The sequence below is a fragment of the Indicator indicator genome, chromosome 8 (genome assembly GCF_027791375.1).
Source record: "Indicator indicator isolate 239-I01 chromosome 8, UM_Iind_1.1, whole genome shotgun sequence".
Classification (NCBI taxonomy): Eukaryota; Metazoa; Chordata; class Aves; order Piciformes; family Indicatoridae; genus Indicator; species Indicator indicator.
The window spans coordinates 13964430-14102109 of NC_072017.1; the positions used below are offsets into that span (position 1 = coordinate 13964430).

Below are 137680 nucleotides of genomic sequence, written 5' to 3' on the forward strand. Positions count from 1 at the left end.
GTAAGCAGTGTATAATGTAACAGTTTTGGCAGATGGGAAGCTGAAATCCTCTTTGGGAAAGTTAATCTATTAAATAGAATGTGGTAGTTGAACAATAACTCCCCAGAAACCCTACCACAATTCACACAGGAAAAGTTTAGTTATAGTTTAAACCCAAATGAGAGTTTTTGATTGGTTAGGCAAACTTAACATCCATTTGGTTTAACTGAGAGTAACACATTTTGTTCTACTTTTTCTAACAGAGTAGAAACATTTCAGCAAAATTGTGATTTAAACATTACAGGGGAAAAAAAAAAAGCCATTTTGTAGAGCTTTCCCAACTTTCTCTAAATCAAGCAAAAGTGTATGTAATTTAGATGAGGTTCAGTACAAATGAGAAAATGACTGATAACATAGGATTTTCTTCATTTGTCATGTTTTGGGGTTTTGGGTTGGTTTGTTTTCCTTTTTTACCTCCTGTTTCTTTAGTACAGCTTAATGGACTTTCCTGGATTTTCATTTCATCTGCATGTACAACACCAATATTTACCCTGGTTTTCTCTTTCATGCAGCACTCTGTGTTTCTCTCTCACATTGTCCTCATGCTTTTTCCTTATCTCTCCCTAAACCTCCCTGTGATCTCTACTCACTCTCCCTCGTTTCTAGACATTTTTTCTCTGCATTAATCTTTCTCTTTTCTCTTTATCAAATTCATCAAAATCACAATCTCAGGTGCTTTTCTGAAGTTGTTTTAAACTACAGTTCCTGTCTGCCATTAAATTCTCGTTCTGTCCCTCAGAGTCACATTAGAAAGCAGGTCTTTCAGATTACTTTCCTCTTCACTCAGCAGAGCTATGATTTTATTTTTCTAGATCAAGACTACAGTAGGGTTTTTTCCTGTTATTTTTTTCCAGTTTGAACTCTACCCCTAGGAGGGAGAATAAAATAGTAAATTTTGCCCCTTGGTGGGCATTCCTCTCTAAATGAGGAAGGTTATTTCTGTTCTTGATGGTGTTTAGACATTAACAAAGAGAGTTTGCTTTGCAAATATTTGTCAATAGTTTAGTTAAATAGTAAAAAAAAATAAATGGTTTGATTGCAAATCCAAAATTCCTTATCCTGTAGTGTTTCAAGTGGTTTACGTCATACATAAAAGGGGATTTCAGGTTATAGAGTAAGATATTTAAAAGAAGGGGTTTGGGAATGAACATGTATATATACTAGAAGAACAATTACAAAAATTATTCCTATTAAAAAGTATATGTAACAGCTAGAAAATAAAAGTTACAAGTTACCTTATTAATACTTTAAAATATATTAAAGCTAGCTGAAAGAATATACACATTAAACTTGAGACAGTACAAAGCTTATTTTTCCCCAGAGAAAAACAAATCATGGCCAGAGTACAAAAGCTGAGATAATTAGAGATCTGTTTCTTCTCTACCTCCCAAGGTAAGGCTTAATCCTACAGTAATCTCTTTATTGAGAGCCAAATGTTAGTCAAGGAGCCTGCTGCACAGATTTGGAACTATATTTTCATTATCTAGGAAGGAACTAGCCTATAAATTTATAGTCTGCATTGTTTTAAAGAAGTACATTTATTATTTTTTATTTTATCCTGCACTGTAATGCATTGCCATGGCTCTGTGATACATATTCTAGCTTATAATACGATGTGGAGCAAGACTTCTCATTCATGATCAGTAAACTTCCAGAATCCTTCTGCCTTTAGCACAGAAAAGGGGTTTGTGTTGGGCATACAATGAATGGCACACTCTGTGAATGTGCATAAACCGATTATCACAGAATAGGTTTGCCTCTGGGCATTTCAGTGTCATGTTGCCTCACGGTCAAGTGTGCTTTAAGGATAAATGCACAAGGAATTTGGGGTTCTTTGAATGGGGTAGATGTTAAGCAAATTACCCTTCTGTCTTTTTTATTTCTAAACTGTGGTTTATAACCTCATTGTAAACTAGTTGCCTGTTTCAATTCTCAGGTTAGATGGGAAAGAGAGAAGTAGCAAAGAGAGAAAAATACCTGCTGAGATGATTTTATTTTTTTTAAAAGGCCTAAGTGTTAGATGCATAAATGGATTTGAGTGGTATTTATGTATGTGAGGTTAAACTTTACACTTTGCTGCAATTTTACATTGAAGGGACTGTAATCCACACATGCTTGCTTCTCTGATGATGAGGTTCCCACATAGCACATGTCATGTGCAGGGGTGTCTCAAACGGTGCTACTGGAGAGCTCTGGGCCTCTCTCATCCACTGAAGCTCACAGATGAGATATCTCCTTCATATATGGAAATTAACCCAGCTGTCATTCTGGACTTAATGAGCACAGGCTCTGTGCAACACAAAGCTAACTCAGGAACAGGTGGTGGGGCTTTTTAGGAGGGAAACTATGGAGAAAGGGACACTCTACAGGCCTGGCAGAACAGCTATAATACTTCATAAAACATCCTGTAGGTGCATGATTCATACTGAATGGTGTAAACTGAATACCAGTCCAGAAAGAAAAGTGGTTTGTCTAAAGATGAGTGTCTTTGAAAGGGATGAGTGTTTGGTGGGTTGGGTATCCAGGTGATCCTAACTAGCCTGTTCCTACACTGTCCTGAAGGGTCAGGTAGAGAAAAGGTAGAGAAATTGTTTTGCTCGTGGTGGATTGACGTGCTGTGAATATTTTTTGTTTGTGTTTAAAATGAAGTTGAGATAGAAAAGTTTTATTTATTATCTTAAGCTAGTAAAAAGGCAAGAGTGCCCTATATCCTTGTGTTGTTTATCCAAGGGTTTAATGATTAGACCATTCATGCAGACAGTAGGTACACAAAGTCCATTTCATTCACTGCTTGCAGGATCAAAAGGCAATGCCCTAATTGCCAGACTATGAAGTGTTCTAATATTCTGCTTACTGAATTCCATTTAGTGATCAGGAAGAGTGAATGTGTCACTTGCTGGTGAGGGCATTCCCAAAGAAAAGGGAAGGTGAGAGGGGTTCTGGTTCTCAAGAATAGTTAGTATAGGATAGTTGCCAAAAGAGGGACTTAAATGCGTGGGTTGTGGGGAAGGGAAGTGGTTTTGTTTGTAAAAAGAGCTAGTTTGATAACACAGCAGCTTGTATAAGAACATTACTCATTCACCAAAAACATCTTCAGTGTAAACAGCATTCCTAGTCAAAAGTGAGCACACGTATAAGAGTACCCCAGTGACTGAAATATAAGGGTCAGAGGTCAAAAATCAGTTTGAATAGAATCTCTTTGATCTCATCTGAACAAACAAAGCTGCTTACTCTTCTGGAGTGAGCAGGTCTATCTCATCTTATTCCTGTAGGGTTTTAAAGCATGTGGGTCCATCTCAAAGGTAAAAAAAAAAAAATTTGAAAACTGCTGCAAATTATTGTTATGGCAAAACCCAATTTGCTTCTTGTCTTGTTCTGAGTAAAAAGTCACCCAAAAGTTTCTGAATGTCTTTTGTGCACAAGAGGAGTTGAAGTCTGTTCTCGTCGTTTTGGGAATGAGAAGTTGTAGAACTGACCCAGTGTTGAGGTGTAACCCAGGATTAATAGGAAGGAGGCTTGATAGAGTACCCAATTAAGCCCTCAGCTGTGCTTGGGGGTGTGAGGAACCTGTGGCTATAACAGAGGGGAGGTGGGCAGGAAAGACTTACAAGAGGAGAAGAGCTTGCTGTGGTCATAGTGCTTGGTTACAGGAAGACAAAAAAGTCCATGTGAACTGAGAACAGAAACAGGGAGCTGGAGGATCCCAGGTAAAAGCAGAAATTTATGCTCATGGTCTGTGCTTTGAGTGAGGAAAGGCTGGGATTAAATGGGAGCTCTGCAGAGAGCTGTGCCATGAGAGGGGCACACCTGCTTGTTCTGCAGTGGTTAGCAAGGGATGCAAGGGCTGAGAAGGTTATGCTCTGTGAAGTGCCACAGCAAGGCTTTGCTGTGTGGGGTTTCTTTGTTTGTTTGGGATTTTTTGTTTGTTTTTGTGGTTCTTGAACTTAAATCCTGACTGTGGCTTCGGTTTGCGCAGTCTAGCAGGACTTGTATGTGTGGAAAGTTGTTGTTTGCGTATAGAGATTTGATCAAACAAAGGGAAGTATTTTCTTGAGGAGAGGTTGGTACCTCTGATGATTTTACCCATAAATTAAACTTTTCTCTCCCACAAAAAAGATGTAGCCAGGTCTATGCACAGTACAGCAGGGCAGTGGGTGCTATACAGCTTCAGTATTCATTGTGTCTGACAGTTCTTTTTCCAGTCATTGCCTGGCATTCATAAACAATGTCGTGTCTAATGCCTTGATGTGAATGTCTGGCAGCACCCAGGTGTGTGGAATATTTGCTTAGGGATTTCTTTCTAATGCCTGAGATGGAGGCTTTTAAAATTTTGCTTTGTAGAGAAGGCACAGACAGTGGCATAACTGATCAGCTGGTCATTGCCACTGGGAGGTTTTGGCTGTAGAGCTTGTTTGTTCCATAGGCCTGCCTGAACCTGAAATTTAGAACTTAAAAGGGCTCATGGTATATCCCCTTATATATACTCTCAGTCAGTGCAAGCAAGAAAGCTTTATTAATTTATTTTTTCATAATTCTAGTTAGCTTCAACCTTCAAGAAGAGACAAATGATGCAAGGTTTTTTCTCTTAAGGTAACTACTTGGATCTATAATGGCATTGTGTGAAAGTCTATGGGTTACATCAGGCCTTTTTGTAACCACAGAATTCACTGCTGGAGACTTGGAGCATATCTTGCTTCATACTGGTGTGGTGTAAGAGCTGAATTTTGTCTCAAAACTCTTGTACAAGACAGGTCTAAATTGAGGAAATCTTGATGGCATTTTGAACTTGAATATTATGTGGTGGAGCTTTACTATATTGTTCTGTTTCTATTTATAAGTTATTTTGCTTTAAGGGGAAAAAGTTAATTGATTTAGAGAACAAATTGTGTCTTTTGCAAAACCAAAATGGTCTCCCTTGTATATATGACACTTTTTTTCTCAGTCTCACCATATGAAAGTTATCATCTGCTTTCCCCCTGCTAACTTATGAAAAGTTTTCCCTCTTTCTTCACCTTCAATGCTTTTAAGTGGCATTTATTAAAAATTGTGTTTGGTTTCTATCACAAAACAAAGAAACTGTGCAATTTCTCTTCTAACCATTCAGAGCTTTCATCTTCTACTGTGGCAGTATATAGTACTAAAATGGTTAGCTTCTGCTAATTGGCAAAACTGAGGTATTCTAATAAGAAATCCTACTAAAAATGGTTCATTACTCCTATTGCTGCTAAGCATTAACTTTCAATTTAAATTACATGCTGGAAACAATTGTATTAGAAGCATTTCTATGATTAAGAAGTTATTTAAAAAGTCACTAAAATCCTCCTTATGCATACTTATCTTATACTTTGTGCGTCTTAAGGCTCTAAATGGCACTGGAAATATCTCACAATTCATCTCTCCATAATTCCTACTGGTATACTGAAAGGCAGTATTAGGAAGATCATTAAGAGCATAGTCTCCTTATGTTCCCATAAGCTTTCCCCTGATTTGCATTTAGCTGTCTAAACTACAGCAAAGCTAATGTTTACAGCAACTTAATATATTACAAACAGAAATGTGAAACACACTTATTCCTCCTGATTATCAATACTGCTGTCTGGGCACAGACATATTTTTACAAGATTAATTTGCTTGCTAAGTGTGTACTAATGACAAGCGCACCTTGAATTTTGCTGGACACCTTCAAAGTCATAAGAGCCTTAGCACAGAGCAGTGAGGCCCCTCTGTGTTTCCAAACAACCCTGTGGAGTGGCGTTGGGAGCAACAGCAAGAAGGCTTTGCTGTGTATTAGCATAATAAATGGACTGTAGAGCAACCGTTTTGGCTGAGCCCTTTGTGTATGCACAGCTCCATTTTGGGAGGCATGCATGTTCTATTGATCTAGCAGTGGCTCATAAGGTTACAACCCATGCATGGTCAAGGAGCTGTTTGTGTTTGCCAGAGCAATTGAATTAGGTTTTCTGCGTGTTCAGGCATGCGCTGCTGTGTTGGGTGATCGAAAACTGGAAGCACAGATTTGGATGAAGTTGCAGGACTCTGTAATCTGGCGCTCCAGGCATGAATCTACTCTGCCTATGCTAACAGGGTGCTGCTTTTATATGCTGGTAGGGAAGGGGACAATTCTATAATCTTTCCAGATGTGGTGAAATCTTTCGTTGGAATGGAACACATTTGCATTTATTTGCTACAGCCTGAAGAAATGAGGTAGCTTCCCTCAAATGGAGAGGTAGTAAATTTCATCAATGCAACTGATTTCTCACTGCCAGCAGCCTTTTGTGCCTTACAGATCTGTTTTTACCAAGACCATTTCTAATGTTCCAAAATTGGAAGTGGTTTTAAACAACTGTTTGTTTAAAAACTGTCAGAGACCTGAGGAGAATTAATGTTTTCTTTAACGAGCTTCAGGCTGCCCATCTGATCATGGCCTGTGCTCCTGGTGAGAATGGGGACCAACTTAAGAACAGAAAAGTAAGCTGAGGCAAATGTTGTTCTGTGGCACAGCATCTATTTTATCGAGCATTGTCTGGAGCCTCAGTGAACTTTTGCAACGGTATTAAATGTGGCTTTTTCATCAGGCCTGCAGGGAAACTATTAGGGAAGGTTTTCATCTTTTCTTCTTTTTTTTTTTTTTTTTTTTTTTTTGACTGAGAGTCCTTCAGGACCAGGCACTAACATTTTGTATGCTGTCATAGCATGTCTCGCAGCACTGCTCCTTTTGTGCCTAGGATCACTGAGTAGTCCTATAATGAAAGGAAAAACAAATGGTGAATGACTCTCAATTGCTTCTTGCCTGTGCTAACTGCTCTAAGGTATTTGTTTAATTGAAAGCTTTTAGCATAAATAGCTATGCATAAGAAACCAACTGAAGTTTTGAGAAGCCTACCTAAAATTTCAATTTGCTTCCTCAACAGCTGAAAGAATGAAATAAACAGAATAGTCTGACAGGAACCGTATGCCCTTTCTCAGAGCAGCAACAATCAGCTCGTAGTGCATTATTGCACTGGTGTTAAAATGTTCTAACCTGTGTAATAAGGACGTTTAGCAGTTAGGCTTTCAGACACTGAGGAACTCAAGCTGCATTTAACTGGAAACTTGATCTTTGAAAACACTGTCAGCTCAGGTCATAACATAAGTTGTAACATTAGAGAGGTAACTATAGTGTTAATCGATAGTCTGTTGTAACTTTCTCTGAGGTATGTAACCAAGTGGATTGATTTATGAATGCATATAAACTGTCTGGAAATAACTCCTAAATGTTTCTTATTTAAATGGAGAGGAATCTTACTTGTGGGGAAACTGTCTGGAGCAGTTCTTCATCACTTTACTGCTATTTGATCATGGCTCTGCAGAAATATACTTACATTTTGCTTGTTTAAAAATTGTATTGTTATTAAAGGATATTAGTACACATAGCAAGAAAAAAAAAAAAAACAAATCCAACCAAAACCCAACACACTATGTATATGAATAACTTATGATTTCTTTAAAATAAAAGGCAAGTCAGAGCTGGTACCTAAATACAACAGCAGCATAAGCATATAGCCCCTATTCTCCAGATTAAATAATCTTTAAAATGCTGCCAGCAGCCTTTGCAACACACATCTTTGTGGTGTTGAGCTGATAACGTAATTCTGATGACTGTTAGATCTGACTTTTAAAAGTTATTTAAACCGGGAGTATAGCAAGTTCTAATTTCTATTGCTGTATATGTGAGCCCATGCCTCAGGTTGAAGACTTGTTATACAATCTGGTAAATTTTACATTTGAATACTTGTAGGAATGAAGTTCTGCTGCAACCTTCCAAAACTGAGAAAGAGAAATAGAATATAGGCTTAAGGGGAGATGGTTTAGTTCTGCTTCACTTGCATTTAGCTCTTCAGGCTTCTGTTTCACATTTCTTCTGGCTTTGCAGTTATGCTTGACATCATAGTGTAAGGAAGGTTTATATAATTCTCAGAGCTTGTTCCTAAGTAACCATCTGGAGATGTGGATTTCTTGTAATTGATTTCCCCTCCCTGGCCAATCCTGTTAGGATAATAATATGAAGGTAGTTATTCTTTACTTGAAAGTATATCAACCTAGTGGCATTTGCCTTCAGATTAGGAATATAAAGCAGCAGAAGACTGATTAAAGCAAGATCTTGTTTCCTTGCAGATGTTGTCACCATCATGTCCTGGTAAGTTCTGGATTGTCTTGATACTGACCATGGGTGCCTCAGTGGTAATTAGGTCAGGAAGAAAGGTGGCTAGTATTTTAATCAATACCTACAGAGGAGGTTCTGGGACAAATGATGTATTCTGAAGGAGCAATGAGGATTATTTGGAGTAGAATAGGTATTAGCAAGGTGAGAAGATGATACAAGAATGTCAAGAGGTAGAAATATTACTTCCTGGGAAGGAAGGAAGCGCAAAGTGCTTAGCCTACTATAGCTAGTTATAATGTTCCTGCTATAATAATAGATCCTGAATTCAAGATTAAAAAAAAAAATTGTTTTTCTGCCCAGATGTCTTGTTTAGAGAGAGGTGATAGATGACAGGGTTACAGCTGAAATGGATTAAAGGTGTCATTCAGTTCAGAATTGCTAATTTTGACATGTTGGGTCCTTTCTAACCTGGCATTCTATGATTCTGTGAAATTAAAATAAAAGTAGCTAGTGCAATTTAAAAAAACTATTTGAATTCAAAGATTTGGGATAGGCTGCCCTGACTGTGATTATAGGGTTTGAGATTTATAGCTCATTTGTTATTTACTCTCTAGGATGCTAATGGGATTCCAGAGCTATGTATTATTGGAATTTATGAGCAAATGGCAATGTAGCAACATGCTGAGTTGTTGGAAATTTCCATATTTGCTATGTTTTGATGGAAGACTCTGTGGAAATGTATTTCCTAATTTGGTTTGGCTTCCTTACTGCTGGCAGGTTCCTTGTGAGTTTATGTAAAATAATTTCGTAGTTCCCACTAGAAAATGTGGAATGGCAAGATGTGTGGGAATGTAAGAAATTAGTATTTTTTCATCTTCTGTGTGTGAGACTAGATGTAGGCAGATTGAAGGGGAATCAGGGTGTCCATAAAAGTGTGTCCACTAGAAATTCAATCCTGCTGTGCCAAATCCTAGGATCATAGGATGCAAGGGGTTGGAAGGGACCTTTGAAGATCAAGTACAACCCCCTGCCGGAGCAGGACCATAAAATCTAACACAGGTCACGCAGGAACACATCCAGATGGGTCTTGAAAGTCTCCAGGGAAGGAGACTCCACAACCTCTCTGGGCAGCCTGTTCCAGTTCTTCTTGACCCTGAAGCGCACTAAGGCAATGTATCTTTCCATCAAGTTAAAGTAAAACCTCTTTTTGGGATGATTCCTGTTGAATCCTGTTTCTGGGATTTGTGTGTGCGACAGAGTTTTGATTAATTAATAAACATTGCTGTATCTAACTGATCTTATGGTACTTGTCCAGGGGTGAGAGGGAAGATATAAGCAAGAAAACATACATGGTTTACTTTTCCTTTTTATGTTTGCCTCACTCGGAATCCTGAAAAAAATCTGGTGTCAGTAGGTGATCACAAAGTTGCACCCTTGCATGTCTGTTAGTGAAAACATTGGAGCTGCTGGGTAATTTTCATCTATTCATTCTGACAAGATGAGGGAGTTACAGCAGGGTCACTGTTTAGATCCAAGACTGGGGTTTATAACCCAGGTTACTTAATTTGGTAGGGTTAAATCGTGAATTATATGCTTCCTAAATTACAGATACTTGTTATCCTTGTGTTGCTATGTCTTTTATTCATTACTGGATTGTACTTATGGTATGTTCTTACTCTTTCCTGTTTTATAATGGATCTCTTTACTGAATTATTGAGCAAAACTTTTAAATAAAACATCAAAGAATTCTCTTCTGCTATCAATTCTCCTGAAGTCATAAGATGTATCAACCCTTAGGACCACTTTCTTCTTCAGAATACTGACACTGCTGAACTTACTCCTAAATGTGCTGTGCACGAAAATGTTCATTCAATAAAGCCTTTTTTCTTTTGAAAGTGAAATTATTTGCCTTATAAATAGGCAAAATCAGGTTGCTTCTTGTACAAATATCTTACATAGTATCCGTTTTGATCTTTCTGTCCATCTTAGATGTGGAGTGTTTTGTTTTGGTGGGAATGTTTTAGTTGTTTGTTTGTTTTTTTTTTTTCTGCTCTGAGTCCCATTTAATAGTTGAATTTTTTAAAAAGTACTTATAGAAAATGTAGATAACTTGCTTCTTAAAAGTAAGTCAGTTGTCAGAGCGGAGAAGAAGACCAGAGCCTGACTTCCAGCTCTTGGTTATCTTCCTTGTTCTGCATTTTATACACAGCTTTGATTGGGCTAGGGAGCCACTGGATACAGACTGTTATGAAACTGGATTGTAATTATTTGTGAGCAATCCCTAGCTCAGGTCTTCTCATTGCCACTCATGTAAGGTCTACTTGTTAATGCCTTTGGGGGATTTGTCTGCTTATTTCAATGCATTAAAACTGACTTTATGATTTTGGTTACTGATGTAGAATAATTTTATGCTACCTTTGAGATTCTTGTCACTTCCATAGAGCCAGTACGTTTGTGGGTTTTTTTCTTGGTTTTTTTTTTTTTTTTTTTTCCTGGAGGGGATTACTGTTTAGTTTGCACATAATGAAACAAAGAGAAGGTATAAAGCATTGTTCAGTTATTCCAGAACCTCAATAAATAGTTTCTAGTACAAGCATTATGCTTGAGGGATAAATGGGATGAGGCTACTGGGAACAGCATTCAGTTTCTGGAAGTAAAGCATAAGCTTTGACTCACAGAAATTGAAATTTGGAACAGCCTGGCATCTCTCTCTTTCTTTTTTTTTTTTTTTTTTTGATAGGCACATGCACATCACATTCCTTTCGATATTGAAATATTTAAATTCTGTGGAGACTATTAAATTTATATTTCTGTCATCTGACTATTTTCCTGAAGGCTAGAATAGGCTTGATAGGATATCTGAACTAGAAAAGCCTTATGTCTTGTTGCCTAATATATTTCACTTCCTCAAAAGGGAATAAGCTGTACAACCAGAAAATCTTATTGAGGTGCTGATTTTAAAAGAAGAGGGGAAGGGACTGACCTTCAGCAGAAGTTAACACTGTTTCACTGGCAAGAATTTTCTGTAGACTTAGCCTGAAATGAGAAGGGGTTTTGTACCTGAACATGATTTCAGTAATCACTTGGACAAAAAATTGAAAGAGCAGTGTAGGTCTGTTGAATACAAAGATACCATCTCTAACTTGGGAAGCCCCTGACCTGCATTTAGGTGAAAGCTGGAGGAGATGTTGATGAAATAGTACTGCCTGTTTGCCTTGTTCTTCTCTTCTCATAAGCCACTGAGTGCTACTGCTTAAAAAAAAAGGAAAAAAGGGGAGAACAACAACATAGCTTAGGAAAATATGTTCTGTATTCCAGGGTTTCATTAGATAAGGTTGCTTAGGAATGCTGTATTTGTTCTGTCAGCAGAGACATTTAAAGAGAAGCTAAGTAAATGTCTATTGGTCTCTAGCTTTGCTTTGTGTCTTGCAAGAAAAAGATGGACAAATATGACTTCTAGTGCATCTTTCAATTTATGTGGAAACCGCACATAATTCTGTTTCACCTTTGTGGAGAAATTCCCCACATGGAAATTATTTCTGCACGCTGCTGTCAGTGATGTTCCTGTGGGTTGTAGTTCGTGTAACCAGACATGCAGGTTAGACAGCGAAGTTCACTTACACTCTGTAGTGTCCTTTTTTTCCCCTTTACAACAATAGCAGCAAATTCTGTGATTGTTGTCCTGCAGAGAAGTGATAATTAGGTCAGGAGAAAGCATGACAATGTGATGTAGCATAAAGGGTTTTCAAATGAATACAGATGCATTACTTCAAACCTATACTTTGTGGAAATCATCATGTAGTTGGTGCCAGGAGCACTTGCCTAATCTCATGCCATCTGTGCATCTGGCAGGATATTACAGGAAACTCATTTGTACTTCCATTTGGGAGTGTATCCTTCAAACAAAAACACGACCACAAAAAAACCCCAAAAAAGTCTGAAACAAACCCACCCATTTTTAGATCATATTTCGTAATGGAAGATACTATACTTCAAGCAGGTTAATATTGAGAGCATTCATTATTTTCCTTTTTATTTCTTGGGCTACAGTTCTTGTTTTCCCAAAACTGCCAAAGAAACAGTGCTGTTTGCGATATTTCCAACTTTAGGCAAGTTTTTGTTTGTTTCATCCTGAAGTATATGTCATAGCTATGTTTCTATTCACCAGTCATGATGGTACTGGGGTGAAAGAAGAGAGGTTTTATTTTCCCACATTAGTTCTCTTATGGAATGACAGTGTGCATGCTGTATTGAACTCTGACAGCTGGAAGGTAGGGTCATCACAAGAGAGGTCACCACTCTGTCATCTCTTCAGAGATAATTGTATATATAATAAGCTAGGATCTCTTAGAGTGGACAAGACCTCTGCATAAGGATAATAAACCAATATTAAAGTTTTGAGAGAGTGAATTAGGAAGAATAGTGAACATCAGAGAAGTAGGGACTGGTAGATAGAATGATCTAGCAGTGCATTTATAATTACAGGGGATAAAATGATGCAAGGCAGAATTAAACTGTGGTATGTATTGTTGTAAGGTGCTTTGTATGCATCAAGTATGTGCTTTAGGGACAAATGCACAGGGGAGGGATCCATCAAAGGTTACTAAACATGATGATGTGAAGTTCAGGCTCAGAGATCTTTACACTGCAGGATGAAGACAGTATCAATCTGTCCTTATGGTGTATTCTTTTCCTGCTAAATAAATAATTTTGACATTGCCTGGCCTGGCACTGCCATTCTTGCAATAGTGAATGTCGCTTTACAAATGTACACCAGGCTCAGCAACATGTATGTCTGCATTGTGTTTATGCATTCCTTTAACTCATGCAGTTGCTGCCTTTAGTCTATGTGGGATTTTGTACAAAATAACAACATAAAGGCTTGAGTATGCTGCAGAACAGTCACTTTCCCAGAATCACTTGCTGAGTACTATGTTAAAGAAAAAGTATACTCTTGTGAATGACCAAAGAATTCAAAGCAGATGTCTGCTCGAGTGAACACAGGTTATCTCTGTATTGGGAAATAACAATTGTAATCATCTTCAAAATTGTTTCTTGCAGTTAGAACCTAAGCCTGTTCACTGTCTTTCATTTACAATAAAGCATTCTCGAAGTGTTCGAATCCAGTGTTTGAAGGCAGGGAGGTAGCCTTCGTCTCTATGCAAGTGTATTTAGAAACTGTGTGATACTTTGCATATTGGAAAAGTACTACGTATCTTCTGCAGTCATCATCTATTAGTTAAAAATAACTAGCACATACCTATTGCAGAGACATGGCATTGGAAGCCTTTAGCATGATGCTCTCTGTCTGGGTTGATACTGAACACGGGCAAGTGTTCTCTCGATCTACTGATTTCAGAATTAATCAGAACTCCTGCAGTCTCACTTGTCTCAGCTATAGCACATTTAGCAGTGCACCATGCATTACATGTGTTCGTAAATTCTATGCATCATCCTTTTCACTTCTGCAGGCAGTGTTTGATATCTGAGGATGCTGCTGGGTGGTCACAATCGATGGGAGAGCCAAGGGAAAGTGAAAGGAGGAAACTGCTGTTCCTTCTTCCCTCCCTGCACCCATCCCTTTCTCATGAGCAGCTATCTCTGCCTCACTCCCTCTCCCTTGGAGTCTGGATAGATAGAGCCTTTTTAGGCTTTTTGATGTAAAGTGGTGAAGGTGAAATGGAGTAGAGAGAAGGAATGGGCATGAATATAATGGAGGACAGCAGTAAAAGGTGTGTGTTAAGTTTTAACATGATATTTTAGTGGTCTAATTTGTTGATGATAGGGTGTCATGAACTCTTTCAGCTATAAAGTCACTTGTATTTCAGTTGTGAGGGGATATTTAAACCTAGGTTAAATCCTAGGAAAGAAGGAAAGCTTCCTGTCCTCCCCTTCCTCCTCTCCCTCCCCCTCCCCCCCCTTGGTTATTGTGGTGGTGTTTGGTTTGGTATGGGGGTTGTTTTCTGGTTGTTAGCCAAAAAGATCTGCAACACTAGACAGAAGAGTTACCTTTTATTTCTGCATTTCATAGCTCAAATATTTTCAGCTTCTTTTTTCCCTTCCTGCAAAACTCAATTATGGCAGATGAACAAAACACCACAGGTGCCCCACACTTCCTTCAGAAATCCTAATGGCTCATTTCACATTCTGGTTAGGTTGATGCTAAAAGGTATGTACAGTCTTCTAATTTATGGTTAACAAGTCCATATTGTTTTTGTAATCCCTATTGTCATGCAGTAACAATTCCCCACGTAGGATCAACTGGGTACTGCAAATAATTTCTCCTAAGTTTACTGACAATAAGAAATATATCTTCAGGAATGAGAGAAAACTTATTACAGTAATTGTTTGCAGGTGTTAAATGAAGAACATTATAGAAATATATATGTGTAACACTCTGTTAAACCAGAGTCTCATAATAAGGGATAGCTAATGATAAAGAAGTCTACACATTTCACAGCTCAGAATTAATTTCTTAGACTTCCATCGTTCAAGGAAATCACATTCCAATCACTGCTCAAGTGACATGAGTTTTCATACTTACAGTAATCTCCTGTATTGACAGTACATCAAAAATAGTTCCCTGAATAATAAAGCTAATTTTTTATCCAGTCAACCCTCACTTTGAAGTCTGGATTGGGATGGTGATGGAATAGGTTTTGCATAGGTTGAGGTACTGAGCCTTAAAGCATTCTTTATTCTTCCAGTATGATGGTGAATCTACCCTCTCTCCAATATTTTGAATAAGTCCCTAATGAAGAAATAGGCAGTTTTGCCTTGCAATACTTAACTCTTTCAGTTCCTTTCCTTTCTAGATCTTGTCCAGCTGCCATTAATCCTACAAGACATTGCAAGCTTTTGACTGCTCCTACAGAAGTGAAATTGTTAGCAAGCTCTTTTACCCACAGAAGTACCTTTTCTTTTGCATACATAATAGTCTCTTGTTATAGTTGCTTAATGAATTACATCCAGTAAACACTGGACAGGGGAAGGTTTGCAGGGTTGGGCAGTCCTGGCAATACTGAAAAGCTGAGAATGCTCATTTGAGGAGGGGAATCCTGTTCACAGGGCCAGTGACGGCTGTGCCTTTTCCTGCATGAGAAGTTTATGAAGCCCATTCCTGCCTCTTCTAAAGGTGTTGTAGTGGCATCACCTTCTACTTCTGTCTTCACCCCAGCTTTACCTTACTCTGCATGTCAGCCCCTGAGCACTGGTGGCTGCTCCGCTGGGGTGGCTGCGCTGCTGGGTGTGTTCTCTGTCTGCATCAGGGAGGGTGGATTGGAAGAGGCCATACAGCCCTTGTGATGATTTGCTTTGTTTTTATTGGACTGTCCCCTTCTGCTGTAACTTCTCCACAAAATATTCAGTTTTTGGAACCTTTGCTATAGCAGCACCCTAGCATTCACTGAGAGGCATTATCTTTGGATACAACTTAGAAACAAAGAATGTAGCTCAGAAATCTTACCTCTAAATATTGAGTTAGATGTTTTATGAAAATGCAATGACGCCGTGAGCTACCTGTATGTCTGTCTTTAAAAGTTACTCTCCTTTGCCCTTACAAAATCGAAATTGTCGTCTTCCTCACCAGCATACCCCTCTCCATACTGCTTTTCTTCCCTGCTTTCATAGTTGCCTGTAAGTGTCCATAACTAAGAGTTGCTGCTGTGGATTGCAGTGGAGTTCAGGCAGGTGTCTAACAGCCAGTACCATTCATATGCTGGAGTATTTGTACATGTTGTGTCAGTTTGCTTCACTGGACTTCTCACATGAGCACTACCTCTGTCCTTCCAGCTCTGTATGAGGCTGCATCTAACTTGATACTGTAACTTCAGTTACAGGAAATCAAACAGAAGAGAACCATAACTTTAGTAACAAATAACATTCAGATCAGTCTACTTCATTAACAGGCCAGAATGTGTCTGCTATCACTTTGTTGAAAAGTTTGACTCCCACAGTGTTTGGGGCCACGGAGATAATTCTTCAGGGAAAAAGTCAGTCTCTCTTAACTGGGATGCTCTTTGAATCATGCAGAAACTTTAGAATCTACCAATACAATTTTTTTTTTTTTTTTTGGTCAAAATTCACTTAAATGCATCCTAAAGTAAGTCAATGTGGGGATAGCAGCATGAGCTGTGTCCTTTGCTTGGTGTTTCTGTTGGCTTCACTGAAGGGCATACTGTGTATATATAAAGCCAAAAGATGCTCCAGCATCACAAAAGAAATGGGTTCATAGTTGGGTAAGAAAATGTGAACTCCCACAACTTCTAGTTCAAGCAATAAGGTGGGAGGCAAAAGGATGCCAATCTGAATGAACTAACTCACTTGTTAGAAGATGCTGAAGACACTGCTTTGCCAGCTTTTGACAGCAGCTGTGTTTTACTGGCTGTAAGATTCAGTTATAGAAAATCTATGTGTCAGCTATTTATTTCCATCTTTTGCATATGTATCAATAAGATGGGAATCTAAAGATAAGAGAAACCTGTGAAAGACTCATGAAAATACAAGGTATTTAAATGAGCAATGAAAAACATTTAGGGAGCTCTGTGACTATCTTCAGATTGACAAAAATTATGGTAGTATCTGGGGAACATCACTGGAGACAATTGTACCTCACAGATGAGTGTGGGTTTGGACTGCTGGAGGAGAACAGACAAGTCCACAACATGAACATACTTAGGCCTTATGAAGGAACTGGAACCATAGGAAAGAGTCAGTCTCTTACAATACACAGACTGCTTTTGTGGGATTAAATTGCCTGATCAGTTTCCAAAGTGCTGCACCTGATACTTCTTTCTGCTTATGGTGAACATAAAGCATTTGGATAGTGGTGTGGGCTGCAGAGCTATGGAAAGACAATTCCCTAATACTCTTTGCAGGGGGTGAAGCATTAGTATGTCTGTCTCTGGTTGTGGAGGTTCCCAGAAGAGTTAGTGTTGTGCTAAAGCTTCTGAAGAAAGTATGCATTACCTGCAATAAGATTCAGAATCCTTCTGTTCTGCCTAAAATGGTTTTATGGAGAGTAACAATTTTAATGCACTTGCCTGCACAAGTGATATGCATGCTGATCACTCCCATTCTGCTTTAGTAAAAATCAGTTTGTAAAACCATTCCTGGAGTTAGTTTGAATGAATGATGTGATCTCCAGTGCTTTAAACAGTATTACTGGAACTGTAGGAACCTGATTGTGCACTATATTCTTCTGGGGCATTGTCTGTAACGAGAGTTTTGAAAGCTCAGTGTCTCTTAGAACTGGCTGCTGTTCAGGTCAAACGTCAGCAACCTGTGTGCCTAAGCAAGCGGAAGGAGAAGGGGCAGAGCAGTCCTGGGGCAGAGCAGTCCTAGGGCAGCTCATGTGCTGGCCTCATGGCACTGGCTGGGGAAGTCCCCAGCATGCAGGTTCCCTGCCCCACTGGCTTGAGAGGTAGCAGATATCTTCACTTAAACCCCTTGAGACAATCTGTTCTCTTGGGCTGTACAGATGTTGGTAGATGTTGTCATTGTGATATAACAGTGCACCATGGGTTTATGTTTCAAATTGCTCTGAGCAGTGAGGCAGAAACTGATGGGAGGCCAGTTCTAGCCCTTAGGCTTTGCAGTAACTCTGACATGTTGCCTTCTGTGTAGGCACAAGTCTACCACAATAAAATTATTCTGGGAATAATACATTTTTAGATGTGAAGGAAAGGAAGAAACAACAATGGGGACTGGAGAAGAACAAGGGAGACAGTCCTAAGAAAGTTACTCACCAAAGAATTTACATGGTTCAGCTGGAAGATTTTTTTTTTTTTTTTTGGGTTTGTTCGAGTTGCAGATATTACTGATGCAATGGTCTGAATGCTTCTGATTGCCACAGTGTGCCAGTCCTTAAATTTTAGCAAACATTAACAAAAGAATGAACTTCACATGCATGATCTTGTGCTAGCTCACTGTATTGACTGTTGTAATCAGGAACAGATAAGAAAATGCTAAACAGTCTCAGAGAAGTGCAACAGGATTCCAATAGTAGTCTGGCAGTAATCATGATTTTAAAGTCAAATAAGCATGTAGTCCCTGAATGACACTACTTAAGTGTAGTTTATCTGAGAAGTTATTCAGATGGCATGATGGAGTTTCTCACTGAATGTTGTGATTGTTTCCAGAACGAGCAGTCTTGCTCTGAGCACAGAAAGGGAAGAGAAACGACACTGTCAAATCTGAAAATACAATCTGGCGTTTGAATGAATGCAGGGTTGGTCTTTTTTGCTTCTTCTTTTCTCTAGTGGGTGGCCAAAGTTAGAGCCTTGCTTGTACCAATTTATTCCAAATCTTGTCAGTAATATCCTTGGTGATTCCTGTTCTTGAGCATAGTAGTTTTTTTTTAACTAGGTGTAAGCCATTTGACTGGGTTGGTACACAAGCAGAAAGGAAATAGATCATCTCTCCTTGTGCTGGCTCTTCACAGATTATGGCAGGAAAACACAAGGGCTATAAACTAAGACTCAATGCAGAAATGAGAAAGAGGAGATCTTTTCACAGTAAAATTTAATGATACTCTTCAGTATTTTGGAAAAGTTCAAAAGCGATTATTATGTTTTTCCATCACATGATAACCCTTCGGAATTTCTGAGAATTGAAAGATGAGATGAAAATATGATCACATCTAGGGCATGAATTCAAGATGGACTGCAAAGCACCTCTGGGTTGTGTGTGCTTGCATGTGTTTGCAATGCTTAGCTCCCTCCTTTACAGGCTGTGCTCCTATACCTGTGGAGTGGTAGAGCAGGAAAATGTTCTCCTTGCTGATGCTGTAGACAAGCACAAGCGCAGCTAACGTGAGAGCAGGAAAAAAAAGCAGGGTTTCCTAATGGGGTCATGGAGTAATGGTATCTTGCTTTGATCAAAACAGTACCAGGCATTCCTGGCCCTGGGAGCACTGAGTGCCAGATGTTGTTAGACACTAAGTGTATACACTGTGTGCCATCTGGGACATGGGATCTAGGAAAGGGGACACTCAGAGCTGGTGTAAGCTGCTACCAGGGTGTTGCCGAGGTCCTGGGGCAGGTAAAGTTTATGCTGTCTGATGATCTGCCTGGGTTCATTATGGTGGAAGGATGTCTAGAATTTCATTTTCTATGGTACTTTCACCATAGCCGTCTCCTTTTCCCCTTAAAAGTCAGTCAAAACAAAGCCCATTTTAAAGGAAATGAATGTAGAAAATGTAAACCATAAGGATCTTTTACAAAGCATCTTTTACAGTGCTAGGGACATAAAACAGGGCAGTGGAAGATAAGCCATTATGTATGTTGAAGAAGTCTAAGAATAAAGATTATAGGCAAACAGTCTACCTTTCTTTACAAGGCCTTGATTTACATCCCTGAAATCTCAAATTTAGCTATTACAATGAAGTCCTGTTGCACACAGAGCTGACTTTTTATCACCACTTAAAATCTAATTAATCCGTATTGAAGCACAAAGATTTCTGTTGTGTTTTAGGGTGAGGGGTCATAGAGCCCTCTTTGTTCATCCTCAGGCTTGTAATCATCAGGCATTGGGATATAATTTTACCAAGCAAATTGGAAGGTAACAGATCAAATCCTTATCGGAAAGCCTAACTCATGGTTTAGTGAAGTCCTTCGTCCTTTATATGAAACTCTATATTTGTGAAGAACAAAAAAGTGTTTCAGAGCCAACAAAGGGTTAACAGAAAGGGCTTATATTTGGGGCAGCAGAGAACTAAAATCATCATAGCTTCCACCATCACTCAAGGCAGCAGTTGTTGCAGAACTGCTGGGGAGACCTTCCTCCTTGAGCTTTTGGGACTCTGCTCTTATAATGGCCTTGGTCTATCGGCCAATGATGCAGTTAAGCGGCATGCTCTTCTCTCTCGTGGGATGGATCCTGTCCTGTCTCACCACTTATTTACCCCAGTGGAAAAATCTTAACTTGGAACTGAATGAACTGGAGATCTGGACCATGGGACTCTGGCAAGCTTGTGTTGTCCAGGAAGAAGGGGGAATACAGTGCAAGGACTTTGATTCTTTCCTAGCTTTGCCGCCAGAGCTCAGGATTTCTAGGATTTTGATGCTTTTTTCCAATGGATTGGGGCTTTTGGGCCTCTTGCTCTCAGGATTTGGGTTGGACTGTTTGAAAATTGGTGAAAGACAACAGGAACAAAAGAGAAGGCTGTTGCTGTTTGGAGGAATGCTTTTCTGGATATCGGGGATTACAGTTATTGTCCCAGTTTCTTGGGTTGCCCATTCCACAGTCCAGGAATTTTGGGATGAAAACATACCAGATATTGTTCCCAGGTGGGATTTTGGGGAAGCATTATTTGTTGGCTGGCTTGCTGGATTTTGCCTTATAGTAGGAGGATCCTTGCTTAGCTGCACAAGCTGCTCAACTGAAATCCATCCATCTTCCATCCGCTATGCAGCAACAGAACAGCAAGATCAGTGTCAACACTTAGAAACTGAAACTAGGCCTTAAAATGGAGAGTTTTAAGCAGGACATAAAGACTGCCCTATCTTTCCCAAACCCTTGAGCAAGCCAGAAGCTTGTTCCGGCATCAGTTCAAAGGACTCTTTGTTACCTAGCTGATTTCCTAAACTTATGTCTGTTTTCTCCATAACTGGCAGTGGAGGAGGGTAGTGTTTTCTCACCTGCAGAACTGTTTCGAAACTTTGTTTCACAGCAGAACACTGAAGTTTTCATAGCATGGAAAGGGTGCTTTTGCTTTCTCAAGGGCACTGTACAATCCCGCAAATGAGTGCACATGTTCCCTTACAGCTTGGCTTTTAACCAAAATATGCTTCCTTTTCATACACAACCAATTCAATCAGCCTCAAAGCTTGACTCCCGGTTGCAATTCTCCACTTGCCTAATGCAGCGACATACGAACTTGAACTGTCACATCCTAAACAGTCTGAACACAGGGATTGCATCAAATTGTTTTTCCATGTACTTGGAAATTCTTGTGCTAGGAAAAATGCAGGTTTCTGAAATTCTAGCAAGCTTTGCATGTCTTTTTGTGGAAGGGTGTTACGGTGTGGGTGCTTCATACTGAGTAACTAGAGGTGTCCCAGCACATGAAGCTGCCCAAACCAGTTATTCTAACCCTTTCTGGCACCTGCATACCGTATGAACCAAAAATAGGCTGAGAAATGCTGCTTTAAAAAAATACTTGCACTATTTTCTCGTAATGCAGGTATTGAGGAATCATGCATTCTAGCCAAGGCTCCTTAAATGCTGTTCACACTACTAGCAACATGTTGACCCTGTAACCTTTGACTTTAAACAGAGGATATTTAATTGGCCACAAAGCAGGCAGCTTCATGTCCTGTATGTGGAAGTGTATCGATGTTGTACTAAAATTTAGTTCAACAAGAAAACTTAGCAGACCAGTTCTAATGCTTTGACAGATTGAAGGAAAGCAAAACACAGGCTTTTCTTTAAAAACAAACAAAAAACCCCCTCCAGAATCACCACAAAATTTAAGGAAAGGTGAGCCCAACTGAGGCCACACCCTTGAGCTACTGGTTTACTCATTACTGGTTTCCACATGTGGAACCAGGCAACAGAAAGCAGGAGGGGAGGAGTATATCATGCTTCATAAAGTGTTGTTTTATGTTCTGTATGACAAAGAATGATGAGAACAGTGGCTGTGAAGGTGAGCAGTTTAGAGCTTCTGTGACTGCTAAATATGAAGCTGGTCCACAGACACAAGCTACAGTTATCTGGATTGCTGTTGTCTGTACTAGGATGGATTTTAACTGGTACCTGTAACTATTTACCAGACTGGAAAAATTTCAACTTAGATTTAAATGTACTGGAGCTTTGGACCATGGGACTCTGGCAGACCTGTATAGTCCAAGATGTAGGAGGAACACAGTGTAAAGACTTCGATTCTTTCCTAGCTTTGCCTCTAGAATTCAGGATTTCCAGGATTCTAGTATCTACATCAAATGGATTGGGACTTCTGAGCCTTGTCATCTCTAGTCTTGGTTTGGACTGCTTAAAGATGGAGCATATAGGGCACAAGCTAAAGAAACAGTTGTTACTACTTGGAGGAATACTCCTGTGGATGGCTGGAATTCTGGCCTTAGTCCCTGTTTCTTGGGTTACCCATACTATAATCCAGGAATTTTGGGATGAAGACGTGCCAGAGATTGTGCCCAGATGGGAAATGGGAGATGCACTGTTCAGTGGTTGGTTTGGTGGATTTTTTATAATTCTAGGGGCATCTCTTCTCCTCTCCACAATCTGCTTATCAGCTGACCACCACTTACCAGAGCTGTATGCAATGGCAGATGTGCAAGACACCCATGGACATCTGGACACTGGAAATGGAAGACTTTAAAAGGGGAGAGACCAGGTTTTCAGATTTCTTAATCCTGCATTACAGTAAGAAAGGTCTGCTGAACAGACAGGTTACTGTTTACAAGATGGGGGGAAGAGGTTGTTTCTCACGAAGTAGTTTCTTTAATCACTACTTACCTTCAATTTTAATTGCATTAATTGATAAACTATGGAAGATCTAACTCACCACTGTATTTCTCCAAACTCTGATCGATTGCAGATTTTTTTGGGTAGTTTTGTATGTTTGGTTTGTTTTGTTTTTTTTTTTTTTTTTAGAATAAGCAAGTATAACATGGTTATTCTCTAGGCAAGCATGGAGACTTGACCATATTTTAAATGGGCTGCTTTACACAACATCTTTTTTAACAAAAACATTAGTTTAAGTCCTGAAATAGTATGTAGAGCTAGTTCAACATGCATACAAAACCCCAATGCAGTACGACCTAGAATGATGCTCCCTGGACCTGTATAATTTGCAGTAAACTACATGTTCTCAGACAATGTCATGTAACACAGGATGCAGTTTTTACTTGAAGTTAGTTTTATACGTTTAAGTATAAAGAATCAATTTCTATATAACATCCTAAGACTTGTCAGTGATTGACTGGAACTTCTTAGCAATTGCAATGATTTTACATTGACATCTGTTTCTGCAAAGAGCATATAAAGACACAGAACAGCAATAAAAGAATTAAATAAAACACTGGTCTAGGAAAGAGCTTTGTTAAAAAAAAAATATGTATTTTCCAATCACTGAAACACATGGAAAGTGCAGAGAGAAGTTAATCTATTTGACATACTTGCATACTCTTACAGACAAAATTAGAACAGAAACACATTCAGAATATAACCTGATTAAATATTTAGTTCAGTCCTGAGCATTTGATATTTAATACAGTATAAACATAGCAATAGTTTAAAAAAAAAAAAAGTCTTAAAATTATTTGATTTGTGTTCTATTACAATTTGTGCTAAACTTTGCTCATTTGGCTAAATCTTGTTCTAGCAGTAATATTTAGATTTTGTTATATGCAACTGCAGTGACATTGGTACCTGGAAACAGAACTAAGAATAGTCATTAGCCCCTGCTGTGAAGAGTAAATTCCACTTCAGGAGTAGTATTTGTAGTTCTAAACTGATGGGGTGGTATTTGTATTTTAGCTTATTTTATTGAGTGTTTCAAGTGTGAATAATGTGAGTTAATTAAAAAAAAAAAAGGAACAACAACCCCAAAACTCCAAACCCAGGATTGCTAAAAGCTGCCTGTAACTATGTTCAACTTTACTAATTTGGAAAAGAAGGAGAATGAGAATGTTCAAGTCTCTCATTTTAAAACGAGTTTTGCAAACTGAAGTCAGCAATCCTTCAATTTTTACCTCACCTCCTTACTTACAAATCAAAATATGGTACTTCTTTAAAAAACAAAACAAAACAAAACAAACCATTCAACATGTGAGGAGAAACAGCTAATCTGGGAAGAATTGAGACTGCTCTACATATTTTTTCACAATAGCATCCTTAATGTCAAATATTTTTATGGCCAGAACTGAACTATATCAAACAAAACATAAATAAGACTGCAAATAAATAAAAGAAAAAAAATCATAAAGTACACTTCTATATCATTCTACAAACAACTTATAAAACCAAATTGAGAAGTTGAAACTGTCAACCTTCATTTCACCTCTACATTAAATAATTCCATATTTGTTTTTTTTTAATTGACCTTTCACACAGTAGTGTTATCTCAAACCCAAGAAACAAACAAGTGGGGCATTCATAGAGGATGTTCAATCAGTCATCTCGCCCAAACCACTATGTCTGGCTATACACTTAAGTGAAGGGATATATTTGTGCACAAGAAAACCCTTGGGTGTTACACAGGCCTCTTGTCACAGAATTGTCACTTTGAATTTAAGACAGCTGCTACCATAGTGTGGTTGTATTTGCTTCCATTTCCTCACCAAGTGATTATAGCCCTTTTGACAGATGAAGTCCGTGCTTATGTGCCCTGTTGCTTGGGTGAGAAAACTTTAGCCAGTGAATTAAATACATCTGAGTGCAACATATTAAGTAGAAAATGACAGAATTCTGTTTTCTGCAGTGTCTACCTCCTTAGAGAGTACTCAGAGAAGGTAAGACTCCACTGCTTTGCCCAGACAGGGCTACTTAAACATCTACATCTAACGTTCTGGACTTGTAACAGAATGTAGCAGGCTGCTTCATCTAAGGCAAATTTGAAATGTGCCATTCACATCTGTTTATTAAACAGATATGCACCCGCATATTATTGTGCACCTGCAATGGCATGCAGGGTATTGTAAAAAATGTTAGATATTGTACCAAAATACGTGGAGGCTTCAAAGAGCTTCAGGAGCCTTTCTTTCTCAGAAAGTGTTTACCTTACAAGCAAGATTTCTGATTTTTCAGTATCTGTGAGTTTTTTCTCCTGGTATGAAATGTTTTAATGAAACACCTTTATATTTGTAAACCCAATAAACACTTTTACCTGTTCCTAGTTGGCAATATGACAGCCTCTAGGACAAAAGATTAACAAAGAGAAACTTCCATTTTTAAGCATACAGTGGATATAACTATGCCAATTTCAATGTTGGTATTACGAATTTGATTCTGCTTCTAGTTCAGAAAGCAGCTGCCCCTTTTGGTAGTCTCATACAAGGTTTTTAGGGTTACTTGTCTGCCTTACCTTTCTCACTCTCCTGCAGATGCAAGAAACCTTTTAGTGCAGATTAAAGTACTGTACATTCACAAAACTAAACTGAACTCTGGCTCTTCCTACAAAGAATTAACAACTTTGTTTTCAGAAACAAAATCCCATTATTGGTGATGAATCTAAGTAGCAGCTGTTGTGAGGCAGCTTTGATGTTTTGGAAAGGAGCTTACACTTGTGGTTAACTTTTAAACTCTAAAAGTCACACTCTAGTACAAAAATATTGCATGGCAAAACAGCCATCTTCACAGTCTGCTCACATGAAAACAGTGAAAAGAAACAATCTTCTGTTGAACATAATATTTCTCAACACAGTGCAGTTCAACAGGATACATGCTTAGTACTGCCTTTGTTCCTTTGTTCCATCTTTACAAAATAAAAACACAAGCAATACATACAAACTGTACAAAATCAGCATACCAAAATTAAGCTACTTTGGTTTTCTGGTTCGGGGTGGGGGGGTTGCCATTTTTTAAGTATATAACAATCCAGTTTGCTGTATTTTACAAATAAACACATCAATAGTGAATGTAAAATAGAAGATCTTTAAAAGCAGGTTATTGGAACTAGAAAGTTCATCTGAAAAGAGATGGACAAGTGGAAACACTGCAGTGAAAATGCACAATTATACATCATCAGCTGGAAGGGCTGGTATACTGATCTTTGCTCTTGTGAAGTATGCTATCTTCTCCCTGAAATAAGAAAGCAAGTTATTATTTTACGATTTATGTCATGACTCCAACGTCATCTGCTGTAGAGTTGCTAATATTACAGCACAGTTCTTTAAAATTATAGGTATGAAAAAACAGGCAGTGATGAAAATACACAGGGAATTTATTTAGAGCAAATGGGGCATTTGGACATAATTCCCTCCTTAGGCAGATTTATGCAACAAACCAGTTTCAATTTTGAAAGAAATAACTAAATATAACAATAACATAAATGTAAAATAATATATATTGTGTAATTATATATACAATCATTTAATATCTGTATATCATATACGTATGTAATATAAAATATAATCTAAAAATCACTATTTTGTCAATAACTGCAATGACAAGACTGAAATACTGATCTAGTCACTTAATTTTCTGTGATGGTATTTCGGGGGGGGGTGGGGGGTGTGTGAACAAAAAGGCAAAGCAAAACATTTTAGCCTGACTTGAGAAAAGTGGGGAAGGAGGGGGAGTTGTACCTGGGCAAGACTCAGAGAAGCAGAGTTGTCAACCCACTCTCTAGTTGCCTCCCCTGTGCTTTTACCATTTCTGTCTTCTATGAACTGAGAGATTACCGAAGCGTAACAATTTCACACAAGCTTGTCTGCCAGCGGTGTGGAAAGCAGGTGAGAAGTATTGGGGGCCTAAAACCTACAGCTCAGAGGAGTCATTCTTCTCAAGAGCTTCGAAAATGCCTGAGGCTACAGCAATGTAACAAGTACGGCTGCAATTTAGCCCTAGGATGCAACTGTTTGTCCAATAGACTAAACCTTGTTTTCCACCAGCAAAGCTTGGGTTCCCACCAAAACCAGTATTTCAGAGAAAAATGAGCTCTGGAAAATCAGCTATGTGAATTGGATTCCTTGGCTAGTAGCGTGGTGATTAGAAGATGGTGAAGAGATCTAGTTCTATGATACACTTCTTGCAGGGGAATCATGTCTTGAGTGCCACTACATGTTCCTGTGAATTTGGGCAGCAGTCTGTTTGTGCTGACTGTCAAATGACCAGCACCAGCCCTCGCTCAAGACTTGTACAGAAAGTGAAAACTCTTTGAAGATGCCCTGAAGTTCATAAAGAAGATAAAGAGCTCATCTATAGTGGCTTCTTCTGAGAGACCCCTTTTTTTTGCCTTGCTTTGATCCTGTATCACTTAGTTGTGGTTTGCAGGCCCCTATTAGCCTATTGTTTTCTTAAACAGCTCATATAAGAGTGGTTTAAAAAAGAGGGGAAAAAAAAACCTCACACTTAACAGCTGACTTAGATTTTCTATGCAGGAATCCAGAAATCAAACTTTAAAAATGGGTGTTAGTGACAAATCAGATTCAGTTAGCCTGCAGTACTGTTTCTGTATGGAAGAGTAACCATCATTATTTTTCAACTGACAGTTTTATTTTTCTCTAGAAGTGCAGCCTTTAGCTGCAACCTCCCACTTACTGCCCAGCCTTTTAGGAATTTAGACCTGTCAGAATTAAGGTTTGTGATAGGAAGTGTTCATTCTACCTTATGCTATGCAAGAACAGTTGATTAATTACTTCATGTAATCGGTGCTGTTCCTGCAACCAAAAGGAAGAGGAAAACAAAAAGGAGGAGGGATTCAAGGTCTTTCTTGCACAGTAAGCCTTAAGGAAGGCACAAACAGTGGTTAATCAGCTTCCTGACAGGTGTGTACTGTTTCACCTCTCCTTGAGTGGCCACCTGCTTCAAGGCAACTGCCACCATCAGAAAAGATCCCATTACTTAAAGCCCACTGTCCATCTACTGTGGGCAAGGGGAGCCATTGCAATGGTCACACATCAAGCTTCAGCAGATGCCACACAGGAGTCTGAAAACTTTTCACCCTGCTTGCTCCCCACCACAGCTCAGCTGACATACTGCCCCTTCTGCCACATGAGCAAGTTACCTAGGCCCAGTTCTCTGAAGCCTTTTTGGAGCTCCCTCAGAAAATCGTTTCTTGCAATTCAAAGGCATGTGGCTTTTCAACTAATATTACAGGGCATGCCAGATTATATTTAGAAATAAATTCATCTTCCTTCACTACCCTATAAAGAGCATGAAAAGCAGAACAGGCCATACCTGAATGACTGCACCTGCAGTGGCACTTTCTGGCTCTGCTCCCGTAACCGGCACACATCCTTAGAAGCTTTCCTCATCAGCTTCTCGGCACTCAAACCTTGTTTCTGTTCTTCTTTTGACAGTTCAGCCTGTAAAAAGGGAAAATTACTGCACTGTTCTAATAACGAACAATGGCTCCTTTCAAAGAAATGACAAATTCCCTGTCTCAAGCAAAACACTTGGCAGTGCTAGGTTTATGGTTAGACTCAATGATCTTGAAGGTCATTTCCAACTTAAATGATTTTATGAAAATCTCTGTACAGGGGAGTCAGCAGGACTAAAGACTGACACCACAAGCCTAACCCATGGGTATGAAACTGGATAACAAGTGTTTTTCCTTAAAAAAGAAAAAAAAAAAAAAAGGCAAATTCCATGCTGCCACAGGTGGCTACTAGGTGTTAGAAATTTTCATGAGGTGTTTCTTAGGGCTATTAGTTAGACAACACCTAAATTTGCACAAAAAGTGTTATCTGTCCAAATATCCTTTTAAAACTTAGAGTCAATGATTCTCTTCTCATGGAAAATGCTTTGATTTCCTAATTTAAAGCTCTCAAGCAAGCTGGCTACATTTACTTTAAAATGACAAAGGCATGCTTTAACTCATGACAACACCTGTTTTGCAAGTGAGACTCATCTCTTTTATTTGCGTTGTAGAGGTGTAAAAGCCAAGGCAAGTGAACAGAACACCAGTGGTAAGAAGAGATCAGGGACCTTTCTTGATGTGACCCAGCAGTGAGTTACAGTCTTCTGTACCTCAGTATTGCCAGCTCTATCACATGTCCAAAAGTTATGTTATGTTTTTCAAAGAACTTTATCAAAGGTTTTTGAATGTCCAATAATGTGAAGAGCAGCTCTTTTTAGGTGGGCAGTCACCAGGATTTCTCAGACAAATGGCCACTGATCCTAGGAATCCCATAACTCATGCATTATCACTTCCATCATGCGTGCATGGCACAGGCAATGCTACCTTGTTTGTGTACTCAACTTCACTTCTAGACTGCAAGGACTACCAGACAAATATTGTGACGGTACTTTGAATTTTGCCAAGCTATCAAAATCCAATAGAAGCAGTATATGTTCTTACAATTTCTGAAAATTCTTAAGAGCATTATTTTTGATGCTTAGTTTTAGTCACTCAGACTGGAAAATGCTGCTCTATTACCTCAGGTTAAAACTCAAACCCAAGCCAGAAGCAGCAATCTTCAAAGTTGGCTTTTAACTTAGGAGTTCACATCTCCAGTTCTGACTTCAACCCAGTAGACTCCCCAGCAACAAAACCAACTAATTCAGAACCAGTTTACCCCACACATACTATCAGTTTCATGCTGATATTTATAGAAATACTTAGGGAAATCTGTTCACAGCAGGATAGCAGTACTGCTGCTCCAGTGAAACGTGCTCCAGAGATTTGAAGACATTAAAGACCACCACCCTTTCAAAAAGTCACTGAAAATCCATTCGGTTTGTACTGCTGTTCACTTCTTCAGTCCCCAGCCCCCAAAATAGCTATGATTTTAAAATGAAACTAACATATAAATATTGTTTTCCTTATTAGTTAGTGAACACAAATTTGCTGGCTACAACCGGTAGTGTCTTACTTAATTTTACATATGTCACTGGCCATATGTTCTATCAGCTCTCCTAATTAACATCTATCATCACGGCACCAAACAAAACTAGAAAATTTTGAAATATTTTCTCTTTTCCTTAACTATCCCATAGCATAGATGGCCTCTTTGTTTTTGTACTCTCTACTAACATGCACTCTTTTTTCATTCCTTTAACTGCGTTAGATTTTCAGGATGCACTGATGCATGTAAGAAAGGCTATATATGACTAGATTTTTGTTTACATTATGTTGTTGACTGATTTACAAAGATATCGAATCCTCCCTCCTCTGTCAAATACAAAGAAGCCCACAAACACATTGGCTGTGCATTCAGTGAGTGCCAAAAATCTGACACTTATTGGCCAAAAATAAGTGCCAGATAGGAATTCTCTGTATTTGTGCTTAACTTCAGCAGAAACACTATCAAAATTAAAGCGGAAACACTACTTCCTGTCGTGTTCTTCAGTGGTTTTTGTATAGAAGAAAGAAGGTGAATCTAAAGAAAAAGATCTTTTTACTGTGCTGAACACCAGAATCCTGCAATGAGGACATCGTTGTGGTACTGATGACATAATTACAGATTATGTCTACATGGAAGATGTACTGAAGAGAAATAAAGACCTTCACAGATGTAAAGACAACTTTACAGGCATCTTTTTTTGTACATACACAAAGAGGAAGCGCTTCAGAGGACACTGTCTGAAAATGTTCTTGCATGAGGATTTAGACTCCAACTTTGAAATACTGCTCCATTTCTCACAAAAATGCAAGCTAAAGAGAAAATGCTTCTGGTGCACAGAATACCTGCCGTTTTCTGATCTGCAGGTATTAGTGGGCTTTAGGTACTTGCTGTACTTAGGAAGGTGTGGTAGGAAGGGAAAGCACACAGTCTGTGTGTTTGGCTTCAAGCAGAGTAACTGTGTGCTAGCAAGCAGCCACTGATTTTCCACATCTCCCACATCTGCAGTTTCATTTTTCACTTGAGACACTCTCAATTTCTCTGGCACTTCCAGCTGCTGCATTAGTTTGTGCCATTATAATGCCTGCAGGATCCAAAAAATAATCTATGACAATGTTCTCTAGGCTGCTGTGTTTTGCTAACCCAAGAGGAAACACTGACAGCAAAGTACAGCATTCTCTGGGTGGTTTTGCACCACAGGGGAAGGCTGCAATGATTTTAAAGATATAAATATTTCTAGACACTTTGTAACCACTCTTCAAAGAGGTGGGGTGTCTGTGATCCTTGTTCCACCTTTTAGCTTGGAAAGAAGGGCTTAAATGCTGTGCTGCAGCCTGCATACATTTTAGGGAGGTATGTCATTGCCCTTATCTCTCGTGGCAGTGCGTGTTATGGTGTTGATCACCAACATCAGAGATACAAAATGTGACAAACCTATCTGCTGCCTTGAAAGAACAGGTTGAAATAAGAAAGCACTAATCCAAAGGATTTAGAATATTAAATGTTGCAGAGGCACACTCTATGATAGTGGCAACAGCTTAAAAGTGGGAGTAGCTTTAAATTAAATACTTAAAAACTACAATTTCTACTCTGTAACCAGCATTAGATAAAAACTATGACCTTCTAAGTAAATTTAGTGTCTTTTATATAAACTATTGTTTTTATGGATTAAAGCTTAGATCACATTCATGCAATGAGCTCAGATTGTGTCATGTTTAAACATCATGCCATCTTAGCCCATTTTGCCCATTTTTTTTCCCAGAGCATTTGTCACTAGTGGAGTTTAGGCTGAGCATTGTTTTATAGCCATCTGAGAACTCCACTGGGTACAGTCAGCAGCAGGTGCCAAACAAAGAGGCAGGAAGACAGAACAGAAAATAATATAGAGCTGGAAGAACATACTGTGAAAAGGTCTTGTTTCCTAAGCTATCAGACAGTCAAAGACTTCTTGAAGAAGCTGATATTATTATGGTTGATGAACTCATGGGTTTTTCTTCCATGAATTTACCAAACTGCTTTTTGAAACTATGCAGACTTGCAGCAGTCTTTGTTGTGTGCAAGGCATTTTTACAGTTTCTAAATGGTGTGCTGTTTGCTTGCATTTAACCTCCACCTCTTCAAATCCCTGCTTCCCCTATAATAAAAAACAATGATTAATGGCTGTCCTCTAACCTTACTCATGGTAAAACAACTTCAGTTGTAGCGACTTATGCCTCCTACCATGGAAGCTGTTTCCTCCTCTGACCATCACTCTCGACCCTTGTAATTTTATTAATCACTTTGAGAAGAGGAACCAGAACTAAACAACGTTCAAGTTACTGGCATAAGATGCAATAATAATCATAAAACAATGATTTGTTTTGTTCCAACTTTGACAGCTGCTGGTCACTGTTTGTTTGTTTTTGTTCTTTTTTTCTTTCTTATATCTAGAGCATCTCATTCCTAACACCTAATTCACAGCTCAGCTTTTTATATGTAAATATATAGAGGGAAGGGATGAGCCTAATAAAGCTATTTGCTGACATTTAGCTTTTAAAAATCCACAAACACAGATGGGAAGGGCTCCAGAGGGCATCTACTCCAACATCCTGCTCACAGGTGACGAAGCTGAAGCTGGGTACTCAGGGTCTTATCCAATTATGGTCCAAATATGCCTACGTGTGGAGGCAGGGCTTGTTTTTTTTCTTTTTCTTTGCCTGTTTTTCTTTTCCCCTAGTAACCTCTCTAGGCCCCTATTCCAGTCTCTGTCACCCCCAAAATTAAATTGAAAAAAACCGTAACAAACAAAAACCCCACCAAACCACAAAAAAAAAAAACTCCCCCCCAATCTCCCGAAACACAACGAAACCCCCCAACAATCAAATTTTTAATGTATTTTGTGGCAATTTTCCACGTTCAAATTTGTCACTGTTGCTTCTCACTCATTCTATCCTGTTCCTTGTCTTTTATGCATGAGTAAATGGCATCCCATTACCTTTTGTAGTTGTTTTAGAGACCATCACATGGAGGACAGAATTAGGCTTTCCTTTGCCATAATTAGAATAATTATGTCCTGCATGAGGAAATAAGGCACAGCTGAAGTACTGTCTTTCCCACATGCCCCTGCCACTGTAAGCAATGGTCACTGCCTCTCTTGACCTGTCACAGACATCTTTAGGCTACCAGTTCTGTGCGAACCGCCAATCACCTGATGCTGAGGCACAAGAAGCATCTGGGTATCTGGGCTGGAATGTGAGAATTTTAAATTAGCTTTCAAGTAAATGCTGTTTTCCTATGCCAACCACAACTATTACTCCATATAAGAGAGTTTCTACTCTGAATTACTAGACTGTTTAGAGGGCACTAGAAACGTATTACCTCACATTCTAGGTTTATATGCTGTAGTACTGACTAATAAATAAATATTGCATCCACTATGTTATTCAGAGCTGTAACTAGCCAAATGTGAGCTTCTGGAGAAGTCTTTACCACACCAGAAAATACATAGAAAAGGCATGAGTGTATCTGCTCACACAACATCTGTATGCTGCTCGTACCTGTTTTTCAGCTTGTTTCAGGAGTTTCTGGAATCGTTCATCCTCCAGCACACACAGGGGAAGGTCTGTCTCTCCTCTGCCTTTCATTTCCTCAAGCTTTTGTTTAAGGTCCCGCAAGGCCTGAATCTCATCGTTCAGGCGATTCTGTCTCGTGCGTGATGCCTGGAGGTCCAGCTCCAAGTCAAGGGAAGTGCGTATGGGGCACTCTTGCATAGCTCTTCGCGTGATTGGCTGGCAAACAGGCTGAATCATTGGGGAGGCAGAACAATAAAATTAATATCCAGATAGGCTAGTGTAGGGTTTGATATCCTACAGTCATAAAAGCTCAAATATATGTTTGGCTGTTTTGGGTTTTTTTTTTTTTGATGTTGTTGTTTTTGGCTTTTTTTTTTTTAAGCACAAAGCTGCTATAATGAGATCCAAGCTCAAAAAAATAATCTATTCTGGATTTTTTTCAGCTACTAGCTAAAAATAAATGTAAAAGCTTATCCAGCCAGCAGTACAATTATATATTTACAGGTTAAAACTGAAAATCCAACCCCATTCTAATCCCCTGGATAAACACAACCCAGACTTCCCCATAGATTTCAACTATATTAATTTTTATAAGCATTTGTTTTTTCAAGGTCTAAGCAAACATATAATGTTATAAACTCCATAAACATTCATTTCTTTAGCATATTTCACATTATTTGCTGTCCTTCCTTTCATAGTGACTTTATACATGAGGAAGGGGGGCAAGAGAAGCCATTCCCAAATATTCAGCAGTACTTCTTTCTCATGCCAAAAGTAATCCTGGTACCTGGTAAGAAACCTTCTGTAGAAATGTTTTACTAGTTATAACCAAGATTAAATCTAACTCTGTCAACTCATGTAAGAGTGAACTCCATGCAAGAGAAACACAACCTTACTCTCTTGTCAAGACACTCCTGGAGAAGAATAATCTCCTTTGAAAGGCCATGTGAATCCTTGAAATTTACACCCAATTTTGCTCATGATATGTGTCACTGCTGTTGACTTTTACACAGCATAAGCTGCCTTGGGTCACTCTGTAATATCTGGGTTCTTTAAGCCAGATCCCTCTGACAGTAACAAGATCAAATGTAACAGTAAATGCCAGGATGTCTTGCTGCTGGCTTCAGCCACAACTAAAACAATGTAAGATTTGGTGGGCAGTGTGGGGGGAAGGAAGATGTAAGTCTGAGACCAGTGTTGAGACTCCAGCCTACAGGACTACATGTGGTACTTTCACTGCTTTTGCTGAAACCCTGACATAAAGCATATTGATTATAAAGTTGTCTGCTCTTCCTTCTCTCCCCAAGCTCTGTTTCACCCATGCCCAGGTCACACAGCACATACCCGCTTCACTCTGAGGCTCCGCCGCTCTGTGGCGTTTCTCACAAAGAGAGACTTCTTGGCTAGTGTGGAGCTGTCGCTGTCACTTCGATTCAGCTGTCAAAATGTACATACCAGACATAAAGCACCTTCTCACAGAAATGCACCTCTATTGTCATCACCAGTCAGGAAACCTCAGTGCTGAGAAACACATAGGTCATACTTCATACAAAGTAAGATTTTTTTTTTTTCAGCTAGAAGCAGGCTTTACTCTAAAATCCTATTCCTAAATCAAGACAGCCATTGATCTTACTGAATGAAGAGTAAGTACATGCTTTAGGAATGCAAGGAAGGTAGTGATGGTTATTAAGTACTGCTGGATCACTGGCTGGATAGATTTCATTTACCTGGGGCAGGCTTTTAACAAATTTACTACAGAGAGGTTAATCACTGTGGACATATACCTGTCCAACAAGCATTATTTTTGTGGTGTTATTTGTACAGGTGTGCCTACAGCTTCCTTCAAGACCAGTTTCTGCTTCTCAGAAACATGCACCACAGCTTGACAGTAGTTGCTGCTTAATTATAGCACTAGTTGCACACAGACCAGTGCAGACTGATTGTTAGATGCATCAGCATGCATGGGGGTAACCTTCAGAGAAAAGAGAAGCACCTGTCAGCAGGATATTTATTTCACCTCTTCAGAAAGGACAGACAAAAAGAATCACTCTGCTAACATTTCAATAACCAGAGCCTTTAGCGTGCTTTACACAGTTGGGGGTGAGAAATACAGCCTCTTGCAATATGAATACACCTCTCAAGATGCTAATCTGTCTTCATCACGGAGTCACTACTAGGAGCTAACCCCTGGATACACGCAGGTAGCTATCATCACTGATGTTTTTTAAGCACTTTTTAAGTGAACTTTTCAAAGCATCCCTTAGGCCTCAGAAAAAAAAAAAATATATGTTTGCTGTAACATCATATGAAGCAGGTGCTTCCTTAAAGCTAGGCCATCTCCTGTAAAAAGAGAGCAGCTGGCATTTAGCCGGAGTATATCCAACACGCGTGTTCTCCTAGAACAGCACTACATAGCAGGCAAGGCTGGGTGACTGGGTCTGGTGAGACCTGCATCATTCATCCTTCTCCATGGACTTGGATGTAGCTACAGGGCACACTCTTGAGCTCCACCTGCAAGTATTTCTAAAACTGCGAAAGATTCAGCTGTGTAAACATGTTGTTTTCCCAGGGTACTTTGAATCCAGACACAATGACAAAGATAGTGATTTACACAAGATGTGTTTATGGCTTCTGGTAGCAGGGACATAGCAATGTGCAAAGCTACAAAAGCCCAATGCTTTTCCAGGTGCAACAAATTCAGGAGTTTATACTAAATAATCCATCAGAGCAACTAGTGCTATTTCCATTGCACTTCCCTCCACAGAGAGCAAGTTAAGACTATGTTTTTTGCCAATACAACTAGTTTCAAGAGTATGGGAATTAAGGTGAAGGCTAGGTTCTGAACCAGAGTTAATAATTTATCTGAATTATGTAGAGGTTGTTACAAAAGTCACCGTCCTGGGAGGTGCTAAAAAAAAAACCAAACATGCGCACACGGCACTTCAGGATGTGGTTTAACGGCCATGATGGTTTTAGGCTGATGGTTAGAGTTGATGAACTTAGAGGTCTTTTCCAACCAGAATAATTCTGATTCTGTGATTCTGCAGACTGTAGGGAATAGATATTTAAATACATAGATACTAACTATAGATACAGATAGAGGAAGTGTAGGCTCTGCCTCTTGCAGGGGAAACTGGCACATGACTCACTGTCATTAATGCATCATTCCCAAGAAGTTAAGTGACTCTTTAGTTACTAGCTCTTCATTCCAAGTGTTTTTCCTCTCACCCTGCAGATGTATTGGTTCCGCTCGCCCGGGGAGAAGGTTTGTGAGCGCACTATCATGCTGTTCCTGACAAAGGGACACTGTCTTGAGCTCCAGCTGGCTCTGTCCTTGGGTCGGACTGTTGTGTTCTCATTAAGTGACTCCTCGGTGTTAGTCTCTTTATCAACCTATAAAAAGAAAATTAGTTTATAAGAACTACTATATCCAGACACATGCCACTGCCTAGCTTTTGTGCCTTTGCATTTTACAAATGTTGTTGTTACCTTGCAGTGGATGTGAAGACCAGCAGCAAAAAGCATATTGCACACACTCCAAACTCCTAAAATCCTCATGTGTCGAGAGTCTTTTGAAGGTACTCTCTGCATGCAGTAAAACCAAAGCTTTTGCAGAAAGGCCTTTGCTGCAGACGGTCTGATTCAACCACAGTACAAGAAGTCTTTTGCCTGGCTATTTGCAGATGTTATCCTTGTGATTATTGTTGCACATTTATATTTATTGTGTTCTTCATCTGTACAACAGCAAGGTTCTGCTACGCTAGAAATGAGGCCGGTAAACACCAGAAGGGGCAGCTGGAGAAGCTACATTGCCCAGGTTCTTCCAGCCATGTTGTTGTATGTCCTCCAAGCCAGCTGCAAGGCTGCTTTATGGCAATCTGCAGAGCTGTCCCAGCTGTGTGAAGCCAGGGAAAAGATGCTGCTAGCTGCTGTCCCTCTGGAGCAGCCTGCTGCCTACTACAGTTGTCCCACAGGTACCACGGGGAGCCTCAGGTGCTAACACCCACATTGGTGGCACTGCCTGTGCTAACTTACATGCAGCAATCATCTTGAGATCCGAGCTAGGACAAGCACTGCAGCAGCAAGCACATCTGATGTTACTGATGTGCCCTGGGGCATTTCCATCAGCTTGGGTAATTTAATGAGGTTCATAGTTTTCAGTATGCTGGTGATAAATACAATGACCTAAACAGCAAAACTGCAACTCTGAGAGGATCTGGCACACAAAGATTTATATTCTGCCTGGCTTTACAATCAGGTCGGATGTGTCTTCACTCACTGTCCAGGTCCATCCAGCCTAAGCTTAACAAAACACTTGTGTTAGTGCCTAACCTTCAGGTGTTGTCCTTGATGTCTTCCCTTGCCAAGGAGGAATTACAGCTTTGATCTATATTTACTTGCTACCCAGCAGACTGCCAGTCCTATTATATCATGGCCTTAGCACATTTGGCATCTTGCCACATTAATTGGAAGTTAATTACAGTTTGCAGCAAGTCCACTGAGGTGCTGAATTTTGTATCATCACAAACTTGAAGGAACGAGATGTCATTCTTTGCCTCTTTACCTCTGCTGTTCCACAGAACTTGTGGGTTTACCTCATGCACCAGCATTTTGATTAAGATGCAGAAAGATGTTCTTAAAAATTTATTTCTAGAGTATGTAGATAAATTCACTAAAAATTTACTAGAAGTTCTTTCAGAAAGGTGGAATGTAATTTAAAGCAAGCAGTCAAGAACATGGAATTAGAATTTATTATGTGCAGTGCACAGGCAGTTCAATAGGACATCATTTGTACACATTTTGGAATTTTCTGCTCATTTATGTCTCCTCCTCCTCTCTGCTAAGCCAGGTTTTGTGTTTCATACCCTAAAATAAATAGGAAAGAAATGAAGAAATAAAGAATTCCCTACACTGGTTTAAAGGTCTTGACCCCTGTTCTGTCTTTTCCCCTGTTTATCAGATAAATCAGAAAAAAAAAGGAAGCAATGAAACAGATGTGCAGAAACGTTTTAAATGTGCACAAGCTGAAGCCACTGAACTGCACTTGTGTCCTGAATATTCTCCCTACTAAAAAAAAAAGTCAAGATACACGTTTTTAGTTAATGTCTTAGATTCCTAAGTTCTGTCAAGCATGTCTGTTAAATGTCTTCATAGCTCAGGAGTGCCCACATCGATTTCATTGAAAGTGCATATTGACAAGTGCTACAGCAAAGGCCACATCAGACTATAAATGCTCAGATGCAGCAGGGTTCCCCATTAACTGCTCAGATATAGATCTTCAGACACAGTAAGGCACTGTGGGAATGTGTACTTGAAGATACTCACCAGTGTTAGCATTACAGCAGCTGGATGGCTGTCATGGGCCTCATCACTGTTCTCCCTGTCCTTGTCTTCATTTGTTTCTGGTGCATCAATGAGTAACCCCATGTCGTCAGTACAGCTGCCTTCTACTGCCAGCTTAATGCCATCTTCTTCTTCATCCACAATGTCATCAGTGGCTTCTGCGAGCATTTCTAACCTGTATGAACGGAAGCAGCCCAGGCTTACTCTCAAACTGAGAAAGTCCACCAGCAAAGGATACCAGAAGACCTAGGCCTTCACCCATACATAATATACACATTTGCCTGACAGGGAAAACAGGAGCACCACCATTAAGTCCACATGAAGGCACATGTCATTAGATGCTCCAGTAAAACCCAGCAAGCTCTGCTACAGTTGACCTTCCAAGATCATCATGGCCACACTGCACTACATTCAATAGCTGTATGCTGACAGCATTTATGACTTTGGCTGCAATAAATTCATTAAACAAATGAGCAAGTCTCCCCCTCTCCTATAACAAAGCATGTATTTATTTCTACAGTGCAGCTCAAAAAGCTACACAGGAACAGAACTCAACACAGCAATGTAGCAAAAAATCCATTCCTTGGGAAAGCTCACAACTTCTTCAAAACCAAGACCATTAATGGAAGCACAGATACAGACTTTGGCAGAAAACAACTCTCTTAAAATCCTGTTAGGTGCTTATTATGGTTAACATGACTAATATTTGCTATGAGACATTCTAGTACACCTCCAGTGCTTTAGACTTCCTCTTAAGTGGTTTCACAGTAAGATGTACATGGAAGGGAATGGAAGAACACCAGCAGTAGGAGTTAATAGAGCAGCCAAGACACCATAAACCCTTAAACCTACAAAGAAGATGAATGAATTGACCATGTAAGGACAAGACTTTACCCCATTTCCAGTGGTGGTATCACAGTATATCAGAGGTTGAAAGGGACCTCAAGAGATCATCAGGTCCAACGCCCTGCCAGAGCACGATCACTTTGGGTAGTCCACACAGGAATGCATCCAGGTGGGTTTAGAAAGTCTCCAGAGAAGGAGACTCCACAACCCGCCTGGGGCAGCCTGTTCCAGTGCTCTGTCACCCTCACTGTAAAGAAGTTTCTCCTCATGTTGAGGTGAAATCTTCTATGTTCAAGTTTGAACCCACTGTTCCTTGGTGAGGCACTGGAACAGGTTGCTCAGAGAAGTTGTGGATGTATCATTGGAAGCGTTCAAGGTCAGGTTAGGTGGGGCTTTTAACAGCTTGATTTAGTGAAAGATGTCCCTGCCCATGGCAGCGAGATTCGACTAGATGGTCTTTAAAGGTCCTTTTCTGACCCAAACCACCATATGAGGCTATTGATCTTCTCTGAAAATACAGCCCTTGCATTTGTCTAAGAGGAGGAACAAGTAGAATAATTCAGAATTCCTGAACACAGAGGGGAAAAAAGTGGCTTTACCAGTCTTGCTCAGAGCCCCTTTGCTCCTGTTCCTCCTCCTCCTCCTCCTCCTCCTCCTCATCTTCTGCCAGCTCTTGTTCTACTGCTTCCAGCTCAGCAGATGTCCTCTCCAGCAAAGCTGACACAGTATCCTGCTCACAAGGAAAGGAAGATGAAACCAGAATTGAGTGACACACAACACAGGGTAAAACACAACAACTTTTGCAAGAGCTGCATGGCACTGCTGTTCCAATGCCAGCAAAAATGTGACTCAGATCACAAGTGTAAAGGGTTTGAATTGTCAGTCTGTAGCACATTAACTGATTGTTTTTATACAAAACAAACCTCCGTCAAAAAAACCCCAAACCAATACTACAACCTAATATGCTCCTGTCATTCTTTAATGTCTCATCTCTCTTTCCCTCTCTTACTTGCAACATCACTAAATAAAAAAAAAATTGTTCTTAAAAGTTGTGGTTTTTTAACATAGTTCTCTCAAGTAGGTATTAAAGCAGAAAAAGCTATTTAGCTATAAGACACAATGGCTTTAAGTATGCAACACCAAATAATTAAAACCCAGCATTTTTTAATGATTGCATATAAAAATCAATGGTAAACTTGAGGAAACTCTTCACTAACATTCTTTTTCAAATAACACACAGCTGAAGTGTTTCAAATTAGAGTGCAATTTTGCATCCCACTAAGAAGTATCAGCCCTACCCACACTTGCTAACAAGTCTGAAAGCACATGTAGGACCTACTAACGCACAAAGTCACTAGAAACAGAAGTGCCTTGCAAAATACAGGGTCTTAGACCTTCAGGGGAGGGCAGTTCACACACTCAATGCAACAGCACCATTGGTCTATGGCTGCTTTAGTGCTATTGCACTTACACACAGGCCAACACACTGCTCACCAAGTCCAGTGAGTGCAATGACTGCTTGTTTAATACAAACATGGATTCTTCATTTTTCTCCTTGGGGTTTTTGCCAAGAATTTGCTTGAAGGGTAACAGGTTGTACCACAGAGTAGAAGTGTCATCAGAAAATGATAAATCTGCCAAACTGATCTGAGTCCCGGCCTGCACAAAATAAGAAAGGGGAAGAATAGTGATCAAATTAGTTTTATTTCTTGCAAAAGACTTGAAATTAAATTCTACGGTACTTACCAGACAGCAGAAATTTGATGTGAATCTTAATCCCCTTTTTAACTGTACAATTTTTCTATTTCCCCTATAGTTAAAATAAACAAATAGAAGTACATAGAAAGATCCTTTAGATCACCTGTTCTGCCATCTTTTATTTCAGCCTTGGGAACTCCTCCCCACATGCACACACACAACCCCCTTACATCACTGTGATGCACATATCTGATTTCTACAGCACTCAATAATGAAAAACTCTGTCAATGAATCCTGCAGCATCAGCTCACAGAGCCGCAAGTTTTTAGTCAATTTTTCACTTGTTTCACCACAAAAATCATCGCTATGGCAAATAATAACAGATGACCTTGTTTGCTCTAACCAGTGAAGAAGCAGATGAAAAGACAGTGAAAAGGATTAAGAAACCCTTTCATCTGTACAAGCACTGACATCCACTGAGTTGGCATTCTGGGAAAACTTAAGAAGTACTCATGTAAAATCCTCTGTTCTTTGGCAAAGCAAATCATCTTTACAGCTGCTGGGCTGCATACATAGCTCTGGCTAAGAGCGGTCATCTTGCCCAGGGCTTTCTCTGCTTGGGGTGGTATTCCCCACCAGATTCCAGCACCTCTTCAGCCTGTTGTAACTAAACTATGTGCTACTAAGTCAGTTTAGTTTTTCACCATGAGTCTCTCTTGTGTACCAGGCCATACAAAAGCAAACTGAAAGCAAATGAAGCATCACTAATTAGGTAATGACCACAATCAAAACCAAGCTTTTTTTTAAAGTGCCAGTTTCCAATAGGCTGGTCTGTTAATGCCTCGCCTTTTGCTTATTTCTACTGATCATAAAGCCTAAAAAGGTGGGTATCATATAACCTACAAGAATGTGCAACAATGTAATTCAGTTTGTTCTTTGTGACACACTGTGATAATGAGAGTTTTCCCTTTTTTTTTCCATACTGTGGCTCATATTCAGCTTTTGCTTTAAAATCTAGTGTTAGGGTAATTTGACAACGCAGTTTAGAGGGGGGGGGATTTATGTATAAAACTGCAAAGGTGGAATATCAACCTGTAGTTAAAGGGTTATGGTCTTGCACTGTTACAATTATCAAAACATCACCTAAATGTTTAATGCAGGATTGGATTCCGTATCAAGAATTTCATAGAAAGGTAGTTCTTTAAGTACTATAGCAACAACCATGTTATGCTTCAGAATTTGTCTCTGAGCACTGTGGAATTTTAGCAGCCTTGACCATCAAAGTAAGAGTGGGCATCATAAGCAAATGCATGCCAAAACATGCCAAAAATAAAACTGCATACCAAACATTCTTCCCAACGACTTCTACGGACAGCACAAACATCTACTCTCAGTGTCTTCTGCAACAGTGTTACTTGGGAAATGGCTACTCTGAATATCTCGTTGAATAACATGGTTTCCATGGCAGGATGGACTCTTGTGCGGAACAGACAGCTGGTATCAGGTGAGGAGGGAAGCACTGCCACCCGAACGTACCTGCCAGAAACAAAACAGCATCTTTACCTCTACTTAAACTAGCACTTACTGGTGGTGTGGGACAGAAATTGAACTGATCAACTGAAGCACTGCATGACAAGGAAATGAAACATTGACAAATCAGCTGGAACGGAAAACAGGTGAAAAACTGGAGTGAGAAATTTCTCTTGCCCCTTGCAGAAGCATTTCCCAAAAATGAATGTCTGTGCCTGGTAAGGTAGTAGCAAGAGAGGTACCTTGTTCTGTCTCTATCCAAACTTACCCTCTAGGTTAATTTTGTGACCACCGAGTACCATGTCACAGATGGGAGGAAACATAATCTTAATGCTAATTAACGAAATAAAAAATTGGGTGGATGTAAAAATTAAACTGTTAGCATGATGTAAGCAGCACTAAAACCAGTGAGGTCTCTTAAGCTTTTAAAGAAACACACAAAATAAAACTTCCAAGGAAACCAGAAAACTAATGAAAATGAGGGGGAAAAAACGGTAGCTAGGACCATTGCAGCTTAAGATCAATTCATAATATACTAAGTGAGGCTTAGAAAAATGCATCTTGAAAGACTAAATTTAAGCACGGGGAATCACTTGAAATTGTCCCACGGCTGCATTCTTTTTATGTAACAAATCTGAATGGCTATTAAGTGGATAAAAATACAAGCTAACTTGCAGGTCACACTTTACTAGGGGCTTGACTGAGTGAAGACATTATCAATGCAATTTGCACATTATTTACATTCTTATACACACGAATGAGCACAGTAATCATTTGACATCCTTTCTGTATCCATGCATTTCTGGTATTTGCTTAAAATATAATTGACATTCACTGTCTAATAGAATGCAATGAAGCTAGCTAAAGAAGAGTAAGTGGGCCAAGGGAAATTATTCTGGAAAAAAACCTGTTCTTACAAAATGTATAGTACTACAGCTATGTTTTCTGCTAATGGCTTTGCACATACTGTTATTATCATTAAAAGCTTAGTTTACATTAATTAAGCCAAAAGAAATAAGGTCTGTGAGAAATTTGATGTTACTTAAACTTGGCCACAGCCTTTATTCCCCAGTTAAGCTAAGCTCTTTGAGATAGAGTAATATCTAAGTTGTTTGGTTCACGTGTATAGCCTGGATAGCAGGTATCCAACGTTTTGACAAACCAGTCCCAAAGTTAAGTGGAAGTGTAATGTACACCCAGTAATGCTGCTGCTGTATTCATATAAAAGTAGCTGAGCAATTTGCATGGTCTGCTAAAAGCAACCACTTTAATAGACGAAGCAATTAGGAAACATTTAGAAAATAGGAGGAGAAGCTGAAGTATTTTAAAGCTACACTTAAAAGGTGGTTCATTGGAGTTTTCTTTTAATAATTGTTAGCCAATGTACTGGCATCAAGCCAGACTGAGGACTGAGAGAGAAGTAAAAGATAAATTGCTCACTGGCTTTGTTTTACAAGAGTACTTACTTCTACTTTAATTAAAAAGGTTAAAAAGTCAACCAATACCTCAAATTCTGCTGGGATAAACCTATTATTTCTCAACTGATGAAAAAATTATTCTGACATGAATAGTAAATATTCAGTTAGGCTCTACCTACTCTAAAATGACCAGCTTTTACAAACCACGTGAAAACAGACATCAGTAAGACCTCATGTCAGCTCTATTCTACTGTGTGTAAAGGTTCAATAAAGCACTCATCTATCCAATTGGATGTTCTAGAAAACACAGTTAGAACCCTGCATCATTCTCCAGACCCCATTTTTATCATTGTACGTATCTTTACTATTACACATGTACACACTATGGCAAGTCCTTCCTTTGCCCTGTCCTTCCTTCCTCCTTGTTTTGTGTAGCTTTAGTTTTATTACATCTTTTCAGCTGCAGCAGGTCTGAACTTCTGCAGCAATGATGCTTGATTACTAATTACAACTTTGTACTTCAATTCCTAAAGAGATGCAACTATGACCTAACTATCTTACTAAACATTTGTTGACAGTTCTTTTCTCTCAGCTCTGTCTAATCATGTTTCTTTAGTTTTTCTATCTTGTTGTAGATCAGCAGAGGGAAGATGGAATTCAGAGAAGGAAGGATGGTAGGACACAAGCATTTGTTGTTAAAACCAAACAAACCCAGAAAAATCCAGCAAGCACAGAGGCCTGTGTGCCTAGTCATTCTTTTCATGTTCAGTAGCTTCCTATTAATCCGTCAATCAAATCCAAGGTGATGGGGAACAGAGGGAAGGGAACCATCAAGAAAACAGTTTTCCAAGGATTAATTATGTTCTGTGCTAATTTTATTAATCTTCCTAACAGTTTAAGATAGCTTTCTAGCCTGTCAAAGAGCGCACTGAAGTACAGGTGTCCCCAAGGTGCCAAGGCAAGGTGTACTTGTTTGTACAGATGAGTGTTTTGGATTAGAATCTTACTGTCAACATTTTCTTATTCAGGCATTTCTATACATTTCCTACCTACCATTTCCACTGTAATTACTTTTAGACCTTTCCTGTTGGTCCAATTCAACACAACAACTAATTCTTAACAGACCTCCAAGCTCCAGTTGTTACAGGTGGTGTATTTCAATGTAGCTGTCCTTGGTCACTTGCAATTATCAAAGTATCCCTTTAATAGTTCACTTAAAATACATTATTTTACTATTATTTTCCATTAAAATGCTACATAAATGTAAAAAGACAGCACTGTGAGCTTAAAAAAGAGTGATGTATCAAAATAATGCTTTTAGTAACTACATGTCCTGGTCTGAGCTAAACCAGAACTACTTCATTTCACCAATTTTACTTTTTGACTATTTACAGAATAGCTGTTCTGCACTCACAAAGGTACAGAATATTTAAAAACACTTAAAGAGAAACATAGTTTAAAAAAAAAAAAAAAAAAAAAGCTTTTTGTTTCACTTCAACGGAACGTGCCGATTTCCTGAAAAAAAAAAAAAAATCTTTTTCTTGCAGCATTGCTGGAACATGTAAAAAAGCTAAGTAATGCTACAGTTTGCAAAGTTTATACATATTTTAGTGCTGTTAAGCAACAAATCACTCCATTCCTTTGGAGACTTTGTACAAGTTATTATTATACTCTCATATTTCAACACTACTGCTCAGTGATTGTTTGACTTACACTTTAGAGCCAAGGGGGACAGAGAATGCTGGAAGATTTCTGAGCTGTGCTATGATTATCACAAAACTTGAACTGCTGTGGTCGTATCTGTTAAAGAAAGGAGAACATGAGGGAAGTTTACTATTTGCATTTATGTATGAACAGAAACATTCCCATTGCTGGTCGCTTACCTGAGTCCTACTTGTACCTGGGCAGCCTCTAGAGTTATTGCATCATCTTCACTATATACAAGGTCCTCAGATTCATTTGGTCTAAGGCAAACAGGCAGACACTCACATTTAGGAAAAGTATAGTTAGCTTTCAGCAACAACTAAGGTATGTGTACACAGAAGATGGATACATTCTCCTAAATAGGCTGACTTAATTAAAGCATGGACTGCAAATAATAATTTCAGACCCTACACAGTAGCAGTACTGATTTTAGAGACAGTCACTGCTTGAACAGTTTGACAACTCCTGTAATGAGTCAGAAAGGCCTCAGGCTGATTGCTGGCAGACTAACAGGCAAGAGGAAAACTCACGACATTTTCCTACACGTTCTTAGTATTTCTTTATCCCTCCAAACATAAAATTGTAAATTAAAATTTGTAATAAATGTTAGACCACACGAGAACTGGATATGAAATACTGCTTTGGAGAATATTTGAGAAGCAGGAGCTCTGCAAAATAAAGATTTCTGTGCAAGCAAGAGGCATCTTTCCTCGATTTTCAGAAACATTCAAAGAACCGCATTCTTGGAGCTCAATACTGGGTATTGAACAGAATTACACAGAATCCACATGGCATAATAATTTCCAGTCATTTTCTGGAAGGTTGGAGTGAGGATGTGGTATTAATGTGTTTCATTGATTTTTTAAAACTAGACTGTTTGGATCAGTGAATAAGATCAAGGCAGAAAATGTTAAGATAGGAAATGTGGAGAATGACACAGACATGACAGCACTATTTTAAGACTGCTTTTAGAGGTTTCCTTTTTACTATTAATTTTCTGGCTAATGGCTAATTTGATAAAGTGCATTTATTTCCTTCCCTGCCTTAAATTACTCCATACAAAGGAGTGATCTATACGCAGAAATCGCTGTACTGTAACTTCAGGAGCACACTGACAAACTCTAAGATATTCCACACACAGGGCTCATAAAGCCACTTCTACTAAAGATAAGCAATTCTCACAGAGGCACTCATTACCTCTTCACTACTTCCTACCCAGTAATAATAAAGAGTATCCACACCTGGAGCCATCATGGAATAACTAGAGTCTGCAAATCTTGGCTTGTGCAAATGGCAGTAGTTTCCTTTTGAATACAGGCTTAGGGGATGCAGCTGTCACCTGTCCTCTTTTCCTGAGTAATGACAGGAAGGTGTCAGGAAGTGTTCTGTATTCCACCTATCCTATAACTCACAGCACTAGAGAGAGGACAGCTAAGGACTTGCTCCACAGAGAACATCCACAGCTTTTGGTCCAACATCTGTTCATTTCTATCCACTGGACTTACAACTAGAGCAGACAGTAAGTTTTGATTACAGTGGCTCAGAATAGAAACAAAATGGAAAGACAACAATGGTTGTTGAACCAAAAATACACAGGTGCAGCTACTCAGTCAAGTGAAGGCTGAGTTTTCAACAGATGAGCATTTGTTTCAGCCTAAGAAGTTGCATTAGGTCTAACTGAAGACATGGAGCAAACTAATACCATGAGACTTAGAGTTTAGGTTGAAATATGGATCCATGACCTAAAGTGAGATTGAATAGGCAAGAGGAGATTTCTTCAGGAGAAATCCCTTTTGTATTCACACTGTTTCCTTTGGTCTCATCTATTTTATTACCTTTTAATTTATGAAACACTTGACAAGTAATTTTATCAGAGGCCAGCAAAAGCCATTTATGATACTGTAAGGCACCTTTACCTGTCCCTAATAGAAAAGCATTTAGGCTGGCATCTGAAAACAGGAATCTACATATTTGGAACCATTTTACTAAAATATCTTTCTGAATATTCAAACAGATAAAAAAAATTCTTCATGTCAACAACTTGCCAAAACAGAGGTGTGAAAAATAAAGATTTTATTTTCTCTCACAGTTTACAACAGCCTTCTGTTATGCAGTCTGAAGTTCCTTGTTCTCACTACCAAAAAAACAGGTAATACTACAAGAACTTGTATGAAGAATCCTGTAAAAGTTATGTCTCATCAAAAAAACAATAGCAAATAGATTTCTCGTATCATGTTCACCACAGTGAAGCATGAATGTTAAACCCTAACCTGGATTGTTTCTATGCCAACATAGCATAGATTTTCTTATCTTTTCTATATCCTCCACTTGAAAAAAAAATTCAAGCAAAATAATATGCAACCTTAAGATTGCATCTAAACAAAACAAGTAGTAACAAGTTGAGTGAATATAGCCACATGACAGAACCTGTATAGCTTAAGTCCAGCTTTTCAGAAATAATTCTAGCAAGAAAAAACCTCCACGATTACGAAGTAGCACATTAATGCTGCTCAAACAAGTTATACATGCACAAATTCACTACCTTAAAAAAAGATAATAAATCAAACTTCATTGTTTGGCAAACGTGCCTTCCTTTCAATATGAAAGTACTCAATTTTTATTAAAAAGGCAAGACCAATGAACTACTTATAAAATCCCAGCATCACTGCTTATAAATAGGTTTAAGTTTTTGGTGGTGGGGGAAAGATCTGCATTATTTCTCAAACATTCTCAAACCTACTGTTTCAGAGAAGCTTCATATACGCCACTGTCTCCAGCTACAGACTCATCAGACACAGCAGCAGATACACAAGCTTTTTTCTCCTGCAGCAGGTGACTAGCTGTTCTTCTTGGTAAGTCAACACCTACAAAAAGAAAGAGCTAAAATTAGTCCAAGAGATGAATAGTCAGAAAGAGAGAAGTGCATAGCTTAGAATGTTGTCAAGTTGAAAGCGGTGACCCTTAACTGAGTATCACAGAGTAGCTTTGTTCCACATCATTAAACATTCTGAGACTGTACTGCTGTTACCACATTTTCTGGCTGGGGATATAAACCAAACTGATGAACTTGAAAATGTACAACTATTATTCCTTTCCAGAGATACTGGCTCCTGTCATCACCTGTGTCTGTTAAGCTAGTTATTATCCTTCATTATCTTCATTATTAACCCTCATTATCCTAATCTTCAAACCTGTATTTGCCACGTTCACTTTCTGCACTGTAGTAACACTTCAGCTACACGCAAAGTACTTACCCACTGTTTATTAAATACTCAGAAGTCAATCAGACAGACACCCTCTCCCCAGTGATATAACTGCTAGAAAATCCCCTCTGGTTTACTATCATCAAAAAGTTTTTATGCTACAGTCTCTTTTCTATCAACTGCTACTTAGCTTTAATCTCAACTCACATTCATATACTAACGTCATGCAGTGAAGCAGCAGCATTCACAGAAAGCCATGCTCTGCAGCATAGCAAGTTGAGGCCTATGCAGTACTTTTATCTGCCAAGGGGTGAGGATGTTGGTATGCGTTATCATCCTCATCCGAATCATGACTTTACATCTTGTTAAGATGTTTAAAATGTAAGGCTTCAGATTAGATGATTGATTGCTGCATTTGTGCTTTTATTTATGGCAATAAGAATGCTTTTTCCTTGATGATGAAGTGCTCTTTCCCTTCCCCCAACCCTGTGAGGGGTGAAGGTGATGACATGATTTATTGATTACCCTCAGGAATTTCTACAGCAGCCTGAACTGACTTTGACAATGACAGAGACTGACTGTGGAAGAAGTACACGATATTCCAACTTGGTTTCTGACAGCAGGGACATGTGCAGAGGAGCAAATATCTGTATGGTTCACCTGTACAGAAAAGTCAGAGACAGAGCAGCAGGCAAGTGCTGCATCTAAAGAGTCAGTGCTGATTATTACATGAAAATACTAGCTCTACTCTCTTCAGGTATGTTTGCTGACCTCCAAGTTAAGACTCAGTAGTACTCATATTTGTAGTCTTGTAGAACTTCAGTGGGTGGGCTGAAATTATGCCTCTGTCTGAGTTTGTTCAAAACCTTCCCATTTAGCATTGCATTAGTTCCACAAATCAAATCTGAGTAGAAGTACTGAACCAACCCCAGGTCAATGTTTCACCACTAATGTACTGGAGCCTTCACCATGAGGCCCATTGTACTTTGGAAACTAGAGGTTCTGACCCAATTGTTACCCAACTTTTCAAAATTTGAGAGCTTGGCTTGGCAGTCTCAATACAGACTCTAAGATAATTTCTATCACATATTTGACCCTACATGAAGAAGCACCAGTATGAAGAATCACAATAGGAATTTCTATTTTAAACTCACAACTACCTATAGACTTGAAAGACACCCCAACACTACCCAGGATAACAAGTCCTCAAAAAAAGCTCAAGAAGGTTAGACAACCATATGATGCCTTTGGAAATAACGAACAAGTAGTAAATAATAAAAAATAATTCTGATTCTTCACAGCCCTATGTATTCCCAAATTCTAAACCATCTTAAATTCAGGGATTTTTGAAGTCCTGACAAAAGCTTTGACTATATAACTTAAGTATGTTGCATGGCTTTTCTGCAGTCTAAAAGTGAAATTCACTACACCTAATTCATCCATCTCAAAGTTACAGTTAACCAGTTACCAAAGATATCTTGATAACTCAAAGGATCATTTATCCCATCTCTCCTAAAGGGAAGTCTGTTTCAGAATGAGATGACTCATCCTTTCAGAAGTTACCCACAGACTGCACAGGGAGCCCAGACTAGCTTAGGTGCTCTCTTTTAACAGTGATAAAAAGCTACAAGCTATGAAATCAATGTTAAAAATGTGCAGAGTCTCACTAACTTACATGGCATGTGGTCACTTGTCTTTCTCAAATCACATTAGAAAAATTGAGCTGCAGATCTTTCAGTGACAGCAGGTTCACATAATTCTATATGCACACACTCTTTACAATTCTAACTTCAAGTCCAGAAATCTTCTACTCAGTCTGTAACTTTCTCTTCAGTGAGAAAAAGTATCAAGTTACCAAAACCCAGCAGAGGGTATTTTTACTCTATACCCATACATCCTGATAATACCTAGGAACACAATGCATCCTCCATATCTTCCAAGATCCAGCTTCAGATTTTTCTATTTTTTGTTTTTCTTCATGACAGCCTGCAATACATGAACTTTCCTTCTGAGATAGCTATTGAAATAAGTAGGTGGAATCAGGGGGATCACATCTCTCTGCAACCAATACTAGAAGTTATGTAAGGTCCCTTGAAATTAGTGACTGCCCATACAAATGTGTGCTGATCAAGATATTCTCCAGGTATGTCCCCATTCAAGAACCAGCTGTTAGTTCAAAATTTTCATGTTACATATAACATTTGACATTAGATTCTTTAATACCTGAACTTCCTTCATGCAGAGAAGGCAGGGGCTGCCTAATGCCTTCATTAAGATCTTTAGTGTCTGTAGGAATCTGAGATCCTGCTCTGGCTTCAGAGTCCAATAATATTTGGTTCTCACAGAGACTAATGGCTGCAAAATCCCCTGAAAGGTCACAGTCTTCAAAGTCTGTAGTGAGGTGATGCAAAGGGGAATTTTGAGCTGACACAGAAAAGGCAGCTTCTAAAACCAAAGGAGAGCCTGGAGGGGACAAGGAGGACAGTGAGGATCTGGATGACAGTGAAGTCACAGATTTGGGAGGTTCAGACAATTTGGGATGGTCTGCAGCTGAAGGAGAGTCACTGTAACCCAGTCTCCCCTGGGAGCCAACCACTTCATTTTCATGAATAGTAGTGATTGGTCCTGAAGGAATGTAACCACTTTTTTCTTGCAATATGAAGTCCAGCTTGTACTGATAGTCCAAATCTGTTACTTGATCGCCTTGATTATAGTAGAGATCCATAGAGCTGAGCGAATTTAGTGACCCTCTGCTTGACGTGTTCAGAGACCCCCGGCTGGATGCTAGAGATCCCAAACTGCTCCCTGAAGACACAGATAAGGTACTAGCTGAGAGACTGCAAAGAAAGCACAGACACACAAACTGGTGTTAATAAAATAAAACAGCACAAAATGGTAGAAGCAGAGGCAAGATTGACTGGAGCTGCACTACAACAATCTAGAAATGTATGCTGCTTGGGGCATTATTATGCTTTTTAAGCATCCATACTTGGCTGAGATGGGTGTGCACAATTTGCACACTATCAGGGCAACTTACCCAGCTTACTGCCTGCTGCCAGAGCCCCTCTGGAGAAGGTTTCACATTTGAAAAACTGATCTAGCAGCTGCAAGACCCTCTCAGCTGCTGTATTCCCTTTAAAGATATGCTCCACACTGATGTGGGCACTTTTGTGGGCAGTCTGACAGGAAAGGGATCCCCACCAAGGAGGTTACGGCAGCAGAGGAGTGCTGCCACTACAACAATTTATGCTGCCTGCCCTCTGCAGGCCTGGGAAAGGCGGCAGCTAGAATCAGAAAACTTACAGCAGAACTGCCTCACATCTGTAAGACAACACACACGACATGCATAGCAAATCCAACTACATAAGCATGACAAAGGCCGTAACATACAATCTTCGCCTGCTAATAGAAGATAAGGAGCACTGCCAGGCCAGACAACCTGACTGTCGCTGCCTTCGCTCAGAAGGACTACACTGGAGGAAAAAAGGAAAATCAGAAAAAAGCAATTTGAGGCAGCTCCTTGTAAACACTTACAACATGTTTACTGAACAATGACAGAGCTATCAACTTGGAAAATTTTGCTGCTGGGCTAGAAAACTGCTCTTAGCAGAACAGAGAGAATCCCAGAAGTCTAAACAAACGTGAGCACAAAATACTTTAAAGAATGATTTAAAAGACTCTTTCTCTGACTAATCATCAGTCAAGATGCAATTCATGGGACGTGGCTGAGATGTTTCAAATAGCTAAGCCTAGATTTCAGGTATATGATGGTATGGCTTATTGTGAGAGAACCTTTATAGATGCTTACAAAACATTATTTGTCTTAAAGCCCCACTGTGATGTCCAAGAAAACAGGTAAACTTCACTGCAGTGTGCAACTAGTGTATTGCACTGGAATTTTAAAGAAAATTCAGTATTTTCTAACTATAATGGACACATGGTTTGGTAGCCCAAGGTTAACAGTTCAGAAACAAGAGAAACTCTTCCCTAGGACCAGTTACACATATCATTAAATACTAGAATTCCCAACAAAGCAAAGAGTTTGAGTTCACAGCTGCTGTAGCCAATTACTTTTTTTGTTATTATTATGAATTCCATAAATCCAGAGTCAGGTTTTGAATGAACAGCTACCAGACAAAAAAAAAAAAAAAAAAAAGAAAAAATCCTGAAGAGGATACATTTCTATCTACACAAAGTAAAGCTAAGTCAGTGTTGAAGAATAAAACCAGAATCAACTGGTTGAGACATCCAGGTCCACTGGATTATTGCTGAAAACAGATTTCACATTATGCAATACAGTCTTACCTCCTAAGCTGTGAATGCAAATAAGTAGTTAACTTTGTAGTTTCTTCAAGTTTTTGTACCAACTCCTTTCTTCTCTCCTCCAATTTCAATCTGGAAAGAGAGGTACATACAAGTACAGGAAAGCATGACAAAATAATTTGGAGGCTAAAATACTCTGTAGATGAAACAGAAACAAAGTGAAGATCCCTCATGTTTTCATCTGGTTGCCAACTACCCCAATCCAAGAGACTGTGTTAGCTCTCAGTCTAAAACCCTAAGCACTAAGCAGAGTGACTTCACCTGCAGAATACTAAGCACTGTAATAGGCCTGCTGAGAGCATGAACACACAGAGTGTTGGTCTGTTCACACTGTACCAAGGGGAACGTGCACCCAGTGAAAGAGCAACAGATGAGCACTGGGAAAATAGCTGAAACTTCAGGAAAATAAGATCTGCCCTAATAAGAGTTTTCAAAAGCCATGCTGTAGACTGGTTACTCACTTAATATAACTTCAAGGGAAAAATAAACCAAAACCAAACAAAACAAAATCAACAACCAAACACAAAAGAACACTAATGTTGGTACTAGTTCTGATAATGCAAGAACTTGAGGTAGTACCACAGGAAGCCTAAAATTAAAGCTCTTCCTTTCATTTCAGAGTCTTCATATAGTGAACAAAGCACACTAAACTGAAGCAGCATTCACACATAAGGTTCTGAGATAAGGGACCATATTTAGTAGTCCTTGGTAAAGGTGTCTACATCCCAACACTTTTGTCATGACCTCAGATCTGCACAGCATCGTAATGCTCATTATCAGGGTCCACTTTTAGGAAAAAAGCAGGATTGATTACTGCCTCCTGCACCATTATCCATCATAGTTCTAAACCTACAAAATAGTGGACCTCTCCCATTCCTTTTGGCTGGCTCTTAGCAAAAAAAGAGTCACTATGTTAACAACGATTTTTTTCACCTTTGATAATTCCCTTTTATTACTCTATTTACAACACAAAAAAAATTGCTTTCCCTCAGTGGATTCAGCTAAAATCCTCCTGTCCTTGTGGATTAGTCACAAATTCTCAAGTTACTAATCTGAGACACAAGAAAATACATCCCCTCCTTAACAACAACAAAAAACAAAATTAAAAAAAAAAAAAGCTTCTTTTCAGAAACTATTCCTTTGGCCTTTCTGGCATCTCAAGGTTGCATAAATTAAAATTCAAATGCAGCGAACACTTCAAACAACAAAACCCTGAAATCAACCATTGCTTTCTTATGCAAACTGAATGAAATACTCAGGAGTTCCCAGAATTCACCCTCTTTCAATGTCTGATACTAGCAAAAAGACATTAAGTCCTCAATTCAGCAAAGCATGAAAATCACTTGCTTACACCCATGCTTATTCAGGGAGCAAAACTGGGTTATGCAAAGGTGAATAAGTTACCCTGAGGTCAGCCAGGGTGTGAACTTCCACTCCAGTGCCTACGCTGCATGAGCTCTTACACCACAGTAACGTCTTCATCTGCCAATACCTGCTAAGACTGTTAAAAGCACACACAGTATTCCATTCTTTGCTCACCAAAAGGTACACTCTGGTTTCCAAACCACAAATAATGCTTGCCTATCTCCTTCCTATCATTTCACTATTATCAATGCCTTCTGTCTTTTAAAGCTTAATCTGTCCTGCTTTTCCCAAGCAAGAGTGCTCTTCACTAGCTCTTCTGTGGCTTTTCAATAGTGACCTATCATTTTATCTTCAAGGAACAGGCACAAGAATTGCTGCATGTATGCAACCACTAAAGGGAAAAGCCTACAACAATAATTAAAAGTTTAAGAACACCTCTGACTGGAGCCTTCAAAATAGATACCTATAGTTGGTTCCACTGGGTTTGTGCTACTAAACTAAAAGGTTTTCTTGTTTGTTTGTGTGGTTTTGGCATGGGCCTCTCAATCTCTCATTTCTGCACCCCTTCTGTCTAAAGTAACCTATTACTAATCGCAGCAGTGACTTGAATGTTATTAAGAAATCTTTCTCCAGTTTTGATCTTAAATTGTAACATTGAGAGGGCTACAGAATCCTAAAAATGCACATTAAAAAGTTAGCATGTATGCACCTTACCTTTGAATGCAAACTTAGGTGGACATACTTGTTTACAACAGGAACAAGAGCAGGGGCATTTTGCAGGCAACAGCACAATCAAGTAGTTAAACCCTGCCTTGGTTAAATGCCTGTGATTATTTAGAAGATTTTGCCAAGGACTATAGCCATAGTGGAATCTCCCTGACATGAACACAGTAGCAAATAGTTCTCAACGGTTTCACAATGCAGTGATTTCTATATTGTTGCTGGAAGGCTTCTTAGAACAGAGCATGTCCTGTCTCTGCTTTTTGAAGTTGATATGTTATGATTTATACCCTCCTTCTGTAAATTGATTTTGAGTACATCTACTAGTGGCAATTTCAGGATCCTACTCCAAAATAACCTTGGGCTATGCTATAATGTTTTCAAGTCAGAGCAAGTCTTCTGTTTCTTCCTCCTTTAGAAAAAAAGCTAAAAAAACACAAAAAAAGAAACAAACAAAACCAAACAACAACAAAAAAAATCTCTGTCACAAAGTTCTGACACCATCCCTAGCTTTTTACACTGTTGCTTCATTATCAGTACCTGTGAAAACACTATTTTCTTTCATGGAATTTCATGAATGCCTTCGGTTTTCAGTAATTCAGCAACAGTGCAGCACTTTGAAGATGGTGTGGCTCCTTCACTGATACCAGAGAGAAAAAATCTTCAGCTCCAAAAAAAAAAAATGCGGATGGTTGATCTGATACAATTAAATGTATCCTTTTCACAAATTAACATGTCAGGAAAAGTTTCACTGTGTGAATCCTTCCACAAAATGAAGCAGACACACCAGAATGAATCCTCAAGATAGCCTGGTGTGAAAGAACTGATGTGCTCTGAAGTCATTAAGTTTTAATATCATAAAGAGTTGCTGGTAGAAATTAACTGGAGATTTACTGGTTTGCGAAAAGCAAACTAATACTACCTCAACCTGCACTGTACGACATTAAATCTTGCAGTAAATTCAGAAAAAGATTCCAGTTTTAGGAATAAAAGTCAAAAGGAGAAAAAGGAAAAAAAATGAGCTCTAAGATTCTAGCAACTCTAGTAACCCATTGCACACTGAAAAAAGTCTGCCATTTCATTGAGACAATTTTACCTGCCCTTGGTACTCCAAGTTTGGCATCTGACACGTATCTGACAAGCAGGTGCAGAATTTTCTTTAGCACTCACCAAGCAAATGCAAAACACAAGACTAAGACTAGCTATTTACGGTATGAGTCATGGTTTAGCTATTACTTATAACAGCATCTTACCAAAATCTTTGGTTAAAATTACTTATTTGTGAACGTGATTTGATAATTGACCTCGTACTCTCTCTCTATTAATGAAGTAAAACAAGAAAAAAAAAAGCCAACAGATCCATGGTATTTTACATACCACTAACATAAAAACATAGTTCCAGTAGGACATAATGCTCCTTCTAAACCATGTGAGAATTATTAGTATAATGCGGTTTAAACTATTATGAAGTACACAAATATGTTTTAAAATCATGCCTAAGGCAAACATGCATTGTAAACAAAAAGTTTGCTCACTACTCAGCTATAGTTTAGGACCTAGCTTATAATGCCAGCAGCAGGAATTTCACCACTCAGTAAAATGGAGCAAGAGTAGGTGTTTCCCAGCAGAAGGAAGCAGGGAAGACTTACAGTGCTGATTGTATTACTCCAATAAGGCATACTGTATCAATACACACAATGACATTTTGTGTTTACTGCTTTTTATTTATGTGCTGGAGGTGCCTATAAATTTATTTCTACTTATAGTTGATTAAAAGCCCATTTGTGACAGTCACCTTTGATTTTCTCAAACTTTTTCTGTTCCCCTCTTGGTTGCATTTTTATATGTAATAAAGCTCACAATGAAAGGCTTCAGATGCTGCAACAATCAAGATAATCTTTGTAACCTGAGTTCAAATAGTTTACAGCTATTATCAGAAATGAGTGAATGATGTATTGCCCTCTTGCTGGTATGTTGACATTTCTCAGTTATTTAACATCTGTCACAGGCATTTTCATACTGGTAACAAATGCAGAGCAACTGATACTGCAGAGCACATACAGGATGTTCACATTCTCTCACAGTACAGAAGACTTCTTTGTGTTTCTGCCCAGTGGGCTAGTAACAAATTTAATTAAGATCTACATAGAGCAGTTACTGAAGGAAAACAGCCCATCAAAGCATAGTTCAGGGTCTGTAATGAGTACAAAGGTTAGATTGCAGAAAGCAGCGTATAATGTTAGCAAAAGACAACCCCTTACCTTTCAGCAAGTGCTTGACTGGGTGTGTTTTTTACAGAGAGTAGCTCTTCTTCAAGCCTCTTCCTTTCTGCTTCTAGCTGCTCTAGCTCATCTTGAGTACGTTTGCGTGGTGTAATAAACTGCAGTTCCTTTAAAAGCTCTTCTTTTTCATTGATTAACATTAGTTTTTCCTTTTCCACATCCAGGGCCCCAGGCCAGGCTTCACTATCTAGCTTAGAAAGTTCAATCTTCAAGTTAGCCATGCTAAAATAAAACACAGCAGACTTGTCTCAGCCCAATACAGCACACAAATCCCAGGAAAGAGAGAAGTGATATGGTATTTTGAAAGGTATTAGGATATAACAACATTTTCTATTCAAAGCCATACTTTCAATTAGTTTTGCTTCACAAGAATGCAGGCTACAGCAGAAAAACAAGCCACCTATCCAGGGTAACAGCAATATGGACATGCATTAAAAAGTAGCTACCCCTGTTCCAATGCCAAGCTGAAATAGAATTTACATTAATAAAAGCTTAATTGAAAGCAGTCTGGTAACATAGTGGCACTATGCTTTACTCATTGAGGAGTACAATGGGTTTCTCCTAAGCTGTTGGCGGGTAACTGCTCCTCAGAAACAGCAAGTACCATGTGAAAGAACACAAACCATACCAAGGTGCACACTTCAGCAGGGTGCATGCATGCAGTTCTTAAAAGGCAAAACCTTTGTCCTTCTGTCCTTCAGCTACCTAAAGAAACTTCCCTGCTTTATTATTGTACTATAGCTCTGTCCTGATCATGACAGGTTATTTCCAGCATACAGTGTCCATAATCACCCCATCTATGGTCTTAGCAGCATAGCTTAAGAAGTGCAGGTCTTGCAGTAAAGATTCCTTGTCCACCAGGAAAGCCTAAAAATTCCTACTAGGAGTGCTACATATCTAATAATATGGTAATTTGCAGCCTTATCTACATCTGAACCAGTTGCATAGCTAAAGATATGGAAGTTCTGAACTATGGAACAGCACCCAGCCTTCTGCACCTTTTTCTTGTAGGCTGGGAAAAAGGCAGAGAAAGGAGATGACAAAATAGAAAGATGCTCCTATACAATCTAGGGCAAGAGGAACTGAGCTGCTGCTTTTTATTTATTCATGACTGTCATGAAATCTAAGTCAGCTCAATAACTGATAGAAGTTTGTGCAACTCCAATGCTACCAGGCCATCCCCAAGGTGATGACCCATGCCATACTTCATTAATACACAGATAACTTGGTGTGTACAATCTTTCTGTAGTTCTGACAGATTCCTGGGAAAATGTTTTTCTTCTTTCCAGTTTCTTTTCTGTGATTAACAAAACTAATAATATCATGCTCATTTTGCATCTTCAGGATTAATTTTACAGCACATTAAGGCATTTATTTATGGTCAAAGATAAGAACAGAAAATGTTGACTAACTATCCCATTGCATATACTAGAAACTTAAGAGGAAACACCTCCTTTCTTCTTCCACATGTGACACATTTTCTTCTCAGATGTACCTCAATGAAAAAACAACAGCTTCAAAAAAAAGAAAAGAAAAGAACCGATACTGCCACCAACTCCCTGCAAAAGCAAGTTTGACTTGGTATTTTCACAGAAAAACAACATAAAATAAACAAACACTATCAGCAGTGCTGCCATAACCAACCAGGGGGACAAAATGAAATGAAGCATTTCAGTGTATGTTATTTATATTCAACAGTCCTTTAGGGGAGGAGTACTCACAGGGAAAACAAACAACTAATTTCAGAGAGATAATGAAATGCTAAGACTGTCATCTCCGGGTCACTGGTTCTATAACCTTGTTCTGAAAGCAGCTCCTACTGACAGCTATTTGATGGTCTATGGGATGGGATGGTGGCCTCCAAGCAGATCTTTTGGTCTCCCTGCTATAGATGACTCTGCTTCCTTAACTGACATCCTTTCCAGCTGCCTCATCAGATGGGTGAAGGACTACATGGATATGAAAACTGAACTGGTCTCATGTCTCACTCTTGAAGAAGTCTTTGCTCAACAGGCTAACAAGGAATATTAGCCATATCTTCACCAGATCAGGTTAGGATGGTGAGCATGCTACATTATATCATTTTGAATAATAATTGCAACTGAATTTAACATAGTTAATGTCAGCATTCCAACTCTTTGTGGTAATCTGCTGGCTAAGCAACGTAAATTACGCACCATACAAAATTATCTGATAATTTATAAGTAGCAAAAGTTCACTTACAAGACCATCTCTTTCTCTTCATTATTTTAGCACAAAATAACCAAGAATTTGCACATTTAATATTTCAGAAAAGATGGTCAATACTTATTATAGTGATGATTACAATGGCCATAATTATCAGGAATGTAATTGGGTACTGAATTTTATGTTCAAGCTGGTATTTATCTTCATTATTGCAAGACATGTACACTTTATTAAGTTCACCCTGCAGTCACTGATAAAACCAGTATGTGCAAACACTTTAAAGACTTTAATGGTCTCTTCAAGGCATGTGATTGTCTTATTTAAAGCTGGAAAGAATATTCATTACTGGACACTCTTCAGGCAAAATGGAATATGATACCATGTAAAAGAAGATAATTTAACCTTGAAAGACATTAACATTATATAGAACAAATACTTAGTTATGCTAAGGAAAGTGAATGATCTACTGGAATTTCAACCCACGTTCTTGGCTGACTGATTTGTGAGAAACTAAGATCTTGTGCTGCAATACTCCATACTCTGAACACTGTACTGTTGGGTTTTCTCTCCCCACTACCCCCCACCCCTTTTCCTTTTTTAAGGGGAATCCTTTTGTTCAGGATTTTTTTTTTGTTCCTACAAAGGGAAGGCAAAACACAAAGCTAGGACTTCCTGATATCAAGACATAATGAAAACAGAGGATGATCTGGTATTGTATCAATTATGCTTGAGAAAAAATGCCATCTATCTGCATCTGAAACACCATCTGACAATTAATATTGTGTACATGCTGATTCTGAGCCAAAATCATACCTGTTCAATACAGAAGGAACACGATACCCTTAGCACTCTTTGATGAATGCATCGATTATATAACAATGCTCAGTGATCCCTAATGAGGCTATAAGGATTACACTTGTTACCACCAAGAATGGTAGCTGCTATCCTGTATGAGGAAGGTGTACGTTTGAAAGATATTGATTGTTCAGCCTTCTGCCTTTAAACCATGTGCCTTTACTTGGCACTTATAAGCTCCTAGTTTACTAACTGATTATGCCATAGTATTACTATTGAAATAATACTTATATTAGATGGCATTTTAGGGACAACTGTAATTTGGGGGAAAGTGGTATTTTTTAATTTTATTGCCTCGGTTAGTACTTTATAGTGAAAAAAGGAACTTTGAGTGTAGGATAACTTTTCAGACTTCCATTCCCCTTAAAGTGCAAAGGACTTCCATAGCAAAAACTATTAAGGTTTTGGAATAGCTCACACCTAGTTTTATGAAACGCATTAGACAATAATACAACACAATTTATGAATTATAAATAAAGGGATAACCCACATCACGCTGTACCCTTCTTTATATTAAAAAAAAAAGTAAACCTTCTTCTAGTATTGTGCACCAGTTCTAGTGCAATAGAAAAACATGATTCTAACCCTGAATGTTCTGCTTTCCAATGGTCATTCTTCAGTGCTGTGGCAATTCATCAAAATGGCACTGCTTTCTTGAGCAACCACTGCAGAACTTAATTTGAAAGGCATTCCACATTCATCAGTGGAGCAGTTCCTGATGTTTTTTTCTCCTCAGGTTAAACTCATTAAAAAAACCCCATAGTGATAACAAGTGTTTAAATTATCCAAAGTCCCAAGGGAAAAAAAAAGAAGAAATAATGAAGCCTACTAAATCTGCACTGGAAGTCTGAAGCAAGTCTAAAATTGAAGAGCCTTCAGTTACATAGTAAACTGAAATGATGATCCCAAAGAAGGATATAAAGGACAATAAATAACCTGGTGACTCCTTTCAGAGGAAAGTCAGCTCACTCTATTCCCTTAATCCTGGAACTTTGTCCATTACTTTGTCACTGTCTGCATTGTCGTTCTTAACTCGTTCACCTCAGGATTAAATGTAAAGCCTACTGTTCAAAAGCACCAACTGCTCCTGTACGTCTGCTTGCATTCCGAAGGAAAACAAACACCGCAGTAACGCTCCCAGTGCCTCCAGAGAGCCGTCCGCTAGATGTCACTGCGAGTACAAGGTTAGTGCTGCAGAGCTCAGACATCTTCCCAACTGAAAGCTAGAACTTAAAGCGACTAACCCTATTACCTTCTTTTTGCCTCTTCATATTGAAGACTTAGTCTGACCTTCTCCACTAAATTTGATCTACTTCTTGCTCCAACCTGTTTACAAAAAAAAAACAAACCAAAAAATTAGCCTTATCACTGTGTAAAGTTGTAAAACGACTCAACAAAACCTATGCAAGGGCTAGAAAAGTCCCAACTTTTAAAAAAATAAAACCACACCCACCTGCAGCCACGGACTTGCTGTTAAATGCATAGTTAGGAATCTACTTGGCTGTACAATGGAGTGATGTTTTCTTCTGATGCAGTTAGCTGGTTTTAATTACTGTTATACCTTAGTTCATCACAGGAAAGTAAGAGCATTTTCAAAGATGTTTTGCAGTAACTACACCCAAAATTTTGATCTCTTGCTTTGAATTCCACTGAACTCAGAGTTTAGAACTAAGTAAATCCATTTCAAAGTAAGACTTGCTACAAAACATAGACAGGCGTAGCTCTGTTTGGAAAACCTCATACAGTGTCTTACTTACAGTCTTAGCTCACAAAACTTCAAAGAAGGTACCAAAATGAATCATAGCTTTGTGTGTATGTAAAATATACCATCAGTGAAAGAGATGTTTTAATAAATCACTGAACAAGTAGTTCCATTAACGGTTTTTCAGCTGTGTGAAATGAAATTGCACATTTAAATTCGGAGATCGATTCTGAAAATTAAAACCACCTTCATACTTAAGTCTGTAATGTGAAATAGATCCTACAGATGGATCTAAAAAATACTATTTACTTATGCTGATATTCACTGTACTTGAATTATTTGATTAAATCAGATAGTCATAAATGCTTCATGCCACATGTATAAAGCTCATCTGAACCTTGATTTAAAATTTATGGGTAAAACATGTTAACTGACTCTAAGTCATCATCTCAATACACCTATCAGTACATGACCATTTGGCTCCAATTTTGTTAACAGCAGCATTCTGATTCAATTTCTCCTTACAGTTGACAAAATGGAAAAAAGCTCACCTCACCAGAAATGTCAGTCTGAGACCCTGTATCCAGAGTCTGTCTAGAAAAACACAGCTGGGAATTTACAGAGCTGGTATTCAGGTCTGGTTTGGATGTCCCAATGGTCTGGTCAAGGCTGAATTTCTCTCTCAGCTTCGCAAGACTCTGTCCAGGAAGCACAGGAGAAAGTAGTGTTAAAGCTCTTTTTCATTCTACCTTTTCATTCACCTCCAAAACATCTTCACATAAAAGACTCCAATATAAAAATTCTGGGTTTCTGTAATATTAAGAAAGCTATCCTTTCAATCAAGTAGTTGGTAGGTGACCAATGGAGCAATTTAGAAAACTTTGATGTCCAAAATGGCCATGCATCTCAAAAACATCTCTCAATTCCATTCATTTAGCATTTTAAATTGTAGCTTGTAAGTAACATATGCAAGATGTCAGATACATCTTAGATACAAGTTCAAGTATCTGTATTCCCTGAATGACACAGAGGGCCTTCTGAACTAGGAATGTTACAGGCTTCAGTTTCTGCATCTGAAAGTGTATTTTAATACTATTTTGGCTCAAAGAATTTTGAAAATCCCTTAAAAATATAAAATGCAAAGTATTTATCATCAGGAAAAGTCAGTCATGTTAAAACAAAACTCACATCAACTGTTAAAAATACCTTCATTAAATCTTGTTTTTCCCTCTCTCCTGAACTTATCGCCTTTCTGATGGACTTCAATTCACTCAGGATGGCTTTGGCTTCACACAGTTCATACCCACTCTGGCCTCCAGACATTTTTTGGTCAATTCTGTGGAGAGAGAGTATACTAATACCAGATACAGTAAAGAATTCTAGAATCTCTGCTGTTCTGCTTCGGACAGAAACATAATTAGAGAATAGGAGGTAAGGAGATAAAAGATACCATTTCCTGTAACACACATGCAAAGAGGAAAAAGGACATCAACGTCTCTATTAAAATACTTACTGGTTAATCCTTGGCAAAAATGTCAAACTATCCAACACATACCCAGTGTCTACTGAAAGGCTTTTGCTGACATCAGGAAATTTAATTGCATTTTTTTTCTGTTGCTTTTAAAACCTCTTCAGCTAAACTACGAGGTTCTTACCAAAGGCAGAGACTCCATGAACAATTTTAGTTGATCCAGTCTTTAAAGACAGAAGGAGCACCCAGCACTGATGAGTCCTACACATGCTACCAGGCATATAGTATTATCACTGACAACTCTGTCAAAATTACCATCCCCAGCATAACTCTGCAGTACAGAAGCAGCTTTTGGGTACACCTTTCATGCTATCGACTGTTTGTGATGCTCACAGAAGCAGAAATTATTAGTAGCAGTATTTCTCTACCCAGGCCCACACAGTGACACAGGCTGACAGGCAAGCTTCTTGCTACTAATCAGCCTTGCAGAGAAGAAACAGAACCAGCTTCTCTAGTTCACCCTAATCCCAGGTATTAACCATCTGGAACAGCTGTTCTGCTCAGCCAGTCATCAGGTTCTGTTAGTCACAAAATCTTTTGAAAAACTGGAAAATTTATTAAATTCCTGGATTATCATCAATTTTAAAAACTAACTTGAAAATAACAAAATGCTTCTGAACATAGAGACCAAAAGCTATTGCATGTTAGTATTTTCACACTTATTTCAAGAATTACAGTTTGTAAACACATTGCTATGATCTCTAGTTTAACTGTTTCATAGCATTACAGAAATGACTGCAGTTACGCTTCACAAAACTCAAGCCAACAGCCATTTTCACAGAAGTCAAGCATTTAGTAGAGAACACATTCTTTTGTAAACCTATTGGCTTTCTGTTTATAACATCATTCATCATCTTTGCTGGAAGACATTAACCTTGTGAGGAATGAGCAAACATTTTAACGATCAGAGTGATCTTGAACATCCTCTGCAGGAAGAGCAAAACTTGCACAAGACACCTGTAACTGTATTTTTTCTTCCAGTTTTGTGCACAAAGATATCAAGGTTCTAAAGCAGTCTTTAAAAACTGTGAGCATATCTCTTCTCTGTTCTCCACATTTCACGTTTTGTGCGAACTGGAACTTCGTTTGTGTAAGAAAATTACCTACGTGACTCTGCACTCTGATTCCTATTCAGGAATGAATTTGTTTGCAGCTTGACAGTTTCTCAAACTTTGGCATAGGGAGGTGCTGTCTCACAACACTCAATTTTTGGTAACTTACCAGGTTGCTAAGGTCAAATATATATAGGATATGCCAACAACTGGGATCATGATGAACAGCTGGGTAATATACCACATGCTGCCCAGTAATATGATGTGCCACATTCAAGCCACAACTGCTTTATTCTGTACATGATTAGGATGGACAAGAAGGATCTCTGATATATAAGATATTCCACCTTCCTGTTTTAAATTAATACTGTTGCAAAGTGGCTGACTGAATTTTAAAAACAAATGTCCATTGTGTTTCTGTGGAATGCTGTTGACAGTTTCTGAAACATACTTTGGATTCCTATCAAAATGGCTTGTGAGCAAGCTGCTTTAAAACAATACTTCATTGTTGAATTAATAAAATAAACCCAGCATGACCGGCTAACCTTTAATTCCAACACAGCAGCATGAGTTTTTATTATCTTAAGCTCTGGAATCAATTCGTCTTTCTTCTTCTAAACTTTGCTTCAAATGAAATCTGATTTATGGTTAAATAAATTCAGTCAACTATCCTTTTCTACCTTCGCTCCTCTCTAGTCATCCCATATGTAAACAATAAACAAATCTCATTTCTATTTTAATCAAAATGAAGGCTAGAGACTTGACCTGCATCATTCTAAGGTTCTGAGGGTTTTTAGTTACAAACCGACTTCAAGCTCTTCATACTAGAAAAGCGATTTTTGACCATTTTGACATGTCTCTAATTATGACTGGCCACTTCTTGAATCAGAATTTTCTCCCAATTTAAAAAAAATCCTGCTGTATAGAACCGAATATCAAGATTCACAGGCAATAGCATACAAGATGTTTCGGTTAGAACTCAAAACTGAACTCTCATCCCTCAGTTTCAAACACAGATGACCTGTCATCCTTGGCAAAAATCACTTCTCCCAGCTTTTATCCATTTTCCCTATGTACTCTGCAAGCTCTCCAGGACAGAGATTATTACTTATGTGACAGTACACTGCCATAGACAGGAGGTCCTGAGAAAAACGATAAATGAATCCATGCAATATTATATTAAGGATGTAATATTGCTTCTGCTACTGGAACTAGCGTACTAAGAGCACACAGCTCAGGATTTCACTGTGTAAATATATCTTTAATGTATGGGTACATATCACTATACAGAAAAAAACGAGCATTAATAAATTTCTGTTCACTTTAGTCAAGAAAACAGGCTTGTTAGCAAGGTTTCCCCTGCAGCAGTTTCTCTGTGGTGACAGTTCCACTAATGTTTAACATTTTAGGACCCAACTTTATAAGTCAGGAGCAGCAGGGAGTGCTCAGACTGAAAAAAAGTCATTCCCTAATAATCCAACTGGCTGAATACCTAGAATGCTCACCCAGTGCAGCATCACCCCTTTGGACACCAGGCATTCCAGCAACTGGAACAAACAAAGTAAGCTCTTTAATCCTCAAATTGTGACTCATTTCCAATCCTGTACAGTTGTGCACTATTCATACCTCTGAGAACAGCACTCTCCTCTCTCACCTTTGAGCTCAGAGGTGGGGAAGAAGGGGGGGAAAAAAAAAAAAAAGAGATCTAATTTTTTTTTTTTTAAATGTGTCACACAAAGCAGCTAAATTCTTCCTTGGGACCCTTAACCATTGCCCCGTTCTTTCTGCCTCTTTGCAACACAAGTTACCTCATGGGGAAAAAATTATGAGGGGGAACAGATTTCTCATGTTAACACCTGCACAATAGGTTTGCTATTTCTACAGATTTCCTGCTTCCTAACTACAATGAAGAGTTATTAGATTCAATTCCCCCCGCCCAATAATTCTCTCATGTAACATGGATTCAATTCTGTGCCAAAAAAAGGATAAATTAAAACCCCCAAAATCCAACACTTTCAACTTTTTTTTTTACTCACTGTTGCAGTGTTTCAAAGCCCTGTTCCTTGTACAGCAGCTCTTGCTTCATCTGAGAGAGTTCCCTCTTCAGCTTCTTAACCTTGTGTTAAATCAAAGCAAGAGTTATAGAATTCCTCTTGTTAAATGGCGTAAGGCATGCCTTTGAACAATTAATGTATTCTCTACATCAGATGAGAAAAAAGGGAGAGTAAATTGCTCTACTGACACATATTAGAAACAAAAGGATCGGTTCTCTTCCTGATGTCTACGGGCAACATGCTTTAGTATAAAAGAGACACAAGCAGATTAAATCACATTCCTTATTTGTATCGATACCACACTGTGTTATTAAACCTGAGAGAACTTTAACAAGTAATTTACTTCTCACTTGTTAAGCATGCATTCCGATTGTCCTAGAGGGACATGTCTGTTTATTTTTAGGCTTATTATGCTTTCACTTTTTCATTCCAGGAAGCTCTCAAGTAATTTGCACAGTAAAAGAGAGTGTGTGGACTTTTCCCTCCCCTCTCCGTTCTTTATTATAAAGATTTACAGACACTGGGTCCCTAAATACGTAATGTGTATTTATTTAACGCTAATATAACAATCACCAAATGCATTTGTATTGCAAATGTATATATCTATTTAATAGAAATGTTTTCAGCTACACATTCTCTACTTTCCCTAAATTTGCATGCTCAATTGCTTTTTAACTTAATACTGCTATATCAAACGTGAATACACTACGAAATCTTTACAAATTGAGATTGAATAAACAAAATCCTCCTTTTAATTTTTTATGTCATACTTCCCAAACATACTGAAACAGTTTCTGGACCATTTGTAAAGGTGTGTACATTAACTCAAAAATCAGAATTAATCCTCAGCATACACACTGAAACAGAAATGCCTGTTCGAAATGCAGTCTCAAACTTTTTTACTTGTACACCTGTACCTGGCTCATTTGCACTCTACATACTAGCCAAATATTGTTAGGCTTTTTGACTTCCCAATCAGCAAGATGACAAAAGGAAAAGCCTGGTGGAAGTCCCCTGCTCTCACCTACCACTGTGAAATTCTTGTTTGTTTTCATATAGGTCCTCAGATATTCTTTTGAAAAATGGATTTTATTACAATGAAGCATTCTGACCACTTTAACTGAAACTAATTTCAAAATATGTCCCCAAGACTCTCTTTACTCAAATCCCCATAGATTTTCTATTTGGTGCTGTTCTTCCAATTTGGGGTTTTTTCAAAGGAGAAGAGCGAGCAAGATTTGCAACATGCCAGGTACTGAGCATTAGCAGCTGCTGTACCTTTCTGAGAGACTTGAAAAGTTTTGTACATCTAAAGTAACCAGTGACTTGGAAGGTCTTCTTATGGGTTTGTGAATGATACTTAAGCACTCAAGTTTGCAGCTTCTGGCTAATGAATTTTCTGTGACTAAAATGCTTTCGATCTCCGTTTTCTCCAAAGCAAAATCAGTTCCCTAGATGAGGGGTTAGGTTCAGGCTTTCAGAAACTATTATCACTAGTTGCTTTACCTGAAAGAAAACTGTTTCATAGCGAATAGCTAGCATGACAAATAGACAACATCTGCAAAGCATATACTTAGGACTCCTTAACTATTTCTTTCCTGATTAGCATGAAAACTCCAAGAACAATCTTTCAAGTGTTCTGATAAAGGTTATAGAAAATGAACAGATATTGCAATGTGTAAAATAGGAAAGAAGTCCCAACTTCTGAGAAACACAGAATGGCTACACTTTTTTTCTTTTTTAAAGTCACAAAAATGTCAATTTATAGTAATAGCAGAAGGCACGTTTGATTTCAACTTAGAAGATTGGATCTCTCAGAAACCCTTACATTTTTCTTCAAGAACATCTTCAGTGTCCTCTGCTGTAATTCATCATCATTTCATTATCAGGAAATGTGAGCTAGGCACATTATCCTAGAAGGATGTGACCTACATCATAATACAGAATCTGTGTTTACTGCATCATACTTGCATTAAACTATTCTTGTGCTCCTTATCTTCTCCTTCAAAACTTTCCTATAATTCCCACTTGTTCAAAACTCTTCTCTTGCTTTATCCTTCACCTCCTTCCTATTGCTTCTGCACATCATCTTAAGTCACCTGACCAGGCCTTTTGCTTCCTTTTGCAGGCTCCTGTGCTAACCCCCTTCTATTCCCAGCATTCAAGTGCTAATGGAACCACGATGACAAACTGCCTTCCTCTTGCCGTTTTATGAAGGTCTATTCTTTACGTGCTGCATATGCACAAACTATTCTGTGATTGTATGTGCCTTGTGGTACTGATTACTAATTAATGCCCCAAACAGTCCCACTGCAGAATCAGGTCCTTCAAGTTCAACCTTATGAGAAAGGTTCTTCTGCTTATTTAACAATGTCTGATTTCTGTCATATTTTCTCCACGAACTATCGCACAGCAGCAATTCATGAACCCAAAAGGCTCAACATGCATATATTAAGCTCAGCTAACAAGGAAAAGGCCAAAGACCAATTCAGAACTTCCTCAAATGCTGTTTCCCCCTTCAACCACCATTAACCTAATGATACGAGTAAGCCTCAGCCAGTGTGTGAGAAACAGAGTACATCTGACCTAATAGTTCACTAAACAATGGGCAAATTCTACCTAGCTGGCTAGCAGCTTACTAATGACTAACTTTGCCTTCCATCAAGTCCATGCATGCATATACTGCAAAATGCCGAAGGGTGGCATATTAGCAAGCATCCTCAAACACTCAAATAAGGGTAAACCATTGTAACAATCATACCTCTCTTGACATCTTCCATGAAAGCCACTTTCCAGCCCTAGCATCACAGGGCTCCACTTTTCCTTATCTCAATGATTTTCATATCCAGTGGCTTTGGATGACCAATTTTATGCTGATACATATATTCTTGGACTGCACCCTCCTAAACTCTGCAGACAAGATTCAGGTCACCTAATTTTAGGTACATATGCAACTTCGACTTTGCAATGCCAATAAATCAGGTGTTGGGAACTAGCAGTTCTTGACTCCAAGAAGCCATGAAGAGAGGGAAATGCCTCCAGAAAATTAATTACTGTGATTAATGAATGTGCCTCTCTCCACAATTAACACATTGTAGATCTGCAGCCGAGAGGTGATTAAGTGTTCCTGCACCTTTTGCTGGGAGGAGATCCGTGACAAGTAATGGGAAAAATTGAGATTGGTAAGGATGAGCAGGTGTACAAGCAGTCAGGAGGGCAACATCCAGATACCAGGTTTACAGTGTATTCCATCTCTGATTTATACTGGGGTTTAAAGTTGTAATGAGCTATTCCACGGTTCCATTTAAACATTAATTGTTTAGACTCATAACTCTTACACCAGGTGAAGGAGGACGTTACTCTAATAGGCTTCTGTGAGTGCTGTTCTGTGAGGAAACCAGGAGGGGGCAATAGAAGAGCTGAGTAACTGCCATCACTTCTGCTCCCATAGAGTCTCTATTCCAGTCCTCACTGAAGGACTATGCTGTGAGGTGCTGTCTTTAATCTGCATGATTTGATCTGGTTTTTTGGGTGTTTGTTGTTTTGTCGTGTTTTGGTTTGCCTTCATTGCTAATTACTGAAAGCCTAGCCACAGAGCATTATACATCACAAAGACATGAACTTCCTATATAGATTTTAAATGTCTTTCACACCATTTTCTCTCCTTATTCATGATAAATTCACTACTCTGTGAATCAAAATTCTTTATATGGAGTTCACTAGTGACCATAGTTAACATAGCTGACCAAATAACTGACTTGTGTTCATTATCAATTTCAAAACGTGAACACAAGCTTTCTTCATCTGCACTGTTCCATTTGACAAAATGGAATGAAAAGTATTTTTTTAAACCAACAGAAACTCGAGGCAGTTCATGTAGCTAATAGTGCATTTCTCACAGAAGAAAGATTGTGCAAAAACAATTATTTAGCTGCAACTCACTTTGGCCTATTGTTTTTCTATTTTCACCTAAAGATTTTTACTCTTCCTTTTAAAAACAAGAGCATACAGGTGAAAACAGTTATTTGACTCATTTAAGTACACATCTAATTAGAATAACTGTCTCCCCAAAATGTGTTATCTGAAAGTAAAAGAAAAGTTCATTAAAAAACTCTGAACAGTATTTAATGAGACTATTAGAAGGTTTCAGTACCAGGGTTCAATTCGTGTCTGCTAGTTCAAGCTTTGCTTTTTCTAATCATAAACTTTGAACACAGAATACAAATGAATATGAGTTAAGCACTCTCACCCTTAATCTTGTAGTGGAGATTTCAGCCTTCAAAATGTCAGGGTCATACTTTGTGCTTGATGAGGAGCCTGAGAACACTTTCCCAAAAAGACAAAAAAGGACAAATATTTAAGTACTTTTAAATCATTAATTAGTCTCTTCCTTAATGAATTCACATTGGTCAAAAACTTTGAAGTGCAGAAAGGCTTATAATGCTTTCTGAAAAAAAATCTTTTATAGATTAGTCAGCACTGCAGGAAGGTATTAATTAATGAATAATCAAAATTTGCCTTTTCCCCCCTGCCACTATTTGCTATTTCTTCTCCTTTGCTTATGCCAGGAACCTAAAGTAGCACCTAATTCTATTTGGCTTTCTATCCCTTACTTTCTGTCCTCATCTTTGGGAGGAGAAATCTTGTGAACACCTCTTCCTGGAAACTGTAATTCCTAAGGAGATTTCTAGAAAGCAGAACATTTAGTCAGAAGCTTCAGAGGTCCATCACACAATTCTAAGAGAGACGTCTGGCCAATGACAGGCCTCCAATGTCACTTTACTGCACACCAAATCCTTGCCCAATATTGTATCCATACTTCTCCAACCACAGTGGACAGGCTACAAAACAATTGTATGCTATTCTTATGAAGCAGCAACAAATTCCCTTCTGGCAGACACCCATCAACACACCAGGGACATTTCAGCATGCAGCCATGAGTGCAAGAGATCCTATTTATGTTGAACCTAGATTTGGCAGAATTTTGTCTGATACATTGCGTAACAAAATAGATTTCAGAGCCACCTGATCTAAACCATGGCTCAAAGAGGTTGTATCAGTGTGGAAAGAGATCTCATCAGCAGATACCTTTATATACACATATGTAAAAAAAAAAGTAGAGATCCTATCTCTGAAGAAGCCAGAGTACAAGATGTTCCTAGTAAACCCTGAAAACTCATCCTAAAGAGAAACAGGATTCCCTACAAGGCATAGATCAAAAGTTATATTGTATTCTCTGCTGTACTTACAGCTTGTACGAGAGCTTGATTTTTCCTTGTAGGCATCATTCAAGCGTACATACTCATCCAGTGCAAGTGCTAGCCTCTGTTCTTTCACCTGGTACAGTTCTTTCTGAGCACTGAGAGCATCCTGGGCTACCATAAGATAATCCTTCAACATTCTCTCTTGTTCTTGCCTCCATTGTTTCCTGGGATCTTCTATTTGTGTTGTTTCTTTATAGGAGAAAAAGAAAGGATTTAAAGAGACCTCCACTGAAATCCAGTGACAACTAAATTGTTTCTTTGCCAGTAATCCACAGTTATAGAAGTCTAAGCCATTACTTGCCTTTGGTTACCAGACAGATGTGCAATTTTAAGTTTTGCTTTGCCACAGCACTATGTGTAAGAAATGCTACTTAAGCAATCAACTGCAAAGCTGGAAATTAAGGTACAATGGGTAAATACTAATGTAGATAATTACTACATCTTCAACCTTGAATTAAAAACATCCTAAAACTCAAGAAAAAAAAATTGCATACAAGTATTTGGAAATAATTGGATCAATAAAACTTTTCAATTACATTTTAAAATTGAACATATTTCTGAACATCAATGAAAAGTAATCTTAGCTATTTTTTCAACCCTTCTTCTCCCTACTTCATTAATTTTTACAGCCACATGTTATTCATATTTTATAGTAGTTATCTCTCTCCTTTCCCTCTACAAAAAGAGTTTTATATTCTCCCTTGCAACTGAACCAACAGATCATTAACTCTCCAGATCTTCTCATCTAACTCTACCCCTTCTAGGCACCTGATACAAAGCTATGGTCAACAGCCAGTGGGCCACTCTCAGAAGAAATTTCACTCCATCAAAGACCAGTGCCCAAGATATATGGGACTGAACTGCCTTTTTCAAGTGACTACTTCTTTCCACCAACTACCCAGGTAATATAAATGAATAGGCTGAAACAGGCTCTAAATTTATGAACGACTTCAGGTCGGCATTTTAACTCCAGCAGCCACAGAAGACAGATTGGCATAGAATGTGTACACAAGATCAGACATAATGTAGTTGCATATATTAAGAATGTACATGATGAGACTAATCTAATTGTACATTTTAAGATTTATTCTTTTAACATGAACATACAAAGAGGAAGAGTTAAGGCTGAATCTTCTGCCTTATTAATATTTCCTGACTTAGTACAGCACTTTTTGAAGCTGTATAATGAATATTCTTCGTTTAAAACTGAACAAGACATATCTGTCAAACTTTTCGTGGCTAAATGCACACATGCACCACACGGCATTGTCTTTGTAAGATACATACTGTAAATCTACTTAGATTTACAAGATTAAAAATAATATTCAGTACTGAAGTATTTAAGAGCAAAGGCATTTACTTAAGAATTTTTCTGCAAAAAGGAGGAAATTACTCTGGATTAGACCTCTAGCACTTCAGTTCTTTGAATTGCTTTACTGTGAGAACCAGTGCCGGCGGTGGTGGGGGAACAGGAACGTGTAGCTGAAGACATGGGATGGAAAACATGATTGCCCTAAACTGTAACTGAAGAGTACTTTTGGGGAGAAGGCATTCTTTCAACTCCATATAAGAAAACAGATAATAGCAAAATCTGATAAGGACAGTTTCTGGACAATAACAATTTTCCATACTGATTAACAACCAGTTTTTCAAGAGTCTTTTTTGGTGCTAGTATCACATAAACCAAAAGACACACAAATAAAAAGAAGCAATGCATAAAACTAACCCTGTAGAATCTTAAACTGACAGTATCTATATAACCACTTTTCTGAAAAAGAAATACACCATTTACAAACATGAAAAGCCTTTTCCACTTGGGAAAGGTATTTTTAGATGTACACAAGGGCTGCATCCAGAGTATAAACCATGTAAACTCAAGCACAGTGCATAAAAGGTTAAAGCAGAGAAGCTTTATACACAGTTGGTTTTCCAATAACCCCAACAGGAACACTCTACGTACACACACATGCACACATCTATACCTGTTTATAGCCACCTGCTCTTTTCCACAAAGACATCAGGCACACAAAGAAACAAATCGATATCTTTTCTCTCCTAAATGGTCAACACATGTCCCTATCCGTGGCCACTTATTGCTGTTGTGCTTTAACACACCTCCACATTCACAGTTATTTACACAAGATAAGAAGTGCTGGTTTCCAGAGCCCTACTTTTTTGTGAGGCAGGATGAGGAGCATGGAGCAGGATTCTCATGGGTCAATGATCAAATAGGATAAATGCAGTTATGTTGGTTTTTTAGAAGAATGTAATGATGTGATTGTGTTTTAAGAGTGCAACCAGCAGCCACCAAATAATCTTACAAGATTGGAAGGTCTCATCTTCGAGCATGTTGTAGGTAATTGCCTTGTAGGTTTTAAGTGAGGATTGCTCAACGTGCAGCCCAAAGACCAAATGTAGCCTGCAGAGTTCTAAAATGTGGCCTACAGATGCCCTGTCCTTGTGACTGCAAGAGAAGGACAAAGCTGATCAACAGCAGATTATTTTGTATCGCTGACGAATAAAATCAAACATTTTCTTTTTGCCTCTCCGAGCTGCATGTGCAAAACAATACTATGATTACATGGGCTAACAACTTTTATACTGATAGTCATAAACAAGTTAAAGGTGACCCTGCATTTTAAAACCGCACACTGTAGCTTCAGCATAACTTCAGCATACTGTGGTTTTGGTATCTGCCTACGTAGGTACATTTACTGATCAAATTATTCTCAGCCCATTCTATCTACATTTATTTCATTCTGGAACAGGTAATCCTGAAAAAAACCCAAAGCAGTACTGGAATGACTATCCCAGAATTGTTTCTCAACTTTTAACCAAGGCTCTGGAGTATTTTTCACTCTATCTTTTTAAATGTTATGAAATGGAAATCCCAAAGCAGTGTATCACTTGTTTGGTAAGTTGTTCATTTTATATACATTAAAAACCCGTGTGCAGCAGCACCATATGCTTGTTCGTCTATATTTTAATCAGTAGGTTTATCCCACAGAGATAAAACCTACATATATAAGTACTGATAATATTTCTTACTGGAATGCCGCACTTTGATAAGTATGTTCATTTGAGCACAGGTACCTTCCATGAGCCAGTAACAGTTTTTTTAAACACAGAGCTCTTTCAAAAACAAGTATTTAAAATTCTCAGAATAAAGCCTCACAATAACAAGGCTTTCTTTTCCTTGGACAAGAATGTTTTAAGTGCCTGATGCTAGGCTCAAACCTATCTGCACTTACATAGTTACAGACATGACATTGAGGGAACAGCTTACTTAACATTTCAAACTGAGATGTGAAGCCCTCCATGCTTAAACCAAAGCATAAGATTTAAACCACAAAGAACATCCACACATTTTCCTGCCCTTATTATTCAACAGTTAATGCAAAATAGACTTGGGAGATCTCATTTCATTTCTAGGGCAGATACACGTTTCCACTGGTGACTGCAACATGATGCCTTAAAGCCTTGTCTGCTGCAGATACAAATCGTGCAAGATTGCTAGCTGGACAGTTGGGGAAGATGTTAGTTCTGCTGGTCAGGTGAGCACTGGTTATGAACACTATACAGACCTATAGGTTGTATCTGTCCTAGAAAATGCTAACTGGACTTTAGGCATCAGCAGTGGAGAATGAACGAACCTGGGCACATCTGCCTGGGCACAACCTCTCCAATGCTTTCTGCATCACCAGACAGTTAAATTCAAGAGTTCAGTCATTTCGGGCAGAGAAAACGAAGATACACTGCCATTGTATCTTGTGGCATAAACACAGATATTAACTAAAGGAATCTCTTTTAAACAAAAGTGTACATCAGGCTCTATCAAAAGCACTACTTAAAGAAAAAAAAAAAACCTCTATATATCAAGTTCCTCTGCCCAATCACAACAAAATTATTCATTATAACAGAACTAGGAGGGGGGGTGATGTGCCCGATACTCAGCAATTTATTTCCTCCTAAATTTAGAGATCTAAATGACCACCCACACTGGGGGTGGAATTCTGTGAGACAAAACACACTTGTGGTCTCATCCAGTGGAACCACACAAGCACAGGATGGCATGCTCCACCCAAGGACATTCCTCTGCACTGAAATTATCACAGCTCTGTAACATAGCAGAGGAAGCTGTTCATGAAACACATTATTCCTGTCTCACTTCCAGGCAGGTTTGATGGACTAAAACTCAGCTAAGAATTTGGCCGAAAAATTAATTGAAAACCAAAATGTCAGGACTGACTCTATGCCTTGAAATTTTCTTTATTCCTTTGGTTAGAATTTGCTTTAGGGGCAGCAATGTTATGCATGCTCTGTGTAATTATACAGAAGATACAGAGGGTACAGGCTATAGTCAGGTATACTTTTTTTTTTTAGATGAAGCTTTGCCAAATTTTTACAGAACAGAAAGAAACTATTACCTTATCAGCAGTAGATTGCATTTCCCTAAAACACATTACATTAAAATCCCAGTAGAAATTCTCAAAGGGAAGAGAATGGCTCCCTGACACCCTACTGCTAGACATGAGAGAATTGGACATTTCACTACAGTTTAACAGTATGCGGAAGCAATAGTTTTCCAACATCTCCTTTCATCAAACAATCACATCGACTGGCTCTAGAATGACTCACAGGAAAGCTGTCTTCAATCAGACACTGCATTTAGGCAACACAGTTAGAGAACAAATACTCTCAAGGTGTCCCATTAAAAAAAATACCAGGTATGTCAGATTGCTTCTTGCAAAAGACATACACACAGTGAGAGGAGACAAAATCATGACATTATACTTCATCTTGGAGAGAGAACTCTCACCTGTTTAACACTTGTCTGTGTTATTCCAGCTTGCAAATGTAGCAGAATCATCACAGAATAGAGTCTGTTCCAAGGCAGAGGAAAGTTGCATGCCACAGCTAGAGCTGTTACAATATCCCTCACCTTTGTTTTTGCCAGTGATGGCTTTCATCATGTTAGTCCATGTTCCCCAGCATTATATACTCATCTCTGGTGCTTACTCAACCCAACACAAAGACTGTTCAACATACTAAACCCACCCAAACACTCACTGGCTCCAAAAGATAACATGAAAGCAGGTACATTGTGTTCTAGCAAGTTAGGTGAGTTGTACCATGTTACCAAAGATCCAGTATAAAAGAGGAAGAACCACACAGCTGGGGAAGTAAGGAGCCATCCTTTTTTTTTGGCAGCAGCAAGCCTACTTATGGATCTAGTCATTCATTAGAATGTTAAATAAGGATCTACTCATCAACATCATGCACCTTCTCCCTTCCACAGGAAAGTTTCTGGATATGTAAACCAGGGGTACATGATGAAACCCTGAGAAGAGGGTAGTTCTGACTGATACACAAGTATGCCACCTGCAGAGCTGTGCTTTTGGCTACACCATGTAGCCTCAACTCAACTAGGTACACTGTGTCAGGGTGGCAATGTGTCTGCCTGAATTAGTAAGCGATGGAAGGGTAACTCCATTACACATCTCTGGCTATGTTGCATACTACTTGCAGGACTACTAATTCCAGCCAAACACAACCGCACCTCCAGGCAAGTAACACAGGTCTCAAAACCCCAAACCCAATAGCTGAGTACAAACAGGATCCCTCATCAGTAGTGCTTCTCTTAAACCTCAGTAGCTGAGGAAAGTGCACAATCTAAATCCAGATTGCTGTTTTTTTAAAACAGTCCCCAAAAGCCTTTGCTGTGGTAGGACTGCATCCAACTCCAGAGAGGTGGCTTGAGAAGGCAGGGATACCTGGGAAGCAGCCTCCTGCATGCTGAGGGCAGGCCTCTGGAAAAGGTCTGCAAGCCAAACTGAGGCCAGCTGCAGCAAGCAAGATTTCAATGGTATTTCACAAAAATTTCTCAAGACAGCACAAAGTCAACAACAACTCTTTGACTTCTAGTATTGTAAGAGGATAACACCAATTAGCTTAGTGGTGGGTGGTAAAGCAACTCCATCCACAACATTACATACTCACTATGAGTATGTTTACTCTACAATATCCTATGTTTGCTTGATAAAAAAAAAACTGGCTTTCAAATCTCTGCCCACAATCAGACCAAAAAAAAAAGTACAAATATTGTATTTCAACTAGCATAGCAAATACTGCAGGTGACCGAGATGTAAGTCTCAGTGCACAGCAAAGCAGGAAATGCACCAGCACTGGTTTCGGGGAGAATAACAAAGTGGTACCAGACTGGCTTAATGAACACACTTTACATACCAGAGGCCTCCTGAAAGCTTTTCCACACACACACCCCTTATTCCTCTTCCCCCTGCTTTTAAAAATACTAACCATTCAAACATAAACAAGAAAAACAGTTCCTATTCAAAATTTTGAGGAAGAATTCTCAGACAAGTATTGTGGCATTTCACAGGGACGTATTTGTTCAATAGGTATATAAAATAAAGAATAGCACATCAGAGAGAGCTGTTGCAGTAAGACCATGCAGGCCAGTGAGACAACATATACAGTGTCTTAAAAATTATTTAAAACATTGCTGGATACTCAAAGAAAATCATATTCTACCACATGTTAAGATGGAATATAGGTTCTAAAGAGAGAACGCTAAAGAGAGACATGAAGGAAAAATATGCTATTGACAGTATGCTCTCAACTGAGCTCTCTACATTTTGTTTCCTGCCACAGAATTTGCACACAAACAAGGCCTCTCTCTTCCAGACTCCCCCTTCACTCTTCCACAAAATAATCCTGTGCTTGAATTTGAGTAACAAGATAAAACGAGAATGTGTTCCATCTATACTGTGCAAGCATGAGCAGACATCAGTAAATATTTATTCAGAGATTTTTATGAAGAAATATTGAACATGGCACATTAGTTTCCTCTAGCTATCAGGTAGCACATGCTTACAGTAAAAACCCTGAGCATTTTGCTCTACATTATCCATCAAGGAGGTAATGCTCTGCTGCTATGGCTTATCAGAAGCAAGACATAAGAAAAATATGCAAATATGATCTTTAAATAAAAGGTAGGAGCCTTTATTCCAGAGTCTTTGTTACTTGAGCCCTCCTTCTGTAGCCACCATGTACCAGATCAATTGCTTCCTATAGCCATGGGGCAGAGAAGATAGCTAGAAGATAGCTAGGGTTTTTAAAAAACCATGTGTGTTTGCGGACAAAAAGGAGTCTTCACAATTGTTTCACAAATGCTTGCATGTCACTATTTGCTTGGAAGACGATGATGGGTCATGGGAACACATGGTACACATATATGATCATGATACACCATTTGACTCCCTCAAGCTAACAGCAATTGCAGACCTGTGGTTGGATTTTCAGATTTCTTCCTTATCTGAAAATACCATCTGGCATCCTTTCATATATATAGATGTACTGGAGTCCCAGGCTGGAGCAGAGAAGAGCCAGTCTATCAAAAAATTAAAATAAAATTAAAAAAAAATCCCTGTGTTAAAACAATCAGTTGCACAGTGTAAACTGTCATGGAAGTGTATGATTACAGTAAGAAACAGAATACCTGTAGTTAAAATACTGAGTTAAGTGTCAAACAGTAGGTAAATAGCTAGGCTTCAAAATTTTATGAAGAGAAATAAAGCAAGGAAACAGGCCTCCAATAAAGTCTATTCTCAAGCTAAGCAAAGACAAATCCCTCTACCTCTAAGCTTTCTGATGTTTTAGCATCATTCTGACTTAATTTACTTTTTCTTTGTGGATGAAACAGTGGTAGAAAGCTGCCTCTGGGAAAAGCACATTCATTCTTCCAAAGCGAACAGTTCAGTTTGAGGGGAGGAGCTGCAGAAGCAGAGGAGGCAGAGGGCAAGGCAAAAAAATCATCATATTGAGGTACAGAATGACCAAAAAAAATGCTGTGATGGTCTGTGTGGTGATGGTCTGAAATACTACTGGATTAGGAGTAATTCCTTCCCACCCTTACCTTTTTAATACAGTTCCTTTCTTCTACTTTTGCCACTAAACATTACTAACAGCAGAGTATGCATTTTATAAGTTAAATAAACCAATGCAATGAAGAAATAACCACTTGCTTGGTTACTCCTGAGCCTGAAAGTAAGAACTGGAAGCAAATGGGCTAAGTTACTTAGGAATGCATAGAGTGCTAAAGGCAGTGCAGAACTTGTCCCAGCCCAGGAGTCCCTCAGGTTAGTCATGTCAAGCCAGAACTAGAAGTTTCCCTTTCTTGCTCTCATTACCTCCCAAAAGGTTCATCTATATGCATTCCATGCAATGACCCAGATCAGAAAATGTGAGCAGCTGGGTAAATGAAGAGGAGGTGGGGAAAGACAACTCACACACCTCAGGAAGCAGGTTGTTTCCATGTTGTCCATGTTTACTAGACATCCTCATGTGGACACAATATAAGAACAGGAATCAGGGCAAGCTGCAACTGCTACTTCAGCAGCCACCACTGCTCAAGAAGTGCATCTGGAAATCACAGTCTGAGAATCAAAACCGGCTCCTGGATGGTTTGCACAGGCCACAGAACAGATGGAATTTCAAGGGTGTAATTTCAAAATGCCTTTAACCCATTATCCTGAACGGTCAACCCCCCAATCATGCCCTATCCCAGAGAATGGACTAAGCACCTGTGAATGTGCTAACCTGGACAGTTGCTGGGGTCCAGATGGCCAAGGCAAACGTATAGCACATGTAATTCACCTTGTAAGCAACTGTGAATGTGCAAACCAGGACTCTTCCTAGGGTCCAGATAAACAGACTTTAAACTTTGTAACTCAGCTGTGAACTGTGTCCCTGGCCATGTTTGGATATGCCCCATCCTATAGGTCCAGTTATCAGGGTTCTGTGTTACCAAAGGGCATTAATTCTCTTAGGACAGTATTTAAACCTGCCAAGAAGTCAGGCAACTTGCCTTGTCCTCACCCAGACAGCAACAAGAGCCAAATGGTACCAGAGTAGCAGCTGAGGGCCTGCTTACCACAAAGAGACGAGCGCCAAATGCTGCCCCAATAGCAGCTGAAGAACCTGCTCTAGCAGACCAGCAACTTCACCCAGGCCTTGCACCTGGACCAGGGCAGAAAAGGGAAGAGCACCAAGGGAATTGAATCCCAGAAGAGGCTACAGCCCAGCGACTGGGCATGACAAAAGACAGGCCCCCTAGCCCTCTCCGAGCCAAGGACTGCTTGAATTATAACCACAGTGTCTGAAAAGATACCAGACAGAGGAGCAAGTCGTGAGTACCCAGCTAATCTGCCATGCAATCCCATTTGTGGGAAAACCACAGATCACAGAACCTGTATTTCCAATTTGAACTGCTGTATTGGAAATGTTAGATCTGTGCTTAAATCATTTACCTGTTTTTATATGTGCAGTGTAAAACCCACAACCGAATAATTGAACCTGTGAATACATTTTGTAAATAAGTTACGTTGGTGTTTGAAGATACCAGGAAATATTAATTATAAAATATACATTTTTATTTACACCCATGCTACCACAAAAAGCAGTTGTCCCACCTGACTGTTCACTCATATCCCCAGGTCACCTGCTCTCTCTTGCTTGCATAAATAAGGGTATGGAAAGGAGAACAAATAGCAACTTTTTTTTTTTCCACACCAGATTAGCTACAGTTTGAACCAGCTCCCTGATCTGATTCACTGCCTGGCCATACAGATGTCCACTCCAGTGTAAGTGAAAACAGTGCAGGAATGGAAGGCCAGAGGTAGGACCAGTTCTTTCAGAGATGGTATCATCTTAAAAGTGTTTGCAAATCCAAGCTCTAAGAGCAGAAACGCTTGCATCTCAGCCACTTCATGCTTGATGTTGAAAACCTGGCAGAAGAATTGGGAAAATTTGAAAGTGATGTCTTTGCCTGTAGATCTATGAAATGAAGTGGAGTAATAGGTTTGTGTTATCTTTCGTACTGCCTCGAATTCCTAATTGTGTTATTTAACAAAATTAGAAAATGTTAGCAAATTAACTGAAGTGGATGAACACACCAGTACACAACAGGACCAGTAAGAGTGAGTAGTGTAAATTATAAAATCTTTGGACTCTCACTAACCACAGAAAGAAGGATCCTGCACAAAAGGAATCCCTCAGTCCCTGGCCACCAAATAATATCCCTTCAGTCATCCCTCTAACAAAGGGTGCTGCTGAGCCACAGGGTAAGCATTTAGGTTCTTACAGTATTAGCTATACCCACATCATATGCAAGTTCTGCCTTGCCAGATGGCCTGTAATCTGGTCTCCCTTGAAGCTGAAAGCATCACATTAAAACTCCTAATTGGGGTAATAAATTCATAAAGTAATGACCTCACTCAGTGTTTCTCTAAGTGGGTTACATCATCCAAAAGCATCATGAGAAAGCTCTAAGGCAATTAAGAGCTAGAAAAACAAAGATGCATTTGAAAAAAAAAAAATCATTAAAATACACAAAATTATACAAAATTATGATAATGAAACAGATTATGCTTAAACTTACTGACACCAAAAGAATATTCCCCATAGTCGAGGGAGTGTTTTACAATTGCAGACTGCTCAGAGTCAACTATTACTACTCTGTGGAGGGGAAAGAGTTTCCTCTGGCAGTTAAGGGAAATAGGCTTTTTTAGGTTTGTATGACAGAAGGGAAGGTAAAGGACTAAGACAGCTACACAGATGGGGGAAATATTTATTTTATATCTATAAATATCATATTTATTACATATAATATAGTATATATTTTAATATGTACAAGTATATACTGATTTAAACAATTTTGGGGAAATTGACATTATAGAAATTTGGTTGCATTTTTAGAACTTTGCAAGGTCCACCCTAGTACTAATTCCTTGAAATTGGTGGGAGTTTTGCCAATATCCACCCTTCCAGGGGAGCAGAACAAGTCTTGCACTGAAGACTAATGGAAATTCTCTACCTTTTCAACCTTGAGTTTTTTAGAAAAAGAGGGAACAACCATGAATAAGACCTTCAGAATTTACAGTCTGTTGTGCTAAGGGCTAGCCTGCTGCTTACAGGTTATTGAGTTGGTTTGAGAAATTTAGGAAGTTTGACTAGTCTTGCTGCAACAGCTCTAAAGTCCTGTGGACAACCTGAAACTTCCCAGTTGTATCAAATATATCTTTGTACACAAGCACACAGTAGGAACAATACTAGAAAAACCTAAAAACAGGACTGACAACAGACCAACTGTTCAGAATAATTCTAGGATGCAAAAGGATCCCTCATATTTTGCTGAAATAAACCCAGCCAGGAGGCATTGAACATGAAATGTCACATCTCCCTACCTAACACATGGGAACAGATTTCTTCTGAAGATGCTATCCCCTCAAGCTGTCATTTACAGGTCCTGAAATTCCATTTTATCTAACCTGTTTATCAGTCATCTGTCCATTTGATCCTCCTCCTAGCAGTGAGTACAGTTTTCCTCCCTCGTTGTTTCTTTGTCCAGTACACGACAGAACTAACAAAATTATAATTGATAGAGGTGAAATGGTAAAGCAGTCATCCTTGCTCTAACATAAGCACATTCCTGACAGAGAATTTCAACAGTTCAAATACAAAAAGTATATTCAACACATCTGAATTATTACACTAATAATAAAACAGTAAGCAAGTGCAAAAACTACTTTGTAGAAAGGCTTTTCTCCCCTAATTATTAGTGACCTCCATGAGAGAGAGAGTATCAAAACAACACATGTATCCCTGTCAGGTGAAGTGGAAGTTACAACCTCTACGATTTGGCACCTCAGAAAAATTACCTACATTTAAGAATCTTAGGCAGTTTATGTCCTAAGCAACTCAAGAATACTCTCACTGAAACACTGCAAGATACAAGGCACAACAGTAGAATGTGCCACTTTACTAAATCAGAAGTTTCACTGAAGCTGTTACAAAGCAGCCCATTAATATAGCAGGAACCAAACATACTACTGAACAACGGATGGAAACCACTTTCAGTGTATCAAAGTCCAAAGCACACCATTTTGTCATCCTTTGTACACATTAACATGGAAACAAACCTAGCTATTCACGCTTTTTGTCTCAGCCACAGAAAGACATCTCTTCTCCATCAAGTGCGAGCATTAGCGTTTCTGATATAGTAACAAATGTCAAGAGAATTCCAAGACAATGCTGTCCAGCCTCAGTATCTTGCATGCATGTGATGCAGAACTTCAACCCATGAACAGTTTACAATATTCAGGAACTCACTTTCAATGCACAGCAATAGAGCTAAAAAGTAAAAAAATTAGTGCTTAACGTCTTTAAGAAAAAGAACATTGAAAAGAATGAAGTAACAATGCTACAAGACTGAGATTTTCAGAAGTGTTTAGAAGTTTTCAGCATACATAAAATAAAATTAGCATGATTATCAGAGTAGGTTCAGAACACCCAGAAATGCGGATTCAAAATGCCTTTCAAAATGTTATAGCTTTAAGTTTTATAGTTTTGGCCAAAGTAGAAGTTAAGGAGCAGTTTCTTTTACAGTAGTATTCAGATTGAGAAGCAAAACCTTTACTTTCCTGATTATTTGAATTCAATCAAGTACACTCCTATTTTTTTAAAGTTCAGAAACATTTAAGGCCACATGTTAAGATCAGAGGACTCTCACTGTTATTCCAGTAAAGTCAGCTTATAAAAGCCCAAATGAAGATATTGGGTGGGATTCAGTTCAACACTGGTGTCCATCTGCAGGTGTTCAATAAGCACAGGAGGTAATGTCGCATTCTAGTTATCAGAGTTCCAACCCAAACAAAAGGAGCTTAAAGCAGCTCATCTCCAAAGCAGACACTAAACCAGCCAGTTGCATCACGGTTTACAGTACATTGACTGTATTGACTAGACAGCAGCTTAGACATCTCAGGTTTGATTCACTTGCTCGTACATTTGAGACGCCAGGGTAATGAGCCTTGTCTCCATCTCCTGTGCCAGAAGGCCACTGGTCTCTTACTATCCATGTTCTACCTATGGATTTTCTGCAGCTGTCTCTGCTAAAGTATGCAAAATGGCCATTTACACTGTTTAATTAAGTACACAGCACTGCTAGCACAGGTGCAGGCACCTATATTCAGGTAATAGTCTCAAAGAGAATCTCTTCTATTATGTTATTAAAGAATTTCTGAGAAAGTAGAAAAAGGTTTCAATATGGAGCAACAGCCACAAAAAAAAAAAAAAAACAGAAACACATTCAGGAATATATTAATATCAGTAAGTCTAACAAGCATCATATTTCAAATTTTCCTCTAGTTTCATATGATTTAGACCTAATTCTCATACAATTAAATATATATGTAGAAACAGATGTAGTCATTTTGTACCAGCAGGTTTTCTTGTAAGCCTTTTAAAGCCATTAATGTTATACCAAAGGACACGTTTTCCCCAGCATTTTGATCCCATTTCCTTTCATATTGCTACAAAATACAGCATTATTCATAGCCTGAAATGTATTCTTAAACTATAACACATTTGCCATACCAAGTACATTTGCCATATACAAGTTATAAATACTCCCTCTCACTACATATTACCTTATCTAGAGTAGTTCCTTTCAGCAGCAGACTGGAGGCAGCTTTTATTACTCGTACTAGACTACCTCTGCCAGTGTACATTGATGAATATTTAACAGCTACCAAACACCATACACTTGAGATACCAACATATGTAAACCATGTTTATTTACTACACATTACATGGATTTCTTCCACAGAAAAAGATGAAGACTCATTTGAGCCAACTATAATACATCTGCAACCATCCTCATCAAAACCATACAGACAAATGGGGAAATATGTCTCCTGAAAAATCAGAAGTTATTATTTTAACTATATTTCTCTAACAAGAAACCTTTCTTTACTCCAAATTATGCTTCAGAAGCTTCTCAGGGAAGTCTACTCAAGATGAGCCTTCTTTTGTAATCAATATGGCAACCTGATAAATACTTACTGTTGATGTGATCGATATAGTATACACCAATCTGAGGATCATAGGCAGCTTCCCATCCCCATGGCAGTTCATCCCCAACGCAATCCGCAAATGACAAAGGCTTGGTCAACCTAAAACCAAAGAAAATAGTTAATAATACAGCTTTTCTCTCTGACATATATGTGTGCGCTATTCATACTAATTCCTATTATGACAAACTAAATAAAGCATGGAGAAAGGACAGCAAGGTGTTGTCTCCCTCTTGAAATTCAGGCTCTTGATTGGTCTTCCTCTATTCTATCACTCTGAATTATAAGAACATAATTATTGCAAACATTTTTTGGTATGGGCACTCAAGTGAGAAATTCACTGCAACATCTTTCACATTTGACAGTTTAAAAAAAAAAAAATCTATACTCCTATTACTCCCCAGAAGAGCCAGACCCTTAAATACTGTTTGTGATGAGAGCACAAGATTTCAGGGTTCTCTTCACAAATGACCACAGACAGCTCAGAAAAGAGCATACAACCATCTAAGACACAGTTAGCAGCACTTACCAATACACATACTTGAATAAAATAAGCAGTGTGGAGAAGGAGTGCACAAACTACGCATTTTACAAGTAACATTTAATGAGCCTTCAGATGTTCACATGATGCCTCTTTGGGAAGACAAAGTTTCTCATTCTAATAGTGTGCCCATTTGTTACAAGAAATAGCTTGATAACAATACATGAAGCTGAACAGAGCTTTACATCATCCTATTTTTTGCCACTTTTTAAAACTGTTAATAAATCCACAGCTGAATGCCACGCCTGATACGCTGATATATTTAATAGGAAGAACAACATCTTTAAGGCTTTATTGTCAGCATAGTGACAGTAAGATTAAGACATATCCAGAGTTCAGGAAAAAAAATACAAAAAACATTAAAATCCTCAGAATAAGATTATAAAAAAAATTTATAGGATGTATGAGCATCATCTCCTTTGCTTATCGCTGCTGAAATTCTGTCACCCCAGACTATATAGAATTGTAACAATGAAATGAGAAAACAAATAAAAAGCTAACAGCCTAATTCACACACACTTCTTTTGTGTTTTGGTACTTTTTCTTCACTTCTAGATTATGATCAAAAGGAACTGGTTTATTGACATTTTTGTGAGGAATGAAAGAAAAGAATAGTAGATTTTACTTTCTACAAAATGAATGAGCTTTTTTTGCAGAAAACTCTATACAGAAAATACTTCACAAAACCATTGAATTAAATTTTTCTTACCATTGAGAAAACACACAGTTCAGCACAGGTTTGATTTCCAAATTACTGTCCCACAAATATATTATTACTATTGATGATTTATGGATCTGACCTATCAATTCTTTATTTAGGGCAACACTTTATTCCTCTAAACTAGGGCTGCAGATATTACAAAGAACCCATCTCTTACAATCCAAAAATTTCTGCAGTGCAGATAGATTTAATTTCTTTCTTTAAATCATAAGCATGAATCATCTTCCTAATATTTCTCCGAAGTTTACAAAATAATCCTATGATTGTTAGTAATGATTGAGGTCCTGAACAAATTTGCAAAATAAGACAAGCTTGCTAATTTATTGCCTCTTGAAAACTGCTGTGCACTAAATACACAGAAAATCATTATAAAATTCACATGAGATTACCAGTGGAATTACATCAGGACTGTAAGCAGCACAAATAAGAAGTTCTATTTACTGGCAGAGATTTTCCTTGAAAGCCACAGATCTATCTTTCTTTAAGTGACAAGGTGTAGCTTCATAATATCTGTTCAGCAGCCCTTTTTTTAAACGGGCACAAGCATTCCCTACCCTCCACACTACAATGCAGGATAGGATATTTCACTGAAGCGGACTTGGTTAAACTCCTCACAGATCTCCAGAGAGACCATGTCTGCAGTCAGCCAAGCCTACCCCCACTGTATCCTCTCCCATTGCTGGTATTTTTAAATCCAGAAAAGGTACTGCTCTAAGTGAGGATGTTCTAAGGAGGAGCTCTCCAGAAATCCTAGCTCAGACCTGCCACTGCTCCTCACCTGCCTCCTTTTCTCAGGGCAGCAGGAGCTGTGCTGCTGTGGCCAGGATGCCAGCTACCCAGCAAAGTGGGCTGACAGCTGCCCTACAAAACTTCAGCTTCCTAGCACTGACATATCATCTACACCAGCCCAAATGCTACCTATTAATAATTATCTGCATCACTTCAAAGATTACTGCAAATAGTAATGCAAAGAGTAACAGCTAATCAGGAAGACATAGCCCTTAGGAAAGGAGGAGAAACTTTTAAAAGTCTGTATAACACACTGAATTGCAGCTTGAACCACACTGTCCACAGCATGCAGTGGACTGAACACAGGGTACCCATGTCAGGGAGTTCCCAGGTCACTACTGCTCAGAGGAAGCATCAATCACGTAAAAGGAACAGCCTTTTGGCAAGTCTGGTTAGTTATGTGAACCTGTGCCAACTACAAGGACACATTCTGCTTTGACAGTGGTTCTGCTTCAAGTTAGAGTACAGATGTGGGTTTTCATAAAACATCTTAAAAAGAATAAAATAAAAGTTTAGTGTCATCCATAGTCTTAACATTACAATATTAACCCAAAACACAAGTCTTATAGTTCAATTAGAAAAAATATTTTTGCATATCACATAGCTTCAATTAGAAAAAAAATTTTAAAAATCATACAGCAGAGTAGGGATCATAACACACTCCTACAAACACATCCAGATGGTCTCTAATAAATTAAATTTGTAACTCTGGATAAGCATTCAATCCTTTCACCAGATATACATCACAGCAACAATTTCAACCACCTGTATGGGAAGGATACAAACCCAGCACTACCCTGGCTTTTCAAATGCATACTGCACCAATTTCACTTTTAATCAAATGCTGTCTTCTTACTATTACAGTGTGTTCTCTGAGTTAGAGCACAGATCATTCTGGCATGTGGATGTTCTGTCCAGGTGTTAGCACCCGTCAGGAATCAGACACCGTGAGAATGAATAGCAGCCGCTCTGTCATTCCAGACACTCCATAATTCAAAGCATCACTAAAAAACTGTGGAAAAGCACTTCACTGACTCATTCGGGACCTTCAACAAGAGGGAGGCAGAGGCCTCATAATACAGGCAAATTATTTTACAAATTCTGGTTGGCTCAATCACACTTGGACATCTCAGCCTATGTCACAAGCAGATTTTCCAAACATGCAAACTAGATAACAGTTACTTAAGTATTACATTCCACATGACTCTTTTTTCAGTTGTTCCAAAGGCTTTCTATAGCACTGAATTTTTGACCCAGACTTATACAATTAAGCAGCAATCAGCATAATGTGATGTCCAATTGCTTAATTCCCTCATGACTGTTTGAGCATAAATAATATTTCATTTCAAAAAATAAACGAGATTAACATGACATGAAGATAAGTAAAATGTGATAGAAAATTTGGAAGAGGAATGTTGAAAGCAAAGAGTTACAAGATGTAACTGGAAAGGAAATAAAACCTAGGAGCAAGGACCAAAGGAATCTGTGTGAAGATCATTATCTGGGACATAATAACCTGTAACAGACAGACTGCCACTACATTTATTAACCGTGACCCAAGCAAAATGAGGTTTATTGCACCATAATAGAAGATTAAGTGCTGTATCTCAGGACACTGATACTCTAAGGTAGTTTAGAATACTTTGTCAGTTTGTAGTCATCAATTTACATGTTTTTAAATCCACATTTTTCATTGAAGTTTTCAAAATGTAAGGTTTGCTAAGATCTTAAAATGTAGATTCTACAATGATATATACATGCTATCATGAACAGTTGCTATTGCATCTGCAGCCATGCCTACAAGTCTGTATATGCATCTAAAGTTCATAAAGAGGCTGATGATACTGTAAAAGGGAACCATAACTACAGACTGATGTATTGTCAGCGCAGTACTTCTATTTGGAAAAATTTCTTGATGTACTTCCTTAGACCATAAAGGGGTATGTATGGGGTCTGGCTGAGACAGAGTTAATTTTCCCTATAGCAGCCCTCCTAGAGCTGTGCTTTGTACTGGTAGCTAGAAAGGTGATGGTAACACATCAGCATTCTGGCTACTGCCAAGCAGTGTTTGCATAGCATCAAGGCTGTCTGCCCCATCAGTGGCCAAGATCTCGGGAGGGGACATAACCAGGACAGATAACCTAAACTGACCAAGGGCATAATCTATACTGTATGACATCTGCTCAGCAATAAAAGCTTAGACAAAGGGGCTGAGAGGCGTTAATTATCATGAAATTTGTCTTCTGGAGCAACCACTATGCATACTGAAGTCCTGCTTCCCAGGAAGTGGCTGGATGTCACCTGCTGATGGGAAGCAGAGAATAAATCCTTTGTTTTCTTTTGCTTCATTAAGCTGCCTTCATCTTGACCCTTGAGGTTTTTTCTATCTTATCCCCCACCGTCGCTGAGGAGGGAAGTGATAAGAATGGCTTAGTGAGCATCTGTCATCCGGCTAAGTCAACCCACCATAAATATGTAAAAGTTTTCTTCATAAGGTCAGGGTTCATAAAAAATTGAGAAATTTACTACATATACTAGTGAAAGCTATGCTTCAGTCAGTTTTTCACACTTCTGAGACCATCAGTGTGCATGTTCTTACAAATGTGTAGAGCATATGTGTGTGTTTATATACACATACATATATACACACCCTACCCCATCTTCAACACATGCTTCTACTCAAGAATAATGCTGCATTCTGCTTCATTCCTTCTCTGCCTTGTGCTTTTCTCCAAAATGTGTTCATGATTCAATAAACTCTAACACTGAACTACAGGTTATCCATATTATTATTATGACTGTGCTTTATCAATAAGAAACTCTGGACTTTGGGCTTTGCTCTCTTCTAAACTCTGATGATACCAGTGTCACTGACCTCCTTAGCATACTTCAAGACCTGATTTTATTTACATCCTGAAGGACAATGAAGGACAGCTTGACATGCTTTCCTCACATAGAACTATTTGCATCAACTTCATAAGACTTAATTATGATGATTTATAATATATGCTGGAGGACATGGTGAAGAAAGAAAGGATGCAGTAAGCAGATCTCACTAAATGGGGCATGGAGGAGAGGGAAGAGACATGGACCAAAAAATTCAACAAAAAACAACTAAAACCAAACCACAGAAACTCCAGATAAAAAAATCTGAGACTTCTCAATTATAAAGGAAGAAAATGGAGGTTGGTAAGAAGTACATAAACACCTGAAGGTTCCCCTTCATCTTTTTCAAAATTACTTCCAAGAATACCTCATCTGCTGTGTGGTGCTTGACCTACAGAGTCAAGAATTGAAGTTCTGAATTCAATTATAACTATGGTCAATGCTGAACATCTATAGCAACTTCAACGTACACTTGAAAACTTTCTTAAATCCCAATTATCCTCTACCCAAAATGGCCTCCTGTTCTTTACCATGTAGCAAGATTTTGTGTGGCTCTTGCATGAAGTATTGCACCAATTAAATTTCACACCCATTCATTCTCTTATACAATTATGTACATTACACATTTTTTTTCCTCTTACAATGCTAGCTTTTTCTGAACAGAAACTGTTCTGAAAAATATACTTCTTTTGCACCTTCTAGGAGCTGAGAAGACAAAACATAAGTTACTATTCAGATGTGCAGGACAGAGCACCTATTAAAACAGAAGCATCTATTAGAATAGAAGAAACCCAGTGATGGAAGGACCACATGAGCCATATTTCAGGTAAAGTGCACATTTAATTACACTATTACAGAAGGGCAATGACTTAGAGCAATCCAGAGCAACAGTAACACAAGGAGTGTGCTGCAAGTGCTTTCCCACAAGTATTTTTAGCTAGCACCATGACACAGAATAAGAACAGATGATCAGCATCTGCTGACTTATTTCATTGAAAGGTAACTGAAAGTATTTCTTATTTTGATCTAGTAGCAAATTTAAAATTTTAATCAACTGATCAAAGAAGGAACAAATACAAAAAAAGTGTTCTAAATTCTTCACTGGAACTCACGAATTTAGTGCTCAAGTTGGATTCTTACTCAACTTTCTAATGCTATAGGCATTGGGGCACTCAAGGATCTATAAACATGCCTTCTAATCCCTTCCCAAACATCCTCCCAAACATGGTTTTTACTCACTCAGGCACCCAAAATGGATTTCTCAGGGATACAGTTAAACTCATTAACTTCAAAAGTTAGTTTTCTATCCTTAATCACTACTTTAGGTTCCCCAGAGACTGACTCAGCACATCTATTTAGACTGAAGATGGATTACACTGTTTCCCTCTTTTTTCTAGTGACTACAGCAAGGCTCCTTAGCCTATACAAGGTAACTACAATTCTAGTGAGATGAATACCATTCCAGGCAGCAGAGTGCACACGGAATGGTCGAGGAGATCAAGCTGTAGCTTCATGTTGCAGGTCAGAGTTAAAAAGAGAGGCATTGCTGCTCTCTGTGGTTGAGGTCAGCGTCTGAAACCAGCATGAAAATACATTACATCAGGAAGACAATTACAGTACAATTTGCAGGGGCCAAAGCTGCAGCAAAATGCGTGTACTTGTCATTAATAATACCACTGTCAGCTTCCTAGCTTTAAAAAGTGGTTAAGTGGGCCATTTACCTGCAGAATGGCACAAAACTTGCTTGTTCATAAAACACCCTTTTGCCATATTCTTTGTTCGTTCGATTCTATAAACTAGCAAGTACCACACAAAACCTCTCACTTGGAAAAGGTCCTGAATCTGTTGGCAGGACTTCCAATATCTAAACACCATGTTCTCAACACAGTAGTGCCTCTGATTCAGATACCAGGTCAAGACATTATGTACAACCTTTGTATTGCTTAGGTACATTCTCTTTTAATAAGGGTATTATTAAGATATACTGCAAATTTATTACAGGTATTATTTTGAAAGAATAGCTAAGCAGACATCAGTACTACACTAGAATTCATCAAACAAGGACTAGGATAGTGGCAGCCCGTGTTTTAGAACAGTGGTGTAACATGCAGGTAGGGAGTTGGACTAAGAGATATGTAAGCAAGTTCACTACCCTACGGTAACAGAGAAGGGCTGGACATTATTTGGGTATACACTACTGGGATAACAGGCTCTCACAACTATTTTACAAGCTCAAAAATTGGTTTCCAGTACTGAACTTGTAATGGCAGAGCTTTACAGCATCTCACATACTTCAAGTGAGCTGTGGATTCTTGTAGGTAGGACTAAACCACATTCAATGATGTTTCAGGGAACATCTAAGACTTTGAAAAATATAATCTCTATTAAAACACTCTTGTCTATCTATCTAGTAGGCCAGGTGAATGCAAACAAGCACACAAAGACTGAACAGAAACTAAAATCTAATCATTTTCCATCCTTGTGGAGTTTGGGGTTTTAAAAACCTTTTTAGAGTAATGAATAAGCAGTTTCTTCTCTGTAATTTAGGCAAAACACTCAAAGCTGTTTTGCAATGCTTTCCTGAAAAGCACAGTGTGCTTAACATTGTCTTAGTTAGAGAGCCGTCCAAAGAAACAGTTGCATTTAAGTATTAATTGATATGACAGCATCTCAACCTTACTGGTTGTGACTGCTACTGCCAAAAGGCCTTCCTGAAGAACAAGGTTTCATACACTGTGCCACAGCAAACAACTTGTTCACTATATTCAGTGTGCACTGATGAGAAATAACAAGCTGATATCTCCCTAATGACTAGCTTCAGCACTAAGCACTAACTACAGCAGAAAACCATATTCCATTCTTCAAATGTTTTCCAGGAACAACTATTCTTGATTTAGTTAAACATTCAACTGCCAAGGTAAGGATGAAAACAAACCAACTACTAACCTTTCTGCAAACCCACTACAACTAAAGTTCAATATATTTATAAATCACTTACTAAACTTGAAAAGACATCATAAAACAAATCTGACAAAGTTTTTAGTTTCTGATATTATGAACATAGCCATTTTAAGCAAATATAGTCACGTCTTTACTAGATAATTGCATTATATACAGAGAGCAACAAGTTCTTTAAAACAAAAATCTATTTAACTGCAAAGAATTTGAGTCTGCTTATTTTAACAGCGGCACAAGCCTTCAAACACAATCTGATAATAAAAATAGCTGAATAACTACAACAAATAGGCTACAGAATGAATTATATTCTCTTAGACAAATGACATTTTTGAGGGGTTTTGCCTTGTAGGAGCCAGTAAAATCTGCAGAAGTAGTGAATCAAACTGACAAACAAGAAACTCACCAAGTAATCAGGGGGGTGGGGGGAGAAATCAAACCAAACAAATAAAAAACATTCCTATATGGTGGAATGGATTTGTTTTCCACAAAACACCTTCCTATTTCACTTAGCAGTTTCACAGGTGTCCTGTAAAACCATCGGTGACTAAGTGCTTGCCATATATTAACAAACATTACTATCCTTTTTGTTATTTTTTTTTTTAAAGACATAACTTTGGTGCTCAAAAATCCTACACATTCTCAAACTGAAGCTTTATGCACTAGAGAAAGTTAAGGATTAAAACCTTCAAGTCCTCTGAAGATCTTGTTTGCTTCCTTAACATTAAAAACAAAATAGGGAACTGCTGTCCTTCTCACATGAAAGGAAGGAAGTAAACAGAAAATAGACAAGATTTCAGTACAGGAGGCAGAAGACAGAGGGAGGCAAGTGCAGAGGGAATATGCTGCCTTCCAGTTTACCGTAAGATGCCATGTGCATGTTAATGACTACCACAAAAATACACTGTAACAACGAAGCAGCAGAGTGTAACTGCCTCTTCTGAGTTACAAAAGGGTTAACATGAGCTCAGTGGCAGCTCACTTCACCCCTTCACAGGTGCTTCTGAAAAAGCATATAAACTGGATAGCTGAGACCCAGAAGGGGAAGAATGCTTTGGGGAAGGAAGGGACCCACACCCACTGATCGCAGGACCAGGTCAAACTGCATGCTGGCATGGGGTTTTGGTTTCCTTTTCCTTTTGATAAACTGTTTTGGCAGTGGAAACAATTACCATCAGTGAAGACAAAAACGCCACTCTGAACACAGTAATACATTTTGCTGTATCATTTTATCATTGAAAGTACCAAAAGAAATGAAATCTTTAAATGAAAAGAGAATCAACATTTTCCAGCTCAGTACACTAGCTATTTGGTTTTGCAGGGCAAAAAGCCCCAACCAAACCACTACTTGTACTTCGTTTATCCCTTTACCATTTCCAAGTTCAATGCAAAGATGACATTTTGAAAGGTTGTGGGGAAGGGGAAGCAGAGCAGTGAAAATGAGTAATGCCATGAGTGTTTTGTCCTGCTTTTTCCTTTGACGCAGCAGTTGGTCCTGCACTGGTATGTAAGCACTATAATATTAGACACCTGGAATGTGAGGAATGTCTGATAACCATACCCTAGGACAGGGATAATTCCACAGCCATAAACCAATGATATGACCTTTGAGCCTTCCCCCTGAAAGATCAAATGCAGTGGCATTATGAAAAGGCTATTATGTGCAGTGTTCCTATAGGTTATTTGTATATACACGGCTGTGTGCTGTTGATAGAGGGAAACTACGTTGTCATCAATTGAGAACACTGTTATGAAACTTAGCTATTTAGTTTTAATCCATAAACACGGTATTTTTCCAGTGATTTTAAGTGTTCCCAATTCTACAATACCTACCTGCAAACTTGTCTTGTATCACTCATACGTTTATTATCAAACTATTCCTCCACAACATAAAGATATACCCTTAGAAATATACAAATAAAGGAAAAAACAAAAAGAAACACAAACAACAAACGAACAACAACAACAAAAAAAATCAAACCCAGTTTAAGCACTGGTTTGTTAGATTAAAAAAGGGCAAACTGCAATAATTTGCATACACAAATGGAAGGAACATCTGTCCCCAAAAGCTTACCACTTAACTGAAGTATAATATAACAATGGGAGAAGAATGTCCATAGATTGGAATATTTTATTAGCATAAATCAAGACAGATACACTCATAATAAAGGATTGTAACATTTATCCTGTTATTTAGGACAATTTGACAGCTTGGCTGTCAGGCAGTAAGTATCAAAAGCAGACTTTGTGGCAGAAAGGTAACTTTTAAAGGGTTAAATGCAGGACATTTCTGTAGTGTGAAAATTAAATCTGGGAAAGAAAAATTCATTTTAAACACAAAAAACCCCAAACACCCCAACCATGATAGTTAATGTCAGCATTAAGAAATATTCCCTAACCCTAACCTTTCCCCTTCCTCCTTTCTGTAATTTCATATACCTTAGTCCAAATCACCCCACTACTCACCTTATCAGCTACAGAAAATTATTTTGAAAAATCCTGTTCCATGAACTCCCCTTCACTCCTCCCGCAAGCACACACTTGCACTGCAAAGAACCTTTGGATTTATAGAGAAGATACTTCAAGACTCTCCTTGCCTAACTGCTCCCACTGAAGTCAGCAAGAGCATTATCAATTTCAGTTGCAGGGAATTTAAATCTATGACAAGCACTTTTGAAAAGTACCATCCATCTGAACATCTCAACCTCACAAACATTCAACTTCAGTGCTGTAAAACACTCCTGCCAAGTACCCAAATCATTCCAGAAGCAGGGAAGAGCAAACCCCAGCTAACTATCCAAGGTCACTGCGATTTGGTTACAGACCTACAAACAGAACCAGCACCCCACTCTCAATGCTGCACTCTTCATGTCCCAATTTTCAACTTCTTGTCCAATTTTGTAACAATTTTTAACACATACTTCATCAAATTGTTATGTATTTGTAGTACACTGCAGCTCTTGCTGCAAAAATACTGAGTTGGATCAGAGTTCAAATGGCACACAACCACTTGGCAAACCCTTAGGCACTGACAAACTATTTCCAAATGCTACAGGAGATGGAGAAATCTTTAAAATGTATCAACAATTTTTAACACAGAAACCAAACAGCACTGATTTTATACAACTGCGAGCAGCATAATATTAAAATAGATGCATGGGAGATATATATTTAGATTTCAAAATTAATAAGCAAAAATGTCTGCCAAACCTTGGTACAAATGGTTCAGAAAATTCCCTCAAGTTATTTCAGCTGTGGTTTCATAGACAGCTTTCAGAAACATCTTTACATTCTTGACAGCAGTGATGAAAGCCACAGCCTGACTTACATATTAGTAAAATGGCACAGAAGTGATATAACGATGGCTGTATCAATATGTTTGCTTCATATAAATCTAACCTTGAACTTAAAAGTGCAAGGTATAGAAGTGTTATGGTACTGTAAAATTACAATATTTTACAATTACGAGAAGATTTCAGACGTGTTCTGGCCTGTATTTAACTCATCCCACCAATTATTTTAATATGCAGAACTGTAGTTTGCAATGCTTTTATTGAAATTAAACCACCTTTATTTGTATAGTCTAAGATAGTCACAAAATAGCATTAAACAAAATCAGTGCAGAGTTCCTTCAGCACCTCTGCTGTTTTTACATTTTATTACTCAGAATATTGACTGAGTTTAAGTTTTAGATTAAATTTATTCCCAGTAGCAATAAGGTTTTAGGACTGGGGAAAATGCAGTTATCCAACAGGAAACATTTAAATGTTTTGCTGTGACTTCCTTCTCACACACTCACTCCTAGAAACTACCTGAAAAAAGCCCAAGACTCCAACACCTATAAAAAATGCAGCAAATTTTCTAGTAGTCACTAATAGAAATACAGCACATACCTACTTTATTGCAGCATGACTATTAAAAAAAAAAGGGAGCTTGAACCTCTCATGTCAAACTGACTAAACGTAAGGCAGTAATTTGCAGAGTGCTGAGGAATTGTGTGAGAATGTAGAAAGGAACCTGGAGCTCCTAGATGAGCTAATGTTCTGCTTTCCAAACTGAAATAGAGCTGTCTACCTTTCCCACATGTGGAAATGCACTCCCTTCAGGTTAAAGAATTACTCAGAGAACACAGTACACATTAAAGCCTATTCCCTGGCTGTGGTTGTTAATAGTACTGAATAAATTATGATCATTACTTCAAATAAGCATACAGACATCAAAACAATATTCACAATAATCTCAGAAGTAGGTAATAGCAATGTTTTACTAGTCCTGTCTTTCAAGGTGAAAGTGTATGCAATAAGGGGAAAAGAAGATGTGAATACCAGAATGAGGTCATTTGCACATTTTCAAATGCAATTGCTTAAACTAACACTTAAACACTCAAAACAAGAAAAAAAAAAGTAAGGAGGTTATGAAAAAAAATCTGAGATGAGATTTTTGTACCACTCAATCACTTTTAATTGGAACAAGGAACGAAGTGTTTTTGCCAACACCACTGAAGAAGTCAATCAATGTCTTGTGGACAGCTCTTTGAATCAACTCAACATTTAGCAGAATCCAAAATGCCAAACAGTTTATTTTCAAATTATGAGGAAAGAAATAACAGAAAACAGCTTCTATAAAGCTACAATGCAATTACATTTTAATACTGTGTCATCTCTTGATAGCTCTGTACACCTGCACCGTAACACCTCAAAAAAAACCCAGACCAAGATAAAAGCAGGCAATGGTATCAGGGTATAGAATGCAATGTAACTGAACAGATTAAGATTAGTCATCTTGGAAGTTGCGTAGAGCGGAAGTATTATATACAAAAGAAAAGAACAAGCAACACATTATTTGTCACACTATGAGGAGGCACATGCAGAAAATGCAGAAGAGGAGGCTCAAAATAAAGCTCTGTATATGATCATATCTAGACCTCACTACCATAGTTTTGACCTCAACAAAGTTCTGGAATTGTTTACAAAAAGTGAATTTTAAAAAGATACGAAGAATGGATACACACATGTACTCACTTCCGCCTTGACTTCATTTCTTTGAGCTTAGAACTCCATCGTTGTTTATCTCGGTTAGAGAAAAAAATCTTTAATCCTTGCCTATATGACACCAAACACTGAGGTTCTGTAACAATTTAAGCGGCTCTAACCTGTCAGAATTTTGCTTTTCCTCCATGCAACATGTTCATGCCTCTCCTCTTTTACTTGTGCTAGCACCCATCTAACTCTGAAAGAAGTCAGTTCAAAGAAAAACTCAGTATAAGAAATTGAAACGTATTTATTTATTCAGCCAGTTTACCTAACCAGTTTACAACTGGTACAAATGCCAATGCAAAAGTGGCTCCATACTAATACAGATTGGTGTGAACTAGTCATGAAACAGAAATCCTAACAGACACTAAAACTGGTTCTTGATGGAGATCATAGGCACTACTATAATATACATGATTACTACCACTCCTTATGATTAAGCTATTAAAACAGGCAGAAAAAAACCTAAGCATGCAAAATTGGAGAAGTGCTTAACTATCTTACACAGTTTTTACATGGTGAAAATTTTTAATGATTGAGGCTGATTTTGGTAGGTTGAGAGGTTTAGAGGTTTTTGAACTAACAATGAACCACGACTGGTTACAAAGCCCCAATTCTGAGAAAAGGGAAGACATTACAGTGAACAGCATTTAATTCCTGTTGTATTTTTAAATGGAAATCCTTGGGCAATTAAGGAACTTACTATTTACTGCAATACCTTGATCTGCTGGCTACTTGAATTTCAGAGTAAAACTATGTAAATCAGCAAAATGTTCAATCCTGTGAAGGATACACAGGAATTGTGAACTTCACAGAGTAGGGTAAGGAAACTTCCATATGCAGCCTCCTTCTACACCAAAGTTGAAGGCAGTCGCGCCAGTGCCTTTAACAAGAATAGAAGCAAACTTCTTACATGATTAATACTTTAATTACCTGACTTCTGTCGTGTTTGCCAAAAGAATCTTTAAAATATTTTGTCCTTCTGTGAGAGGCCTTACTTTTGACAATTTGAATTATTTTTTAGCCAAAATTAGTTCCTTAATGAGGCTCTAGTAAGGAGAAGTTTTTAAAAACAATTACTAATGACACTGAAATCCACAATACTGTCTCAAATACTGAGCAGAGGCACTTTCACAGAAAAACACCTAAGCATAAACAATCGATTAAATAGTAATCACCACACTGTGTGTATCTTTTATACTGGAAGAGACAAGCTGCCATATAAGCAGTGTTTCAGTAAATTCAGCTGACTAGAAAGCTGCAGTTTCACAGATTCTAGGAATTTCTTAGACACGGTACTTTTTTAATGATTACTTCATAAAAATCACTAAGTATTTTGTTAGATGTACAGTTTTTTGCAGTCTGAGTAATGAAAACCTCAGCATTAGCTCACACGGCAGAAATACGCAGTCACTCCCTGCCAAGATAAGAATTACATCTCCATTTGCCATTTATTATTCTTTTAAACTGAATAGAGAAGATTGCTCTTAAGAGATAGTCCAGATAAAAATCTCTACTATCCAATTACTTCTGTAATCTCTTTAAACTTCTCAATGGAAATCTCCCATTATCTCTCATAAATCAATCTTCATCAGTTGCTTTTGTGAAAAGAAGTCAAGACAAGTACTAATACTCTGAAATATTTTTCCTCCAATTCTAGGTTCTTTTGGGAAATTACTTCATGTACCATTCAAGCTTTTAAAACAAAATATTATCTACTTGGAGGTTATGCTTCCCCTATAAACATGAGTCATCTAAAACAGTTTCAAGAAGTATTGGAAATCTTAAAAGCATATGCACTGCAAATAAATGAGTCAAACTTCTGTTAAAAATGCATAGGTACATGCATACACTACAATGCTTTACAATATATTAAGTATGAAAACAATGAAAACAAACACAAGGAAAATTAACATCCAGACAGAATGTATATGAGCATGGAATCTGACCTCACAAGACAGATTTTCAAGCTCGTGACAGTCCATGCAACTCTTTTTCAGCTTATCTGCAGGCATTCAGCATGGCTAAAGTTCTATTTTAGAAAGTATGTGAAAAGGTTAGGAAAGAAAGAGAGGATCGTGATTATTCAGAGTCCAGCAAAAATCTGTTTTCTGTGTTTTAGACTCTGGGGATTCCACAGTAAATTTAAGAGAAGAAGCTGGAATTTCCTGATCTGGCAGATATAACCTAGGGTGGGGGAAGGAAAATTCTCAAAAGAGCTTTCAAATGTGGACTTGGAATTTTGCCAGACAAAACAACGATTGATTTAAATCAGCCATAAAAAGAGAGATTTGATCTTCTGTCAAGTCTTTGAAATGGTAGAAGTTAATAGGAATCATCAGTGCTGTGTGCTTGTTTAATGAAAAATCCATTCTTTTACATTTAGTTCTAAACATTTTTAATGCACTTGTGGCTGATCATTTCATGCTGTCAGTATACCAAGCATCTCTTTTTGAGCTACGAAGAGCTGAAGAACTTTTTGAGCTACGAAGAACTGAACTTTTATAGGCAAAAACTCTAATGAAGGAAAGCAAAGCTTCGCAATAAAATAAAGCACTTGGATTCCTTCCTAAAGGTGATCTGCATAGCTCTTCACTGGCTTTTTCAGTAGATGGTAATTTTATCTTACCCCAATGTGATTCCTATGTTTCACCACATTTTACATTGAACGAATAGTGGAAAAACTCACTCGTTATTGGAAGTCCAGGTGAATGGGCTTAAGTTCTGTCTTTTTTGCTGAAGTTCACTGCTTCATGCCAAAGGTGCACACACACAAAAAATTCATTTTTCCCATTTCCTCTCCTTCACCTTAATGCTTTCTCTGCGTAAAAGCCCTTGTGTTGCTATCACTTGTATTTACAATAGACCGTAACAAGGTCTCTGGTTTGGTTTACATAAACATACATAAAAAGCAATATCATTTTAAACAATTAGAGACATCCACTGAATGCAGAGCAGTCTCTGGGTACCAGTGGAGCAACAGTACTACTCATTACAGTATTTTGATCATTATTAGTATTTCTGCATCAACACATACAATATTCTGTCTTAAAATTGAATTTTTCAGGCATGAAAATCATGAATTTTGCCTTCATGAGTCTAGTCATAGAAGTACACATCTTTTATTTGGAATTTTAATTAAAAAAAAAAATCAAACAAAACACACCAAAAAATAAACATGGCCACATTTAAGTTTTTGTAATGGTATCTGGCTTCATTTGACCTGCGGAAGCAATGCATGGCTTCATACAACAGAAATGGATAGAATTTGCAAAGTAACTAACAGTGTTGTTTTCCTGGTTTTCCATGTTCCTCTTCTCCCTCTAAAGCCAGATGCTGGGAGATATACAAGGAAGCAGCAGCACTTGGTGACCCTCACTGGCAGCCAAAGAATTAGTCTGGTTGATGAAGCATGGCAATCCACTCTGCCAGCTGAAAAGAAAAAAAAAGCAGTCTAGAGCAGTTTTCGATCCTCCCACTGGGCTTTGGGAAGAAAAAAATCTTCCTTTCACAAACCTGACTAGGAAGCTTAATGGATGTCAAAAGGGTGTTTATGATACTGACACCATACTTAGGTTATAACTCAAGTTCTTTATGGGTGGTTGTGAATGGGCTGCAACAGAGCGTGCTGCAGGATGGACAGCTGCTTCAGACAGCAGGGACACAGGCAAAATGGTCGATGTGGCATGATGTTCCTGTGATACTGATACTAGGCAGAAAGTCAGTAGAGCAAAGTAGAGCCGAGTATAGCTCACAGAGCATGATTTGCAATCACTAGGGGCAGAATGAGGTAGAGAAGGGTCAGAGAAATCCCTCAGCTGAGATATGGAAGATGCAAACTTCCCACTAAGATAGTACAAGGACTGAAACACCCCAACTCTGACCTTCACATCTTTGTTTCCTTCTGTTTTGCTAACTCCAGCTGCTACATGCCTCAGAAAAACAGAAAGCAGAAGAAGAAAAAGCAATTTCCAAGGGCAAAGGTAGCCCAAAACCCAACTAGGGCCTTCTGAAGTCAGTTTTTGGGCATCTGCAAAGAAAAGCCTGGCTAAGCATCTTTACAGCCCAAGAAGCAGAACTGTATGCAGCAAATCATGCTCCTCCTGACAGTCACCAACAATCCTAGTTTTATCAAGGTACCAACAAGCTAGAACATGTTGTAGACTTCAGGACACTGAAAAAGCTGTATTCTACTGCCACCAGCACCCATATTTACCTTTTACTTATTCCATACTCTTCATAGAGATGGAGTGATATACTTGAATAGGCTAATATCCATTCTTTCCATCACTCTTATCTTCTGCTTATTCACTTGAGCTATTTTCTGAATGAAAAGCAAAAAAAGATGAAATGCAAGGAACAGAGGGCATACGGAACATGGAAGCTGAAGCTGGGAACTGCTGTTGATAACAAAATCTAAAAGGAATTTATGAAGATTAAAGACAGTCTTTGGTAACTGCCTAGTGACAGACAAACCTCTTCATGCTATCAAGAGGACAAATATTTCACACGAATTTCTACAGCAGTGTTTCTATTAATTTGTCTGTTTTTCCCCCCCAGAAGATTTTCAATATGTTCCATTTCAAACCTGAAACCTAGACTTTTACTCTTGCCTTGGGTTATGGCAGTTCAGGAAACAAGCCTTGAATGTTCAGGTACCTCTTCCAAATCATTCATTCAGGGAAGATGGCCTTTCAATGGCATCAAATCATTTTGAGCCAGGAAAGAGCCTGGCATCTGATTCTTTCACATTTCAGAACAGTACCCTGACTAACAAAATCTTCCAAGTCTTCCACATTCCCCAAAAGGCCTCTGACCAAAAAAAAAAATTCTCATCAAAACAGAAGGGAACATTTTATATAGACTTAGCAACACTGCAACTTCTGAAAAAAGCTGTTTATTCAAATATTTCAATCAACTTCAACCATTGCTTTGTCTTACAACATTCATTTTCTCTCTTTTCTTCCACCTGTCTTGTTAGTGACAGTGCAATGAAGCATCCACCTGTGGAAATATATGTATCACACTACTGCCACACTGGTATTTTTCAGTAAGGTATTAAAGTAGTATTGCTTTTGTATCCCACTGTTACAGGTATCACTTGGAGCTTCCCCTGCGACACATGTATCTCTTATAAAGTAGTTTCCAGTCTGTCAGCAACTGTTAGTATACTAATCATTCACTACATAATGTATGGCTTCTAGTAGAAAAATAAACAAAGAGCATATATATCATTTTTACAAGAAATCTCTCTGTATCTTAGCTTGAAATGACACGTTTTAAGCAAGGGGGGGAAAAATTATCATTCCTCCTAAAGTGGCAGGAATCTTAAGACCCAAAACAAACCATGCAGTACAAAGAAGATTAGAAAATGCTAGGATCATCAAGAACCCCATGTAATTTAAAGGCAACTTCAAGATAGCCCCCAATCAACTCAAATATGCAGCCAGCAGGCCAATTCTTTCAAGTATTCATCCACAGGTAGTAATTTAAAAGACAATCACAGTGGAATAAAAGCTGTTATGAACTAGGAAGTACAGCAAGGTGCCATTCAGGAGAGTTGTTTTCAATCATCCATTTCTGAAAGTGCCTTCTGAAACAAATTTTTGTCTCTTCCAAAGTCACATTTGAAGGAACAGAGAAAAAAAACAAAAACAAAAACAACCCCACCAGTAACTAGCTGCTTCCAGTACATTTAGTAGTAATAACTTTAACATTATACTGCAAATAATGTAGCTCACACAGAGGAATCTTTAATAAACCAGTCACCAGATTTAGTAAACATTTTGCCCATAAAGTTCTAAAATTCAAGTTATTAGAAGTACATGTCAGCTCCTGGGTGTTGGAGATCTGTATCAATACCACATAGAGTAAAGCTGGTCTTCCAAGTGACAGACATTTAATTTCTATACTGTGTCTTGTAGGATTGATAACTAGACCAAAATGAAGCTGATAGTTTCCTTGTTGTGTAGTTACTTGATCTTCACCTCGTTCTTCTGTTAAAGGCACAGGTGTTTGGGATTAAGGACTTCATGTCAGGGTATGACAGTAACTGCTTTCCTTAAATTTAGACAGATTAACTCAACACACATCTTTTTTTCCCCAAAATATTACATTTAGTTTATTTGATGATCTAATCATGATAAAGCCACCTGTACCCATGCATGCCTGGCAAAATCATAATAAAGGAAAGGCCAACTACAAAATTCTGCAATATTTGCTCTGAGTAATAGCAGGCCAGTCTTTCTCAGACAACATTCTTCCCCTTCTCAAAAAAAAAGAAAAGTAATCACAGAATCATGTACACAGAATCATCACGTGAAAGAACCTCTGGATGTCATCTGGTTCAACATCTATGTCCAGGGGAGGAAAACTCTAAAGTCAGACCTGGTTGCTCCAAGTCATGCACACAGTCCTCAGAGGACTAATGTTGGCACACAAATCCTGGCCTGCACTGTGATTTTTTTTTTTTTTAATTTCAGTAAATGATTGAAATTCTATTTGCAATTATTTTTAAAGCTCTTCTTGGATACAGATTATAGAATGGCCCATCATTTTCACCATAATGAGCAGTATAAATTGTATCTCCATGTTAAAACACCAATTTCTATTTAAAAAAAAAATATCCATTTCTTGCTATTACTTTCATGTACTTAAACATCCACATGGAAGACCAAAGTCAGTATTCATTTAGTGTACACTCTGTATGTAATTTATCTTTAGACTCCACATCATCCAGAGATTGTGTTTTCACAAGATAAAGTCTTCAGTACCAAAGCTAGTTTAAAGAAGATGATCCATCTTTCCAAAGGTTTGTTTTGTTAAAAAAGGAGGTAAACTCACTTTTCACTGATGCAGTAGTACTCTAAGGTTTTGTTGCAATATGACCTTTACTGGATTTTTTTTTTTTACTGTTGCTGCTTTTAAGCCTTTCTATACTGGTTCATAGCAAAGTTCCAAAAAGCTATGTGACAGAAATGAAGGGAAACAGTTTCAGCCTTTACTAACATAAATTTTTCTTCCTGAAAACAAGACTTCAGTGTTTGCTAGTCTCATTCCTCTCTCAAAAATTCATCTGAGCATCAGACCACCCAAAACAGACAATTGCGAGTTGAATACTGCCCAAAACATATTATATCAACTTTATTCTCAGACTGAAACTCAAAAACATTTTCACACGAAAATCAAGCATATCTCAACCATATAGACATAACTGAAATACAGTAATGCACTAATTTGCTTCTCTTATACAAAACAGTAAACATTGATTTTGTAAAATTTTGTTTGCTTCTTTCTACTGAAAAAATTAAGAAATAGACTGTTAATTATCATATAGAATCTTTGCCCACTGTGGTAGTTTCAGGCTATGCCTTTAAAATTTTTCACAGATCATGAGCAGAAAGTAGCAAAAAATGCAAATAAATCACTATTGGTTGTAAAAAGAAAAATAATTATTATTCTAAACAATTTAATTGGAGGGCTAGCTCCCATAGGATTTGGTTCTCAAAACAATCTTTAGCAGTGTGGCAGTGTTTTCTGCTCTCTTCTTGCTTTTTTTGCTGAGAGGATTTCTTACACACTTTTGCTGACCTTGGCTACATCGCTTTGTTTTGGTATTAACCTATCCTGCTTCTTTCTCTCTTCCCTTCGTACAGGGGGGGGTCAGGGAGGCAACTTTCCCTGGTCTTTTGGCCAGGGGGGTACCTGTGCTGTTTTGCTAATTGTAAATACTGTAAATACTGTATATTTGTACATATTCATTGCATTCCATTGTAGATTGTAGTTTTGCTTGTAAATATAGCTCCATTTGCTTCCAAACTGAGCTAGTCTGGTAAAGTTCATGTTGGGGGTGGGGGAATTTCCAACCTCTCTTCCAACTTAATACCTGATTTCCATTATCCTGTATGTTCTTAGGATACTCCCTACAGCAGATCTAAAGGTCTCAACACTTCAGATAAAAATCTGCCACTGATTTGTGTGGCATAGACCTTGATGAATTTGTCTACAGCAGCAGCAGTTCATTTACCCTCCCTCTTGACCAGCTAAGAGCCCTATGACTTCAAACTAAATGTTTTCGGAAAGAGAATGGATTGCCTGGTATAGGAACAGGCAGTTTGAAAGATGTTGCCATCCCAGTATTCATTTTCACCACCATTATCAAGCAATAATCAGGCCAATTGACAGCCAAAGGAGATATCCTGAAGCGACAAAGTTATCTCTCTGTGGCTATCTCAACTAGGAAAAGTAGGATTTGAAAATGCTTCCAGTCTGAGTTGCTAGACACTCCAATGAAGTGAAATCTGGTTAAGTACCAGTTCTCTCTCTCAATACTGAATTCTAGATCAGGTAGGCCAAAAGAAACTTATGATATGTTTTGTTCAGGACTATACATTTCAGATGACTGTGAGACTTGGTTTCCAGGGTACAGCCTGACACACATACTTCTGTTTATACGTGACCACTCTTAAGTCAGGACCAAACCTCACCGTGGCATTAGAAGCCACTGTAGGAAGGTGAGGCTGCAGAAAAGATTAATATGAAATCTCCAAACCCCTTATCAAGAGTATAAAAACATCTAGTCCAACTTTTGCTAGACATCAGAGTATTCACATGACATGAAAAGCAAGGGAAGAGAGCCCAGAAAAGAAGTTTGTAAACATTCTTTCATGTAGTACCACAAATCAGAGCTTGCAATTCAGCACAAAGAATACCTCTAAAGGAAGAAATATATCACATTTCACAAGTTCCTCTGCTTACAGTATAGTCTGCATCTGCATAGGTGACTTCCTCTGAGATGAATTCCCTCCATTGGTCTAGAAGGCTGAGAATGTCTTCCTTTAAGCTTACTGTTCTACAAAATTATTCCAAGTATCCAATCATCTTATGCTTAAGTTTAAGTACTTACATTCTTGCAGTTTTTCATGCAATCAAAACTCCCCTATTAGGCCATTACCACAAAGGCCACACAAAATCTTTCATATCTGAATGTTACTGTGTTCATCATCAGAGTAACTTCAGATATTCACATCTAAGGAAAAAGAGAGCATTCAGATAAAGTGTCAAATTGAGACTAAAATTAAAAATGCAAACCATATTAGGCACCACAACTATGACCAGAAAGATGCTTTACAGCTTTTCATCAAAACTTGGCCAACAAGAAGACATGAAATATCAAGTATAGGAAGTTCTAGAGATTTTCAATACAAAAACCTGTAACTGTTGAGCATTTGTCCCCACAGCTTATTTTCTTGCCAAAATCTTGTCTAGAAAAAATAAGTTTTGGTAGCTTTCATATATTCTGAGCAAATGGGCCAGCCAAGTCCTGAATGCAGATCAGCAGCCTGCCACTGCCACAGATGGTTTAGATTACTGTAAGCCACACTGGCAAGGCAGAACAACCAGACCAAAAAAAACCCAGAACATATGCAAGAATCAAAAAGCCTGATCTGTATCATCATGATAATTTGTTTTGCTCTAAGCAATTCACCTGCTAAACCATAGTAACACATCAGTGTAAGCAATTACCAACTCCTTAGCAAATCTCAAAATTCAGTGCACTGAAATCTTTCTCTCAAACCACAGGTATAAAAAAAGAGAACATATTGATTATAAATAACAGAAGAAAACCAGAAAAGAACCTACAAAGCTCCGAAACTTGAACAAATAATCTGTTTACTGTGCAAGTTCCTGTGTATTAAACCTTACTTAGTGCAGTAACAAACCACTGACCACACTAGCCTGACTAAAAAGCTTATGGTGTTTGTGTGCTTTGCCGCATCCCATAATTTCTCTAGTCATTTGAACACTATTTCAGGAATGTCCTGCAGAAGTCCCAGATGATTATTCACATGCATAGCATTCTACTGTTCACTAGAATGATTGTAAATGTGTTAACAGTTCATTTCAAACATTTCAATACTCATGACATGACAAAGAGGTCTTTATTCTCTATCAGACTGATGTCTTGAATTGCATCTTCTTTTGTACAATCATCTACTACTCACAGGTTCAGCAAAAGAGTTTTTAAATATTTAATACTTCCATTCCACATGATCCTTCTTCATGTGTAACTAAACAACCATCTCAGCCTGGCACTCCTGCATAAAATTATGCTGGTAACTTCAAAAGAATGTGGGAAATGTGAAAAACTTTGGCAAAACTCCTACTGTCCTGGAACATTAGGATACAGAAATATAGAAGAAAAGGCCTTGATTTCTGGGGCTTTTCTACAGGTCTACATCCCAATCCAGTAAATTAAAGGGAACAGCATTATTTAGTCCAAAAGGGTGACATTCAAGCCAGGCCCTCAGAGATCACATCATCTGAGCATTATTCTGTTTTCTATGGATGTTACAATTCCAGTTTTGGCAGTCTGTCACTGTTCAGTCTGGAATTTAGTATTGAATAGTTTTGTGCCTTAAACTCGTACCTTAGCTTGTTTTGCAAATCTCTCCAAGAGAAGTCCATAGCACTCCAAACTAGAATTGTTCACTGCTGAACAATTCCATCCAAACTAAAATGTGGGGCTACATGCAAGTCAACAACTCAAGCAACAAAACCCCAAAACAGTCCAATATTTGTGTCAGATCCTGCAGACACAAAAACTGTCCACTACTGGGAATGCAATTAAAATCCATGCCAATGCCTCAAGAAAAATATAACCATATATAACATTTCCAAGATCACACTTTTAAATGTATCACAAATTACTATACAAGATGGAATGATGTGTTAAGACAACACTGACAGAATGAGTTGAAAAAGAATTTGATTTTTCTTTTTGGTAACACGTAAATATGCTGAGTACACATTGTATAGGTCTAAGGAATACGGGTGTCAGATTTAGATGGAGAATGGTCTTAGGTACATCTAGGAATACATCCCCAAGAGTACACAAAAAGCATAATTAAGTACATAAGGCACCTAACTTCTGTCAACGTTTTAACAACAAATTAAGAACAGAAGAAATGTGTTAATACATTCCTACCTAGACACCATTTTCTGAAGAAAATAAGCAACTAAGCTCCTAGACTTTTGGCAGCTCATGATTTTCTCAAAGGATGCTTGTCATGTCCCTTCAAAAATGATTTTAAAATTAAACTACATTATTTGGTACTGTACCAAGAAATGATGCATACAAAGATACCCCAAGCTCAGTATTCACCGTTAGATTCCGTTACATGATCCACTTTCCTCACTGCCCTACAAAAGCAAAAAAACCATTCAAATCCTCCCTTCCTCATTCAGCTCCCAGCTACTACAGGCTTGTGGCACTATAAAGCTTTCTTTATGACAATTGGCCTCCACTGGATCTTTGTGGAACAGAAGCCAAACTCAGCAGCCCTCAGTTAGGCTCTGCACTTGTCAGGGGCAGCAGTACACAGCCAGAATGGCTCAAGAACATGAATTGAATCACTTGATGAGACTGACAATCATTTATGAACCAGGGCTGTTATTTAGCAAAATCTCAAACACATTTCTTTCTCTGATGCAAACCAACTGTTGATTAGCCAACTGAAATTTTTAACAGTTATTTCTGACAGGAATTAAGAGTTTTCATGGAGATGTTTTGTTAACACCAGTGAAGAGGCAGAAAGGCGTAAACATTTTGTAGTATAAACAAGGAAACCTGACTTAAGAATGAGACACATTTCTCAACCAGACTGTTTTAAAACTGACAGTATTAAACAAGGAAAAAAAAAATCCCACTGTATTCTTGCCAAGAACAAATACCTGTCTTTCCCTGACAATTTTCTGCAATCTGCCACAGGTGTTGAGCAAGGCTAAAATGCCAACTTTTTCAGCTAAAGTGGGCCATGCATTCTTTCCTGAAGTATTAGAGAAATCACACAGCAAATCACCCCATCCTTCGATGACCAGAAGCGTCTCAGAGAGTGAGAGACAGAAGTAACCAGAATTCTTCCTCCACAGTGTGGAGGAATAAAAACACTGCCATGCAGCTGTACGACAGAAGACATCTGTGCTTTGGTCAAACCGTGTCTCTTGACAAAAAGCAACTAAAACATCTGCCTGCCACATAGCTAAAAGGCAAACACCGTTCATTGTGCATTGGGCATGTTTACTGCCATACGGCTTGATGTGGTTGTACACAATCCGCAGAACATCAAAAGTTCATCTGCCACACAATTAAAAATCCCTGTATCTTTGTCAGACACTGCCAACTCTGAGGGAGGTAAGCTTTTAAGAGTGATGGGGCAGCCACTGAATCCGGGTAAGAATTTTTAACAGATCTGATCTAGAGGCCATAGGATATGCTTAACTAGACAAGACTACAGTTTAGCACTTAAAAGTACTTTAAAAGGGAACAATAGGTGTATAAAGTACTGTTCCTTCATTAACAACACAAGAAAAGTTGATAATACAAAGACACTGTCCTAGCAGAACTTAGTTAAATACAGATTATTCTATATCTTCTCCTCCACAACAAAAGTAAAAAGCATTTGGTATTTCTAGATACTAAAAACCTGATTATCAGAATGAGCAGGATATTATTGAATATCCTGTATAGTTGTATTTTTTGCTATTCAAATAAAGACTGATGTTTGATGCAATGAATTAAGAAAAAAGTACAGACACAAAGCAGGTCCAATATACAGTATGGCACAGCACACAGCAAGGATATGCAGAAATTTGAGTTTGGTGTGTAAAGACATTGTCTTGGGACAACAAATAATTACTTTGAATACAGTGTTCAGAGCTGCTGAGATAAAGTACCTTTCTTCAAGTACAAACAGTATCCAAGTTCAAAGAATAGCATCTGATCTTGTTCTATGAGATGCAAATGATTGTTTCAGTTGACAGAATACATTCCTACCACTGACAGAGCGCTTCTAGCCCAGAAGCCTTAACCAACCAAAAAATCCAACAGCAAATTAGCCTCTTAAAAGTACACTTAAAGGAGAGGGGAACCATCTCTCCCCCAAGAAGCCCGTTCATTAGCCTTTTAGAAACAAGAGCCAGAGATTGACTTTCATCAGGTAGGAACTTCATCATCACTAATGCATTTGCACAGAAAATGTCACTGAGAAGAGCAATACTACTCAGCAACACTCAAAATATGCCATTTAAAAATACCCAAACTGTCCTTCGCTCCACAAAGCAAAACACTGCAAAGTACTCTAGCAACACAAAAGGCAAACCATACCTACTTACTGTATCACTCCACTTTTCAGCCACTAGCAGTTCTTTCCAAATGAAGGACAAGTCAAATTTTTCCATACAGACTACTCCCTCAAATACATGGAGACAAATGGCTCCAGTTCACTTCACACAATAAAACACTCATCATTCTGCTGAGATACTTGGCAGCAGAGTTTAAAATAATTAGGAATTTTTATGATAATTAGGAAAAAAATGCACCGAGGAATTTCTCATCTACTTTCACATATAGTAGAAATTAACTGTTCATGAGCACAGCAGCTCAGGTCAACAGCAGCACATTCCTGGAAAACAAGACTAATTTTACAACTGTGTGCTGACAAAATTTCTCTTCAACAAGAGCTTCACAGTTATTATAGTCATTTAAATTTTGTAACACCATAAACATTTCTTGGTGACAGCAAACACGTTTATGATCAACATGTCTGTGGCATAGTACTCCTGGTTCACATCACAGCACACACGAACACAAAGCCACAAACAAGAAAATAATGGAGAAACCCAACAAAACAAATAGACACCTAAGACAACAGCTCCATTGCAGCTAGGATTGACCTGCATCTTCCTTTGTAGAGCACCACTCTGGATCTGCTCCCAGCTCCAGACCTGCTTCCTGCCTCATACCAGCACTAGTATCCATTCAGTGACACAACCACCAGATTTTGGCAGAAAATATCACTAAACAAGAGTGATTTCATTTCAGTCAAATCATCTTCTTAGGTGGCAGGAAGGGAACAGATAAACAGAACCATGACAGTTCAGACTCAGTGGGCTGTGTTAAGTCTCTGCAATCCTTTTCCACTTCCCTTACATGCCTCTGTAGTAAGAATTTACATGGTCCCAGCTTAACAATTGTGGAATCTTATTCTATTCATGTCTTTCTGAAAATACTACTGCAGTCCATCCACTTTCCATTTTTTCCATTACTTCCACAAGTAGTAGTCTAGTTTTTTGTGTGATACAGAAATAGTGAAATCTAAAATACCTTATACATTTTTCTAGGCTAAAAAAAAGAAGTAGCAAGAAAACCAAAACAAAATCCATTTAACAAAATTCAACTTGTCTCTAGGTGTTACATACATTAGTAAGTAGAAGCAGAGACATTCTCTTATCACGTTCTAATAACCTTGATAACACGTTCAAAACAGAATCTTAACCAAAAGGTTGAACAAAAGTTATTTAACTGGAGACAAACAGGAACTCCTAATGCAATCTGTACAGATCTCTCAAGTTGTAATTTGTCCCATTTGATCTACAAGCTGGCCTGTACCTGTAAAAATGGAATTTTTTTTCCCAGCGATTACTTCAAACTAAAGCCAGCTCCCCTTCTCTGAAAATATAAGCTAGTTCTCAAGTATTCCTTCATTTAACCATATCGTAGTAAAACATCTCTAGCAAACAGTGTAGCTCCATTTATTTGAGAAAAAGATCTATTTTCCTTCATCTGTACAACTTCTCATTAAGGCTTTCACTGTGCATGACAACTACAGTAATATCTATCTTGTAAGTCAAGACAGATTTTAAGTGAAGTAGCCCCAGCAGGCAAGGACTACAGCCACAGGTCTGGATAAAACACAAGTCTAGACCACTTGCCCTGCTTTACATACCAGGTCACAATTCTTGGCTTCCCACTTGCCCTGCTTTATATACCAGGTCACAATTCTTGGCTTCAACCAGCAGTAAGTACTTTGCACACATAAGCAAATACCTCATAGTATTTCATGACTTCTTAACTTCACATGTTCTGAGATGAAAGATACACTGCAGCCCTAACACTCCCAAATAAAAAAGTGTTATCCCAGAGTTGCCATAGCCATTTTCACTAATGCTAAAATCAACAACAGACAGCACCAAGCAACTGACAGACTAGTTAACCTCCCCAGCTCCAAACACTATGTAGTCTAATATAGCTGAGATAGCATCAGACAGTATTAGCACTGTAATATTAGAATTCTAACTTCACACTCGATAAATAAATGAAGGTGTCAGAAGTTTAGACACAGCTGGTCTCTTCATTAAGAGTTCAATACTTGCATCACAAGTTTTATTTTGAATAAATATACATCAACTAAGTAAAAGCAGTTTCCAACTTGTCACATGAACCAGAATGAGACACCAGACAGTTTCACAGGGAATATGCACATTCCTAAGCAGACAAGGAGTCAGGAACACATTATGCAGAACTGGGGTAAAAGCCAGCAAATGATACCACAGGATGAAACAAGGCAGAAAAAGATATTTGAGGGAGAATCATCGTCCTACATCACAACAAGATTATTACAAATTGTACACCTTGGAGCATCATCAAATAAGCCTCTACTCATTTTCCAAAATAGGCAGGTGACTATTTCTTAAGGTTAAAATTTCATAAGCTATGTTGAAGCAATCATTTAACAGCTCCACACTGCTGAAAATGTAAAAGTCCCACTCTCTCCTCCGTTACTACTAAACAAGAGAGATGCAAAAGAAAAGGAATGAGAAAGGGGACCTTTCAGTAATGGTTTGCCATTGCAAGCAGCAGCCTAAAGAAGGGATTTATCAGATACTTGCTCTAGTTGCACCTTAAATCAGCAATACTGAAACCTGCACTTAAAACACAATTAAGATCCATCCCCTTCAAACTGTAAGAGCTAACAATTCGATTTAACATTATTTGGGAGACAGATGAATCATAATTCCATATCTTGCATAATTTTGTTCTCCTCCTCTCATCTCCAAGTTTTAACATTTCAGAATTCTTTTCTTGTTTTAGCTGAAGACCTGCAGTCACCAATTTCACACAGAGAACTCTCCTTGCTTCAGATACCAGACTCGTAGTATGGTAAAAGTTATTCAACTTATCTGTCAAAACACAGCTTACTTGCATGCAGAAAAGAATTGATCTCAATGTATTTTCCCATCTCTGATAACACCTCCCATGATGGTATTCCCTTTTCAGCTTGCCACCTTTAACTTTTACAAGCACAGCACCTTAAATGCCTCCTACTTGAGACTCCACTGTGACTGGAAGCCTTCTACCACACACCTCTGAACTACAATAGTGCCCAGGAAAAACAGGATGAAAGTCTCCCTGCTCAGGAAAACTCAGCATCTCCCCTCCTCACAGCCTCTGCTGTTCACAGAGGACAAGAGAAAGCAAGTTCCAGTGAAAAAGGAACAAAGTGCCCTTTTCTACAGAGAAAAAACAAAAAAAAGACATGCAACATTTAATTGCTGAAACCTAATAAACACCCTAATTCAGACAAATCCTGCACAAGTTACAGATGCCATGATAAAAATTGTAGTATTTTCATCTCTGCAAAAGATGAAAGCAGCAATGGAAATTCTATTGCCTTTCCACATCACAACAAAGAAAACTTTCTCACAGCCTTTTAACTCATAAAGTTGTTTCTGTACATCTAATGCTTCTCAAGCACTATCTTGGTTATACAATTAGCAAGTACTCTAGAACATTCTAGCAAAAGTATACTGTGAGCTATTACAAATGTACAAGTATATTTTAAACAGGTTTTCCTCCTCACTGGAAAGCAAAGTGAAAAAGGGGGCAGAAAGAAAGTAAAGTATAGCTTTGTTTTCATAGCAGCTCAATCCTTATCCTTACCACTCTGACAGAAGTGTAGATACACATTTAAGTAAAGCTCACTCGCAGCTTCAGAATTTGTGATGTGGAATTCACTTTAGACAAGCTACAAAAAATAAAAACTAATTAAAAAAAATCTGGTTTGATTCAGTGGCAATCGGCAGTGAAGCATGAGCAAGCCACAGAACCAAGAAAACCAAACAACTTTCCTTTTCAAATTTGTCTCCACTCTACACTCCTCTTAATTAAAAAACCCAAACCATATCAACACCTTACTGTAACTCATTATCTCATGAACTTGTATGAGTTTCAAGGGAACTTCAAAAGAAAATATGAATTCCTCTAACCTTGTCATCTGGCTCATTCTCTTCAGTCCAAAGTTGTAGTTTTATGACTTTGTCAAGTAGGAGTAGGATACAATTGATATTTTGGCCTATTTCCCTTGCTACAATAAACCAGTTTCAGAAGAAAACTGTCAAGATCAGTGAGTTCTCAATTTGCTGTAGCTTGGAGGATTCATAAACAAAGAAGCAACATATTTATATATTCACCAAATGGAATCATTACTACAAGTCCTGCATTCTTGCCTTTATGTTTTTCTTCATCACACTATGTTTTAAAGTGCCCTCTCTTTTGGGCCACCAGTCTTCAAAACAAATCAACACAGTACTCCAAGTGTTTGAAGAGAAAAAAAATCACTGTTCAATTGTGTAAAACATTTTAAAATCCCTGAAGAAAAGAACAATTCAAACAGCTTCCACAACACTTCTTAAATACAACACTCTTGCCCTTAGAAGTGTGAGATTCTCTAATGTCAATGGGATTACTCAGATAAATCAAGTGGACAACACTGAAAACTGAGCCCCAAGCTTGATGATGATGATGTGAGTTTTTTTTCCACAGCTGTAGACAAGGCTATCATTATACTAACAGACCTGTACCACATAAGCAGTAACAAATATATGTTCTATCAGAAGTCTAGAAATGCGCATGAGGAAAAGCATCACTCACAGAATTTTCCAAGAAGCTTTGAAATACTGTATTTTCAACTGTCAGCTTATTTCTAGACATGAATATTTTAAATTAATAACAAAGAGATTCCAAAGCATGCTCAAATACACCTGGCAACTTACAGACATACGCATGATGTCTTGCAACACTAGTCTTCAGTATTTGTATCTTCTAAATAAAAAAGGAAAAAAATTATTTTAAACCATCAAGCATGGCTTTTCCATGTAATCATCCAGGGAATGCAGTGTAATAACATTATAAGGAATATTGTCCATAAAAACTTACCCAGTCTATACTTGTTTTACCAATTAAAGATTTCAGGAGCCCAGGTACTATAATATTCCACAAGTACATTAAGAAAACTTTATGACCTTAGCATCAAGGAAAATAGTTTAAAAAACAAACAAGCAAAACCCACAACCAACTAAAGTATCAAAGAAGGAAATACATTTTTAGTCTTTCTGTAGAATCCATTATCTTTGTTTTGACATTTTAAGAAACAGCAAGAATCCAGATACATTGATAAACTTGGAAGATCACTTTTCACCTTTTCTGAGAGCAAGCCCTAATGACATCCTGCATCGTTTCCGAACATATATTCATTACAGGACTTCAATGCACTTCTTATTCACTTTTCCAAACCAGGTCACCAGTATAAATAAAAACTGTAAATACAGATATTGTAAATACAAATACTGTAAGAGGCACAGTGAGCCATGTACACTAAAACACAGATTCTCTCAAGCACCTAGGGCAAAATCCTTCTGTTTGTTTTGCATGACTGACATAGGTTAACAATTATTTCAAACACCACTGTTTCTGAGAAAGGTCTTTACTTCCTTAAATTCTCATTACAGATTATGAAGTCTCAGGGCTTGACTTCTCTTTCGTCTGTAAACAAAATATTAATGAAACAGTATTTACCCTATTCCTAGGATGGCAAACACACGTGTTACTCACTTATCTGTCTACTCCATCAATGGGAACAAAAACTAAAATTTTACTACCAAATATGACCACTCTTGAACTTCTCAGGACTACAGAACGTGAAAAATATTTAAATTACTATACTCATGAGGCAGGATTATAGCAAGTACACCCCCATGTCAACTAAACAAAACTTCAAATCCACTATTTCTAGGGACAGTAAAAGCAGAAGGTTTATGTCGGTGGTGGTTGGTGGGTTTTTTTCCTATGGTAAAAAAAAAAATCACCTGAGAAGGCCTGGCATAATAAATAACAATGTGCCATATGCCTTACCACCTCACTAGCATTTACAAGGTATTTAACGTGTTTAGAAGTACAAAAGAATTCCTGCCACTACAGGAATTTGCAGTTACAGCAAGCAGGACAGAGAAGCAGGCCCAATGCGGCATACGCTTGTCAAAACTTTTCCTATGCAACTTACAGCCAGCAAGCTCTGTCACAACTACCTTTTCTAATTTCACCAGAGAACCAGGATCTTCATTTATAATTCAGTGCAACTTGTTCCATAAATTTATAATGCCTTAAAAGTTTTTGATAACTAGACTGCACTGGTTTTTTTCTGGTAGCTGTTTTCATAATGCACAGTTTTGGCGTTTAATTGCTTTTCAGGACCACTATGGACAAAATACGTTTTACAATAGGTATCTTGGGCCTCTATCACATCCATCTTATTAAAAACAGCCACTGACGCCTACCCAAATAGCCAGCATCCCTCCCCAGCTGAAGACCTGCCCCGATGACTCCCGTGCGAGGAGCCTTTGTTGGTTACCTTGCTCACTGAAGCACCTTCAAAAGAGGTTTGACGATTTACAGCATTTAGACCTGGAAACGGCTACAAACGCTCCGGGCTGGCGTCGGGATTTGGTCTTGCTGAGGCCTAGCGAGCACACGAGGCCTCCTACAGTCCCAGCTCTTTCTCCGCCAGCACCCGAGACCTCTCCGGACAGCCGGGACAACCGCGGGGCAGGCAGTCCCCAGAGCCGGAGGGGAAACACACGAGAGGGACAGACGTCTGAGACGCTCCGCCAGCCGGGAGGGAGGCGGCCTCGCTGCACGGCGCCCGGGGAGAGCCAGTGTCTCAGCCTTCAGAGGGACTCGCAAACTTGATACCTGTCGGGAACTCCCCAAACACCAGCGACCCCCGTCGCCTCTAGAAGAATTCTGCAGGCTTCGCCCCAGCTACCCCTCCCTCCCCACCCCCCAACATCAACTTGCTCACCAAGCTTAACAACAGCCGATGGGAAGGGGGGTACGACGCGCCCCACTGCAAACCAGGGCTTCTCCCGCCTTTCCCCGGCTCCTCCGTTGATAGAGGGGCACCCTCGGGCGCACCACCCCCCTGTCGCGTCTCGTCCCTTCACTGCGGAGCTGCCCCAGCAGCGAGGGCCCCAGCAGCGCTCCTCCGAGCCCACCTCCCGCCCTGGGCCTCGCCAGCTTCCTGCCAGTGCACCCACCTGTCCCGGGGGTCGATCCAGCTGGTCTGCTTAGTGTTGTGATCGATGTAGAAGACTTTGCCGTCGTAATCCCTCGCCTCCTCCCAGCCATCGGGTAAGGGGAGCTGCCCATTCCCCACTTTCCTAGGCATGGTCGGGCGGCGAGGCTATCTGCTCCATAGGGACGGAAAGAAAGATGGGAAGCGGGAAAAACACCCACCCGAGCCAGGGGAACGGGAAGAGGGCCGGGGGTAGAGGCTGGGGGGCACACGGTAGGCCGCTGGCGAAAGCCCAGGAAAGCCCTTTTCTGCGGCCGAGTCTCAGTCCACCATGCCTGAGCTGCCACCTTGCCCGCGCCGCGGCAGCCCGGGTCAGGGTTGTCGGCGGAGCCCAGCTGCCGTCTGGGCGTGGGGAGCCCGGCTGAGCCCCGGGCGGCCGCCGCTCATTAGCATGAGATTAGCATTCATCTCGTTTGCATGCACATTCCTCCCGTGGCATTCCTCAGGGTTAACCCTGCCGGCGCTGCCGCTGCCGGGCTGGGCAGGCCCCAGCCGTAGATCCGGGACAAGAAAAACGTCCCGCGGGGGAGTGCCGAAGGCAGGAACAGGAGAGGGGAGAAAAAGAGGCGGCAACGGAGAACTGCCCCTTCTTCTAAAAAAGCTGTGTCCGCGGCACGCCGGGGCTCGGGCAGTATAGGAAACAACCACGTGAGGGGGCACGGCACCCTCACGGGCCAAGCCACTGATGCCCCTGTGACCGCAGGTCCCGCGCGTTTAAGCACTCCCCAAAGCCTTTTTGGACAGCTACAGGGAGCCCCACTGCTACCACCACCGTGCGGGGGAGACCGGCGCGAAGGGGTTGCGGTGCGGCGAGGAAAGCGGCACCCCGGCCCACAGGCAGACGGGTGGCGAGGCCCTTTGTCTGAGAACTTGGCCCCGTATCAGGTGGCACAGACTACTCGCGTCCTGGGCATGGAGGGCATGGGGAACGTGCCCCAGGAAAATGCGGGTTTGGCGCTGCCTACATGTCGCGGTGGTGTCGAGTTTCTTTTCCCTTCCGTTCAGGTCCCGCTATCGTTGCTTCACATGCTGATGAACATTCTTAAAGCTGCAATAAGGCTCAAGGGTTCTTTAAAATACCCTTCACATTTAAAATACCTAAGTTCAAAATTTAAATAAAAAAGGAAACCTTTCTTTAATCCTGGAAGTACCTAAACTTACTGTATTATTTTGTTTTTCCTTTTTACAGAACGACCAGTGGAGAATACATGTACACCACTTGCCCCCAGAATTCTTCTGGCCTAAAAAGCAGGCAGCTAAGTCGTATCAAGTATAGAAACCAGGTGTGAATTACTCTGCTTTATCTCACATTTGTCGTAAGAGGGGAGCAGGGTGGTTACCATGGTTCGACTGATAGAAGGTAACTCAATGAGCTCTATTAATTTGCATATATATCTTATTCCCAAGATTTGGTGCCAGAAGTAGAGTACCTATGGGGGAATAGCTGATTTAGCAGCTAGGACTCCTGAGTAACCTTAGTCTTAATCCCTATTTCCTAGAATATTTAATATATTTCCGCTTAATATAACTGGTTTAAAGTAACAGAATTTTCATGGGAGACTAATTCTGGGACCCAGAGCTGTCCTTTTCTCTTTTTTTTTTTTTTTTAAAGTCTGTTTATTTACTCCATTATACTCCATTATAACTATCTTTAGTGTTACACTACAAATTATTTTTCTGAAACCATTTACACTTACAAGTCCTTTACAAGTCCTGGGCTTGGTCAGTGCATAACAAGTTGTTGTATTCCACTTCAGAGGACACATTTCTGACAAGGATTGCAGTGACTAATTTACAGTCCTATTGTTGTAGCTGGCCCTAAATAGAAAAAAATATTTTATTTTGCAACACAATCTCTGCAAATGGCTCCTATGCCTCCCCAAAACCCCAAAATGTTGAGCTCCAGACTTTCTTGAAGATTTTATTTTCACTTCTGTTGTGAAACTACATACAAAAAGTAAGGCCTTGGTAGTTAACAGTGGAGAATAATTGAGCTTTCCTTACTTATGGATATCCTCAAGCGTTCAGACACTCAGGGAAATAAACAGGATCATTGCCTGTTAAAGTGACAGACTATTTTCATTGAGAATATAATGTTACAATAACTGATTGGTTTATAAAGTCCAGTCTTGTTTTCCATCAGCATAAAGCAGTGCTTTTACTGTCCATTTACATTTGTGTTCCTTTAAACAGTCTATTCAACTTTATAAACCTGTTTATAGGTGACATCCTACAGTGAGGAAGTACCTATGGCAGTTGAGGGACAGGATAAGATGGATTTCCTTTTCCCTTTTAAAGTTAACTTTGCATTATCAATACAACATTTTGTTATGTATATTGATAAAAGCTATAGAGGATATACTTTTCTTTCTGAAATTAGCTGCCAGTTACTTATCTTGGTATTAGCAAGGACCTTTCATAACACTACAGCTTTTTTTTCCTGAAAATCAGGCCTGTTATACTGCAGCACTTCTATACTCCTACTCTCCAAATATTCCACCAAAAGAAAGCATGAGATTAGATAGTTGCAATACAAAGACAAACCTTAAATCTCACTTATGTCAGTACTTCCCCTGAAGTTAATCATGGCACCTGAGGTAATACCCAATTCCTATTCCATGTTAGTCCCAAAACAGTCAGAGCCACGTCTTTGATTATTGGTCAGATGAGATCCACATGGATGTGGATCTGATACATAACCATCTTTAGCAAGGTAAAACTTCTCACCAGAAAACAATATTTTCAGTTTATATAAATGGAAATTGCAGTTCTTTTTTTTTTTGTTTTTTTGTTTTTGTTTTTGTTTTTAGATAAATATTCTAAGATTGTTACATACTCTTCTAATTTCTATGCATATGCTTGTTTAGATGTGCTTACACTTTATAATCTGTTGTATGGTGTTAGGCTGTCCTCTTCCTTCATTTTCCATTGAGTATTTCATTGTGTTTGTACCTATAGCTAGAGTCTACAGTTCAGAGTGCCAGTTTAGGACTACTTAGAAATGACAATATTTGAAATCAGATTGGCAAAAAGCAGGCAATATTTGTGTAAATAAATGCCGGGCTTTTAATATTGCTAGTGAGAACATTAAGCTTCTTGAACGATTACTATTGTTGTACAAAATATAATCAAATTATCCTCTTGTTTTTTGCTTTTTCATGATTTGGGTTATTAGAAAATATTTTATTCCACTATCCTTTTCTTTTTTTCATATGTCTAATATAGGAAGGCAGAACAGATGTTTATAGTGATTCCTTTTAGCCTAAAATATGGTATAAATTCTAACTAAAAGTAGTTTTTCAAGTATGCTTCTTACATCTCAGCTGATAACCTGCCTAGCATGTTGTGCTGACATTGTCAGCTGACAGCATACCACAGATTGTTTGGCTTAATTGCGTAAGACAGCATAGTTCAGAAGATGTAAGCAGCATGCTTTATTGAAAACACAGAAGGGTGCATATGAAGGAGGTGTCCAAAAGCATGGAACAGTGTCACTATGGCATGACTTATTTATCAGGATTTATCATCAAGTATGATAAATAACAAGATATGCTCAAAGAAAAGTAGCCAATTGTTCCTCTCTCTTGCATTGCATATACTGATTTGGAGTTCATATTCTAAGTAGTAGATTAGTCAAAAGGACTGAGTTAAAGGGAATTAGAACTGTAACTATTTTGTGTTCTTATCAGCTAGAAGAAAAAATGTCTATGCTAAGATTCAGAATACAAGACTGAAAGTGGCTGAATCCAGAATGGGGGTCAGCAAAGGCCCCATCACAGAACAAGAAGCATGCCCTTCTTCAGTAGTTGATCTCCTGATGTTCTCTGCTTTTTTTTTCCACAGTAAATCTGTTCCTGATACTGACTGTGATCAAAAAAAGGCATGTTTGTACCCTCTTCCATAACTCCCTTAACTGCCTTAACTTGATGTTCCTCTAGAGTGATATCCCAGAAGAAATTTACAGCTGTTACAACTCTAACTTGTACTACCCACAAATGGCTCTGAATCAAGAGCCACAGCTGTCTAACAGAACGTCTACATAATTCAGCCTCCACTGCTCTCAAACAGAATTTGAGTGCAGAGTGAATTATAAAGTATGGTGACAGAATGAATTTCTAAAAACATCTGGTAAAATGTTTGAAAATATGTGTTGGTTACATTGGGGTTCTTTAGGTGCTTACACCAACAAATATGGACAAGTCTAACTTCCCTCGCATATCACTACTGTAGAACTCTAGAAAATAGTCAGTATTTTCAGCATTATAAATATTTGTTTATGTAACAACAGTGAATTATGTCTGACAGCTATGCTTTCAAAAAAAAACCAAAACAAACAAACAAAAAAACCCAAAGATCCAAAATCCCACCAAAAATATGAAGATTTTTGGTTTTTAAAAGGGTTTTAAAAGTCCTGTAAAGAAAAAACAGTGTATGTGCATGAGGGTGGAGAGGAGGAAGAGTGCTACCTTTACTGTTGTAAGCCTCTGATGCATGTATACATCTGAGAGTAAAAGCTCTTTGAATAATATAATAATATTTTCTGGTTGAACTTATGATGAAGCCATGCAGAAGTGATGGAGCCAGATAATTTTTTTGCTCATTCAGCTTTTCTCATTACTGCAGCTTGCTCTTTCAATTTATAATCAATTGGACAGCTTGCTTCTGAAAGGGGATCGGTGGAAAAGGCCATACCAGATTCTGCTCCAAATTAATATATAGTTTTCATAATTTTAGCCTTAATTTTGCCTCCAGGCACACATAGGAGAAAGTATGTGAGCAATAATACATTTTGAGTCCTTGCAGACATAATTCTAATCCTACAAATCTGAAAATAACTGCCCAGAACAATTTTAACCAATTGTTAGTCTGGTTAAAGTTTAGTGTAGGTATAATGGAAATGGTGTGGTAAGAGCTGTGCCTCAAACCTAGCTATGGAACCGTTCACCAGATTTGTTGTCCTTCTCTGGACATGCTCCAGCAGCTCTATGTCTTTCTTGTAGTGAGAGGCCCAAAACTGAACACAGTATTCAGGGTGCAACCTCACCAGTACTGAGTACAGGGGCACACTTCCCTACTTCTGCTGGCCACACTATTCCTGATACAGGCCAGGATGCTATTGTTCTTCTTGGCTATCTGGATACAGTGCTGGCTCGTGTTGAGCCAGCTATCAACCTGCACTCCCAGAGTCCTTTTCCACCAGGCAGCTTTCCAGTCACTCTGTCCAAGCCTGTAATGTTTCATGAGGTTGATGTGACCCACGTGCAAGACCCAGTGCTTGGCCTTGTTGAACTTCATACAAGTGACCTCATCCTATCTGGATCCCTCTGCAGAGCCTTCCTACCCTCATGCAGATCAACACTCCTTCCCAGCAAACTCCATCTGCAAACAGTAACTGAGAGTGCACTCAATTACCTCATCAAGATTATTGATTATATTAAACAAGACTGGCCACAAAACTGAGCCCTGGGGAGCACTGCTTGTGACCAGCCACCAACTGGATTTAACTCCATTCACCACCACTCTCTGGGTTCAGCTGTGAAGCCAGTTTTTTATGCAATGAAAAGTACATTTTTCTAAGCCATGAGTCACCAGCTTCTCTAGGAGAATGCTGCGGGAGACAGTGTCAAAGGGTTTTCTGAAGTCCAAGTAGACAACATCCACAGCCTTTCCCTCATCCACTAGGTAGGTCACCTGGTCATAGAACGAGATTTGGTTGGTCAAGCAGACCCGTGCTGGCTGGGCCTCATCCACTTGTTGTCCTGCACGTGCTGTGTGAACACATTCAAGATGAACCACTCCATAATCTTGGTCACTAAGCCCAAGATGGCCTGGACCATCACATCTCTCACCAGTCTTTCTCTGTGAGCAGCAGGTCAAGCAAGGCACCAATGCTGGTAGGCTTGCTTACCAGCTGTGTCAGGAAGTTACCTTCCACACACTCCAGGAGCTTCCTAGACTGTTTCTTCTCTGCTGTGTTTTTCATGCAGTCTTGGTATGTTGTCTTGGTGGTGTTTTTTTGAAGTATCTCTAATACTTGTACACACAAATCTACCTTTCCTACATTTCATCATGTATGTAATCTATGTAATTGTGCTGTCTATTCACTGGTGTCTAATGGCTTTGAAGAACCACAAAACCATGCATGCTCAGCCAAGAAGGTTCCCAAGAGTCCAGTCTTCTCTTTTGGCCATGTGTAAGACTGAAGTAGGACAGCAACACAGGGTTTGTGCTCATCTGCAGGGAGGGAAGAATGAAGGAGTTTCTCAATATACAGCTCCTTTGGTGAAGAATGATGATTAATTTCTTCAAGCATTTAAGATAGTCCATCAAGTGGTAACCAAGTGCACAGGTTTACACAGCTAATGCTTTTAATAGTCCCTCTCTACTGATGCAAGGAATAAGTGTTCCCACCACAGCCAGAAGAAAGCACTTAATGTATGTCTACTGTGTTGTTTCTAAAGGTGGCAAGGCAACAGATAAAATTCATGAAGGCATGTTTTAGCAATGGTATCCTGAAGTAGAGTTCTTCTATGTACTTTTAGAAACCCAGCACAGTAAATGAAGTAGACTGGACTGACTATTTAACACTTGCATTGCCCAAAAAACCCCAAACAAACATATAAAAAAGCCCCTGACTGATGGAGAGGCTTAGGGAACCTTTCCTCCAACAGATGAAAAATCTTATTTGAAACACTAAGCAAGTATGAACCTGCCAAACTGTAGTATATATTTTAAAAAAATCTTATTTTCTCTTTTACCTACTTCTTACCTCTTCTTTCACCTCAAAAAAGTACAGTTTATTTGCATGAATGCAAAGTACTTTGATGTTTGTCCTGGCCAACAACAAAGAAACCTCAATCCTATCTCATTACTGAGTCTAAAAGCCATGCTGCAAAAATCTAAATCTATGGAAATGTATAGCAAAAATGAGACTAATGCATCAATACCAAGATTTAGTGTTTCTAGACTGCTAGAGATGTTGCTGAATTGTGTCAGTTATCGCAGGGCAATTTTCATTATAGTCTGATTATCCAAATTCCAGAATCCCAGTGTCTGCTCTTTTTGAGGGCTGAAAAATTTGAAGAACACAGCATGATATTATGTCCACTTTGCAGTGGACATAAAAAAAGTGTTAAGTGACTTGATGGAGTAAAAAATATGTAAGTGAAATAGAATAAGGATTAGAACATAAAATGTTTTCAGCTCCTGAATTGGGTCTGTTGAACTGCAGTGTGTCATTTTTATTATTTCAATATGTGGTCTCAGAAATACTTGGGGTAAGCTTTCTTGACACAAGGAAAAAAATTAAAATTCATAGACAAATTCCTTTTATTCAGCATCTCCCCAGGTAAACCATGTATAAAAGTTATCAATTCCATATGGTCAAGCATATCTTATGAAATGCTTGTGTCCATATGGTATGAAATGCATATAAGGCGTGTTACAATATTTCAGCACCTCTCTGCTTTCATTTTTTTTGTGGAGAAACGGAACAAAAGCATAAATTGTAGTTAGCAGTACTTGTGTGTTCTTAAAAGAAATGTATTAATAAAGAACCAACCTCCACAACATAAAAAGATTATCCTGAACCATAATTCAAAGAAAACCATTTGAAGCTAGGCAAAGTCTGCAAAATTTAAGTATTAAAACATAATCCTCAGACTATGAAATGTCAGAGCTGTTGCTGATAATCAGCTGTTTCGTAAAGCTATAAATGTAAAGCCAAAAGATATACAGTCGGTGTTTATACCAAAGGAATCACAGAATCACAGGATGGTTGAGATTGGACTTCTGGAGGTCATCTTGTTCAACCACTCCTGGTTAAGCAGGGCCACCTAGAGACAGGTTCCCAAGACTGTGTCCAGGCAGTTTGTTAATATCTCCAAAGATGGAGATTCCACAACCTCACTGAGAAACCTGCTCTTGTGCTCGGTCACCCTCACAGGAAAGAAATGTTTCCTGATACTCAGAGGGAACCACCTTTTTTCATTTTCTGCCTACCTCTGGTTTTGTCACTGGATATCTCCGAAAAGAGCTTGGCTCCATCTTCTTTGCACCCTTCCTTCAGGTATTTACATGCAATTAAGATCTGAGCCTTCTCTTACCTAGGCTGAAATGTCCCAGCACTTTCAGCCTTTCCTTTTGTAGGAGGTCACTTAATCATCCTTGTGGCACTCTCTGGGACTCTCTCCAGTAAGTCATGTCCATGCCTTTTATATGGAGAAGTCCAGAACTGGATAATTCAGTGGCCTCACCAGTGCCGAGCAGAGAAGATCACGAAGAATCACCGACCAACACTACTAATCCAGGATGCTGCTGGCTGCCTTTGCTGCAAGAATGCTTAGGTGACTCATGGTCAGCTTTTTGTCCACCAGGACTCCTAGGTCTTTTTCTGCAAAGCTGCTTTCCATCCAATTGGCCTGGATCATGTACTAGTACATGAGATAATCCCTCCCCAGGTGTGGGACATTGCATTTCTCTTCATTGAAGTTTATGAGATTCCCATTTGCTCATTTCTCCACATTTTTAATGAGCACAAAAGTGTGCTGCATAATTCAAACATAATTCAAACATACCAAAAAGAAGAAAATGCTATGCGGCAAACTGGTTTTTTGAACTCAAGGCCAGAGGTGCCTTCACAAGTGGGCAGCCAGGTGTTTAGATTCAGAGCTGCTTTCTCTTTGGTCTCACTAGACAGTTAGAACAAGAGATAAACCTTCTCGGATTGGCAGTCTCTGCAGCCTTCAGTGGTATCATGGGCAACATCATCACTCACAAGAGACCTTGATTCTTCTATGAAAGCATTATTGCATGTTTGTACAACTCAATGTGCCATCTTCAGAAACGGGAACAAATAAAAGTGCTCTTTTTATGTAAATAAGAAAAGTGTTTTCAAACACTAGCTCAGAAACACTCTGATTACTTAACCATTGCCACCTCATTTTCAGAATACAACAAATGTGAAGAAAGTATGGTACGCTTATGCAGCAGCCTGCTTCCCACTCAAGGAACTCAGAAACAATTAGTTTGAGCTTTTTTCAGATTGCAGAATTAGACCTTTCAACCTGAGGAAATAAAAGTGGAGTGTACCTTCAAAATGTATCAGAACAAAGGTTGTCTGTCCTACAGCTTCCATCTAGTTTCATCCTGTATGCTAAAACCAAGAGTCAGCTTGCTATGTCACTGATGTGGGGAGGGCAGGAAAGGTAGTGTCACTCTTCTGTGGTAGGCGCTGGCTCCTGCTCTTTTCCTTGCCGCCTTCATCCCACCTCCATTCTCGGATTGCCAGGGCAAGGGCTGCATCAGAGCTAATGCTAATAGTCTTGGATGACTCCACGCAGCTGGTGTGTCTCCGTGCTGCACTCTGTGTTGTGTGCTGTCATACCTGTATCAACCGTGCTGTTCTCTGGCACATCCCTGCTCCCTAGAACAGCGTTGTTAGTGGCTGTAGTCACCTCCAAACCTCTTAGGAATCAGCCGGCAGAGGCCCACACTGCCGACAGTGACACCTGCTGTTGGAGTTCGTGAATGGGGTTGCTGCTGAAACCCACTCTTGTGAGACAGAAAATCAGGATCAAAGCCAAACCAGGAATGCTTGCCACTGGATTCTGCTCAGCAGTGGCTCTGAATATGCTGCATGGCTTTCAGTGGCCTTGAAAAGCCACAATAGATGCATCCGGTGAGAGGTGGAAGAAGCAGCAATTGGAAGTTGAGAACTGTCATCAGCCCTGGAATCGATGTGCCTTCTACACTGGTTTGTAGGGAAAGAACCGTTCTCATGTTACAACTCCATAGTGATGTTATGTGTAACTGTTACATATAATGTAACAGGTGCTGCTAAGAGAGAGAAAAGATCTGTGCAATTAAATATGCATATAACAATTTTAGGTGATTTTCATAGATGAAGAATGAGCTGACAGAAGATTTTATTTTGTCTTGGTAAGAGGTTGCAAAAAATACACTGGGACAGGGAAGAACATAAGGGGTTGTTTAGGAAAGGAGGTTTTCTGGAGTCAAATAAATTCTTGAAGGAAATCGTGTTTCAGGGAAAGAAAAAATCTCAAAAAGAACATGAACTTTCTCAAAAGCACATATTGCACATTTTGTGTCCATAATGCCCCATGAAAGATTAATGAGTTTCAGTATATATCTTTAAGATGTCTTTTTTTGTGTATCAACATAAATGAAGAAACGCTAAAACCAGGGAAAACTTGTTTGCTATAGGGAATCTATAGTGCTGCTCCTGCTGTTTATCTGGTAAGGCAAGAAAGATAAAATAGTGTCTACTGTCTTTTAATGCAGCAGAGGCCTTTTGCCAGTTGTTTTGTTTAATCTTCCTTCTCAGTATTCTACATCTGTGGAATACACTTCTCTAGCAATCTCATTTTAATAATATATTCTAATCCATTAAACTCACTTTGGTGAGGTTGCAGTGAACCATGACATTTCCAAATCAAAGTAAAATCAAAGGCCTTAAACCAGACTACAGAGCTAAAATTCTTTTTCATATCCCTTCACTTCATTTACAGAGGATTCCTATGTTGAAATATTCCAGATCATTGTGACAGAATAATTATGATGTCTTGTCATGTCATATTTTTTGAAACAATGTCAGATACTGAACGGAAGGACCTGCAGAAAACTAAGAAATAGCAAAAAACCCCAAAGCTAAACAATGATGGGTGAAAGACAACCCATAATAAGCATGTCAACACTTTATGTTTTCTCTGCTGCTTTACCTGACAGTTGTTACTTCTGCAGCACCAAGTGAAGTCCTGTTAATCCAATGATTTAAATCCTTAATATGATCCCCTATTCCAAATGCCATTCAGCTGAGTATAGGGCAGTGTCAATTCCAGGGTATGACAGGGTTTCTTAACCTCTACAAAGCCTTGCTTTTCCTCACCAACACTCAGGTATAATCTACAGTGGTTGTTACACTTGATTTCTGAGATGTGAAATTGTCTTAGTATGGAGCTAGGTTTCTTCATATTTTTAATCTGTGTACCTGTATAAGTCCCAAGAGCAGACTTTCTTGAAAGAAAACATGTAGCAGGCAGGAAGAAAACTACATTGGTAATGTAAAGAAGGATAATGGGATACCAAGCTAAATTGAAAAAAAAAAAATTGGGGTTGCCTTCAAATGATTGCAGGAAACCCAAAGAGTTGAATGTGAGTAACTGTTGAATTTTTATTTGAAGCAAGTCAAGCACATCAGTTTTGCATCCTGTTCAAATACTGGCTTTTAATTTTAGTGCTCTATGCATAGCAGAATTATGTACAGCTCTAGAAAAGAAGTAAACACTTCCATGTCAGAATTTTGTCACACTTGTGTTTCATCAGATGTGTTTAAAACTCATCTTGCACAAGTGGAAATTACTATTTCTGGTTGGCAAATGTGCATAATATGATCAAATCACTTCTTAATCTCCGCTTTGGTAACTTTGCACTTTAAAGATCAATTTCCAGTCACTTAATCATTTTCATTTCTCTGACTCCATTCTAATTAAAGGAGATCTTTTTAAAGTTTGAATATCAGAAATAGAACTGACTCCCCAGGAATGCCAAATATAGGGATATGTGGCATCTATCCACTTCTACTATAATTTTCACAGGGTTTTTGGCCATAGATTGGATTAACTCCTTCTGCCACAGCACCTCACTGGGACTTGTGTCCTAGGATTCGTTCTGTGACCCAAGCTCTTCTGTGATGGGGATTCCAAGGACCAAGGCCATTGTCCTCTAAAGATAAGTTGCATGCTTGTTTCCCAGATACATGATTTTTTATTTTTCTTATTGAATAACAAATTTACTTTTGGCCATCATTTTCTAAAGCTCTAATGCCTGTCCTAGTATTATTACACTTGTTTTTTCACAATTTGCTGTCCAAGCAGAGATACTTTATCAGCATAATTTATTAATATTTAATGTGCCTTTTCCCCAGCTACAAGACAGAAGTTATTTCTTTCACATCTCTTTTTTTTTCCCTTCATTTTTCTCTAAGTCTCTTGTTACCATCTGAGAATGGACCAATATCAGTAGTGATAACCAGAATGTGAAAAGTTAAACTACGCAAAGTCAAAATACAAGACTGAAGGTAGACCTGTCTTTTTGAGCTCCTGTGACAAAGAAAAATATTCTATGGAAGCTGACATACATTTTAAGGTTTTTCCAAACAGGGGTTTGTGTATATCTTTATATTACCAAAGTCCATTTTGATTCAATTAATGTAGCATGAAAATTAAAAAGGGTTTATTTTTCTTCTGTCACAATAATCTCAATACCATCCATTAATCTTAAAATCCATAAACTTCCTTCACAATGGCCACACAATTTCCTATCTTTTTAAAAAACTAAGAGCCAATAGTATGAACACAATTATCATTTAAGACCTTGTTTCAGCACTACCGTTGTTGCCTTACGCATTGGCACCTTATTTCACAATCTGTAATTTTAGACTAACTACAAAATAATTTGGACTGTTTATTACTTAGTTTGGAATTATCTTATAAAGATATAATAATTATGTTTTTATATGGTAAATTTGCAACCCAAGAAAACACACTCAAAAAACCCCTGGGCTTAGGAAAATTCACTAATCTTGAGTTTCTTCTTCTAAGGACCCCTCTGACATTTTAACAAGTCTCCTGCATATTTTTCATTTGCTGTCTATTCCTAGATGACCCTTCCTGTCCCCAGCCCTGAACCCTGTCCCCTTTCCAAAAAATTTCAGTGAACTTTCCTTCAGGGACAGCTTGACAAATTGGTGTGGTGATAAAGGTTTATCCCTCCTGCTGCTGCTGTGATTCTCCCTATCTGCCTAGAAGAGCTATAGTCAGAGCACAGAAATGGACATAACCCCTTGCTGTACCATATCTTCTTCTGGACATTTTCCTGACATATGGAATTGCCATTTATGGCTCAAATTAATGAACACATACTACCACCTACCCCAGGGGTGTTAGAGAGGGACCTTTTGGAACTGAAGGTCTGTGACATCAGAAAGCAGCAGGACATTTTTTTTTTCTGTTCAACACCAGGACCTCTCCCTGCTGGAAGCTCTAGAGGCAGGATGAGGTATTCTGTCTCCTGGACTGTGGAAATGGGCAGCTGCTGCATCAGCAGCCAGGCTGCATTGCTTCACTGAGCAGGCCTGGCTGATTGCACCCTCATCCTGCCATCAGCACAGTTTTAAGCAGGGAGGATGCTGGCATGCTTCTCCCCTCTGAGCAAAGCAGATTAATATACTCTTCTTACTGCTCAAGGTTTCATGCTTTCTACATGAAGTCTGCCACAGGAAGACTTTACAACAGGTATTAAGCATATCAAGACATACTTTCAAGCTTCTCTACAACCCAATAGCCTAGGCACTTGAGAAATACTGATTAACATCTGATAATTTAATAATAATAATAATAATAATAATAATAATAATAAATACTCTGGAAGGCTCTAAAATTAAATTAATGTCTAAAATGTATGTAGGAAGGGATCCAAATGATTATGTTAATACACATTAATTATTATACATGTACTAATAAATCAACATGTTCATATGATTATACTCAGGTTTGTATTATTAAATCCAGAGGGGAAACAAGTGTCTCAAACAGGTGAACAAAAGGTTTCTCCTGGCAGGATAAAACTATGCAAACATAAAAATCCAGTGTTTCAGAAGGCTTGAGGCTCTTTCAGAATGCAGTCTTTCTACCTGCCTATACATAAAAGACTCAAATCTCTTTGTGTGCTTAGATTTTAAGATAACACATACAAGTTTAAGATAACATGAACATGACAGGTCACATGTGCAGGTACAGTAGTCCATTTGAAAGAGCTGAAGCTTGGAAGCTTAGCAAAACACAAATTTATGTTAAATAGCACAAATAATAGTGTGTGTATATATGTGTAATTTGATAATACATTAGGGTTTGCCATTCTCTGCTAAGAATGATACGTTTAATCTCTTGCTGTATCTGAACATTTATTTGACAAACATAACCACGATTTTTTTTCATCAACATTACAAAAATTGTGCTTCAAATAAAAATATTGTTGTCATGGGACAAAACTTTAGATAATATATGCAGAAGCTACAGTAGCATCCAAGAGTTCATATTTTGTAGCTGTTCTCATTAGGGAAAACCTTTATTAACAGTTAGCATTTTTTGAATCTGCAAAGTGCTTTCAAAACATTTGCTAATTAAAACCTTTATATCTTTTAGACAGTAAAAGTGCCTTTTCCAACCTGCAACAGCTATGTAACTTCTTTTATTAGTGGTTTAGTAATAAAATCAGATAAACCTTTGATTTAGTAATTAGCACTTATAGAGTGCTTTCTGCCTTCAAAGCACTTTGGAAACATTAACTAATTAATTCTTGCCACTCCCCTGTAATTTGGGGAAGTAAGTATATTCCTACATGTTTGCCTGCAGTTTAGGGAAGGAAGTATTATCTCTGACGTTTTATGAAACAGATAATTAAGACATATAAATTAAGGTATTCACATAAGTCCACAAAGATGGAAATGTTGTCAGAGTAGGAACTGGAATTAATTTAGTCTTCTAATCCTCTTCTATAATCCAGTTACTTGTCTCCTTCACTGATTTTCTCTGAAGGCGTCCATCCAGGTGTGCTAAAGCAAAGCTCTGAATTCTATCAGGTCCCTCCATCTTCTCTTTACCGACCATCTCAGGCCACTCACTCGTATGTGCAAACCTCAGGAACATGTGAAGTATGTGCGCTTCACATGACAGACTTGTTGGCCACCATACAAGGAGAGGCCACAGTGAAAGGTTGCATGGGGGCCTCTCTCTGGAGCTCTCACCCCCTGCACCGCATACAGCAAATAAAGGCTATTAGCAAGATTTCAAAATTAATGGCTTGTTTTCAGTGAATTTAAGAATTCCATCAGGTACAAAGGCCCAATTATTTATCATTCCTTGGTTTTGCTAAATTAATATTATTGCATTTTGATGAATTTTTCTAAGTGTGTTTTTGTTTCAGTGAAATCTATTTTTTTTTTTGTTTGAGAGAACTCTATTGTATTACTGCTGTATATCAGTTTGTCTTCAACCAACCACTGAAAAAATCCAAGAAACTTCAGGACATTTTTAATAGCTCAATTGAGCCAAGTTTTCATACATCACAGTTTCTTCTTCATGTAAGAGAAACAGAGCAAAACAGCAACAGAGACATAGCTGCTAATGCACAGTTCATCATTATATTCAGATAAACAATGCAATTAAATAATGTAGGAGGTTCATAAAAATTAGAGAATTAAGGGATAAGCGTTCCTTCGTGATCAGCTATTTGTTAAGTATCAGCATGTAACTTTTTGTGATTCTGTTTCTGTAAGCTGAGTCTGTGGAGTGGAGACTACTAGAAAATAGAACAGTGCTGAATTTTGTATTTAGTGTGCTAAGCACTATTTCTCTGTGGAGATGAACAGATTTTTTTTTTTAATTTGCTATTTTATTGTATTTATAATTAGCCGTCTGGAAAAAAAAAGTTCTCTTTCAGCATCTGCAGTGATGCATTGATTCTTTCATTACAGCAAATACACATGACCCCCGGTGTTCAACTGTAAACAATAATAGTTACTGGCTTCATTAGGAAGCTAGCAGATGGCTTATAAGTTCTCATGGTAGCTTTTATCCATTTGAGGCTTGCAGTGTGCAAATGTTTGCCTTTTAAACAGGATAAAACAATGTAAAAGGGACTCTGTGCTCTGTTTTTATTAGTAGCAATTCATTTGTATTGCAGATTGGAATCTGAGTGCACTGTTATTTTTTTCCAGGCTGCAGGTAGTCTCTGGGCCTTGCCTCTGCTTCTGTGTCATTTTCTGTACCAGAAGAAATGAGATCAAATACCACTTCTGGTGCTTTGACAGAGCTGTATTTTTCTTAACAGGACTCATTTTTTAAAAACAGGCCTGCCTTGCCTTGCTTGCCCTTTCCCCTTGCCCTTGCCCTTCCCCTTTCCCTTCCCCTATCAAGTTGTGCCCCCATTCAGCAGAGAGGCAGCACTGCCTCTAGTTTACCCTACACAGACCAGGGATCTGACTATGGAAATAATTTGTGCTGTATTGTCATTCCAAAACACTATTTACACAGCCAAATTGTTGTGTACAGATTTAGAATATCTGATGAGTAACAGCTCATTTACTGTCATCACCACTCTGGTGCCCAGAGTGCGATGAACTTCCGGATGCTTCCCAAATAGGCTGCAGGCAGTTGCAATGATTGTATACCTAACTGGGCAGAGCTCTCTGAAGACCATATAAGCTTCAATAAAATTTGGTAGAGCACAATAGCTCTTTTAAAGCAGAACATTTTTATTTTAGTGTGTGAATCTCTGATGGTTTTTCTCATACTTCTAATACAGGCCAAGCTCTTGTTACTATTTTAATGTACTCAATGTTATTGATAGCTGAAATCAAGCTACATTATTAAGAAACAGAAGCAGGGGTTATGTATTAAATATGGTGTTAAATGCCTTCAGTTCTCTTTGAAAGCACACCACATGGTGGTGCAAACTCTCTCAGAGTTTTGCACCACTACGTTTCAACTGAATCTGCACGAGGAGGAGCAAATAGGTTTCACAGTTTGTGTTCATTCAGTGCTGTCTGATTTGGGTTTCTTCACACTAAGGCATAAGTATTTGACTGGTTGATTTTTACATTATAAATGCCTCTTTTCATAGAGAAAGCAATCACTTGTTTCAGAAAGGACCATTAAAAATTAGCAACTTTTGTACAGGAAAAGTCTTGTTTTGAAGGTTTAAGTGAACCTGGCTGTCTGGTTCCTGTGTTTCCTTATTGTGCAGTAAGGGCGTGAGTACCAAACTAAGGGGAGGGGGTGGGGTGTTTGAGTAACAATGATCTAGTGAATCTTTAGGGTTTCATATTATATTTTCACATTCTCTATTCTGTTTTAAAGTTCAAAATTACTTTTGTTTGGAGGGACATCTGTATCTCTTGGAAAAGATATTGGAATTTTGCTTTCAGAGCATGTATTTTCACTTTTTATCCTCTTCTGGTTTATTAAAAATAATATTTGCATTTAAAAAAAAATCTTTCTTTTATGCACATCTGTTCTTGCTTCTACTTTACCTGAAAATCTAACCCTTTGCATGTGCCATCTTCAGTGAAGAATAAACAGCAGGAGCAGATGAGCTTTCAAGAAATAAAGATCCTATTTTCATGCAAATGTATTAGTAATTAAAAATGATGGGAGAAAAAAAAAAGCAACTCAATATGCAATACCTTCAAATTTAATTTAAAGTTCTAAACTTCTCCATAAGAACTCCCAGTCTCTTTAAGTGGTTCGGTTTTAAGAATAGTAATAATTGTAATTCAGATTAATGGATTAATTTTCCATAGCAAAAGACACCTTAAAACACATTTTGGGGTAACAGTAAGAAGTTTTAATTTTTTTTCCCCTGTGGTTTGAAATAAAGTTACATAAATTCCTAAGTAAACTGAACTTCCAATCAAGTCTGGGGTGAAGTATAGCTGTACTCAAAAAGCCAGTATGTCCTGCTACAAGCCCCACATGACTTCCACTATGTAAAGCATTCTGAGCTGTATCTTCAACATTTACTGTTGCTTCATTAAGCATTTTACCTTTCCTGAAATAAGTATTTTACTGATAAACAAAGATTCTGTTTTCATTAAGGTTTTACCATTTCTTATGAACACTTCACAGCTTGCAAAATCAGGAAGAGGCAGATATTTAGTGGTAGTAGTGCAACCTACAACCCTATTCTTTTAGAAACCCTGCAGAAATTCAGACACATTTAATTTCTACCTACTCTACTCTACTCTACTCTACATCTGTCTATAGTAAAATAGAGTTTGAGATCTTGAGCATTCTGAATTCTCATGACACTTGAGCACAATTCCCAGTAAAGTAAAATAATTTCCTAAAAATTGGACCTAGTTGCATTTATTTTCTAAGTTGTAAGGTTGCAGGGCGGGAATGCATAAACAATTTCTGCTGTTTTATCCTATGCTATTTAAATTCATTATTCAGTATACAGAAGGAGTCACAGCACAATGATAGGTGCACCTATTGATTAGAAATAAGTTTATTTCTGATGGGTTTGGGAAGGCTGAGCATTACATATATTTGTATATATATGTATATGTATATAAAAGCAACGGAGAGCTGCATAATTCTGATACCACAGAATGAAGAAGTGAGATATTGATGATTTATTGATGCAGGAGCTGATAAATAATTTAAATATTTTTAAATTCTGTCAATCGTAACCTAAAGGGAATATTGTGAGTTGCAGTAGTGCT

At 38.5% G+C, this 137680-nt stretch overlaps 3 protein-coding genes across 3 annotated transcripts; 2 read left to right on the forward strand and 1 right to left on the reverse strand.

Annotated features, from left to right (window-relative positions):
• The first annotated feature begins 19993 nt into the window (after positions 1–19993).
• On the forward strand, positions 19994–20647 carry LOC128968627 (claudin-22-like). The gene has a single exon (XM_054383186.1). It carries the CDS (start codon positions 19994–19996, stop codon positions 20645–20647), a length of 654 nt encoding a protein of 217 aa, XP_054239161.1.
• Positions 20648–21860: 1213 nt separating this feature from the next.
• On the forward strand, positions 21861–22517 carry LOC128968631 (claudin-22-like). The gene has a single exon (XM_054383192.1). It carries the CDS (start codon positions 21861–21863, stop codon positions 22515–22517), a length of 657 nt encoding a protein of 218 aa, XP_054239167.1.
• A 3355-nt stretch (positions 22518–25872) lies between these two features.
• WWC2 (WW and C2 domain containing 2) lies at positions 25873–119469 on the reverse strand. Its single transcript, XM_054382984.1, has 23 exons — positions 119339–119469; positions 86195–86304; positions 72260–72463; positions 71260–71336; positions 66993–67072; positions 63580–63709; positions 62925–63071; positions 61924–61997; positions 57609–57851; positions 53245–53334; positions 51163–51776; positions 48477–48600; positions 45916–45996; positions 45746–45832; positions 42428–42620; positions 40881–41045; positions 39986–40116; positions 38523–38715; positions 36426–36590; positions 34542–34634; positions 33183–33425; positions 28040–28167; positions 25873–25939 (listed from the first exon to the last, which is right to left on the reverse strand). The coding sequence occupies exons 1-23, from the start codon at positions 119467–119469 to the stop codon at positions 25873–25875; spliced, it is 3570 nt and encodes a 1189-aa protein (XP_054238959.1).
• Between the last annotated feature and the right edge of the window lie 18211 nt (positions 119470–137680).

Excerpts from the sequence above, each read along its gene's own strand:
- WWC2 (XM_054382984.1), bottom strand. The coding sequence starts at position 119,469 with ATGCCTAGGAAAGTGGGGAATGGGCAGCTCCCCTTACCCGATGGCTGG. Across the intron at positions 53,335-57,608 it reads AGTCAAGCACTTGCTGAAAG|ATTGAAATTGGAGGAGAGAA; the intron begins GTAAGGGGTTGT and ends CTCTCTTTCCAG. Across the intron at positions 51,777-53,244 it reads TTGCATTCACAGCTTAGGAG|TCTCTCAGCTAGTACCTTAT; the intron begins GTAAGACTGTAT and ends CTTTCTTTGCAG.
- LOC128968631 (XM_054383192.1), top strand. The coding sequence starts at position 21,861 with ATGAAGCTGGTCCACAGACACAAGCTACAGTTATCTGGATTGCTGTTG.
- LOC128968627 (XM_054383186.1), top strand. The coding sequence starts at position 19,994 with ATGGCCTTGGTCTATCGGCCAATGATGCAGTTAAGCGGCATGCTCTTC.